This window comes from Strix aluco, chromosome 3 (genome assembly GCF_031877795.1).
Source record: "Strix aluco isolate bStrAlu1 chromosome 3, bStrAlu1.hap1, whole genome shotgun sequence".
Classification (NCBI taxonomy): domain Eukaryota; kingdom Metazoa; phylum Chordata; class Aves; order Strigiformes; family Strigidae; genus Strix; species Strix aluco.
The window spans coordinates 33291411-33435589 of record NC_133933.1 but is presented as its reverse complement, the minus strand read 5'-3'; the positions used below and the strand labels follow the sequence as shown (position 1 = coordinate 33435589).

At 36.9% G+C, this 144179-nt stretch overlaps 1 protein-coding gene across 2 annotated transcripts; it reads left to right on the top strand.

The window, feature by feature from the left end:
- Positions 1–44383: 44383 nt before the first annotated feature.
- On the top strand, positions 44384–137044 carry LRPPRC (leucine rich pentatricopeptide repeat containing). Of its 2 annotated transcripts, none has more exons than XM_074818041.1 (38): positions 44384–44517; positions 54913–55115; positions 58022–58144; positions 58859–58980; positions 59071–59129; positions 59899–59985; positions 60465–60591; positions 61596–61740; positions 62510–62652; positions 62934–63039; positions 63121–63228; positions 69091–69209; positions 69843–69936; positions 73097–73166; positions 76217–76244; positions 78584–78641; positions 79769–79875; positions 80088–80165; positions 80500–80550; positions 81264–81377; positions 82578–82708; positions 84127–84212; positions 85846–86050; positions 94137–94261; positions 94891–94997; positions 108872–108940; positions 109198–109288; positions 112745–112887; positions 113001–113088; positions 117740–117863; positions 121535–121623; positions 124987–125191; positions 127385–127524; positions 127687–127802; positions 130259–130330; positions 131799–131883; positions 135470–135612; positions 136914–137044. In XM_074818041.1, the coding sequence occupies exons 1-38, from the start codon at positions 44405–44407 to the stop codon at positions 136968–136970; spliced, it is 4131 nt and encodes a 1376-aa protein (XP_074674142.1). In that variant the 5' UTR covers positions 44384–44404; the 3' UTR covers positions 136971–137044. The 2 variants fall into 2 exon arrangements, with proteins under 2 accessions (XP_074674142.1, XP_074674141.1); XM_074818040.1 differs by having other exon boundaries at positions 44389–44517; positions 54910–55115.
- The last annotated feature ends 7135 nt before the right edge of the window (positions 137045–144179 follow it).

Below are 144179 nucleotides of genomic sequence, written 5' to 3'. Positions count from 1 at the left end.
CTGAAAAGGTAATAACATTTTTGCTAGGATTGAGATAATGCTTTACTTTTTTCTCTGTGGAACTAAAAATTATTTCCATTATATGCTTCTGCATCAATACAGCATGCGAATAAACAATTATCAAAATTACTATGTAGTGTTGCTCTTTCACACGGTCCTCACTATAATTAACAATTCTACCTAATCCTGCTCTGGGAAGAAGGTTTGAGTGTATATACACGAAAGGAGGAAATCTGTGGGAAGGATCTGTGTTTCTGTATTTGTTTGTAGCCTCCCTACACACACACACACACACACACACACACACACTTGTGGAAGGAGGCGACAATCCAAAGGCTCTGTATTTCTGCACTTGTTTGTAGCCTCCCCATTTCAGAAGACTGAAAATACCATTCAGAAGATCTTTTGTGCTGCACTGGACTGCTGGTCCATCCCTTGGAAGAAGGAAATTTATTGATGGGGAGGGTATGGCAAATGAATATGGTTTACTATGCATATTTGTGAAACAAGTTCCTGGATTACAGCAAGATTTCTAGCCTTCCTTACATACCTAGCCCATTCACAAAAGGCTTTCTACAGGGATGAATAGGGAGGTCCAGTGTACGCTGGACCTGGCCTTCTGTCCTATGCCCACCAGGGTAAAGCTCTTGTTCACCTCTGGAAACAGAGGCAATGATTTGCCATTAATGAATAAACTGCCTCTGTCATTGTTTATACTTGTCTTCTTTTTCTTGTATGAGCAAAGCCAAAAGGCCTAAAATCGAGGTGTGAATAGTAGCTGTATGTATTTCACAGAATCACAGAATCAACTAGGTTGGAAAGGACCTTGAAGATCATCTAGTCCAACCATTTACCTAACACTGCCAGTTCCCATCTACACCATATCTCTCAGCGCTATGTCGATTTATTGATTTATTCTATTATTTATTATATTATTTTATTTATTTATTCTATTTCTTTTTTCAGCTTTCTCTCTTCTCCTTAACCAGGTCCATTTCTACAGCCCAGATCCTACTAAAGCCTGATGTGGCCAAGAAAGTATCACAGAGCAGGGGCCACTCATCTCCAGCAGAGCTGTGGAAAATACTTGCAGTGAAACTTTTTGGAGGCTTTTCCCGTTTATCATTTTTCTGTTTGCTGTTTTCCTTTTCCTGTTTGTGGTTGTGCACTTCTATGTAGATGTATCTGCATCTAAATAAATGGTCATGACTGAGCCCAATCTTCATGCAAATATGGCTTGTCTCTTGAAAATATGTGAAAATTTACATTTTCAATTTATCCTTTCCATTGAAATTACCAAAAAAACCCAAAGCTTGGGCTGTGGAGATGACACTAAATGCAACAAAAATACTTTTAAGAAAAATACACAGAACAAAGAAGGAGCTTTTCTTCAGTTAAGTGTCTTTATGTGTATCATCTCCCTCACTGCATTTCCCATTATATGTTATCCGAATAGACTGCTATGAATTTGATATCAAAGAATTATCTGTATCATCTGAGTTTCCTTTAGAATTTTCTTTCTCTTCTATTTCCAAATAACTTGTTTGCAATTTGGCAGTTTCATTTAACTGCAGTTCTTAACCTTGCTAGCCAAGCTAGTAGGTGAAATGATTTTTCTGAAGTGTAAAACACAAGGTCCTGGTTGTAGGGAGTTCTCTTTATGCTTCTCTTGCCATTTATTTTTAATTTTAAATGTCCACTTTCAAAGGAATTGGGTGAAGGATGGACATGGCAATGTGTTTCCTTGACCTACAGTCCAACATCACTGCCTGAAGACTGACAGTCATCTGCTTTACAGTGTTAATTGCTCCTACCATAGCACTGTTTCCCAAAAGCAAATTCTGTCACAGGTTTACTGTTTCAAGCAGCAGGAGGTGTGTTACTGCATCAGTAAAATATCTGAATAAAAATTAAGCTTGCACCAATTTTATCCCCAAGAAAATCATTCTGCAGTAGTGCACTAATTTAGGAAAAGCATTTTTCAATGGGTTTGTCCTTCTGAATGTGTGGTTTGCACTCCCCTTCTACAGAATTCCTGTGAAACTTAGGGCACTGCCCGTGAGACTTGTTTGCATCCTCTCTCCTCAGCCTGACATCACAGATGTTTTTTAGACTCAATAGCACAACAAATGCTAAGATCCTAATGCAGGCAAGACAAGAGAGTACATATGCTGGACAAAGTAGCATGCACGCATACTGCTTTTTTTCAAAAAGGAGCTATAGACCAGCTTATCCTCTTGCTAGATCATCCTTTATCTCAAACCGTGCTACTGCAGGAGGATCATCATTGTTGTTGACATCACGTTCTTATATTGTGCATTCAGCAGATGTGCAGTCCTATAACAGTTAGATACCATGAAGTGTCTTCAGATTTACTTCAGCCAACCTCCTAAAACACTTTTGGCAACACAGAAAGATAACGGCTAGATGTTACTCATAATTTGCAAAAAGAAAAGAAAAATAAAAACCTTCTTTCAATTTCTACTTTAGCTTCCAGGACTTACTTTCCCCCCAAAAGAAAAAAAATCAGGTTGCCATTTCATCATATTCATATATTTATGCTACAATCAGAATTTCATATATGTGGTGGTGATATCTATTTTGCTGGTATTTAAGTACAACTTTCCCTTGCAGCCAAGAAGCTATTTCCCCTAGAAAGGATCCCATTCCAGCAAATTTGCTGTGCCAGTACTATGCTTTGCAGCCATTCAGAAAAGGTGCTGAACAATGTGAGAAGAGAGAGACGAAGCACAGGGACAAGACAATAGTTAGACCATATTTTAGAAGTATGATATTATAAATACTCAGTTTTTCTCAGTGAAATATGCAGATTTTGAATAACCCAGAAAACTTCTTAGGACTTTGTTTATATCTGACTATATCTGCAAAACATAAAACTCAAGATTTCCTTTATCAAATGGCAAGATACAAACAGACACCGTGATTCACTGAAAGGAGGAGTCTACAAGACTGTACATAAATCTGAACAACAAAATTACACACATGTTTAAATGAAGACTTAATTAGACATAATGTTTTAACTGTCTCCATGAAATACTGTATTTGATTTGCAATTGCATTTTAACATCAGTTATTTCTGACTCTGACATACATTAAAGCTTTATTCATTCATGACTGGTTGCAAACAATAATCTGATAAATATCAGCTTTAACCCCTTGTGTGACAGTCTAAGAAAATAAGACCCCGATCTTGACTAAGGTCTTAGTAGGCTATAATAAGACAAAATGATACAAGTTTCTCCTATAATTTTTGTCAGAGGTCATCAATCTGTATTCAACAAAACCATTATTGATATTTGATGTCGTTGAGTTCCTAGTTCACTGGCTAGAAAAAATCATATGACACATTAGGCCTATTCTTTTTCCTATGTGAGACCCATAATTAATAGGGCCAAATCATTCTCCACAGATAATTAATTCTCATATAATTCCACAGGGTGACTGACATTTCATGTAAATACTTCTTTGGATAGGAGGATGCAAAGGAAAAGGGCTTAACAGCCAAACACAGTATATTTTACATCCAGCTAAAGCTCCACTTCAGAGTGCTGTTGCAGAGCTGCATCAGCACACATTTCCCTATTGTGTCCTCCCCCAGTCCCTTTGCAAATGGCTGGAAAAACAGTCTGTAATTTGAAACATGAAAGAGATTAAAAATGCTTAAAGAATCAGAATGAACAAAAACCAAGATTATTGCAGTTCTGAAACTGTATCACAAAGTGTAATGTCTGTGTAACCCTCCTGAGGTGGTAACATCTCAACACAGTCTGTTGGTGTTTTTAAGCACGATGGCTGAGCCAATCCTATACACCAGTCCTACCAAAATGTGCAATCCCATTCCCTCTTCCTCTTCTCTGGAGGAAGCTCTGGTATGCATTGGACTCTTCACTGAGCTGACTTTGTTCACCAGAGCCATAAAAAGTGACAAAACACACCTAAAATATCATGTTAATCAGTTAAAACAGGCCCACTGAAGGAGCAGAAGAGCACCAGAGTTTGACACAGACGTGGCGGGTGTAAAGAGGAGGGGACAAGGGCTTCCCCTCCTGCCAGCCATGACCTGGCCGCAGAGCCCACCTCCTCCAAACCTGCTCACCAGAGTCTAATACTCAGGGAACACCCTGACAACCACCTTTCCCAGCCCAGGAGAAGAACAGGTGGGTAGAGGACACTTACATGCTTTCTTGTCCCACCTATCTTCAGAAGCAGATGGCAGCACTTGGTTTGCATGACCTCATAGAGCAGGCAGCTGTGCAATTAGGTGGCTGCTTTTTCCACAGAGCAGCTTCAAGTTGAAGTCCTAAAACCTGCGGGAACATCTGCGAGGCAGTTTGTGTTGGCTACTCTTGCAGTGGGAGAGAGAGATACTCTGCCTTATCTCCTAGTCATCTGGGTACAGACACCTTGTAGGTGCAAATTGCTTTTACTACAGGACCTGCAGTGAAATCACAGCACATGAAAGCTGAGGATCTGAATCCATTTTAGTCAGCTCTCCTGATGAAACAATGCTGGTGAGATCACGCAGTATGTGTGCCTGCACATCTATCTGTATTTCTTATTACTTTTTTTTAAACCACTTCCAATGACATTAAGGCAAGGGTCAGAGGTCTCAGGGATGTTAAGTTCCCACAACCTCTGGCTAGCAAGAAAAGAGAGTGTGGCTAATAACCAAAGGAAGGTCTGAAGGGTGAACTAACTATTGTTAGACATGGCTGAGGCTGTGTGAAACCTCAACCTCAATATACAAATGCAAGAACAAGGGTTCGTTGCTTCTACTGGCCCCACAGAAACAGCATCAGTATAAGTCTTGATAGAAGCTGACTATATAAAGCTGATTGCAATACAAGTCAGCTTTTCAACTCTATAGACCAAGAGGTTTAGTTCCCTGCTTACAGAAGACAGGCAAACAAAGTAATAAATTATAATATTGTTCACCTTTGCAGGCAGGTTCCTTCTTTTCCTATAAGATATATGAATAAAATACCTCACAGATAAAATATAAAAGCTTTATCTCAATTGTGTTTTTATAGACCCCCCAGGATTCATGCAAAATGATAGCAAAACGCAAGCATAAATCACAGTTTTTGTGATAAGGCTGCCTGGTACTTAACTCTATAGATTTTTGATAACAAAGAATGCTGGATTTAGCACCATACTGGTCAATATAGAGCTTTACAGTTTTACTAACTGCTTTTTGGAAACTATTTAAAAATCAATGTGAGGGCATGGGAGCAAAAAATGTAAAAATACAACAGACCTATTAAGTCACCAGATCCATCTACGTGACAGACCAGGACAGTTCTCTGTGACAAACCCACCCAGCTGAGTTTTAGCAGTCTTAGGCAATTGGACAACTAGCACTTTCCCTTACATTATAATTTTTTTCAGACCGTATGTTGTGTGCTTCGTTTCATTAATTCAACCATATTTTTTCCTCTTCCTTTTAAATAAAGATTGCAGCACTCACATGTCAAGCTGAAGAAGACATTATTCTAACAGTAACATCTAACATCTGTTTTGGCAGGCACTATGGGCAGTTGGCAGCAGCTCTGCAGTTCCCTCCTTATGTAAATGATCATGTGCTGGTGGCTGTCTACGCTAACATTGCTGGAAGACAAAAGAAGAAAAAGTCCTTTTCCTTTTACTTGAATCTTACTGTTTAGCTAGAACATAAGGAGTTTTGCATGTTAGGCAGACAGCCTCATTTTCACTGTATGTGGGCCAGATGTAGCTTCAGGGAAACCAAAGAGAGCCTTGTGCAAGCAGGAATATTCACTAAAATATTTATCAAAGAGAAATTATTTTGGGGGTCTTATTTATGCATGGATTTATTTAGTGGAAAGAAGGAATGCTAGGGAACGTTGCCTGGCACAGAGGCATGATGTGCACCCTCCAGTCCACACAGATGTATCAAACCTTTCCAAGACTGAAACGCATTTCTAAAAGGTAGGTTCATTGGATGCACAATGATTATTTTTAATATGCCCATAAAAGACAGCAAACATAGAGTCCCACTTACTGTGAAAATCTAGCCTTTGCTGGGTATCACATAGGAAGCACCTTATTTACAATTCTCCCTCTCATTTTCTGTGTCAACCACTTGATACATGGAATAAAAACAGGGTAACTGGAGAAATTCTGCTCTGTTGTACAAGAAGACAAACCAGAGGGTCCCTTCAGCTTATCTCTATAGATCTGTGACATGCAGCCTGTGAGATCTCAGCACTTTCAGCTCCTGCAGGGATACAGTTTCTGAAGATATCACTTCTCTGAGGTGTTTTGGAGACTCTCATAGTGCCTCTGCTCCCAGACATTGGGACAGTGCTGCCCAGCCTTAATTCAACTGAAATTTTATTGCTGGCTGCAGTGAGAGCATGAGCAGACCTAAGGGACTACCAGGACTGCACAATGCAGTTGTAAATGAGAACTTCAGCTCCAAGGAGCAGGTGTTGGCCTGAGAGCAGAGTTTCATGTTAATTAGCCCAAGGTGTTCTGAGACGATACTTCAAGGTCCTGCCTTCCCCTCTGTCTTGCTGCATCCTACTGCCTTGTATTTTTGTACCTGCGTTGCCACTTCTTCAGGTGCATTTTAAACTGGGGCAGGTAGCTCAGGTAACCAAACATCGATTCTATGAGAAACACGGGCTTTTTAAGCCTGAGCAAAGCTCTGTGCTCATGCAGCAATACTGCTGATTCTTAAGTCCTTTAGCAGCTCGCATTTCTTGCCTCAGAACTGCATTGTGCCGTGTTGATACACCTCACATGTATTAAGGAACACACCACTTTGCAGCTTCAGACTCTGGCTACATACCTCTAATCAAGACTGTGCTGTCAGCTACAGATGTTTTTCCATAGCTCTCAGCATACAGCCTTGCCATCATGAAAAGACCACAGAGCTGTTACCGCCATGGCTCTGAGTAGCTACATGTAAGTGCTGTCATGCAGTTCAGCCAGTCTTGTTTTAAACAAAATGAAGTAATTCTAGTGTTTGATATCTGAGTGACATAAATGTCAGTAAGAGAGGCCAGTTGTAATGCTGTGTAGTAGTAAGAGCCTCAAAAGAAAGAGAAAACCACGGAGCTTGAAGTAGTGGGTGAAGATCTGTTTAGATTTGAGCCTTCTTGTGATGCCGCTCTTTGTAAAAAGAGAATGAAAACATTTTACAGTCTGGCAAAGTTCACACTTTACCATGTTCATACAAGGAAATTTAATCTAAGCATTAAAAAGATAAATTTGATGTAGCTTTAGAGTTGAGGTCTGGGTTCTGTTTTGGCCCAGTTCTAATCTTCAGGTTAATTTTCAACCCCAAATATCTTACACATATCTTTCTTTGCTTAAGTGGTCAAATTTAAGAGCTATAGCTGCTGGGTATGCTCTGTTCCCTCAGACTTCACTGGTCCAGTAAGAATGCCCAGCCACTTGTAGGACTGGGCTTTAACCTGTTTGCAGCAATTAGTTCACCTCTTCACTAAAATGCAACTAATTTCTCCATTTTCTTTAGGGACATTAGGAAGCTGTTGCTGTCTGTGCATTGGAGAAGCCTGGACATTTCACTGGGAACTTTTTCCGCATGTTTACACCAATCTTTCTATCTTAATGCCATCTTAAACTACGCTGAACAATGGTGGGGACATGCTGTGCATACTGCTGCGAGAAAAGAGAAAAGAATGAGCAGAAGGACAGTAGGAAGCTGAATGGTGTGTGAAAATGAGAATATGACTAAGTGACTTACCATTCAAATTGCCTTTCACCAAACGTGTGTAATCAATTCCAGCGCAGTAGGGATGGTTAACATTACAAAGGCTCTAATCATGGATTTGTCCAATATCATCTTTCCCAAGAAGTAGCCTCAGATGTCTGAAAAGCATATGCATGAATTTAGTAACAAAGGCTTGAGGTTGGACCACTTTGCCTTTATAAAATGATTTGTATTCCAGATTTTAGGTGTCCCTGCAGTAGTGATTTTATTCTCGGGGAGTAAGTGACTTCTCCATACTTGCAAAACTATGCCTACAAATTTGATTGAAGACAGTACTTTGCAACAACTGAGATAACAGTACTAAAAGAATTTTATATTTTATTGTGTTTGAGCTTTATATAGAATGTAAAACAATAACATTCACAAGTATGCCTCACAAGGAAATAAAACTGTATTTGGAAAAGTCACCAGGAAAATGATCTATTGCATTGCAAATTAATTCATGTCCTCTGAAAGCATGGAAGACAATCACTTCAGATTTTTTAGTAAAGAGGAAAATCCCTGTATTCCAGGTTGCACTAAAAATGATAAGACAAACATTTGTGGCCTTTATATTAAATTTAACAGGGTTAGAAGATCTGTGAGATCCTCACCAGAGATAGTCTAAAATACACTAAATCAGCAGCTTTTATTCATTTATAATTTGATAAGTATATATTCTCCCTTTTATGGAATTTTGCATTCCCTCAGAAATCCAATTCACCATTAGTTGTTTCAGCAGAAAAAATCCCACCAGCTATAGTTCACATCCAGAAATCGCAAACCAGCTCTGAGTCTCTAAAATAGGAAGCTTTTTGTGTAATTTCTAATTAAATGTATTTGCATTTCTATCTTGAGCTGGAATACTGGAGAAAAAAAGCCCCAGGGACATCTGATCTGTCCCAGCTTGTTGCAAGCAAGGAGAAGATCTATATGAGCCTTCAGCTTGCATATAAAATAGTCTATAGAAATGAAAGATGTTTAGAAAATATGCTAGTTTTCTGAAAAAATGAAAACTAGAGGCTCTGAGCACTGAAGAACTATAGGTATTTGGTAACTATCTAGAACAATTCCTTTGAAATGAATGGAGTTTCTCCCTATTTATCACACTACAAAGTAACATCAGACCTTGGCCTAATTTCTGAAGCTCCTTCCAGTACTCACTGCAGAGGGAAAAATCTGTCATTGCAGCTCTCTTAAATGAGTTCAGTATAATTACATCACAACCTTAATAGCATGAGTCTCAATAATTTTCAAGATTAGTGAAAAACATGGACACAAAAAAAGAAACCTGAGCTTCCTTACATAACTCTTCTATTGCCATTTTTTCTATTGTCATAAGTATCTGCTTTTCATTGGTGCACTACAAAAGAAACCTCTTTAGACAGCTTTCTGCTGACTACTTCTTTTATCTGTAAATGCTTTCAGTGACTTGTTCACATATCTTTTTTTTCTCCAAGCAAAATAATCTTCTATAGCCTCAATGAACCTGACAGTGAAAAGCACTAAAGTTGGACTACACCGGGTCGTATCACAGCTTACTGAGAAACATAGGGCCACCAAAAGGAGATAACTGTAGACAGCACAAGGGTCCAGGAGTGCTCCTGCTTCAGTCCTGCCTCAAGGTAGCATCTCATGAGTACCCACTTTCTATTTCAGTAATCCATCTTTGTATAATATACTTATTGTTTATGGCCATCAAGTGAGGCAGGCAGCCCTCATCCCATTACTATTTTAGCTCCAGGGAAGGCTTATTTTTTCTTATCTACAAAGAGGATATTAAGGAGTGGAATACATACACATAGTTCTCCATAGGTTTATTGTGTTCACCCTAGTACCCTGTCAATCATGCCATTTTTGTTTTGTTATCACTTTTCTTAGTTTAGTGCCATAACCTCAGGCTCTGATCTCATCAGATCTCACAAGCTAAATAGGGTCAGGCCAGGTCAGTATTCAGATGGGAAACTTCCAAGAAAACTCAAACGTTTGCAGGAAGGAGTACTTTTCCCCCCATGATGTATTTTTCAGTCTCAGTCAGTACTCAGCAGTACTGAATCAGCACCAGTGAATGAGGTCAGAAAGTTACAAATAAAAGATTTCAAGACAATTTCAGCCGACAGACTTCAATCCTGGAGTGAAACCCACCTTGACTACACTCAGTCTAAACCAACAACTATTATTTCAGTGAGATCGTTCATTTTTCACTTACGCTACAAGTCTGTGGTTGCCTTCATCACCTGTCCACAGATCTTTCTGCCAATACTGTAGTTTTCCCTTCATTGATAATGCTCACTGAGAGCTCCTAGCTCTGACCTGGTATTGTCCCTCCTTCTTCTCTAGGTCTACTGTAACTCCTAATGCCATAGGATCAGACTCATCTTCCAATTACCCTAGCAACGACTGCCTCTCTCTCAGGACATTGGCATTTCACTACATTTACTATACGTACTCTCATTCCAGTAGCCTTTTTTGGTTCTCATTTTATGTCAATAACTGGTGTTCTGTTACTCTGAACTCCTAAAAGCTTTCTGTCCCATTTCTGAGTTGGCTAGATTTATGTGGCAAATCAAATAATTTCCACAGAAGTAATTGTTAAACTACATTGAGACCCTTCTGAATACAAGTAAATTACTTTAATTATTAGTTTAATTGTAGATCTTCTTATCATTAGTAGCTTTTTAACCAACTTCATGTTTTATTAGGTTAGGGCACCATCCCATGACAATCTGTGGTCAGTTAAACCACTGCAAGATACGAAGGTATGAAGTGACATCATCTGCCCTCAATTTTTGTGTCACTCATCATCTTTCATTGCCATTCTGAATATTAAGCTCCACATTTCATGATCCTGGCTATGACCTTTCCACCTCATCAGCATTAATGTTTGTCTTATTATCATGTAAGGTTTTTTAAATTTTTTCACCCAAATGAAAATTATAAATCAGGAATAAGTCAAGTTCCTCATGACTTGCTGAGGAAACTTGTGCAACTCGGTGTGTTTCCCTCAATGTAGTGGATAAGTCAGTTGGCCCTTTAGTGAGTTATTTGAAGTTAATACCATTGTTGATAATTTGGAAAGCATATACCACCTTTATTCACAAAGGCTAATACTGTATTTTTTATATATATAACATTCAGTAAAATATACTTAACCGAGTAAGAGTAATAGAACCTGTGTTTCTGTTACCATGACTTGATGCTAGTTATATATATTATTCTCAGTTTGTATTTTCAAAGGATAAATAGATGCATGAGAACTTTATTTTTATTGTTGAAATGTTGCTTTCACTATAGTTGTAAGGCAGGAGGCAACATGATCTTGTAACCAGAATAGGAAACTGAGAATTAAGATACTCGGGTAATTTTTTCCTGACTTTGCCACAGCTGTCACTGTTCTCTTGGGCAAATCACTGTTTCAGACTGTGACTTCCATCTTCCAGAGCTTCAATTACTCACAAAAAAGCAGTCATAAAGTTGGGGAAACAAATGGTGTCATAGACCATGCTCTGAGGCACATCAGCCTCAGCCAACATCCTCACAACATTCCTTCGAATACATTTAGACCATCACAAGAGAAGTTACATAGTGACATCATCTGCCCTCAGTTTTTATGTCACTCTATAACATGAGGCTAAATGTGCTAAACAAATACATGCTGGAAAATCCTTTGAATACCTTAAATCAACATTTCTCTGTAATGTAGTTTTCAAATACATAATACATCCCTTATAAATAGATGTGACATGTTCATGTGCTTATTAGCATCTTACTCTTTGGAAGGCATCACTGATTAAAAAAAAGAGAGTGGGGCCAAATACAGAGGAAAGTGCTTCTTAAATAGGCCTGAATTTGGATCACAGAGATGAAACAATTTGCCAAGGATTGCAAATAATTTTTAGAAAAGAAGCAGGACTGCATTAATTTCTTTTAAAGTTCATCCTTTGCTTTAGTTTCTTTCTCTTGAGTATGCAGTAAAACCATGATATTACAATGTTACATAAATTTAGAAATTTCTGGACTTATAAACAATGAATGGCGAGTCTATAATTTGAAAACAAAGGGGAAAAATGCACAAAGTACACAAAGCTTTGTAAAATATTTGCATAGACATTATGCAACATGTGCCTTGAAGAAGCTGCATGTGATTTGTTTTTTAGTTCAAGTTTTCTCAGTATATAAATCCTGTTAGAGAGTTTATTGTTTGTTTACATCAAACTTTTGACCCCGTAATGGAACTTTACATAATGCCACAAATAGAAATAGCACTGAAAGGTGTGAAAAGAATGGGTCCATTGGGATTTATGTTTATTCTAAACAGTTCTGTATGTCAGTATCAGTCTAGAGTTACCAATTTTTATCCATTAATAACCACTGACTGTTAAAATGTGTCACAGATTCTGATAGCTTCCACACTGCAAACACGCTGCCTTCTTTTGTCAAGAACCACTTTTAGATAAGGGCATGTGGCAGATTACTGTTTCTACTGTTCCTTCCTCGCCATTATGAATCTCAGCATGTAGTCCTCATGCCTTACAGAATTTCACAAGATCCTCTATGTGATGCAAAATTTTCACTTTACATGGACTAAACTACCCCACGACAATTCCCAAGGGACAAACCCTCATCAACTGACAACACTTAAATGTGAGATACAGAATGGAGAAAACTAATACAGCTCCCATCTTATTTTCACAGCTGGACTCTTATGAATTTTTGACCCCAGCGTGTTAGACATTAACAGGACTGGTTTTTGATTCAGTGTTTAAGCTTCACTTTGACTTTGTATTCCCACTGCCAGATGATTACTATCTCTGATCACACTATTAAAGTTTACCAGTCACAAATCCCTATAATGTGTAACCTTTATACTGCCTTGATTTACGTTAATCTGATCTACCAACAAATGGACTCATCTGTTTCATTCTGACAAAGTTGATTTATGTTGACATGTTGACTTTTGTGCTTTCAAATGCTGCATTCTCTTTATTAGGTTTCTGACTTTGTGTTAGCTAGACAGAGCTGCCTTTCCTGATTTTTTTTATTCAGCTGGGAGATATTTCAGTGCTTCCAAAAACTAGGATGCTGAACTACTAAAATCAATACATATGTTATTAGCGTGGACAGTACAATAAGGTCCCTTTTCACTTCCTAGGATTTCAGTGGTTTGATTTCCTTCTCACTTTGGTTGCTGCAAGTCATTAACAATGCAAACAAAATGATTTAAATTACAGTGGTGGAAAGGCAGAAATTCAGAAAGAATTGATGCCTAATTATTTTAAAACTTTCAGTGCAAACGTTGGTAGTGAGTGGTACCAGAGTGCAAAAAATAGCTCTGCACTCTGTTCAGTGCCTACATTTGCCAGGACAGGACTCCCAGCTTCTGACAGAAAGCTGTGCTTTGTGTCCCGCTTCAACTCCTTCAGAAAGAAGAAACATCTGAGCCAAGGCTCTCACTGGGGAGATCATACCCTGATAGTAATCCCAGTTGAGTAGAGAAGGTTTATAACAGAACAGCAGAGGTCTGTACTTGGATATCATCAATGCAGCATCAGGATTGTGTGGCCAGGCCTCCCACAATGGAAAAGGATGAGGCACAAATACCACAGAGATATATGCATTTTCACAAAGAAGTGAGGTAAAGAACAGCTAAAAATATTTTAGTGAGACAAGGACTTCATGAAAGCTTCTATTCCTGGTGGCTAAGCAAGATGCATTTTTCCACAGCTGAGTGATGGAGAGAAGTACAGAGAAACTCAGCTGTCTGCACACTGTGTTGATGGCATCAAAAGCAATACTTTTAATTTCTTCTAAGTACTATAAATGGAAAAGGTAGTATGTGTTTTTCAGGCATGACAAAAACAGGCTTTGAACAAGCTTTCATAATACCATGTTCTGGAAAGCATCTCAAGAGATCATCAAGGCCAATGCAATTAAACTAGATGTTGAACTACAAGACCTCACCTGATATATGGGCATTCAGCCCACAGAAGCAGATTAGAGCTAGCCGAAGTAAACTCCCTGAAACTCATTTTGCGTGGACATTGGATCCTTAGCTCCATCCATTTTGCTCTTTAATCCCAATCCTATTATGTCCTACTAGTTCCTGACATAGGCAGAGACTAAGTGTATCACTTTGCCTTAAGGATATTGAAATTATGGATTTTTGGTTCAATGATCAAATCAAGAATTGTCATAAAATAAAGTAAAATTTTGATTTGGATTAAACTGACATGAAGCAATTTATTTTTAGTTTATGTAACCATTTTTAATGCACCAGTATAATAGATGATAGAGATGGAATGGAGGAGGAGAAAAATGCCTGTTGAAAATAGTTTTGCATTCCCTTTCTCCCTTTTTTAAAAAAAAAAAAAATTAAATACTGTTTGCTTTAAAAATGTTACTATTCTTAGTACTCTACTATTTTCGTTCCTGTTTCACCTCTAATTTTACTATTTCAGTGGTATTTTCTTTCCATATTAAGGGATTTTTTGAAGTTTTTCAAAATCTGTAGAAAGAAGCAGCTTGGGGAGGATCACAGGACAGAGGTTTCAAAATTACTGTACTAGGGTGGCCCAGCTGTGTTCTGTAACATCACCTACCTTTCTTATTTTAAAACTGTGGAAAAGAAAGACCAAAACGCGAGGACACTTAGGCAGCTCAAGGACATGCAGAAGTGGCTGTGATCCTGAGGCCAAGCGTGCCATCTAGTGTTGGATATTGCTTGTCGAAGGGGAAACGCTAATTAATCTCTGCGATGTTCACAATATTCGTAATATATCCCTTCATCACTGGACAGGCTACGGATACCACGCTTGGGTATTAAATGTAAGGCTCAATAATAACAATAATAATAACAATAATTTTTCACTTCCACGATGTTTGGGCAGGATGTGTGAACAATTCGTGAACATCTGTTTGAAAGCTGACGATCAACATCTGATAATGAGCATATCCATATCTTCCACAGAAACAGAGCTGCCCAACATTACAATACCTTGAATATACTGTGGACATTGCGACGATCACTTATTTCAGGAAACTGCTGGAACTGATAGCCCAGCTTGCTGTGCAACAGATTGTAACAACATATTTCTCCTGAAATTCCAGTAAGGGGGACAATATAACCCAATTACCACCTTCACACAGTAGGAAAATGAGTAATGAAAGTTGAAGACATGCAGGCTGCCATTTTTTGTTCTTTTGGTACTTGTCAGCTACTCCATATTCAGTGATGAGATATCAGAAACAACACAGCCAAATCCACAGCACCACTTTCATTCTGGCAGTTCTCTTAGCACAAATACTCTGTTATCACTGAGGAGCATAAAATTCTAATGTATGTTACCACAAATTTCTCCTAAGCAATTGCTAGAACCTCTCATGGCACAGTAAGAGCAAGTATGAACATCTGAAATTTGGTACATTCCCACAAATATCAAAATGTAAATTCTTTGGGGTAAGGTGTCATTGTTTCTTCAGTTGTTCTGTTTTGGACCCCTCAAATGAAGATGCCAAATAATGTTGTGGGTGAGCAAGGTTGGAGGTAAGAAGTTGTATGGCAGTCAGAGAGATGTAAAAAACCTGCCTGCGAAAATCTATGGAAACAGTTATTTTGAGCATCTCTCATATTCTTGGTGTATTGCTAAAATTAAGGCTGATGTAAATACAGGCACTACACCAGTGGGTAGAATTAGGGGAGAAAAAGGAGGGTAATTCAGAGATATTGAGTCATATTTCCCCTGTTTGTTTAGTGTAATAAACCAGCACTGTTATTAACTGCAAAGTGACTTCATGATACATCTTACCCTGTGTAACTTTGCTGCCAAAAGAAGCCACCCAGATTGCCCTCCTGCGGTGCTGTGCTCCCACCACTTTCCTCATGTCAGGTCCAGTGATCCTGCAGCATCAGATTTTGCCAGGTCAGTGAGTTGATCCAACTGAAAATTAACTGGGGGAAAAAAGTTTTCTATCAGGTAGCCACCAAAAATGACACCCTGAAGCAGATATTGGGGCAAGAACTGCAGCCTGATCATTCAAGGAAAAACACCCCTTTTAGCTGCAGCCCACAGTTCAACTGGTTTAAGAACAAATAAAACCACACCCAAGACTACAATACTACAGACCAAAGTATTCACCGATGGGCATGAGGTATAGAACCTCAAAAAGCATAAAATATTAAGGCAGGGGAGTAAAGTTTCTTTTGCTATATCAATGCTAAAATTAGAATTATTTATAGTACAGAGAAAGCAGTATTTTTAAATGTTTAAGATGCATCCTTTGAAGAAAAAAAGCATGCTTCTTTACATTAAGATCAAATCAAAAGACAAAATGTGTGTTTCTTCTCAACATACACATTTTTAAATTTCATTATGCGCCTAAAGGTTTCCTTGGTTGTAAAAATGCATAGGATATTGAAAAGATGGACAATTAGAAGATTTCTTCAGTGAGGGACATCAGGTTTGTTGTCTTCAGTTCAATGTTGTTCATAAATAATCACTCAAGACTATGAGTCTGAATCTGAAAGCAAGAGGAAACATTGGGAGACACTGAATTTGCAGTGATCTTCTCTGATTTAAAGAAAACATACCTCTGTACAGCTAGAAGAGTACCCATACTAACAACAGCCTTATTCTCCTTCAGGAATAGGCTGGGACCCCAAATCACTCCCTGAGTAGGTTGGAATTTTCTGTGTATCCTCTTCCCAGCAGTGATCCAGTTTGGAGTTACTACTTGTAGTAAGCTGGCATACCAAGGTCAAGCAGGCAACGGACAGTAATTTGTAATGTTCCTCTCAGCAACTATTTTTGAAGAATGTTACAGCAGGACAACTCTGACAGCAGCACATCTCCTGTAGGAAGCACTATTTCAGACTCTGATGTGCAGCAAAAGTATAGGACAAATATCATATCCTTTCTCAATTTCACCACTGATGATCACAGTAGTAATTCAAAGATGAAACCGAGGACTCATTTGCACTGAATATTAATGTAGGTGTAATAGATTAAAAAAACGGCAGGAGTAGTTTTCAGAACAATGCATCTGCCAGCCACAATCTTTGAAACAAATCCAAGTCTCACAGAGCAGCTTCTTTCCCTTTCTTGAAAAAGGGACTCAATATGATCAGCTACATCTTCTCAAAAGAAAACATTTGGACTCTTTTCTTTTATAGACTTTGATCCAACGTCAGAATGGCAGTGATTTCAGTGGAGGTAAGCTCTTAAATAAGGCTTGGGCATTTAACTGTCTTTGAAGATAGGTGTTGGCTTTTGTGAAAGGACTTACTTGACAGTCTGAAGACGAAAGCCTCTTTTCATGCCAAAAATAGAATAAATGCGCCATTTTGAAAAACTGCTCGCACGGCCCTGCCAGCTTGCCTTGACATTTTGGTACAGGCATCACCTTGAGTTTCACAAAGAAGCTATTTCCCGTGTTGTTCAGCTCCTCATCTCTGCTAAATAGGCTAGTGCAGGTGCTTAAATTATAGCAGCAGGGGCTGCTTCAGATCTAACTGTCTGATGGACAGAAAATAGGCTAGTGAACCATTTGTTAAATATCAACAGTCACTATCGGCTTATAACCAGATCCTGCACAGATGTAACTCCACTGAAGTAAATGGAGTTCTGCAAGAAGAACACTTGACCCAAGGCCTGATTTCATCAAAGATTTTGAAGTATTCTAATATCAGTCTTCTGAGTTATTCAACCCACCTGCAAAAAACTGCTTTTAACCCAAAGAAACTATGGAACTTACAATTTCAGTTTTCATGTGAACGTACATGTTCAAAAGATATGATGTTAAAATGTGCAATTTTGATGGTAAAATAGTGAGAATTAAAATGCCATTTTTATGCATGGATCGTTTAAGATGATCTTTCTAGCAAAACAAGACACCTTTTCCTGTCAATATCCTGAAGTACCCTTTCTCTCTCTTGCTATACTTTGGTAAAAGAATACTTCATGTCCTCTCCATTACTTTCATGCTTAATGGCATTGCAATGAAAGAAATGACACCTTACAGAATTAGGACCCAGACTAGCATCCCTTGGAGGCTGAGTTTCAGATCATTATTTCTGCTGACACTGTGCAGCTGTTGCAGAGGGGTTTTTTTTCTAGGAACAACTTCGGGTGTTTTTTCTTTTTTTTTTTTTTTTCTGTCACAGAAGTCTTGAGCGGGAAGAGGAAGTCACGGCTTGTTGGATCAGTGATGTAACACCAGCTGACAGGTGGGTTTCAGGGAAGTCTCTGGGGCCATGGCCTCTTTAGTGGTTTTACCACTCTAAACTCAATTACAGTGGAGTTTCACGCTCCACAGCAAACTCCAGTCCTTTTTTGATAAAAACTCTACAAAGTAAATAAGTCATGATGATGATATGGGTCTACCATTTAATATTCATTGAAGTACATGTGTTTGAAAATTGGAAGCAGAGTTTAATCCATTTTCATATTTATATCAACATGAAGCTTTAAAAAGGGTATCTTTCCTTTTCTTGGAGAATCTTGACAATTTCTGGTCTGACAAGATAAATAAAGATGTACAAAACTCACTTTGAATATAAGGAGAAGACTCAAGGAGATTTAAAATGCAAATCTTAAAGCATATATCCTGAATCTACTCACTTTCAAGAGGGAGCACATCTCCCTTCTGTGTGATTTTCGGTTCGATTGAAATGACATAAAATGCTTTAAAGGATCCATAATTCTTGACACTCTGTGCATAATGCGATCACAATCTACTTATACCTCATTGCACAGTGCACTGATGGTATAACAGGTAATAAATTTTAGAAAGGGACTTTTACATTTATGACCCATTCCTTCTCTCATTTAGATATATTAGCTTGAAGTAACTTTTCTGTCTTTGGTATATTTAAAGCTACTGCAGTCATCAGAATTTGGTTGTGTATAGCTCTGACAGTTAAAGCATACTAAACGAGTAGTCTATATGAGAACTACATATAAAACTGACAAAATAAACAATACATCGGTCTCAAAAAATTCTAATTTGCAAAAAACACCTCATGTAGCATTAAGTTTAATCATTATTTTATAACATCAGACAGGTTTTTCTGGCCATGTTTATGCACTTTCAAGAGAAATTAAAAGAAAGATTTTCTTTGTCTTAGCATTTCATTACAGATCACTGAGATAAATGAAGCTGGTGAAAAAAGAGTTAACATAATGATGTCGTCTTTTATTTGACTGAATGTTTAAGCATGGTGCTACGGCTGATGGCACCTTGTTTAATAATGCAGCACATAGCTTCCTAAGGGGACAGGGCTTGATCTGAAAACTGAATATGGTGCACTCTAAATTCTCTTCCCTGAGGAAGGCTGACTAACTGATAAGTGCCATGAGCTAGTGCAGGGACTGATTCTGTCAAATCAAGCTCAAATGGAAGGCACAATGTAGACTCTTCTCAAGTCTTAGTGAAGTAATTTGAGCAGACATTTGTGACATTAGACAGTGCATCAACTATGGAATGCTGTAAAAGTTCACTGTCTTACTACAAGGTGGTCTTTAGATGACAGGATAAAGAAATCAGTGCAAATTTGTTAATGTAACAACTTGGAAAAGCATGCTAAAAATGTCACTCTATTGGGATATGTGATAAAATGTATAGGGAAGTGACTGCCAGTTGGGTTTCCTTGTGAAGCCTTCATTAGAACTCATGTAAAAGGCATAAAAATAAGGAAATGCAATAAATATAAAATTTGTAATAGTTACTATCAGCTAAACTTGTGTTTTTCCTGAGCTAAAAAATTACAACTGACAGCTGAGGCAAGCAAGCAAGCAAGCAAAACTTCAGCTGTTTATTTCTCACTTTGGGATTATGTAGTGATTCTTTTAGCTAAGTCATTCCATTCAAACTTCCAGTACTGAAGTCCTTGAACATCTTGTCTAAATGGGGACTGAAGAATAACACTCTCTAACGTCAGGAAGAAAATTGTACAGGTTGTAAAGGAGATAAAACCTGTTAATCAGACATAAATAATATTATAGCATGCAAGGATTAACTTTCAGCAAATCAGCAATAAAGACTGGAAAGGAATGGAAATTCCTCAATAAATAGAATGGAAAATGGCAGAAAAAATTAATTTTTCACTGATCATTCATGTTTGCCTAACCTTGTTTTTTCACAGAATCACAGAATCATCTAGATTGGAAAAGCCCTTGAAAATCATCTAGTCCAGTGGTCACACTGACCGTTCTCAACTACACCATATCCCTCAGCGCTATGTCAACCTGACTCTTAAACACCTCCAGGGATGGGGACTCCACCACTGCCCTGGGCAGCCCATTCCAACACCTAACAACCTGTTCTGTAAAGAAATACTTCCTAATATTCAGCCTAAACCTTCCCTGGTGCAACTTGAGGCCATTCCCTCTTGTCCTATTGCTTGTTACTTGGTTAAAGAGACTCATCCCCACCTCTCTGCAACCTCCTTTCAGGTAGCTGTAGAGGGCGATGAGGTCTCCCCTCAGCCTCCTCTTCTCCAGACTAAACAACCCCAGTTCCCTCAGCCGCTCCTCGTACGACATGTGCTCCAGACCCTTCACCAGCTTCATTGCCCTTCTTTGGACACGCTCGAGTAATTCAATGTCCTTTTTGTAGTGAGGGGCCCAAAACTGAACACGGGAATCGAGGTGCGGCCTCACCAGTGCCGAGTACAGGGGTAAGATCACTTCCCTGTCCCTGCTGGCCACGCTATTTTTGATGCAGGCCAGGATACCATTGGCCTTCTTGGCCACCTGGGCACACTGCTGGCTCATGTTCAGCTGGCTGTCAATCAACACCCCCAGGTCCCTCTCTGACTGGCAGCTCTCCAGCCACTCCTCCCCAAGCCTGTAGCGCTGTTGGGGGTTGTTGTGGCCGAAGTGCAGAACCTGGCATTTGGCCTTATTGAAACTCCTACAGTTGGCCTTAGCCCATCGCTCCAGCCTGTCCAGGTCTCTCTGCAGAGCCTCCCTACCCTCAAGCCAATCAACACTCCCAACCAACTTGGTGTCATCTGCAAACTCACTGAGGGTGACTTTCCTTCAAGTCATAATGGTTTCTGGTTAAAAGAAATAAGGTTTCCCATGAAAGTTTGACGAATTGCTACCTTGGAAAATTGAAGATGAAATTAGTAAAGGAAAACATGATACAGAAGGAACTGATCAAAGAGGGTATAATAGCAAATAATATTGAAAATAAGCATTTCTAGTTGGAGGTTACTAGTGGGTATCTTCCAGGGTAATTTTAAAACCAAACTGGGTAAAAACTTCTGTGACCTTAACAGAGAAATGACAGTGTGCTGACGGGATGGTTTGACAATGCTCAGCTAAAAGGTACGGCAGTACAAAAAGAGTCAGCATGTCTCAGAGAAAGACCTGATGACTGGAATAATAAAACGGTGAAGAAATGGTGTATCACAAAATGCAAGATTGTACATTTGGAGACTAGTAACAAAATCTTTGTTGTAAGCTGGGACTCCATAAGCTGAATGAGGAGAAAGTTTCTGGTGTAGTGATCACAGGATGAGTTGCAGATGACAATCTGATGACAGCATGAGAAAGGCAAATTATACCAAGCTGGTATCAGAAGAGATTTTGCTGTTGAAGAACTACTAATATCATTGCACGGTACAGCTGGTGAGATCCTACCTGGAAGCTTTAGGTGACATCTTACTATGAAGCTTTCAGGACACCTGGTTCAGGAAAGAACTCCTCAAACTGGGACGGTCCTGCAAGAAGAGGCTATCTGATGAGATAATATGAGAAGAGAGTGATCCGTTGAGGTTGATGACAGATACCATTTTCTTGTAAGAAATACATCAGTTGGGTGCAGAAGGAAAAGAATTTCCATTTAACCACCATGACAGGCAAATGAATGACTGGTTGTACACGAGCCGAGGGCTGCTGGAGGAAGCTCCCATGGCAGTCCAATTCTGGAATACAGCTTCTCATCCGAGCGGTGGAAGCAAAAGGGCTGCTCTCCAGCACGATGAATTTTGACAAGGTCAGGAAAAGAATTCTGTGATATGGTATGTGTGGTCGTGTTTGATGTTAAAACCTAGGAGGTCCTTTGCTTACATTATCTTGGGCTGTATGGAGCTCTTTAGCACCATTTTTATCAGTAGTATGCTCAAAGGTACAATTTAGGTCAGTATCTGAGAAGTGTCCTCAGTCCAAAGTACTATACAAGTAAATACATTAATAATCTTGTATTAATGGACCATGCGGAGAATTTTCAAAGGCATTCAGCACCTGTAGAACTTTACAACAAGTGATATTAATGGCATTAAATAAAAAAATTTGGAAGAGACATCCTCAGCCACCTTGTTCTGCAGAGACAAAGATCCAAGCATGCTTCCCATGCAGGTGACACTGACAACTTTTGTAACAAACTCATATTAAAACTTTAAATCTTGGAATTCTACACCTCTAGTGTGCAAAAATGTCTGGTTTTCACCACTCTGGTGATCCTGGCCACTTTTAATCCAGGGAAGAGTAAATCATAGAAGCTTTTAGGAACAAGACAGATCTATACTAAATCCAGCCTGTCCATTTATAGTAGATACTACCTTACTGTAGAGCCATGTGTGTATAGATACATTGAGCGGTGAGGAGAGAGGCTGAGAGATGATCTGCTGGTTGAGACTAATTATTAAAGGTCTAACACTAAGCACCTACAAGTAGTGATGCTCATAAACTGTAAACTGGAATGCAATAGTTTAAGTAATATAGATAGTGAGTCACATGAGAGAGGGAAATCTTTGTTTCTGTATTGTATTGCAGAATAGTTACTAATATATATTTCATCAATTAATGGACTACCTATACACTCATTACAGTAATTTTATTTTGTAAGAACAGTTCAACTATACTGCACTTTCAAGATTTCCACAGATTCATCAGGCAGTATGATAAGATTAGCCTGGCTAATCTTTTGAAGGGAGTTGCCCTACAAAAACTTTTAATCCTTACTTTCAGAATAAGCATTTATATTAAAATTGATCAAGTTTTCATTGCACTCAAAGCCTTCCCATCACCGGGTCTTAAGGGACAAATATTGAAATCCAATAGCCTTTTAAAACCACCAAAACTCTTCTACTCAAGCACTCCTGCGAACTGTGAAAAACAGTTTGATTAAATAACTTTATTATAGGGCTCAAACTCTGCTGCTCAGCTTTTACTTTAATGCCTTCCTCTTCTTAGACCATCAATGCAATGGAACTGAGTCCTGTCCAGCCACAACGGAGAATACTCAGCAATAGCTTTCTTAGGAAGCTAAGGGGAAAAAAACCACAAGCAGCTTTCTAGTTAAGTAGGAAAAGATGAAAAAATTGCAGTACTCTCCAATCAGAGGAACAACAAGGGGGAAAAAAGACATTCTGATTTTTCAGGGGCTGAGGTGGTCTCTCTGTGAAGCAATATGAACCAGCTTTTATTTCACATCTTGAGGTTCTGAAGCAGGATTCACTGGAACTGGTTTCATGGGCAGCATCTGTACGGCAAGCCCCACTAGCATGGTCTCAATATGAAAAGAATAAAATAGTCCTCAGAGGCCTAATATTTAAGTTAGTAAGATTTCCTACCCCTAAAAGCTGACAGACCAACCAATTACATTGACACAGAGCTATTTTCAAGACCAGTGATAGACATGAGATTCAAATAAATCAGAATTAGTTGCACAGAGATATCTGCTTTCTATTTTCTTTAATTCATTGACTTAATTCTGTTCATTCCTTGAGACACAGCATATCAGCGCTAATGTTGAACTCAAAAGTAAATGCTCAACTTCAGGTAGAGCACTCTGACTTTCATCTGCAGCAAGGTGCTCTAGAGTGCTGCAAAATGAACCGTAAGTTACCCTGTTACCTAGTGTCAGGATTTACAAGGTAATTACATTTGAAAGTACCTGCGTGGCAGCTGGTATTAGCTAGGGTCCCGTTTTGGAATTTGATGTGTGATCATTCTACTGCCAACTAATTTATTTAAGTTAGAAATAAGTTGTTAAATAGCTGAAATAAGGAGCATATTATAAATCATGAAACAACACTAATTACTACATGATAAAACAAGCATGTGATGCATAATAATGATATATTTGTAAAGAAACATTTCTCATGTTTGAAGTAATTTATGAATGACTTATGCATGAAATTTACCTTCATTGTTTTGCTGCAGAGGATGTCCCATGGAACACAGGCAGGATTCTAAAGCTGCAAGTCTATAAACACTAAGTGATGCTATATATGGGAAACTTGAATCAAAGTTTTCTGCAATAGGGACATAAAGCAGTGTACCTTTTACAAACGAGGTGCAAATTTTACACTGATATGTAACTATACCACACATACTTTCCCTAAGGGCTGCCTTCAGCCCTGACCGATTTTAATATCCATTCTTAGACCTTCTATAGCTCATCTCAGATCTTTTGGTACAAAGAATTGCAGCAGCTTTGTAGTACTGTCAATGAACTCCATCAAGATTTTCTTCCACAGCTGGCTGAAGTAGAAGTCAAAAAAATCAAGACAGCTAATATAATCAAGTTATAAATATACCATTCCTGTTTAAAGCCAAAGGAACTTCACATTATTATAAAGTTCCATCAGCTTCAATTAGCTTTCTCATAACCATGGAGCAGAGTTTAGATCAACTTTGGATGTACCTATGGGCTACAGTTATAATGGAATCTAGTGTGTAGTTCTTATTGTTTATTATTCATCAAGAGTGCAAAATCATGCAGTGTCTGTCCTCTGGCTTTTTACTTATGAAATAAGAATTTTCCTCATCCACTAGCAAAACAATATCTGCAGCAATGGGGAGAACTTTTCTATACCTTTCTATTTGTAATATTGTGCTGGAGGTATAAAGAAATTGACATTTAAAAATATTTCTCTGCCCATTTAAGACAAATGTTTTTAAATGCATGTCTAGAAAATTTGGAATGGATTTATCATCAAAACATAAAAAGTTCATAATTTATTTTAGAAAGTAATCTATAAGTTATGTTCACACACAATTGTACATTACTACAAATGATAAGGGTCATAACATTTAACGCACTGCATTATGCTGACGATGTTCACAACAGCCCTTTCCAGCTAATCTGAAATGATTTTCTTTGAAATCCTGCACATCCTCCTAGACTACCACTCATCTTCCAAGGAAAAACAGTGCAGAAGTGATGACAGCATCATAAAACTTTTTCCTTACACTTTCACCAGTTTGATAATGTAGTGTTTGATAATGTAGTGTCATTTTCTTTCACTGAAAGAAAATAGAAGCTTCCCAAAGTAATGCCAGTGGCTAACCTTGAGGCATTTTGCTTTAATATCTCTATGCCTCAGTTTTCCTATTTTAGAAAACATTCATAATATTCATTCACACCAGCGGGGTGTTGTAAAGCTAAATTTATTATTGTTTGTAAAATGCTTTTAGAGCATCCAACTGGAAGAATGATAGATATGCAAAACAGAACCTCTTGTAGCTATTATTCTCAGACAATTTCTGTTGAATTTATATAAAAGGAATAGTGATTATTCTCAGACAATTATTCTCAAACAATTTGTGTTGAATTTATATAAAATGGAATACAATTTTTTTTAACAATATAAAGAAAACTTGGCCATTAATCATTAAGACAGTATGATGCCCTCAGATTTTTTTGAAAATAAACAATAATAAATTAAATTGAAAATACATCAGATACACTCAGCCTCTGTTAAGATGTAGGTGCACTGAACATTTATGTCATACTGACATGTGTTACACAAACACAGGCCCACAGTCATCCTTGCCTCTTCCTGTCAGTAAAACACATACAAAACTTTCTAAGTGTGTGTTTGCTTTTGATGTGCAACTTTCAGCTAAGGAGAAATACAAGACACTGCCCACTAGTTTTCATTTCTGATACTTGTCTGTGAATCCTGTCAAATTCACACTTTAAAAGGAGCATCTTAACATAGTTTTCAGAGCATGAGGAGACCCTCACTTGCCCATTCCAGTCATGTTCAAATCAAATAAAAAGAGGTAAGATGTGTTCTGATATATGGGACTGGAAATCAAACCAAGTGTGTGCTTAGCACTGCCATTCATTCACGTTGCAGCTTTAGTCACAAAACTCTGAAATTTCATTCCAATGACCATAAATTTACTGCTACAATTCCCATAAGAAAGCTTGACCTCCTCCCATACAAAATAAGAGTCCATCCCTCTCCTCAGATGACGTCATTTAGGGTACTGTGAATTAGCCAACACCTGGGTTCTGTTTTTTAATCACTTGCACCATCCATCCTTACCACTCTCAGTTCTGCACAGGCCCAGAATGGCTGCAGTCTGATCAAAACTGAAATTTATATTGAAGTTTTTAGTTCCTTGTAGGCCAATGTATAAACACGTCAGACCAATATACAATATAAACTATTATGGATATTCAGAGTAACATGAGTTTCTGTAAAGTCTTACCTGGATCACATCTACTACAGCACACGTGAACAAAAGGAAATGGCTGGAATGAATATATGTACTCCCAATATTATGAGCAGATGTTAGTGACCCAAAGGAAAATGTGCTACTCAAGACCACAATAAGGAGTTGTGACATTTTCAAGAAATCTGAGTTTAGAAACATCTGAACAGCCTTATATTTATCCATAAATTTAATAATTAATGTAAACATAAATGGATGAACAGGTCTGATTTTTTTTAACCAATACACCATGATCTCACTACCTGCAGGTCTGAAGATCTGTATTGGCGTCATTCAAACCACAACCCCTCTGGGACTCTTCATATACTTCATGAGCATGAGATTCAGTTCTATAAAGCACCAAGTCAGCCAGGGCAGTAGTAATGATAATGGGCTCCAGGATTATACCTCCTGTTCAAGCTCTCACACTAAGCCGTCACCAGGCTGGGTACAAATGGCAGACACGTGCAGGTGAGCCCACATGCCCAGATGACTCTTCCCGCTCTTTTCTGAAAGGCATGGGCCTGGTGGCAGGAGAGGGCAGGAATCTGTGCCAGAGACCCTCTCTCCTTGGAGCTGGAGAGAACAATGCCCTGCAGCATTCTTAATTTAAAGACATTTAGGGGGAAACCAATAATAAATCAGAAGAAAACTAAGCGAGAAACCATATTTCTTAGTCCCCAGACCTTTTATATATTCACACAGTGGGGATAGGCAGTGACGGCTGTGAAACCTTGTGATCTAACCCCAGGCACTATTGATTTGGCACCATGCTACTTAGTTTTCCCTAAGACCAAATGAAATGCCTAAAAATAGCAGTGCTTGCCAAAATGTTTATGTTTTTAGCTTTGCTTGGTTGTCTTTACATTGAGACCTCTTTTCTTCTTCTGCCCTATTCCTCTGATTAGATTACATTCCTTTTAGCTGTGGGAGCTGGGATTACGCCTGAGCTGGGAACTGGAGGGAATACAGTAAAGCAGTCTAAAAGAGAAGGGGGAATATTTCTGACATTCCTCCCAGTGAACGCAAGCAGCAATTGACCAAACACACTGTACATCCACACTCGGTTCTTACACACTGGGTGAAAGGGTCAGCCCTTGATCTCTGTGTTGCCTTATTGCATTTCTCGCAAGGCATTACCTTTGTTGACAGATTCTGTCCTTCTCGTCAATGAGGACTGTCATCTGGTCCCTCAGGCTATGATCTCAAATGCTTCAATTGATCCTTTAGTTTGCTTTTATTTCTGGATGCCATGTTATTACTGTTGCTGGGATTTTGTATGTACAACTGAGTATTATCATGAGTCTAAACCACAGCTGCTAATTTTTAAAAAATAAATACAAATAATTTAAAAAATAAGGTTGTCCAAAATCCTTTAGCTTTTCTTTTGACTGTGTTTAATGTTTCTAAACGCTGCATCCCTCATACTCTCCACTTCCCCGTCCACCACGCCCCCCCCCCCGCCCCCCCCATCAAGTAGCTCTGAATGACTTTCAACCTCACTGCCAACTACTGCAAAAAGAATAAATCAGGTAGCAACTGGTTTCAGCCAAAGTCTACAGTGATTCCTACTGGCATTGCAAAGCTTACTTGAATTCACAAGGGGCTTAAAAAGCACTGAGATGGCAGAGATTGTTGTGGCAGAAGCAACTGGAAAATGTCCTGAGATTGAAACACAGACATATTAACATCACCCTTGTGGACGCTAATGACTTGCACTTTAAAATGCCAGAGGCTCATACTGCCAGCTAAAACAAAGAAAAAACACATTTTTAGTCTCCAAAGACTTTAGATCTTTCCAAACTCTGAGGGCAAATTCAGCCATAATGTATTTTTGCAGTAGAGCAGGGCAGCTCATGCATGCCACTGGGGGAATCATTGCCTGGAGTTGCTGTAGGCAGTGTAGTCGGTATAGTTAAATAAAACAGCAGCTGAAAACCTTTGAGAGGTTAAACTAGTAATGAAGCATTCTATAATGCAATGCAATCAAACCTAAACAGTTTGAAGGCATATATCCCTGACACTCACAACCCTTGTCTTTCTCACTAAAATGTATTTAAGAAAACGACCACCAAACACAAGGATTTCTGCAACAGCTTTACAATTTAAATTGACACATAATTAGAAAAATATTTTAATCTTTTGATGAAGTAACAATGTCCTACTTAGACGTTTCTAGATGAGGGATTATTTTAAGAGCTTAGTAGTAATGGCAGATTGGAAACTTTCTGAAACTGTAAATGTTTAAAGAACTCTACTCGAAGAAATGGAAAGGTAACAGGAAAGGAAGAAAAACAGCTGCTGACAAAAAAAAAAAAAGGACTGGTTTGAGTGGGAAAATAAGTGTAGCATAGGAAAAATGCATACAGAAGCCAAATTCATCCTCAGTATAAATCTAATGATGAACCAAGCCCAAGAAACTTTAAGTGGACTGGAAAAAAGTATATTTCTTTCTTTTTTTATTCTTTTTAATATATAAAAGAAAGACATGCCAACTTTTATTTGCTTATATTAGAAATGTGAGCCACATGTACTTTTTTTTTTTTCACAGATTCCATGGATGGCTAAACAACGAGCAGGGTAAGATTTGTGTGCTATATGGATTGTGTTAAACCTGAGTAACTGAGAAAGTAATTTATACCTTGCCTAACTGAAAATACATTTTATTCTTTTTAAGGACAAAAAATACTGACTAAGGTTTCAGAGTTTTCTTAGGGATCTACTCCCACCTCAAAATTAAACAAAACATCTCCTTCTATAAATTTTATTATAAATCAAAAGAACTAAAGCAAAAGGGCTTTCTTTCATCTCCAAATTACAGCTAAAGTAACAAGAATTCTCATAATAGAACGAGTCTGAAGAAAGAATGTTTTGTCAAAGTGAGAAAGTATTGTAAAAGAGGGAAAAAGCAAAAAGGTATAGAAAAAAAGAACTTTGTAAGGTCATCCCTTTGTATCAAATATTCATAATGGAATTCAGTGTTGATAAGGGAAAAATGTTTACTCAATGAACTTCTGGGTCTGTGCCCCACAAATGTTTAGGCATGTCTCTATTCTCACATATATCTTAGTAAAGATAGGTACATTTAAGCCAGTGGCTGGAAATGTCAAGTGAGTTGTTACAAAGGTGAAAGTAAAAGGTGAAATTATGAAGTTTATAAGCAGAAACAAAACCAAAACCAAAACCCAGACAAAACCAATTAACTTCCTCCCAAAAATGAGAAAATAAAGTGTAGTTCAGGGATATAAAAAGTAACACATACACAAGATTAAAAAACAGACAAAAACAGTTAAATTCTGAGGGCTAATATTAGGGGAAAAAAGTAAGAGATGAACTTGCCAAGATCCTTGATATAAGGGAGCAGCTTCATTTCTCTTTTGACCTATCTTGCCAACAGGCAAACCCCTTTCTACTGGAGGCCTAATGCATTCCAACTAATTCACTGTGCATCTTCTAAATTCAGATTTAGATTTAAAAGTGTTGGAAGTGGTCTACTAGGTAAAAAGTTAAGATTCCATTTGTTATTGTAAAAATCTTTTCTAAATGCTTGAGCTTGAATTTTGTCATGTACAGATAACCTTTACTAAAAACTCTGCGAAGATGGAGAGTCTTGACAAAACAATGAGAGTTAACTGTAAATGAACCTGCAGGAAACTGGGCATGATTAACGTGGCTGCAGTTCTAGCTAGTCTTTAAACTAGGAATGAACAAATTATCCAAGATTCGAACACAGTGTGGCCAGAAAAATGTATACTAGTACCGAACTGAAACAAGTGAAGTAATTTAAACAAATATACATGTTACTGAGCTGATCCATAAGCCCTTGCACACCCTAAAATACTATTTTGATGAAGTCCTTACATTGAAGTCGTATGAGGACCAGAAACACCACTCTGGGCCATGACCATACAGATTTCTCTGTATGTTTTAACTTTTTTTCAGAACAGAGAATGTAAGTTTAAAGCACTGCATGTATCACCAAATAAATCTTTGTGGGGTCCCCCTTATTCTGTACAAAGTATGTTTTTACTCTCAGTTTAAGCGTTATATAGTTCATGGAATTCTTACTCCAAAATAAAAGTTTAAAAATGTTGATAAATTATAACAAGCCTATCTCCAGAACTGCATTCAAGGCTGAAAGAAGCAACGTAAGAACTATTAATAAAGATCATGCTGTGTACCCAGGGAATACCACAGGAAGCCAGGGTACAGAGAGCTAACAGTCAGCAGCAAGATCCTTCTCTTCAGTTCCCCTTCCACTCCCTAGCTAAGAGTCAGGAAAATATTCTACTTGGCCTGAGCATTATATAGCATTGGAACCCGTCAGCAGTATTAGCATCAATTTTATTATTGTTCTACTAAAATTTGCTCTTAAATAAGGACTATTATCTCACTAGATAACAGTTTAAATACTGAATTTAATGTCTAACTTTAGTTTCATGAGCACTTCAAGACAGGATAAAATAGCATCATTGCTAAAACAAGACATCTAGCCACCATCAGCCTCTTAGCTTCCCATTTCTGCACAGGCCCACTCCTTGTCATCACCTTGCGCTGGCACAAACATTGGTGTGGCTGTGGAGCGTAAAGGGCTTGGGAGATGATCTGTCTTAAAACTAACCCAGACTGATACACCCATCTGGTTCATCAAGCAGCTATGTAAACACACATGCCAGCACAAAAGCATGGTGCAGGTGAGGACTCAGAAGCAAAATACAGGTTGAAGGAAATATTTTTAATATATTCTTCTCACTACCTGTCTCAGAGTGTTTTTCAGCACTCAGTGACAGACTGCTTCCCCCACAGATATCAGACTGCATTCACACAACAGCCTCACACTTTGATACATACTTCATTGCCTCAAACAGAACAACCACTTTGCAATATGTAAAGATCAGGATAAGCTTATTTATCTGATTAATCAAAATTCTTCCAAAGTTTTATATATTACCCTGACTCCTGCTCTGTCCTTGACTTTCCTCCATGAATTTTTGGGGCTACACAGCAAAATTGGATGGTAATGTTCATTAAATAAGAAATGTGTGGAAGGATTTAAACAAAGAACTGGGGATAGATATGGCATGGCATTGTCCTCACACACTCTCAAAACAAAGATACAGGAGCTAATACATGCACACATCAAGCTGATCATGACACATGATGGTGTTCTCAGTGCCAGCAACATCTCCCTCTCCATCACGTAGTGCTGCCCTGACCCACATGAAGGCCGTTTACAGGCAGGTCTCATGGAGGTAACTCTGCATCTCCAGGGAGGGTCCCCATCCAAGAAAGTCCTCTTGAGCAGTGACCACTCATTCAAATGCACCTGAAATAACATGTGCTGAAATAATTCGGTTATTGTTCATCTGTACCAGGTGACAACATGATCCAAAAATTTTTTTGTAAGTGAGCCATTTCCATCACTTACTGCTCCAGACTTTTCTCACTAATTCAGACAGTGATTTCTCCTTTAGGTTTTAATTAAAGTACTAAACTGAGAATGATCTCTATATAACCTGACTAGATTATAATTTGTTTTGCTAGCTATTCCTACCACATACATTTTGAGTATTACTAGTTAACCCATTCTGAATTTACTGTTGTTGAATAACAACAATTTTTGAATTGGTGTCACCAAGTCACATGCCTTACAAAAGTGTGCCAACACAGCTGTCACCTTTATCAACCAGACTCATAGTCCTGTACAACAATATAAAATTCATTTGATAAAACCTAATTTCTGTGAAATCATGCTGGTTAATATTAACTGTATTCTCAGCATTTAATTATCTACTGATGAAGTCCACCATCACTTGACTTATTACTTTCTTGAGACTCCATGCTAAATAGCTGTCTTATATTTAATTTCCTGAGTCAACCATCTTACCACTTACAATAGTGGCAGATCATTCTCCTGATTCTCTGGAACTTCTCAGATTTTGATTGAAAATCAACATCATTAGTCCATACAGGTTTGTTAAGAACCTCTTGGGATGACTTGTTTCAAGCTGCTTACATAAAAATAATGCTAAGAAGTTGTCCTTTTATCCTCTTCACTGTGCAGCGAAAAAGTCTTATTGTTCACACATATATGGAGGCATGCATCCAGGTTTGCTACAGATTATAACCATGACATTAAAGTACTTCTACATTTTCTGCATTGTAGAAAATTCTGTATTTTATGCTGAGAAACTGACCTTTTACTAACAGAATTCTTTTTTCATGTAATGAAAAAATTCCTTTTTCCTACTTTTGTGCTTAATGAGAACAGTCTCAGGGATGAGAATTTTAATATAACAACTGGATCCCAGCCATTAGGTTGTATAAGCAACCTAAAATATTCTGGCTAGATATACCAGAGAAACATCTTCATTCTGAAGTATAGGTAGTTGAACATTTTTCAAAATCTACGTTTAAACCTGACAGTTATGTTGCTAACATTAAATACCCGTAAACATACTTTTCTTCCTTGTTTTTTGTTTGCAAGCAGTGACCACAGAATACCTGCATAACAATAAGGCATTACATCAGGTATTGGGCCACTGAGAAATTCTGAGTAACTGAAGATTATGCAGTGCCTAATCTTCAAACAGGATTCAAGGCAACATAGCATGACTTTCACCAAAGCCACAAACCCAGCACAGAGCACGACTTTCACCAAAGCCACAAACCCAGCACAGTGCATGTTGGAGAGACATCTGGTCCCTTGGATGGAAGAGAAATTTTCCAGGGATCATATGTAGCCAGAAGCTCCTATGCATAAAGCAGAAGAGTAGGAAGAATCTTTCAATCTGTTTGTCCTGCAAGTTTATAAACCTAGCCATACCACTTAAGAACTCGTTATTTTTGGGGTTTTTTTTCTTTGCTAACATTTATTCAGCTCAAATACTACAAATATGTGGGAAGAACTTCTCACTGTGAAAGATGCAATATGCTCTTCCCTCTGAAAATAAGCAACTTTTACTAGTACTTTCCAAAAACCAGCAATGATCAAGAAACAAACAGATGAGGACAAAGCCCTTTTTTAAATTTTATTTTAAGGCGAATATTCAGTGCACAAAATCAGATTTAGTGGAGCATGAAATTCTTGTCCGAGTCACTGATTTAGTAAAATAATCAAAAAGTATTTCATGGTTTCATCAGGACATATATTTGCCAATAATAAGCAGAGGATTTTGCAGAGTGAATCCGTGTTTGTAATATTTCTTTCCGCACTGCTAAAAATACCATCTCTTTTGCATGTTTTTGATTAATGCCTTTAAAACAAGAGTTTACAGAAATACACAAATACTTTCATGCCACAAAGTCATGTATTTCAAGTAATCTATTAGACAAGTTAGGGAAAAGTAAAAGGGATTTTTTTCAAGGGAGATATGTTTAAAATGTTAATAATTTTTTCTTCCTTTGCAGGGATCACTTGTGTTGCACCTTGGATAGCCCAATATATTCAACTGCTATTTTATCTTGATTTATGCAGACAGTATCTGCCCTATGGGAAATAGTTGAACTTTCCAGCTTTCACACATTGCAGCAATGGGAAAATATCAGCAACACAACCCATGTTGCTGAAACAGGTTACTCTCTCCAGTTAAATGATACCCATTCCAGTCATCCTAATTGAAGTTTATGAAAAAAAAATCTGTATGATAAAGTCTGCAGTATTTAATGATAAATGTTTGAGTAATATAAAAGCTAAATAGTTAGGAAAATATAAAGTACTCAGAGAACTCAAGCTGTTTGTTAAACAAATTTGGAATGTGCACTTGGATTTTACTTTAATTAATGGAAAATTTTATTTCAGTTGAGTTGACATTTTGTCCCTAACTCACTGTCTGTGTACACAGTTCTAGCTGCACATATAAATGTGCACTTGAGAAAAAATGGATCTTTTCAATGACACAACATAAAAATATATACAAATCCCATTCAAGGACCTAAAGCAACATGGACAAGGCCACCACTGAACCCTGCTTATGGTAAGTATAGAATCATAGAATCATAGAATGGTTTGCATTGGAAGGGACCTCAAAGATTGTCTAGTTCCAACCCCCTTGCTATGGCAGGGACACCTCCCACTAGATCAGGTTGCTCAAGGCTCCATCCAGCCTGGCTCTGAACACTTCCAGGGATGGAGCATCCACAACCTCCTTGGGCAACCTGTTCCAGTGCCTCACCACCCTCACATTAAAAAACTTCTTCCTTATATTTAGTCTAAACCTCCCCTCCCTCAGCTTCCACCCATTACCCCTCCTCCTATCATTCAATCCCTTGTAAAAAGTCCCTCCCCAGCCTTCTTGTAGGCGCCCTTCAGGTACTGGAAGGCTACTACTGGAAGGCCACTATAAGGTCTCCTCGGAGCCTTCTCTTTTCCAGGCTGAACAAGCCCAACTCTCTCAGCCTGTCCTCATAGCAGAGGTGTTCCAGCCCTCTGATCATCTTGGTAGCCCTCCTCTGGACTTATTCTAACAGTTCTATATCCTTCTTGTATTGGGGGCTGCAGAGCTGGACACAGTATTTCAGGTGGGGTCTCACGAGGGCAGAGTAGAGAGGCAGAATCACCTCCCTCAACCTACTGACCATACTTCTTTTGATGCAGTCCAGAATCTGGTTGGCTATCTATTTATATTTTAAACTCAGCAGCTCTCGAGTTCAGGAGGAAATGCTTTCAGAAAACAACTAAAGCCAGGAAAATAATACAAATTTTCCCCTAATTTAATCTGCTAAAATTCCTCCTCTTTGAAGAGAATGTCTAGCAAATTGTTAAATTTGTGGAAATTTTCTACATGACTAATTGACACCTGAGTTATACATTTTGTCTTGTAACACAACCAGTACTTGTGCTTTAAAAAGAAGTAAAAAACCAGTTGTTTCTGACCTGCCAGAATTGTGAATTGTTTTCACAATTGGAAATATTACCCCTCAGTTCAAGCACAGCCATACCACCATTTGATGTGGCATTTGACTGAACCAGTGGGGCAGAAATGTCCAGCAGAGATGATGGAAAAATAAGCAAGAGGAGAAAAATCTCTCAAAGCATATCAGCTGCCAAAAGAATTAAAAACTTTTTCATCAGTGGCTGATCTGCTTTAAGAGATTCTTGCTCTCTGGCCTTCCAAATGATTGTTTAGACCTCTCCGGATATTTCTGTCTTCTCGGTCAGTCAGGTTTGTGGCCTTACTCTGAGGGAAGAGAAATAAACAGAAAAATGGGAGTTATTAACACAATAAAAGTTAATTTGATTATTCATTAAAATAACAGTCTAGCTATCATTTTAGGCACCCATATCATATTTGAATAACCTGAATGAAACTAAATTAAGTGTTGTTCAGACAAATGTATAGTAGCGTGCTGTATCTGTCCCTGGCACGTATACCAGTGAGGTAGACGTGTGTGAGGTATACGTATACTGTATGAGTACACCAAGAGATTTAACATTTGTTGTAATGTTAGTGGATTAGGTTTTGCAGACTCTGAATAGCATTTGGATTAACCCTTCTAGATCACATATGACTAATTGCCCAACTCCTAAAAAATATTCAGTTACCATTAAGATAAATCAGAACATCTGTAAGAAAACATCAAATACTTTGAACCAAAGCAGAAGCCTAGACTTCAGATGCTCTCACTCAATCTGTCTTATATCCAGAAGTATAAAAATTCTTTCATTGTTTGGACAGGAGGAGATTTGGCAGAAAGAATCAGCCCACTGATATAAAACCAGCATATGGATTCTTATCTAAAGTAAACCCTGTAAGCTTACAAATCAGGTTTTATTATAATTTCCCAGTCCAGCTAGCAATCTGCATGATCTCTGAATCATTCCATTCTTGTTTCCAACCAAAAGTTAAAGCATGCATCAAAATCTGAAAATGGTTTATTACATACTGGATCTACAGGCAGCTGAAATACAGTTTTACCATTCCTGAAACTATCTTACTACTTGCTCCCCTCCAACATTCATAATAGCCAAACCCTGGGACATGATATTCTTTGTAGTACAGCATGCCCACAATTAAACATGTAAAACAAAGGCAGTGACAGAAGAAACACAGTATGTGATGCTTGTATATGTATATCTTAATTCTTACTTTGTTATTATTTGAAAGCAACATCTTTAAGATACTGACGGACTACTAATCAGTTACAGATTCATGAGCGTTTCAGTTTTCAGTAACAATACAATTTGCAGATCTCTCAGATATATGATTCACTACAGCTCTAAGAATATACCTTCTGACAAAGCAGCTACCTCAACTTCTCATTTTATGCCGCTTATAGAAAAATTTCAGATGTGACCCAGTTATGTCACAACCGTTTTCAAATTGTGATCCTCTGAAAAGTAACTATATAAAAAAAGCACCTTCTTACTCATCAGATCTACTCCCCATAGATAGCCAGGATAAGATCTGCTGACTTGGTTACAAAAATAAAGGCTCTACTACTTATTAAAATTTCTACTAACCTTGCAAAACTAACATAGCTGAGGAGAACAGGGAGCTAAATTATTTTGCATCTTCAGTGGAAATAATTATTTTACAGTCCAATACAACTCTAAAATAGCTCATCAAAGATTTTGAGTGGGATCAAACAACAGCAAAGGCATATTGTTGCCTGCAGAAATATTTTAACTAACAGATACATACCATAAGGAATAAATTTAGCATTTTGTTAGGTATTAAGTCACTGTTGGCTAATGGAAAGGAATTGTTTTACATGAAAACTGAGCACACTTTATATAGTGTGGTGATGCAACTTCCCCCCCGCTCTTGGGCCTCCCAGTGCTTGGTTCAATTTTACCCCCTCAAGGTCCCATGTCAAACCAAAATGAATTGGGAAAGGCCAGAGCACCAGGCACTCCCTTAGAACACCTGGTTTCTGTCCCCTCCCCTATCTCTTAAGAACAATAATGAATCAATACCTCTTGACAGCCTAGTGCATCTGTACTGGGCTTGTGGCCCAAAGGGGGTGATACCAGAGCTCCAAGATCCAGCAAGTTCTGGGCCTGTGCGACTGGTGGAAAGTACCGGAGTATTTTGTCATCCAGGTTGGGCTGAAATGGAAAAGTATCTGACAAAAGTTAATTATCTTGGATCCTATAAATAGTGACCCTAAGCGAGACCCTTTGAGCTCTTCTGAATTGTAGTGGGCTGTGACCAGCATCTCCCCTGAGCTGGGATGCCTCTCAGGCACAGACTCCTTGAGGTTTGAAGATTGTCTGCCCACAAAGCTGATGAAAGGCCGGGGTGAAGTCAGACTTCTTGAGACTCAGTTATCACCCGTTGAGGAATACTGATGGATTGTGAGTATTTGCTCCAAACTTGAGAAGAGGGAAATTTTAATTATAGACTAGCCTCTTCCATCCACCTCTCTACCTGTCTATGTGCTTGAATACACACACTTGCCTTCACCCGGTGTGGATGTCTACTACATATTTCACTGGATCCAAATATTTTTGTCTGTGTGTGCACACATTTTGTGTTTATACATATATACATATGTACACATATGTACACATATGTACTTTGATTTAGGGTACCTTGTAGTAAATTAGGGTTAATCTTGTCATTCTTGAATCTGAAATGAAGTTGCTGTTTTAATTCTAACATATTCTACCAAATCACATTGTTAATCTTTAAATTGATCAATCAGTAAATGCTCCTAAAATTCAACTTTTTGATCTACCTCACACCATTAATGAATCTTAAATTGCGACTAAATCATAACCGTGTCAAACATTTTCATCCGTAACATGTAGAAATCAACAAGGCCCTCAAGCAGCAATTTTCCATTCAAACTATTATCCATCTTTTTCCAGGTCTTGGCTTTGCCTTCTTATTTGTCGTTTCAACAAGACACTTAGACATTATCCTACAAATCCTAAGACTTGGGTCTTTGATTTTTAACTTGCTATTGCTAGTTCCTGTCCCAGTACCTCAGTTTGATTTTATCACCCTGCCAGACCCAGAACACAGCAAAACAATATGCCATACCATCAAAGCTATGCAGTCAGGCTTCCATAAATTCTGAGATTGACTTAAACCTAAGCAAATTTACAGCATGGATAAGGGGAGCTTTTTTTGTTGGGGGGAAGAGGGGAAACAGTTGACACTTCAGAGACAAACAGCACCCAAAGGCACCTGAGCAACAAAATTCAATCTTAAAAGTCCATGAAAAAAACCCATGGATCTTTCCACTATCTTCCTAAAAGTGAGCTGTGTTTATTTTCATCTTGTTTCTGGCAGGCGAACAGTAATCCCTTTTTGTTGTGGTTTAACCCCAGCTGGCAACTAAGCACCACACAGTTTCTCACTCACTCCCCCCCCCAGCAGGATGGGGAAAGAGAATTGGAAGAGTAAAAGTAAGATGGATTGAGATGAGAACAGTTTAATAATTGAAATAAAATATTATAGTAATAATAAATTGTAAAGAAAAGGAAAATAACAAAGAGAGAGAAATAAAACCCAAGAAAGAAAAGTGATGTGAATGAAAACAATTGATTTCCACCAATGGACCAATGCCCAGCCAGTCCCCAAGCAGCAGCCCCCCAGGCCAACCTTCCCCCTAGTTTATTGCTGAGCATGATGCCATATGGTGTGGGATATCCCTCTGGTCAGCTGGGGTCAGCTGTCCCAGCTGTGTCCCCTCCCAGCTTCTGGTGCACCCCCAGCCTACTCGCTGGCGGGGCGGTGTGAGAAGCAGAAAAGGCCTTCACTCTGTGTAAGCACTGCTCAGCAGTAACCAAAACATCCCTGTGTTATCAACGCTGTTTCCAGCACAAATCCAAAACACAGCCCCATACTAGCTACTGTGAAGAAAACTAACTCTACCCCATCCAAAACCAGAACACTTTTCCATCCACAGTCAGCAGCCTTATCAGTTACTCAGTTACTCCCATCTCACAGATTTCTTCTTTCTTTCTGTCAAACTATTCTTTTGCCATCTTTCTCCACTTTCCTTCTAAACAATGTATATGTTTGTACTATCTCCACCTCACTTCTATAGCTCTTGGACTTACTTCGTTTTCATCCTCTTAAAATAAAACCTCACTAGTTCAGAAAACTTGTTGACTTCAATCTTACTTGCAACTAGAGATTTTTCGTGGAGTCCCTGCTTTGCTGTATGTTAGGTAACACTGGACAAATTACAAGACCTGAAAGATACCGAAGCAACAAAAGCTGGTTGAAATTTGGGATGCTGGAAAATGTTCCAAAAAAGGAAATCACATTATTGCTAGCATTAAGCAAGTCAAGCTCTAAAACCCACATATTTATTTTAAAAAACACTCTTTTAACGTACTTTTTCTCTAAATTAATCAGATGTTCTCAGGTTATGCTTTAAGTTTTTTTGTAAATAAAGCTGAAATATGCATTTTCACAAGATCTGAGAAACGTTAAAAGACAGAAAAATGTGAGGGTTTGCAGTAACTACCATGCGAGTACTTTAAGCTGATCCCACTTTCTCCTCTCAGAACAAAATGAAAATGAGATATTAAAAGTGTACAGAAACCTCAGTAAGTGTGAATTTAGACATATTTTCTTCACTGTCACAGAAGAGTACCTGTATGTAGATCTATCTATATCTATATAAACATACAGAGTACCACATTCATCACTATCCTTCTATCTTTTACTGCCTTCAGAGTAATCTCTTTCAGAGGTGCTACTGCTTCAGCACGAATTGCATGCCTGCGATTAGGCAAGAGGCTTAAGCAAACACTTTCAGTCAGGTTTAGAGAACAAGCCATAGGGAAAGGTCACTTTTTGGTTTCTTTGTTATGTTCCCTCAAGATATAATAACGCATATTCTTCATACCAGAATCTCTTAAGTACCACACTGTCTGACATGTAAGGTTATCCTTACTCAGCCATCAGAAATAAAACCAAGATTGATACTAAGAACACAAAGGTGTATGTATCTCGTCACCTTCTCAATTCTATGGCTTACCTTTCCCCAAAGTCTCAGGTAAATGCCCCAGATTATTCTCTCCATGGCAAGCCTTCCTGATAGTCCACTTCCCAAGATGAATACAGCCACTAAACGAATGCTGGGAACGCTGTTCTCTCTCCCCACTGTGTAACATAGACCATGCACCACAGTGAATTATGACTTTGGTGGGAGGATGGATGTCTTAATTCACTGGTGTCATCCGCACAGAGCTGCCTCTAGATGAGGCCATGTTAATTTAGGGAATGGGAAAGAACAGGCAAAAGTATCAGGAGGTTAGGAGGTCACCCCCTACACACCACAAGATGTTTTGTGCCCACCTTAAAACCTCCTGCCTTGAAAACTGTAGAAATGAACTCTACCTTTCCCACAGGGGTTTGATGGCTCCATCAGCCAGCTCAAGCCAGTAGAGGGCACCTCTGAGACCCCCCGAAGGAACCATGGAATTCATCCAGACCCCACTGCACTGCCTACAAGCACAGACCCTGTTTGACTTTTTCAAAGGTTAGCATCTCATAAACCTCTTATATTAGATAAAGGCAATTAGCCACAATCCCTATTATTACCTTACCTTCTGATACACAGCAGCCACATGCAAACTGCCTAAAGGCAACAGCCCTAGGCCAACGCTGATTCTCTTCTGCATGTCCTCTTATGTTTCCTCCACTGTTGCAAAGGCATTTTGACACAACTTGGATCATTCACTCCAAAAGTTTTTATTGCTCAGATTCTGGGGATGCATTTATAGTGTAATTTGAATTTTGATTTTCCATATTTTCCACAGCCAACTGTGGCCTAAGCTACTTTTTTTTAGATGTTTTGGGGTTTTATTTGAAATACAGGAGAGTGAGCGAAGAAAGCTCTAATTTCTGCGTGTTGTTATAAGTCTTGCTTTGGAAATTTTCATGTCACACTTCAATTAAGAAGTGTTTATGATAAACTCTCAATGAAATTAGTAGAAACCTTATCAGAACTTACAAGTTCCAGTAGAGGTAGCATGCATGTAGACAATGCCCATCTATCACCTTAAATAACCAGAACCATTCTGTGGCCTTCAAGCCAACTGGAGGAGTTTGGCCAGAGTTCTTACTTTTAAACCTTCCCACTCTCCAGCATAGCATGACCATTGCCAAACTGCCTGCTGGCAACAGCCCCAAGCTGATGGATGCTGATTCCTCAAACTGTGCCAGGCAATTGTCCAGCATAGGCTGAAATTGTTGTAGAGAATAGGAATTCAGTACTAGAGACACAGCTCCAGAGCCCAGGAACATAACCTGGCCCTGCTTAATTATTATCCCCAGGGATAGTTTTCTGGGAATTACTAACAATGGGAATAAATTCCCTGGAAAGAGTGAATCAGTTCAAGAATCTTGGAGGATGTGGTCTGTTTAGAGAGAGGAAAAAACAAGAAGTCAGCGGAGGATTTCTTTTGCTCGTCTGGGGCTTTCTATCAATTCTTTCTTTTGGTGACAAGACTAACAAACCAGGTTCCCTAGACTGCTTCTTTTTTCCGGTCCCTTCTCTGTTACATGTGTCTTTGCTTCCCAGTTCTCTTAGCCTGGACTAATTCATACCTGACTTCTCACTTGTCCCTTATGCAGCTGACCACAGCTTTTGCTTCTACGACTCCTTCCTTTCCTAAGTGCATCTTTTGCAACCGTCCTACTTGGACAAGTATCTTCATCCCACTCTTTGGGGATGTTCGTGCCTTTGGCCTTTTCTTTTCCGTATCTCTGTATCTGCACCTTTTACCTCTGGATTTGTATTTTCTACTAATATAGCATAGCTACCATGCTGAGGACCCACAGATCTAACTTAAGTTTTTTGTCCATACTGAAATCCTAGTGCCTCTTGTGTACAACTCAAGTGTGGCATGGCTAGAATAAAATGCTTACTCTTCACCTAATAACTTCTGTTTCTCAACTACTACTGGTGACACTACCATACAGTGCTTTCTCTAGTTTCTCACATAGAAGTGCTAATAATTTTTCTCAATGAACAACATATCTAATACACAACTTTTCTTCATCCAGAGAACTAAAATTTTCACCTAGACTCTAAACATTATGTCTCAATTTACTGATTGTCTCTTTTTCAGATCTTGATGAATGTGATCTAGGCACTCTCATCCATTCAGAGAACTTCAGCAAATACAATTTCCTAAGTCTACTGCTTCGGCTACATCACATTTTCAATTAATTCCTCAGGACCTACTTTTGTTTTCACATCAAGCAAATAACTGTCTTTACCTGTAAAGCAGATTTGTATCTATGCCTCTCACTCGGCAGTGAAAAGACAGCTCCTCTCTGAGCAACTCATCGTTTCAGATCCTGTTATCCACTGACTGGATTGTCAAACACCTTTGCATTTTCTTTGTCTTTTGGAGGAATTCCTGGTCATCCTCTATGTCACTGTTCTCCTTCTAAACACTTAAAACTGTTCTTTACTGATCCAGTAGTAGTGAAGTCTCAGCAAAGAAGACCTACTATTTATTATGCTGACCAATGTCATCTCATTATTTTCTCTTACTCTTCCAGTCATTTGCTTTATCATTTCTGCTCCTTATTGTAAGCATTGTAGACATTTTTGTATTGTGTCATTAGAGCTCGGTCCCAGGGGCTCTACTCTCTAATCAAGTTTGGTAAACACATATCTAAGACACCTAATAATTAGCATGTATGCTACTAGGTTTGTACTTGGGTTAAAAAATTCATCTTGGTCTTCCTCATCAAGACTGAACTCTGTATTCTGGGAAATATCAAAACACTGTGATACAGCAGAAGCTGTGACAAGCAGTGACGTTACAAATATTGCCTTACTAGCCTAAGTCATGCCTTATGGCTTGGTGATGAGAAGTGTTGAACATGCAGGACTTCCTTATCAATAACAAAAGTGGGTGTTTATAACTTAAAAACTGGGCCCTTCGCATCTTGATGAGGAGACTTGACAAGTCTTTCCAAGTAATCAGAAATGTCTGACTGCAGTTGATATGATAAAAACCAATCTCCCCCCCAATTATTTGCAATCTATGGCAAAAACAATTACAAGTTTCTTTGTATGAAAACACACACTTAACTTGTAACTACCTAAGTTAATGTTTTAAAATTGTGTCACAGGAACCAGCTTAACTTACATGCTAAAACGAAACATTGATGCAGACAGCAGCGTGGCAAATATAACCAAGCCCAGGCAGAAATTCATCATTAAAAAGTTTTTTAATTAAGGTTCTTTTCCCTCTGCCCCTCACTCCTATTTCGTTCCCAGAAGGCAGTAGGGGATGACAAAATTTCAGAGGCCCCTGTAGAGGCTGACCGCCCAACACACGAGTATTGCTTTCTTGGAGCAACACCTACAAACCAGCCAGTGGCACGGTCGAGGCGGAGTTTTTCTTATTATCGACAAGCACAGGCTGAGGGACATGGGCTTTTCTTCCGCTTTTGCACGTCACCTGCCGGGTGCCGGCTTTAGTGGTGTCGGAAACAGCCCAGAGGGCGCGGCAGCTCCGTCTCGCCTCAACCCCACAGCGAGCGGGAGCCACCGGCCACCGCCCTTCTCCCCCGGGACAGCCGCCGCCGCGCTCCACAGCGCCGGGAGCCCCCCGCGGCGCGGCCCGCACGCCCCCCCCCCCCGCTCAGCCCAGGGGAAGGCGAACCCCCCCCCCCCGCGCCCCGCCGCCGGCGACAGCGCCGCTCGCGCCCCGCCGCCCGCGTGACTTCCCCCCGCGGGCAAGGACGGGCCCTCCGGGGTCAACCGACACCTGCGGCGGAAGCGCGGGGAGGGCGCGCACAGCGGTGCCCGACTCCCGGCAGCGCCTGCCGGGAAAGCCGGTGCTTCCCCCGACTTCCCGCCGCCTCCAGGAGCGCGGCAAGAGGCGCCGAGCCCGCGCTTCGCCGAGCCCGCGCTTCCCCGCCCCCGGCAAACGGCGCCCCCCAGCCACCTTCCGCCGGCGCGGCTCCGGGTTGGCTGCGGCCGACCCCACCCGGCGTCGGGCCCGCGCCACCGACCTTGCGTGGGATGTACCATCAGCGGCACGGGGTGTGCGTTGGCAGCACGCCGGTGCCGTGAGAGGGCCCATGCCGAGCGCGGGGCCGGTGGCCCCCCCCGCGGGGAATGGTTCCTCCCGTCACGTGAGCCGGCGGAGGCGGAGCGCCCGCCCCTCCCGCCCCCTCGCCCTCTGACGCGCGCGCGCAGTAGCGCGGTGCCCCGCTCACGTGTTCTCCGCGTCCGGCGCGCGCGGCGGTCGGTCATGGCTGCGCTGCTGAGCTCTGCCGGGCGCCTGCGGGCGCTCTGCCCGCGCCTTCTGCCCCTTCTCCGCCCCCCCGCTGCTGCTGCCGCCGCCCGCCCGCCGGCCCCCGCCAGGTGAGACCCTGCGCCGCGGGGCTGCTCGCCGGCGGGCCGGCTAGGCCGCTGAGGCGACGGGGCCGGCGGAGGCGGCGGTCCTCGTCCCCAAGGGCGCTGCGGTCTGGGCCGCCTCGCGCGGCCGCGGCCATTGCCCCCGGCTGCGCCGCCCCCCGGCGAGAGCCCTGCGGCCCGGCCCGGCCTGTCGCCGCGTGTGCGCGGCAGGGTTAGCTCGGGGTCAAAGGCCGCGGCGGTGCCCCGGTTTCCTCCGGCTGGGTCGGCGGGGGCTGACCGGCGCTTCCGCAGTGGGGCCTCGCTGGGCTCAAGCGAAAGCCGAGGGCTCTCCTCTGGGAAGAGCGAGGGGCACCGTCCCCCGCAGGGTGCTGCTGTAGCGGGGCAGAAAGCGCGGAGGGGGGAGAGAGCAGGCGGAGGTCAGCAGTGATTGTCCGCCCAGGTGGAATCTGGGCTTCTTCCCGTGCTCGTCACTCGGCTGTGTCAGTGATCAGAAGGAATATTTTAATTCCTTTGCTGTGGTTCCCTCTCTTCCATCAGGCACGTAGGATGGAAACTCACCCCACCTGTGTGCATCGCTGTCACTGTTTTGACCACATTAATATGTGGTTGATGCCCCGCAGGAAGTTTGGAGGCACAATCTCTCCTTAACAAGAGTACATACTTTTTTTTTCCTTAATAAAAAAAAAGTTAGTTTTGGGAGAGCTGAGCTTTCTTTCCAGTGGTGGTGCACTGCAGATCTACATTTGGGATGCTTTTTGTGTTGGCCACATACGTCTTGGATGTAGAAGTGCAAAAGTCTCAGCCCTGAGTACATGAAGAAACATGACAGAATCCATGTTTGTAGGACACACGGTATTTCAGGGGTTTTTGCCTGCACTTTTTTTTTTTAATCATGAGTGTGATGTTGGTGTTCTGTTATACAGGCAAACTAGTTGCTTCCATAATTTTTTCCTTAATTACTTGTCCTAAGAAGGAAGCACCTTGTGCAAATTGTAGCTATGTCAAAGTTTGGTATTTAGTTTTTGTATTTAATGTAGTGAGTATGGTGTTACAACTACATGAAGATTTGTGCAAACTTTTTTAACATTGGGGTTAGTTCATTATCTACACGTTCTCAAACTGCCTGTGAATGAGAGAGAGGTTTGTTTATGACTTCTAAGCCTTGATGGGGTTAAATTTTTGGTTTCCACCATGTCCAGTTTCTAAGTCTTAAAACAGGGAGTTGGGAATGGGTTGAGATGCTTAGCTTTCATTTATGTTAAATAACTTTTCTGTGATAATTAGTTGTTAACTAAAAATTTCTATAAAATTAAAATAATTATAAATAATCTGTAAATATAAATGCCTAGCTAAATAGAAGTTTAGATCTGTTTCCACCAAGGATATGATTGTTTGTTGTATTTCTTCCAGTGTTTGCAAAACCCAGTGAGGATCCAGTGCAGGTGGGTGGGAAGGTGCCTCATTGTAGCTCTGGTGGTCCCTCTAAGTCAATGTAAATTCAGTGCCTGGTAGAAAGCCAGAACATTTCTCTGCCATTCTAGATAAATATGTTCAGCAGAGACTTGGTGAGTTCCAGAGCTGGTTCAGGAGAAGGGTCAGAACAGAGTCAGCAATAGACAACTCCTAGAGGGAAGTCTCACCGTCAAAATAAGGAGGTTATTGCTACCTGCACCAGCTTTAGTGGTTATTGAACCTGTTGTGAGCTGATTTTATTCAGTAGTCTGACAGAAATCTTACCTAAAAAAGTATATAGTATTCAGCTAGTTTTAGTGGCTGAAGTGCAACAGATCATTAAATGCTAAAGTTGATGTGAAGGATGGAGTAGACTTGTGCAGGAAGGACCAGGAACTGGGAAGACATCTGCTGTATGGCAGAACCATGCATTTAGTTAGTGTCAAGTCACAAAAAAACTTTTCTACCTTGTGGTAATCCAGCTGATACTTGTTTTCATCAGCTGGAAGCTTAATTTCCTAAATCAGTTTGTTGCAAGATGTAGTGTTCACAGAACTTTGCATACAACTTGATGAAGGACAAACAGTGCTTTTTTTTTTTTTTTTTTTTTGAACTGCATTCCTGGAAAGGACTTAAAGTGCTTTATGCAATGATAATTTGTCTCCAGCAGCTGGGTTTTGAATTTTTGGTTCCTTTTCTACTTCCCCCACCATGATACTTTTTTCTTGCACCAAAGTATACTCTTCTATATTTTCAAGTATAAGTGGGGTCATATGTGGGATAGTTTAGTGATTATGCTAAAAACTCTTTAATTCTCAGGCTAGGTTTAGTTAACCATGGGAAAGGTGCTTGGTCGAGAACCCATTCACAGGAAAGGGCAGCAGTATTTATTTCACAGTTTTTAGATTTCAGTCTAAACTGAGTTATATTGGAGTAAGACTGAGCAGCACATCTAAATTTGTACATTCTTTCTGTCCAGTAATTTAATTCCTAAGTTAATATTTCTTCTAAAATCTTTGTCTTACTGTCACTTTACTATGTGGGTTGATGCATCCTAGTGCACAAGTGATGCTCTAGGACCAAAGTGTAAAGCAGAGGTAACATTTATGAGCTGAAATTGCACATATAAGCATATAACCTCATTTTATTTTTTATCTTAAGTAACTTGTTGTTGTTTTTTTCTACCTAAGCTTTAACTTCTGGAAATGGACCTGTTTTGAAGAATAGAATGACATGGACATCATTTAGACTTGCTGTACTCGCTGTTCAGGTCTTGAAATGGTATTTCGAGAGTGAAATGCGGTTCGCTGCAGTAAATTCCAGAATCTGTTGATGAAGTTCTAATTGTAATAGTGGGGGAGAAAACCCACATTTTTAAGAGTAAATAAATAACAAGAAACAGTCTAGCATTTCACAAGAGAACTGGGTAAATTACTATAGGTTTCTATGTGCTTGTTACAGTTGCTTTAGAATCAAGTCAGTTCAGAGGCAGATTTGACACTTTCATTACAGTGGTTACAGAAAAGTTGCAAATCTGTTAATTTCTTTAGAGATGTGAAACTGCAACCATTCATATTAAAGCAGAGATTTTATCAAAGCATCATATTGCTCTGATTTTTCCAGGAAAGTCCTAACTACCACTGCCGAACTGTAGAGTACGCAAATGATGGTTGGACTGTTTGTTATGCCTATGTAATTTTAGAGATTCAGAATATGTTGCTTTTCTGCTCAGAGCCAGTATGATATGCAGTGGATGGAGAAGCTATTCTTCATCCAAATAAGGCTTCAATACTTATACTTCAATACTTCATAAATACTTATGTGTCAGTACTTTGAAGGGCACCTATGGTGGAGTGACGACTTTGACCACAGTTGGACAGGGTGGATATGCAAGATGAAGGTGGTCTCCCTGCAATGACTGATGGTTCCTGGTGCTCTGCCACATGTTGCCACACCATAGTTGAGCCAATGCAATATACTCTGGGAGTGCTTCCCATTTAATTTTGTGTTGGTTTAGTCTAAACTTCTTCTGAAAATAGATTAGGACAGTACACGGATATCAGATTGCATTGGGTGATTGAGAAGCATTTCATAGAAAATTAGATCTAAAGCAAATTTACTATTTCACTTGTCTGCCTCTAGTATGAAATGTGAAATATACTGCTATATGTCATCATTCTCATGGCATGCAATTACAACAAGATAAATAAGCTATGACAGACAAATACAACAAACTTCATATCTAGAACAGCACGCTTTAGCACTGCACTGATTTAGGTAGTACAGATTATTTGCTGGAAGTTTGTTCACAGAAGCTTCGCTAAGGGAAGAGATGCTTAAATCTGCTGCTTGTAGCTGACTGTCGAGAATGCTGTAACAAACCTCTCAGTTGACGAGTGTTCAGAGTAGATTTATAAGTAATAAAAGGGGACTTTATTCTACACACTCTAGGTGATTATGTTATGGTTTGCTGTTACACCTTGCTGCTGTGGGAAAGCTAGTGCTGGGAGGAAGGCTATTGACTCAGTTCTTCTCACTGACCACCCTTCCATTGCTGGCCAACTTGTCCTGCTCTAAATCAGGGTCCTCCTTGGACCTGTTACTCAGCTGATATAATTTGCTAGACTGCAAGGAAAAAGTTTTCTGACAGATGGATGGATTTTATTGTATCAGGTAAGGATCTGATGAAAAGAGTGGGACCACAGGCAAAAGGAGAAGAGGGAACCCTGTGTGATGACTGTGATATTAGATCAATTCAGCTGTAGTGCTGAACTGCCCTTTTAGATGTATGAGTGCCAGGACACTAATCCTGATGTCGACACCCTATCTGTCCTTGGAGAAAAGGAGAATTAGGCTCTTAAGGCATAGATCATAAACATATAGCTGAGCTGGAAAATCAAGTGAAATCTCTATATGCAAGTCTCGCAAGGCATCTTTGGCCTTCCTGTCACTTATTTTGTTGAGATTCTCTCCAGTAAGTTTAAATAACAGTTTTCATGACTGCAGAGAAAAGAGCATCTCCCCAGACAGCAAATTGTGCTGTAATGAAACCTGCTTTTGGTAAGATATGTGTTCTGTTCAGAGGAGTGTTTGCTGAGGAAGTTGATAAGAGGGTACCATGTGCAATGTTTTTCAAGTTGTCTTTGTAAAGACTTGGCTTTTGGTACATTGTGGTGTGTTTGTACAAGATTGAAGCATGCTGGTGAGATGGGAAGAATACCCCTTTTAAAGAATCCTGGTTTAGATCTGAGGGGTTTGATTTGAGCTTTGGGTAACCCATAAGTTAAAAACCCAAATGATTCATGGTTCAATGCATGGTACTTTTTGATTATTTTTAATTAGCTGCAAACAAGTTGCTTTTGGCTGTTCACTGTTGTACTCAGCAATCCGTCACCAGTGGACAAAAATCTAGAATTGAGTGCTTTATTACCTCACATTAGCAAAATGATAGAATTAATGGGCTTTAAATGCAGAGGAGGCATTCACTAGACTTGCTTTTGGTAATACTGAAGCAATGTTCTGTTGTAGTAAATTTTCACAAACTGCACAGTTGTGTGTGTTTTACCAACGGATATAAAATGTCTAGATAAGAAATAGCACAAAGCAAGGTTTTTCTGCTTTGGTTCTTGTGCATCAGTTAGGCAAAATTTTTAGATACTCTCTAAGAATATCTAGATAGTCTAAATGAAAAAACATAAAATTTTTTCCGTTCTTGTAGGATCCTACTGCATCTCATTGAAACAAGGGTACAGTGGCCTGAACATTGTGGCCTTTTTTTTTTTTGTATGTGACCATAGTAAATTGGGGGAAATACTGTTTAGGAGCCATGTGAATCATGCTGGTATCTCAGGTGGTATATTTAGTCTTATATTTAGTAAATTTAACTAATGTTAAGTCTGTAGTGTTTTTATGAATAGTAATGAATTTTAACGCTTAAATTTACCATTATTCTACCTTCAGCATGGCTCATATTTGGAAACCTTATTTCCTACACCTTTTGCCTGTTTAGTTTAGGAAGAACTGAACAAAATATTCAGTACTTTTCTTAGAAAAAGCATAGCAACTACCTTAGTGTGGCTCTGATAAAGGGAGGCAAATATCCATATGGTAGCTCTGTAATCCTTTTTTGAATGTTTGAAATTGGTCAGGTTTTACAGAAAGTAAAATTTCCAGTGCTGCTGCTGCCAGGGAACCACTTACTTTTTGAGTTTTTGGGAAAGATGGGACACTTTTTACTCAGGCAGGTGTTTAAGATGTGTACCTCTAGGAAATCAAAGGCACTGCCTAGATCTAGATTCTAGGTCTGCTCAGGAAATATGGAAAATGTAAGTACTGTACTGGGATTCTCGTAAATTCTTGCAAATTTAGGAATATTTTATTAGTTAGCTTCCCCGTGCATGCTTCATCTCAGCATGAGTTTTTTCTGAGTTTAGCTTCATCTACTTTCCAGACATTGTAAGCTAAATTGGAGATGAAAAGTTACGGCTAAATGGTGGGTGGTTCTGTGTTGGGATTGCAAACACATAATTGGTTAATTTCTCTGATGTAGGCAAGGTCTACATTTTTAATCCTCACCATTGTAGAGACAAAGCTGAAAATGGTCTAAAGGTACAGTTATGTAAAGGCTCAAATATTGGAAAGCTACTTCTAGTCTTGTGATTGTGGGAGTAGGAGAGAGATCACTTTATAGGGCTTAATATATCCTTTTGAGCTTCTCTGGATAGTTGCAAAAAAACACAGTTCTGAAGCGTAGTAAAGAGAAATTGCACATGTTGGGGAAGAATCAGGATGCTGATCCAAACAGGTTTGAAATTTATTGAGCAGCTTCGTGTGCTTGCAAATATAATGTTTCACATGGAGAAAATTTTAAAATACCATTTAACAGTAAATACTTGGCATCCATTGCAGTACTTGGAGAAGTATCATGCATTTTTCTGTGTAGCATAGCGTTTAATTCTGGACAAAGTTAATTACAATAATTGAAAAAATATGGTTACATTGTAAGATTATATAATCTAACATCTAGCACTGAGGTAGGATCAGCAGTGCCAAGGTCATGTGTGATAGATTTTGGGTTTTTTCCACTCCTAATCTTATTTCATAAGTTTCCAAGTGATAAAATTTGACTGTCTAGAACTTGTTAGAACTTATCCTATTCTAATATTTAATTACAATTAATATTGCAACAATTAATATTACCAGTGTGATGCCTGATGGATTTGGTATAGTTGCTTCTCTATTTGGAGAGTGGGATGGGATAGATGAGTCTTTTAAACCTATTTTTTTGTGAGTAAACGCCCCATGACAAGCAGAACGATTCTCTGTATTTTATCTATATTGCTTTTCTTAGGAGTTGAAGATTTGCAATTTTCTTTTTTGCTGCATGATGTTTCATGTTTAGTGGTGGCTTATTTTCAGTACTTTTTCAGTTGTACTGTTGTCTGGCCAATTGTACATCATCTTAAGTTTCTGCATGTGTTTTTTGTCCAAAATGCACAGCTTTGGTCTGTATTGAATTTCCTTTTTGTTGATTTCAAACCATTTCAAGTAATCAAGATGACTTCGAAGTCTGAGGCTCTTCTTCTAAGATTTTGCAACCATTCTGGTGTTGTCTACAAATTGTATAAGTTTATTAACTCTTCTGTCATCCAAATTGTTAATGAAATCATTGAATGGGCATGGGTCGTATCAGTCCTGTCCCAGTTGGATCAGGACATAGCTTAGGGTCTCACAAAATATATTCCCAATTTTGCAACAAACATTGATCAGCACATTTTAATTTTTTATATCTATATATTTTAATTATTAATAATATTTTTTAAACAACTACTGCACCCATATTTTTGTAACTAAAAGTACATTGTATCTCCTTGTTTTGCTTATTGTCAGGTAACATAATGCCAGAAGCTTGTACATCAATCCATATTTTTTATTGATTATTCTTCTGTTTTTCCCAGAACTTTCATGAATTTTTGAAGGCAATTCCAAAGGACTAAAGATTGAGTAAACTCTGTTAATGTGTCTTAAATATAACATACCTTAATATTTCCAGAAATTACTTAGCTCATTCTTTCCTATTCTCACTTGCACCCCCATCTCCTTGTTATAATTTAGTCATGGTAAAATGGTAAAACTTACATAGTACAGTTGCAATTAACATTTTTTGAAAGCTAAACAGTGTATGATCTATATTTTTTTTTAAATCATCTTTCTTGTATTTGTAAGCCTTTCCTGTAGCCTCTTTATGTGACTTCCTGACTGAAATGGTTAACATGGCCTTGATTTTTGTCCTTGCTTTTCTTTTTTTTTTATTCCCCTTAATCATGTGTTCTTTCTCAACTTCTAAAAAGTAAAGAAGAATCAGACAAGGGTGTTGAAGATTCCTGATGGATAACTGCTTAATTTTGTTAGCTTCTTTTTCTGGGGAGGTTGTGCCATTAGTTGTCTACTGCATTCTTCTGTCCTTCACTTGGTTATCTGAAATCAAACCTGATATTGTGTCCCTTAATTTGTTAAGTTTGAATTTTTTGGAAGCTGTCTGTCTGGTCTGCACAATCTTTCATCTTTTAGAATAGTGAGTTCTTAACATTTTTTTTTTTTTTCATTTTCTCCTAAGTTTTGTGTTATTAGTTGATTTGTAGTGCTAAGAACCAAATTCAAGACAGTAGATGCCTGCCTTCATCCAGCTTTTGAAGCCAGTTATTTTTAACAAATTCTTACTGTGGGATTGGCTTAGCATTACTCAGTGCCTTAAATCATGCTAAAAGTGTAATTTATTCAAATGCTGAAAGCCTACAGATGATAAGGTACATCCGAGTCTTATGCTAGACATTATATTTCAGGTTGATAATTGTAATTTAGGTGGATGCTAGTGGAGGTTTAAGAGTTCCTCAGGTTGTTTTATACTCTCATACTGTTTTCCCCTGTCTGTCTAAAACTGAAACTTGGACTTCTATGTTGACATTCCTTAAAATGTATAAATTAACAGAAACACCAGTACCATATTTGATAATATCTGGTGTGGAGGGGTAACTAGAAATGCCCAATTCTGCTGATCTTTCAGAAGGTTCAGTTAGTGCATAAAAATAACACTTCATATAAGAGTACAGTATTCTACAGTGTGTAACCGTGGCAATTGATACAGTATAATATTCTAAACTTATGTTTTACAGCATCATGCTAAATTCTAAGCAGGGAGAATTTAGTAACAAATGAAAGTTTAGAGTCCTCTCATGCTGTTAACCAGCATATTTTGAGCATGCACATACTGTTTTTATCTTCATACTTAATCTGAAAAAACTATACAAGTGCTTTAAAATGTTTGTGACTTTTGATATGTGGAGAGTCTTACAAAGAGGGCTTTTTAAAACAGTGCGGGACTTAAGCTAAGAAATGTATATGTCAGTTTATGGTTACAAGTGTGCTATGGCATAAGATCTAATTCAGTAACTTGAAAACACTATAAAGCAATAGCAGATTTTTATAGAAAAAGACATTTCAAATTTAATCTGAAGCACAGGAGTTTTGTCCACTTGTGCTTTGATTGTTAATGGAAATCAAAGTGTTAATTTCTGTGTTACAAAGAAAGTAAGCCCTGTGTTGCTGTTTGCTTCCAAACCATTTTTTTCCAACCTGACAAAGTATTCTGAAAATGCTTTTTTAGTGGGTATATAAGAGTGGATGATACCATTTTCTTTTTTAAATCTGTATCTTCAAGACAAAATAGTTAAAGAACTTGCAATCACTACAGTTTCATTCTTCTAGCTATCCAGTGGCTAGCTCATAGCTGAGTATTGCTATTTATGTGTTATTAAAGAGTTTAAGTTGTAGACATCTCATTTGGATGTTACAACAACACTGCATCAACAAAAAGTGCTGCCATTACTGCATAGGACTCCTGGAGAATCTGTAACAGCAGGGAGTAAAACAACTAGGTTTTTTTTAAACTAGTCTAGAGACCTTGCAGAAATTTAGTTGAAGAGCTGTCTAGAGAGCCAGAGATGAGGCAGGGCAATTTCACAAGTTGCTGAATCTTTTTTGTCATCCAGCGTGTATTACTTCCTTTGTGTAGGATTCTGAAGGAGGATAGTGTGGCTTATTTTAGGTAGTTGTAAGGACAGTTGTGTGTAATGGTAATTTTACCTGCACAGACTGTTCATGATTCCACTGTGGCACAAATACTATTTTCTTATTCTTATGTACATCAGCTTGTTCTTTTTTTTTAAAAAAAAAAAAAAACAAACCAAAACCAAGGCAAGTTCTTATTGTTTAGCTGGAAATAAGAATACTTTCTCATTATGTTTCCTGTTGTTGTCATACTTTATTTTGAGAAAATAAATATTTACACAAATCCAGTGTTGATGTTTGGTTTACATTGCAGGATGGCTGCTTCATACTTGTTAATGTAAATTCTGCAGAATGGAGAATGATCCCGTTATTCTTCAAGCCATTGTTGTCTAAAACACTGGCTTCTGCATTAGTTTTTGTGTGTTTAAATTTAAAAGAACGATATGATTTGCTGCCTTGATTTGCTGTGTTCTGGAAGAGGTGTCTGTGACTGTTCTTGGAGTGATTTTTCAAAAGCATATGAAAGCTTTTGTGAGAAGCCGTAATGGGACAATAGACTTCTGTAGCACTTGGACGACTTCAGAATTTTTATTTTTGTGGGAGTAGTATTTGAAGCATTTGACTCATGAGGTGAATCCCACTGAAAATCTCAGAGAAACAGTTGTAACTGTGAGAAAATATACATGGCTATGTCTTTTTAAATAGACACTGACATGAATCACCTGTATTTGTCTGTTTATATCAATATGGAATGTTTTTGAGAAACTGTTCATCAGCAAGAAGTGCATTATCTTTTTGATGTTGTGTGACTAGTGCATTTGAAAAATGACTCTTAGAAGTGTAATCTCTATTTTTTTGTTTGTTTGTTTTTCATTTAAGCAGAAACATTATGTACCAAATAAGGTTCCTTACAGTTGCACCTCAACAGGAGGGAAGTGTTAAAGAAGAACCAATTTCAGAAATTCAAACGAAACAGACCTGGCAGTTTGACTGGGCATTAAATAAACTGGATAACTCTGTCAGGAAAACTGGCCGCATCCCTAAAACCCTTCTACTAAAAATCTTCCATGAAATATGCAAATCAGGTAAGTTGCTTCCAGTTAAAACAAAATAAAAGATAAATTTAAAGCTACAATATAATGATTCATCAAACCAAGGAAATTAATTGAATGTTCTAATTTATATTTTATCTTTGAGTGTTGTTTAATTTGTTGCATAGGTTGATGAACAGACTTTAAATGCTTTAAAGATGTTATTTTGCTTTGAATGCACATGTTTACTTTTCCAGGTTTTTAGGTCTTTGGGCATTTATAAGTCTTGTAAAAATTCAGTGTACTTTTAAGAAATCTTATCGTATTGCTTTGCTTATTCTGGATTTTTAATCTGGTAATGTTACACCTTCCTCATATAACTGTATTGTGCGCTCTGAACAGGGATCATATCCATCCGTTTTATACTGTATATTTTTTAAATGTCTGTAATAAACCGTGTTGTCCTTAAGAGGTTATTCGTTTTAAAATGGATCTATACAGGGAAACGCGGAGGTGATCCCCAAGTTTCCGCATTCCCAGGTAGCTGTGCATATTCAGGACAAGAAAGTTTTATTTTTTTGAATAAAACAAACAGCTGAGGCATTGTTTATTCTGACAGATTCAATACCCCATTGGCTAAAAATAACCAGAGTATATTAATATTTTGCAAACCAGGTAGCACAGTTGATGAGGTTTGGTACCAGCTAGGGTGAGTCAGTGGAGATACTTGCTAAATATACTCACCAAGTACTACTGCCAATATCTATCATTGACAGCATGTATTGTTTTGTTTTAGTTTTAAACTTTGCTATGTATTGCTCTGGACTGTTAATAGCTTGTATACCTGGGATTGCGCTTTTAAAAGTTTTCGCTGTTTAAAAGCTGTCTTCAATTCATGTTCTCTCTCTGTTGAGCTTTTTTGTTTTTTCATTTTGCTTGTGATGACCTTTCTGATTCTGACTGCTTTGTCTTTTTTAGGTATAAACTTATAATTTGTGATTGTGCCTTGGCAAGAATTTTATGTCTCTAAGCTTATCTGCAAATCACAGTTCTTCATGATCTTTGATTAGTTACACAGATTTTAGGAAGTCAAATTAACAAAAAGATTAATTGCTTATAGTGGTTTCCTTCAGCTGTGTATGTATATTTAAAAAAGTGTGGAACTTCAAGAGATTTAACTAGGATGCTATTAAAAGAAATGACGAATATTTTCATGTGAGAAATTCAGTCCTTTTTTTATTAATAATGTTGAAAACTAATTTAGCACAAGTGTGGGAGGTTAGTTACTGTTGACGTCCTAAAATGATTTGTCTGTGTTTGTATTGTTCTTCCATTTCTAATTACAACATGAAAAATGCCCAAAGAAGGTCTTGCTGTAGATCTTGTCCTGCACCTTTCCATACTCATACTCCAAACCTTTTCCTGTTTCTTTTGCCTTTCAAGCTACTCAGTCACTAATGTAACACTGGCATTGTGAAATGCCAACACATATCGGCATTATATTGAGTGAACTAATTGTATGCAGGGATTTAAAAGTTAGTCAAATCAAAGTCCAACTCCCCATTTGCAATTTGTACCTGCCCCCTCTCAATGTTTTAACTTATTTCTTTTCTTGTTATTGCTTATTTTTAACCCCCTACTGCCTGTGTTTCTCCCCTGAGGAGTTTATTCTGTATAAATAACTTTTCTGCTGTAGGTTACGCTCTTGAAACATAGTTATGTGATATCCTAGATTTGCTGGTCTTTTTTGGTACCTGAAAATCTGATTCTAGATGGTATATAGCTTTCTGCTGTTGAGGCTTTTTACTTTATTTTACCATTATTTATAGCTATATAGCTGCTTCTACAGCTTTGTATAAATGAAAAATACATTTAGAGTGATCAGCAGCAGCTGGAGGTATCTTTACTGGCAACAGCTCCTGCCTCTATGCTGGGCTATACACAACTTTGGAGTGTTGTCATGATGATTTGGAAGTAACTTAGAAAGCATTAGTGGTGCTTTAGACTTTAAGTAATTTTGGAAGTCTGAATCTTTCAAGTCTGCATGTATGTCTCTGAGAGAGAAAACCTTACAGATTTTTTTCATCATTTATGTTTTATGTGAATATTTATTGTGCTTCTTGTTAGATGAAATTACTGAAGGTAATATTGAAGTATACCTTTCTCTTTGATAGTAAAGGAAGAGACAAAATTTTTGTACTCTTTTTTTTTTCTTTACAGTATACTGCTTCCTAAAGAAACTCCTTTTTATTAGAAATTGCCGGGTTTGCATATAAAGATGTGATTGAAAAAATTTTTGTGTCTCCAGTTTATTGGGTAATCTGATAGATTCTGCAGCTCTGCCTTACTTTGCCTCAAGAGTGGTAGTGAAGTCCAAGGAAGACAGATGAGATTATAGTTGCTTTTTTGATATTCTGGTACTAGTGTAGAAGTCAGAGAAGGTAGATATTCTTACGGTTTCCTTCGCTATTCTCTAGATGTAAATGATCTCATTTATTTTATGTTGAGCATGGGCAGAAGTGTAAATGTAAATGTGGAATGTCTCTGAATACCAGTTTTGGAATACTATGGGATAGCTATAAAGTATTTTGCCATTTTAGAAATTTAACAGAAAGTTATGTCCCTGTTAGGATTAAATGATCTATGGACGTTGGCTTGGGAAATTTGAAGTGCTAGATCATCTGAGTTTAGTATTTTGTGTTGTATTTTTAAACATTTCTGCTCAGCTGAGCTTGTTATTATACTAAATGGCATCTTTTATTGTGAATCTTTTTCATGATAGCACGTAATAGTTTCATTGTTTAATCATTTGGGTATCCTGTTCAGTAAAGATCTTCAGTCTTGGAGAAGATTCTTTTCTATACAAAATGCTTAAATATTTCAACGGGTCAGTCTCGAATATTCTTTCTAATATTAAATGCATAATTATAAAGAAACTTGTGGTTGTGTTCCACTTGCAGGGTGTCCAGGGAGTAACCAGACCTTGCTTTTGTTGCGAAGTTGTGGTGCTCTTTTACCAGAGGTATTGTCACCTGAAAGAACAGAACTAGCCCATATGATGTGGGACAAGATGAAAGAACTGGGTAAGTTAGTTTGGTTAGTCCCTCTTGCAAGAAGAGGTATGTGCGTTAGTTACTGTCTTTGTGACAGAAGACTGAATGTATTTTAATGGTGTTTAAATGTTAGATTATAACAGCAACTACTCATTACCAAATAAATGCTAGGTTTTATTATTCAGGTGAGAGACCTGTTTCCTATTCTGGGAGTTATACTGACATCTAGGGGTGTTAGTAATAAATCTAAAGATAGTTTTTTGGTAAGATGCTTAAATTGGACTTTTGCTTGATTTTGATCATTGTAAGAATGAATTTTACTTCTCTGTTAGATACTACCCTGATATCTGGTGGGCTGAGTATTCCTAGTGCTGCTAGATATTTTATCAGATGATTTTTTTAAATTTTAAGTTAGTCATTTATCTACAGATGTTGCATAGGTGAATTGGTGCTTGATAGTAATATTGCTGAATCTGTAAAGTAAATACAGCCATAGAGATTGTGGAATAGCATGCACACGAACATTGATTTTACTGTGCTCTTGTTATGTTTTAGCCTTTTATAAACACATGTGCTGTTAAATAGTCCGGTATTTCAAAGGTGGATAAAAGGAAGCAGTCTCATTATACATAAAGCTCATACAGAATAAAATTGATATGAAATTAATTACCTGATAAAGCTATAAAAATCATGTTGAATTTAGAGAATCTATATTCACTAACTGTGGTTGAAATATTTCCTTAGGTGCTGTGTATGATACAAGCCATTATAATGCTTTACTTAAAGTCTACCTTCAGAACGAGCACAAATTTTCTCCGACAGAATTCTTGGCCAGAATGGAGGAAGCTAATGTGCAGCCCAATCGAGTAGGTACCCTTTTACGATATCTTCATTCTTAATAGTAGTATCTATTTATTGGATGGAAATCATTAACTTCCCCTTTTTGTTTTCTGTAGGTTACATACCAAAGGTTGATTGCTGCTTACTGCAATGAGGGTGACATTGAAGGAGCGAGGTATTCTTTTGCATTTATGTTTAAAGGGATTTCCACAAAATCTGTTTCTCATATTCCCTACCATTAATATTAAAACTCATTTCAGTGTAATTCTTATAAATTGAGCAAAGCAAAGAGAGGGGTTTAAGTATATTTTAACCAAGCACTAAAGGGCAGTTTCTTAGAAACATCTTGAACCTACACAAGCAAAATAAAAATAAATGATAGACCAGTGTGTTCAAACAAAATTATATTCAAGTTGCTGAGAAAATAACTTGTTTTGTCATTTCTAGAACGGACATGAAAAAGTGTGAGGTTATGAAGGCTTACTGCCTGTGTAAGAAAATGGCTACTGGGAAAGGCATTTTAGAACAAAGTGGGCTAGGGAGCAATTCTAGTAGTAATTCTGGTTTTTGTTGTTGTTACACAGGGCTTGCTGGATATCTAACATCTTAATTTTAGCAAGGTTAAGTTGCAACAGTGATTGCTGGGCATGAGAAATAAGTAAAAGGAAGATAAAAATAAAAAAAACCCAGTCCCATCCTTGTGTCTGCATATTTCAGAGTGAAGAATACGATTCATCTGAAAAAATGAAAATGACCAAATTATGAGCATGTTATGCAGCATCACCAAATGTTCAGTGGCATCAGGATTTGGTTTTGTTTGATGCTACAGTACTTGTCCAGTGAGCAGCAATAGCTCAGTAGTTTATCTTTTCAAAGGAAAAAAATATCTAATCTCTTTTCAAAGGAAAAAATTATCTGATCATTCATTGTCTTGTATTTTGCAGTAAGATCCTTGGATTTATGAAGAACAAAGATCTCCCAATCACTGAGGCAGTATTCAGTAGCCTTGTGAAAGGTCATGCAAGATCAGGGTAATGTTTAATACTACTTTTGTTTTCTTTTAGTTTTACTACAATATAGAGTGATACTGTACAGAAAAATTACATGCTGCAGAATAGTATGATGGTTTTGAATAATAATATGTAGAAGACTGTCTTTATACATTTTTGAAGCAAAACAGGGCTATTTAACAAAGGAAGTAGATTTTTTCTTGTCTGAAAATCTTGGATTTCAAGATAAATTACTGTACTTCTGTGCTGTTTGGAAAAAATCTGCTGCACTTAATTTTGAACTTTTCTAACTGTTAAAGTTGAAAGAGTATTTTAAATAATACAATAATTAAAATATTTGCACCTTCACCTTTCAGGATTTGCTTACTTAAAATAAGTTTCTCTATGCTTGTTGCAGTCTTTGTTTCCAATTCTAATTAATTTAATGAGGAAATGTGGAAGTCACAATAAACATTTTTATGATTAGATCTACTGAGGGTCTTTCTTTTGAATTCTTTTAGAGATTTGAAGAGTGCAGAAAATATCCTTTCAGTGATGAGGACGGCTGGTGTTGAACCAGGTCCAGACACCTATTTATCCCTGCTGAATGTGTATGCTGAAAAGGGTGACGCTGATAGCATCAAAAAGGTATTGCAAGTTTGAGTTTAAATACAACTTGTTTGATCTTTTGTTCAGTTTAACTTTGGAGTGCTTTCTATCCATGCAGGAGGAATAATACTGAATTTTATAACTTGTTTCCTCCCAGTCCACACCAATTAAACAACTTTTTTTTTTTTTATCTGAATAGCTGGTTAACTGAAAGCAGTCTCATACTTTATAAAAAATACTCGTCTTCTGATAGTTGCCTTTCACTGTGAGAAGATATGTTTGCCAGTGAGCGATTTAATAATTCAGGTTTTTTGAGAGACACATAGTGCACGTGTGAGAGTTATATATTTATTTACAAAAATAAACAGAAAGTAAATGTTGATTATCCTGCTCCCATTGAAGCCACAAAATCTTGCCAGTAAAACTGAATTTTTTTTGAGAGTTCATACCAACAGCTTAGATATTCATGAAGTGTGGATAAGATAATGCTGCCTTACAGCCCTTTGTGGAGCTGATTTTTTTTTTTCAAGTATTCTCTTTTTTTTTTTTTTTAAATCAAAGTAGTATTCGGAAAGGAATGAGAAAAGAAAATTGGTTTGAGTTTAATAAGTAGTATCAGATGGAGAGGACCAAATCAAGGAAGAGGATGTGGGAAACATAATATTTTTCTGTGACTTACAAATTAAACATATCTTCATCAACCAACCTTCTTCCAAACACTAACAAAAAGTTTGATTAATCATTCTCCCCTTTTCAAAGCAATTTCTTTTGAAAATCACCTCACAATGGGAATACCTCTGGTGTTTTCATATGTTATTAGATATTAGAGAGAAGCTATCTATTACGTCCCTTTTATCTGTCCCTTTTTCTTTTTACAGTCTAAAGGTGTTTGAGGCCCTCTCTGTAGAGCTTGGGTATTCTCTCAACCATATTCCATGTATCTAAACCCATGGCTTCAAAAAAGGAAAAAAAAACCCAGCTTTTTTTATCCTGTTTTGAGTCACTTTAGAGTTTATTAAAGGTAAATTTCTTCTGATTTACAGACTGTAGAAGAGGTTGAGAAGACTGAAGGTTACCTTATGGATCGGATTTTGATGCAGGTGATTTTTAGCCTTGCCAAGGCTGGATATCCTCAATACATTGAAGATATTAAAGAACGCATACGATTTGAAAGGGAATTAATTCCAGGTATGTCCTTGGTTACAGCAGTGTTCTGCTACTCAGGGTGGAGAGGGAAAGCATTTTATTTTTTTTTTTCCTCCCCCCAACAATAACTAAGGTTACCAAAAATAGGGAATTTTGTACTTTTCTCTTGAATACTTAGGGAATATAATATTTTTGCCATTGGTTTGTTGATTCGTTTGTGCTGCTTTAGATCACATTTTATAAAATTTAAATATAAACCAGTTTTAATCATTTATGTATAAAAATTAATCTATCCACTTTTTTAACTTCTAAAATTCGTTAAGATTTTATAGGAAGGCAGTAAGTGTGGAGTCTTTTATTCAAACAACACTGTTGTAATTCCTGTTGTGACAGCTCTTTATGAATATCATAAAAAGGGAGACTAAGCACTGAATATAGTTTTTCTTTACAGTTAAAGTCACTTTTGGATCCCAGTATATGTAATCTGATTGATAACTGTTGATTATACTTAATCCATTTTTTGATGTGTCTAGAAATGCGTTTCTCTTATTTAGTATTCTTCTGTCATGCTGCAGTGGTGATGCTTCTGTAATTTTTGGCATGGTCTTCTAATGGGATAAGTGAATTTCATTGGGAAATATAAATAATTCTGAAAAAGGTAGTCTTAAATTTGATTGGTTAATCATGTTTAAAAGTATGCTAAAGTTTCTGGTAAAATATTTTGCTAGTTTTCACTAATTTTAGTAGTTTAATGTGAAAATAGTTATATGCACTTTTTTAATGGTGTTGTTCTCTGCTTTTCAATTTCTAGATGCAATGAACCTGTGTTTGACTCTCATAACTCATGGCTTCGAAGATATAAGTTTCCATATTTTGAAGTCTCTTAATCATTTATCACGTGGTAATATGGACCAGGGAAGCTTCTTCTTGCAACATTGTGTAAATAGAGATATGGTATGCAGAATAGTAATACTTTTTTTCTTAATATACTAATAACAGTATAATTATTTAGTTTAATGCAACTGTGAAGATGGAAAACGATATGTTTTTTGCATGGTTCTTAAAGAATAAAAGAAGGATTTTAATATTTCATATCAATTTGCATAGTAAATTGAAATTCACAAAGGAATCATGTTTGGCATGTGTAATATCCATTTCCTAAACATTGAAGAGTCTGATATTCTTAACAATTTGAGAAACTGAAATATATATTTAATTTTTGAAATTCTTTGCAGCCTATGAACAAGCTGAAGCAATTTTGTACTGAGTTAAAAGAAGCAAAAATGCACTCAGCACCATTACCATTTATTTTGCGTTGTGCTTTGGAGGCCAACAAATCAGGTACTCTGCTTATTTAGTTATTTTACGTATGCTTAATTAAAGTACTTGGTCACTGTTTAATTATCTTGTGAATGTTTTCAGCCTTGGCCATTGATGTGATGAAGATGATGAAAGAGGAGGGCTTGCCACTCAGACCTCATTATTCCTGGCCACTGCTAGTTGCGTTCCAGAAAGAGAAGAATCTTGAAGGTTAGTTATCTGATAAATGCTCCTCTAGCTTTATTTCAAACCTAGCACACAAATCCTTATTAAAATATTGCTACAAGGTTCAGCAGACTCTTGAAAGTAAACGAAGACCTTGCTGCATGTCTGTCTTTGTTGCAAACAATTTTTCCTTCAGAAACACTTTTTTAAAATCTTCTTTCTTACTTGATCGTGGTACAGCTCTACAAATTTAAAGTACCTTTGCATAGAAAGATGTGAAAGAGTGTTTAATTGTCTTTTTAACTCTTCACATTCTTTCTGCCTTCCACTGGTTCTTTTTGCTGCTCATTACCTTTTACAGAGTTTACTCTTGAAGAAACTGAAATTTGAGAGAAGAATTTAAAAGTAAGGTTGTGTTATAATAGATCTCTTGGACTGCAAACCCAATGCTTTTTTCAAACCAACTTCTTATCTACCTGATAAGCCAAATGTGAGTTTTGTTACAATAATAAAAACTGCGGGAGAACTTCCATTGCTGAACGTGTGAGCCTGACCTGACAGCATACTGATTGAAGGACAGAAATGCTCAATCTTTGGGATTCTTAAGTAGGTTTAAGCATTTAGCATACTTACCCCTGTTACACATGGGGATGCCTACAGGATATGAATAAGAATTGAACAAATATTAAATTTTAGAGTACAGTATCTAATTCTTTGGTTTGCGTTATTGGTAATTCAGAAAGAATGGTATTGTAAAAAGATGCTTTTAACAGAAGTACTTCCCCCTTGGGGAAACAAAAAACTGTCTTTTTCATCTTATCTCACAGTATAATGTGCTTTAGAATGAGATGCAGAGTTGTTAGTGTGACACTGGGTGACAAACAAAATGCACAAACAAAAAAAAAGTGCTTTTAGCAGACTCTTCATATCGCAATTTTATCTTAAATATACAGTCACATTCCAGTTCGGAAGAAATGCTGAAACAAGTATTCCCTAATTGTTTCTGGCTATAAAAATGTCTCAAGTCTTTTTCAAAAAGCCTTTGTGAAAACAATATTCAGTTTTTATTAACTCCTTAGGCTCTGTTCCTGCTAGACTACTTCCCAAGTTTATCTTCTTCCAGGTTTTCAAATGCTTGAAAGTTCTATGATATTTAGAAGTCTGACAACCTTGTTTTAGTTGGGTACTTTGTGACTTAACTTGAGATACAATGTTGCCAAAAGTAAGTAAGTTGGAATCAGCGTCATACTTCTCTGTGTGCATGTTGCCTACTGAAAAAACATGCTTCCCGTAACTCCATGGAAAACTTCACCTCACTAACACAGTTATCAGAGATGTCAGAAGTATTTTTAGTTTTAGATATTCTTAGATAGCTCCCAAAACTGAAGCAATAGCTGACCATAGAGAGAAACTTCAGTTTTCATACCTTTTTTGGTCTTTGGCAAGGACAGAAGTTGCCTTAATTTGGACTCCCACTGTAGAAGTTGACTGTGCTTTGGCTAGTAGTTACTGCTGGAAGTCATGTAAGCAAATTGAGAAGAAAACTTCTTTGCCATTTTCTAGAGAGCCTTTCTTTTTCTATTTGCAAAGGCATTGGATACCTAAACTTCTGTATGGCTGTATGATAATACTGTGGATTTGCAAACACGTTTTTGTAACCTGGTAATTAGTCTGCGAGTTTGAATTGTCAAGTGGGAACATTACTACTGTGTGCATACCTACAAAATTCAGTGATTTTGCAATTCTTAAAATACATAAGAAAATATCTAAGGAATTTCTTCTGCAGTGAAGAATCAGTGAAATTATTCTTGCTGCAGTGAAACAAGTTGTCTTGTTCTTTTCCATGTGTAAGCTCATATTCATTTTTTGAAATTTAATAATAAAAACATGACTAAATAAGATCCACTACCTAAAAATACAAGAAATATGCTTGAAGAAAAGTAAATGGGGTGAAAAAACCCACCCACCCTGAAATTGTTTCATAGAAATAATAGAGCAAAAAATAATGCTGCAGTGAGAACCAGAAGGTGAGAGCAGATAGTAAATTAACAGAATGGTGCTTTCTAGCAGCGAAAGATAATAGAGCTGTGTGAACAAAAGTATAGATAGACACTGTATCACATCTCATACCAAGAATGAAGTAATGATTCCTTTCTCTACACAGTAGTAATCCCGGCCTAATGTGTGTAATTTTGCATCTCAGTATAAGTAAGGCTGAAAACTGAAAGGAACTTTGAGGAAAAACTATTAAAAATCTGATATGATGTAGACAGTGCACTAAATAATGAGAAGCAACAACCTATCTGGAACTGCAGGGTACAGATGTCTTAATCAGTATGTATAATGTGACACAAACGATTATATTATTAATAGTAATCATTACATATTTATCTAATGTTTATTGTAACAAAAGCTGACAATGGATATCAGAGGAAATTCCCTAACTTCTGTACTGTGGAGTTGAGTTTGAAAGAAAAGTAGCCGTGAAGTGGTGGCTAAGAGGAATGAAACTAAGCAAGGCCAGTTTTAAATATACTGCAGAGAACTTAACCACTCTGAAATAGCAAACAGCTCTTTTCAGTCATTTTATACAGGCAAATAATTTCAGGTGGGCATTCTTGCTTTTATGTGCATCTGTTATATAAGTTGATAATTACTTATTTCCATAGTATTTATCTAAGTAAAAGCTATTAGGCTTTTAGGAATGGAAAGTGCTTGTAGGGTTTAAAAGATCAATACGTGGTAGATCTGAAACTGTTACTGGCACTGAGATTCATCTTGTATCAGATTATACACTAAAAACAGGAGGGCCTAGTATAAATAAGCAGAAATGTTTGACTTAGACTTGCTACTGAGTATTTTATAGCTCCCCTTCATCTTTCTATAATCATGTTATTTTTAAAGACAGTTTTTAAAAGTCAGTTGTGTATTGCACTTTTGTTTTCTATGAACTGTTGTTACATACACAAAGCATAGTTAGTGAATGGTAATTTAGTTTTTACGTTGGGAAGTAAGGGAAATTAGAGTCTGAGTCCAGAGAGTAATAAAGGTGGTGATTTCACGAAGTAACTGCTTGAAATACTGTTTTGTAGACAGATTTTTCTGGCAAAGAACTTTCTGAGTGCATCTGAAACTAACAGCACAGCAAAATTATGTTAAATATTATGCTGTTTTCTTGAATGTGACCTCACTTTTTGAACTGGAGGGTGATTTTTTTTTTCCTTAGAAAACTGCTTAAAGCCCACTTTTTCCTGCCCTTGCACATGTTGAACTGTATCTAGCTGCTTTAGAAATCCCCCCTGTTCTGATCAGACTGCTTTAGGAAGAAGGCACAACTTACTGTGAGAAACTTAGGAAATGAAAAGTGGACTGAAATGCATGTCTCCCTTTTCACTTCTTGAAAAGCAGCAATTTGCTCCGCTCTACCACAAAAATATTATGACCATCTTGTAATTCATTTCTTCTGTATTTGTTCTTCGATGTACTGATTCAAGGCTGGAATCTGTTCTGTTGGGGTGTTTGAATGCTGTTTCCAATACTGACAAAAAGGAGAACACAAGTTTGGCTGGTTTGTTCCCTATTTTTGTCCACTTTCCACTCACTCAATTATTTGATTCTACTCAGCTCCTGCAGTCCTTACATATCTCAGCCCAAGATATAAAAAACCTGTTCTTGATCAAGCAGGGAGATGGCCAGAAGACTTTACTGTGGGTTTTAGTCATACCCAGTTTTCTGGATCAGTAAGCACGCCTCCAAAGGGGTGTGCAAGGCAATACATTGGGGTGTGAGCAAGCTGTTAATAAATAAACAATTATTTCATCCTTTTTTACATTCTATTTTTGTGTATGTTTTATAACATGCATAATATATCAGTACAGTAGTACATGTATATAATTTCTAAATATACATGTATTAGGGGTGCGTTCCCAAAAAAGTTGGGGAGACCAATGTTCTAGGTAAACGTGACTGCACTTTTGTGTCTCCTCTTTAGTCTGTTCTTTGATTTGAGGAGAAGGAATAGGTTAGTGTATTTTCCAATATGAGGAGCAAAGAATTTGTAAAAGTCCACACACATAATGCTCAAATTCAATTTCATGCACGTATTTGACAATTTTACAGCATTTTGAACTGGGAATGTTTCGTTGCTTTGTATTGTGGAAGATATTTATATGATAATAAAGTAGTTCTGCTCTCGTTGAGGTTGAAAAATCGTAGGATTCTGTGTTCGTTTTCATGATCTTCTGTTCACCCCAAAATTGTACACTAGCCATCTTAGAAATGAAGTATTTTGTGGCAGCATTTTTTTTAAGTTTATGTTTAATTTGTTTACATGCAGTATTGTTACTGGTATTCCTCCTTAATCTGCATCTCACTGTTGCGCTGATGTTCTAACCTTCACATGTGCCCTGTCCTACTGAGGAACTCACAGTTCATGTTTGTGTACTCACAGTCACATTTGTGACAAATGTCTACAAGGGAATGGATATGCTTAACAAGCCTGTTTTCTGCTCTGTTCTCGATACAAATTTGAACTCAAATCTCCCGAGTTCTTGGTTTTCAAATTACTTCCTAGTGATACAAATACAGTTATTTTTGAAAAGGTTTCAACATAAAGGGACAATGTGTGTTCTGGGAAGCTGAAGACATGAAATAGAAACTAGCTGTCACAATTTGAAAGAGATCAAGGAAGACTTACTGTAATTAATTCTTTATTCATATTTTTTCAGATTCTAAGCCAAAATCAGAGTTTTGTTTAAGGCAAACTTGAACAGATGATGCGACTTTAATCTAGTGTGACTTGCCTGCATGTATTTTCAAGTGCTCAAAGGGAATTCACATCTGATTATTTGCACCATAGTGCACTGCATAAAATATTCATGGAAGTGTCACTTTTCCATAGGTGGCACTCCAGGGCAAAGACAGGGACTTTGGGAAACTTTACATTTTTAAAGTAATAAGTATGAAATGCAAGTTGAAAAAAACATATGCTGTTTGGTACTGGTGTCCTGCAGCAACTGACAAATCATTTTTAGACCAGCAAAAAAATGATAATACCTGTATTAGTTTTGACAGGGGTTCACAGTTTGCTAGCTAGGGTTACTGTAAGAAGTTTCTGCAAATCAGCAGAGTGTGAGCAATTAAAAAGCATGACATATACTCTAAAGCTCTGCACTCTAATTGCTGAACTATTAAGATTTAGTATCCATTGCCTTCAAATGCATATCTACAGTAGTCATATACAGTGTTGTTGTGTGAATTGATCTGAACCCTGTAAAAGTTATAATGTAGCTTCACTGGGGCTTGGGAGACTCCAGCCTTTCTCTGCATTTCCAGTTTGAAGCTGATGTGTTGATAGAGTAATCAACCTATTTGCTTGCAAATATGTTATTTGTTTTAAATAAATCTAGAGACAAATCTTGAAAATTTGCCTTGCTAATCAGGGTTGGATACTGGGAACTAAGCTAAAAATGTATTATGTATTGAAGAATGTATTTGTATCTTGAATTTGATTATATACTTTACACCAAATTTCAAATCTGTTTTTTATGCACAATAATATGGACATTTTGATTTACAGCTCTAAAAAATGTTTTGCAAACATAACTAAAAGTAACTGTCATATATTCCCTGTGTTAGAAAATAACTTTTTTTTTCCCAAACTAGCCAAGAGTTTCATGTTTTTGATAGTACAGCACAGAACGGGAAGTTTAGTAAGTGAATTTTAAGTTTCACAATTAAGAGCTTTATTAACATGTAAATTAAAATGCAGGATTTTGCATAGCAATTTCAAGGAGGGAAATTGAGGAGACAAGTCCTTTTTTTGAAAAGCAACATTTGTTTTTAAATGTTGAGTCTCAAGTTTTCATCTTTCTGAAATGTTTAGCCTTACCAATTTTGCTTTGATAGGTATCTTCAAGGTCCTCAAAGTGATGCACGAGTTGGGGGTGGAACTTGATGTGGAAACATACACAAACTATGTTTTTCAAAATTTTGCCGATACTGAAACTGCCCGTGCCCAGCTGAAGGTGAGTTTACATTTAGAATTCATAAAAATGACTATTGCATGACTTGTTTTTCTGTGTTCTCTGTGAAAGCTTTAGATCCCAGCAGTGCTCTAAATGTGAGCTTGGTATGATGAAGCCTGTTCAGAATATTAGATTACTTTTGAAACAGTTGCTGCACTGATGGTTTGTTTACTTTGTCTTTCTCCTGCTGCTTTTCTTTCTCCTTTTCAGAGCTAACCAAAATATTTTGCTCGAGACTTAATAGCTTTCTGTTTCCTGAAGTGGAAAACTAAATAAATGAATGATGTCCTTTTTTTTTAACTAGGGATTAGAAGCATTACAATTGCTTCCGGTGCTTTATTTTTTTTTAACTTGTTAAAGAATTCAGAATTGCAGACTTAAGTTTAACTGTCCAGCTCTTTCTGCCTTTGGTAACTTTTTCTCTCACAGTTGATTTCAATACAAAAGCTGGATAATTTTTGATCAGTAGCAACTTACCTAGCTAGCCACGTAGACTTCTGTAGAGCACCTTCCATGTTCTCAACAGCTATCAAGACAAGAATACCAGTGTCCTCTGGGAAGGAAGTGTATAAAAATACAAAGTATCAGAAGGTGTCTGTGTGTAGTTCCAATGATTGATTGCTTTATCTCTAGAAAAATGACTGCCTGTTTGAAACTGTTGGACTCTCTGTAGCAGAAATAAGATATGAAGCAGCACATGGAAGACTGAAAAATGTTCTTGCTCTATGTAAGTATTTTTCATGTTGCATATATGTAGTTGGCGGTAGTGTTGATTGGTTGTAGGTTGAGATTTACATGTATTAATATATGAGGTTTAAAGATACGTGGGAAATGAGCAAAGCTTTTATTATGTGAGGTCCTCTATGGTGAGACATCAGACTGTTTGGAACTATCAATTCTGGACAACGTGTCATGGTTAAACTCTTTTTAAGTGTTAAACCTGACCATAAGATTTACATGTAAGATATTTGCAAGTTGCAGCTTTGCTGGGATTGTGATACGTTTATGATCCTGTTGTACTTAGGGAGTTTAAGGAAATAATTTGTCTTGCACAATGACTGTTAAATTGGTGTGGGATTGTTTTTGTTTGCAGCATCAGTTACAACAGGATGCTTAACAATATGGCTCTGAAGTATTACAGAATCATTAATGAAAGCACAAACTTTAAAGAACTGATTGTCACGGATGTGAACCTGAGTGTGCTCTGCTAATTGGTCATGGAAGTTATGTGTATAGATTTGATGGGTTAATTAGATGATGAAGTCGCAAAGGCATGAATTAATCACTTTTTAAGAGTTTTCTCCAAAGACTGTTTTGATGCTCAGTGCTTGCCAAAGTACATGTATGTCATTGAATGTATGGGATGGGATGGTTTACTTGGTTAAGTAGGAATAGATCTTTCTCTTCGAAATGTAAAACAAATACAGTTTTTATTTCCCTAGTATACTGAGAGAATAAAAAAACACCTAAATTTGGACTAACTCTGATATGGAAAGATCTCTTTTTTTAAACAACAGTTTTAATTGTCCAAGGTTCAGGGAAAAGCTTAAGCAGTCTTTTGCTGCAATTGTCATTAACTGTTTTGTTTAACAAATATAGAAATACGTAGTCTGTACACCATGACCCTGGGAAGCTGTTGTGTTGAAAATGAGAAAGATAAATGAGTAGTTACTAATCAGTGATTTAATTTTTGTATTGGAATTAGTGAATCTTTAAGGGTCACCTTACATTCTGCCATTATTTTGTTTGTTGTTATTACCAAAAAAACCCAACAACCCAAACATGAAAAATGAAGTACCTAAATTAGCTTTGAAAATTTTTTGAAAGGATAACTATTTATTAGGAGCAATGAAATTTCTTCTGGAAAGTGAAATAGGGTGGTGTTTTTTTGCCTACATGAAAAAGTAGACCACCCCTGCACACTCATTTTGGTTAACTGAAATTGTCAGGTTTTAATGTGTTAAAGGCACGAATATGTGTGTGCCTGGTAGGTATATGGTAAATGTATATGATATCAAAAGTATGATACAGGCACGTATAGTAGGCTGCATTCTGTCTTACTGTCATGAAATTAGTCTCACACAGTGTATTATTTAGCTGTTGTCTGTGTGTTGAATTTAAATCTTGTAGTGGTTTTTCTGTTTACAAAGACTAGGGTTAATAATTCTTAGAGACATACAAAATTTCTTTTGAACTTGAGCTTTAAAGGAAGGTACTCCCGTAAATAGTTTACCAAGCTGAAATGAATGCTAGTAAATCTAATTAGCACCTATGTAATGATAAGGCACAGATTTTAAACAGCTGATTTTTTTTTTTTTTTGGACTTGGCTCCTTTTGCTGTATTACAAAGAGGGAAAAATAGATGCACTATGGAAAATAGTTCAAGATGTCTCATCAGTGTAGTCGGGGGAGGTGAAGGTTGGTTATTAATGCTGGTTGCTATCTAGGTGTATTGATTCAGCTTCTCATGCCTTATAATGTATAGATTTCTGCTACTGACAAGATAAAAACTATGAAGCATCAGCTGAGGAATCTGGGCACATAAGGCAGCGTACATGAGAGCTGCTTTTTCCCTTTATCATGCCGTTCCATTCCACTTCATTGTCAGCCCCTTGATTTTCTCAGACTTGTTTGTTGCTAGGGAAACCAGGTTGCCGATTGTCAGCAGCAGCTGAGCATACTAAGATGCTTTTCTGCTTGTCTTTTTATGAGCAAAAAGTTTAATATACCACTGGAAGAGGATTTGTATTGGGGGTTTCTTGAAACCAACTTTACTTGAGATTTTCAAACAAAAATAAACGTTCCAACATTTAAAACTTTATTTTCTAAATGCCTGGAGTTAGACTAGGGAGTGATTTTAGCATGTTGTTCATGCCTTTTTATTTCCCAGGTTCCTATAGAGCCTGGTGGTTTTATATCAGCTTTCTTCTACCATATACCATATTGCAGCCCTTGATGAAAGGGCCCAGTGCATTCAGGTTTTTACAGGTGTTAATTCTATCATGATAGTGAAGGCAAATGATAACTACTTCATACAGGACTTAAATGCATCTAGTACTGTATTTATGATGCTGGAATGAGGCACAGCGATTCTAGAGGAAGAAGGCAGAATTTGGAATATTTAGCCAAGAACTGATGTAAAGATGAGGACATAGGGCATAACTGTAAATGACCTCTCCAGTACATCTAGTTTTCAGTAATTTTACAGTTTCCTTGGTGTTCAACCAATATTGTAAATATCAACTTTTAGAACTGTGTATCTTTTTCTTTTTTCCTTGTGTTTAACTTAATTCAGTGGATAGCACTTCAGATAGAACTACTTTTTCTTTCTTGTCAGGCAATTTGCACTAGCAGAAGCAAACACCTAAGAAAGTTATCACTGGTTTTGGCAAAACTATAAAGCCTATTTTAAGGCAGATCCTTGGTCTGAAACAGTTAGCTAACCATTTGCCTCTGGTGGTTCTTTTTTTGTTCCAGTACTAATATCTCAGGTTTTCTTGAATAGGATTGTTTGGGGTTTGTTTTGCTTTTTGGAACATAATATTTTCTTAGGTCTTGTACTTTTTTACAGATAAGATGTTTATTCCTGTTGCTAATTTGTATAAAAGACTAATGTATGAACTATTGACATTAAAGGCAATGAAGAGGGGAAAATCTCTCCTAGAATATTGATCTCTTTTAAAATGGAGCAGATTTAGAGCTGATAAAACCAGGACTGTTTCAAATGCCCGGGTATTTGAAATTTTGATTTACAAATGTTTATCAGCATTTATTAAGCTAACGAAATAGTTCTTCTAATATCACCCTATTTACATGACCTACTGACTTGTTGCAGTTCAGGGATTTTTTTTACAATGACTGTTTAGAAACATTTCTTTCATTTACAGTGTCTTCAGCAAGCACACCTCCTATTGATATTCGTCATTTTAGAAACAGCCTTGTTTCGGGCTTTAAAAGGTAAGGTTGCTATATGAATACCTCTTTTTTTTTTTTTTTCCTCTGTAACAAAGTTCCCTCTCTTTTGCCTTGTTGAGCACAAGTCTATGCAGTCTTCCCCCCCACTTCATGTTTGAAAATCTAAAAGTAGGGTGTAGCAGACCTGAGGGGTATTTGTGTTCCTCTCTTCTCTCCCTGGTTTCCTTGCCTCTGCTATATATGAGCATACCCTTGAAGTATTATATATAGTACATTAAAAAGAACTTCACTGTTCTTGTTTGTTCTTTCGTATTTGACAGTATATAAACTCAGGGTAGCAAACATTTGAGGTTTTATCTTTATTTGCTTTTTTGTTTATGAACTGCTGGCTAATGTAAGATTTCCCTAAAGGTTATCACTAGTAACCACTGAAGTAAATGGGTACTTAAGATGAAATACCAGTAGGAGCCAGGCATACTCTACTACATCCCATAGCTTTCTGTGCTCTCTGGGATGATTCCCAAACGCTCACATTTAACACCTAGTATTGTGCTATACCTTACCATGACTTTGTATTCACAGCCATATGGTCCCATTTTGCAAGGAGGGTTCCTTGCTAACTTGCAGGGTTGTTTTAGAACGAGGCTTTTTTGCAGCATACTTATACCACTGGGAACCAGAGAGGTCACTTAATACTGCTTGGGACCCGAGTCTGAAGGCTGATTTTGTTGACCAAATTATTTCCTAAAATTGTGTAGTGGCTATGAGATGTAGCTATGTTTAGGTTGGACATTAGCAAAACAAATCAGGTGAATATGATCAAAGTAATTTCCTAGTAAATTGCAAGTTCTATCTAGCTGATCCTGCTCTCTGAAAGGGGTAGAAAAAGCAACTGGTGTTCAAATTGAGTTTGTTAACTAGGCACTAGCTGACTTTGACATCCAAGGGATAAGTGAAATAATGTTTTAGATGCAGTAAGGTTATTTTACTATGTCAACCCCAGAATCATTCATTTCAGATGTATTAATTAAAGTAACAGGTTTTTGAAACACATTTTTTCTCTGTAAGTATAGATAAATATTCAATTGAAGTAGGACTTGCCCTAGAAAGGAAGCCATACCAATGTTTACTACACACAGCCAATGCTAGCATGTAATACCCCCTACCACTAGAGAGTTGTGCAGGTGTTCAGAATGTGATTTAAAGTATCTTTAAAATGTTACCCAACTTGTATTGTGAAAACTAGCTGCTGAGGAATCATACTCTCCTAAGGTGAAACAGTTACTCTCCTCAGCAGTGGAATGGTTACTACTATTGTGATTTCAATAGTTACCGGACATTTGGGCTAAAAACTTGGAATTCCAAAATTCTGAGGGAAATTAAGGTTGGGTTCTTTTTTGTTTGGGTTTGGTTTTGTGTTTTGGGTTTGGTTTTTTTTGTTTTACTTCAGCTTACTGTTTCCACCCTCTCCTTGCCACTTCTGAGAGTGGCATATTTTTTTTTATTTCCTTAGTATTAATCTCTCTTGTTTGCCTTTATTGCTACCTGGCTTCAGAAGCTATGTCCAAGGTTGGCTGTGCCCAGATTTCACCCTTATATTGTTTCTGAAAACTTGCCAATTCATGTTTCCTTTTCTATTTTAAAGTTAATGGCTAGAACAGTCTGAAAATGAAGCTTGAGCGGATGATAGAATAGAATAAAAGAATATTTGTACCTTTTGTAAAGACTGCCCCAAAATTTTATGACTAAATGCAGGTCTCGAATGTTTAAATGAGCCGAGTTTAGGACTGGCGTACAAAAGTACGGGGTATGGACACCAGGGACACATGAACAATGTCTGTGGCAGACTAGTTTATGGATTTCTGTTGAAGCTGCTCTTCTCTAGTAACTGCTTCGAAGTATTCCCATTCTATCTGCCTGATGTAGCATTACTATTTCAGAGTCAAGTACTTTAGGAAATTGATGCATTTGATATCTTCAGTTCATTGTCATGCTGTCAGTGGTGGAACAAGTTCACCCAGGAAAGCTTAACTAACCTCACAGCTGCTTTTTTTTCCTCTGTGTGGACCTGCATTTGACTCGTTTTCAAATACAGGTGGCAGTTGCACAAAAAGGATAAATGTTTCATAAGCTTGAACCTCCTAAATAAAATCCTAAACTTCTATGAATGCTTTCAAGTTTCTATGCAGCTGATGTATGACATCTTATTTTTCCCTTATGAGAATTACAGGAGGATACAATAAAGTGATAAGTTTTTGTTCTCTTAGCCTTGTCTAGGTTAATGCTCCTTTATAGTTGTCAAAAAGTTATAGCATCTAGTGAGAATTTTGATATTCTACAAATTACAGGAATATGTCAGGTTTTTTATACTTCAGTGAACTGGTTAACAGTTGATCTTTGGTTGTAACCTGATGACGTACAGGTCTCCATCAAGTTCTGTCCTGTTCTATGAGGGGAGAAAATGGAGTTCTGTGTTTTGTTTTCTGTTTTTTAAAATATTATCTATTTATCTCACTACAATAAACATTATACCTGAAGTAAGAGATTCAAATACTTTCTTTTTTGCATGATATAAATGCATTTATAGCTGCCTGTAGTTATCTGTCTATACTAAAAATCTAATTTTAATGCACAGGAGTCTAGATTTTTGCTCTTGCAAATTACATGTATTGAGTGTTTGCTATGTAAAGTGTGACTTGTTTGAGTAAAACTTACTTTCTTGAAATGCTAAAAAGAATGAAATATAAAAAAGTAAAATTAGCACATGTTAAAAGATTGAACTAAAAATAAAACTGAAATATTTATTTGTTGTAATTTGTTATCTGTTATATTCTTAGCTGTCTGGATTGCTGCATGATTTTAAGTTATTTAGCAGAAACTATGAACATATGCAGTATAGTAAAAACTGCAGTACTTATTCTGTACAGAGTTGGTTTAAACAATATCTGGAAATTGTTGTATTTTAATTATACTTAAATAATTTAATAAGATCCTCAGTGTTAATGATGTGTGTGGTATTTTTTTTAAAAAAGATACAACAGTAAAATCAATTTTGTTGATTTTAATTTGTTATCCTTTGCTGCCCTCTTCAGCTCAAATGATGTATATCTTTGGAGCAAGGTAAGTAGATATAATAATGCTGTAAATAAAATCAAGTTCTTTAGGAACTGCATGTTTATGATGCATTACTGTAAATCTGAATTCTGAGCCCAAAAATTGTAGACCTGATTCATTTGAGCAAGACTTTTGTCAGTGGCAGGTTGTACAACTGTATAAAACTGAGTTTTCAGATTGGACAGTTAAGTGTAATTGTGAAAAATCAAATGTGATGTTACTATGTAGTGTAGTTTATACTACTCCAGTTTCTAGATCAGTGCTGTTATAGCTGAAGGGGGTGTGTGTGTGCATATATATATATATATATCTATCTCAATATGTATATCACTGTAGCTTCTGGAACAAAGTCTGCCATGGTTGTGCAGTCTGACATTCTTTAATTCCCTTTCCTGCTTTCCCTAAACTTTCTTCCTGTCCCTACATACTAATAAAACAATAAGGCACAACTAGAATTTTAAAATTTCTGTCATGTAACTTAAAAACATTGAAGGCAAAGCCAGGTAAAAGAAATCACTTGGATGAAGTCAAGGGGAAATGACTGATCATCTTGCCCTCCCTGGTAAGGGCTACATTAGAAAGACACTGCAGTATAACTTGGTCAATAAATTTTGCGGAACACTAGAATAGAGCAGTTGTTGCCTGAGGTGTGGTTACAGAATTTAGGAAGGGATGCACTGTGCTTTTTGTCTTTTTTCTTTGCTACTGTACCTCCTGACTAATAAAATAATACATGGCTTCCAGTGTATTTTAGATTTTGCACAGAAATCTTGGAATAAAATGGAACTTGTAATTTGGAAAGTCACTGATTAATGATTTATATTAATCAGATACAGCTTGTGAGGTGCAGGGGTTTTTGTATTTTACTACCATTTTCTGTTATGTGAAGATTGTGGTGGGAGGATGTTTTTACCTTCTGCCTCTATCCTTCCTTTTTTGCATTTAAAAAACAAAAAGGGAGGGCAGGGAGAGAAAAAATTGGGATCTCTTATTACTGCCATTATGAAATTAATTCTGAAGGACAGTCAGAGGACTGAAGTAATGGTGGTTTGCAGATGAAGTAGTGTCTAGAGTTACTTCTGCTGTTCTCCACAATGGAAGAAAGATACATTTTGTTGTCTTTGCTGAATTTATGAGTAAATATGTGTATTAACCTTCTAAAATAAGAAATGCTAATTTGGGAAATAGATACTTAGCATTAGAAATAATATCACACATTCATTTTTTTTATGTAATCCATCTTTTTTGGTATTCTCTGAGATTTGATTCAGAACTGTGTTATCATGACTTCCTTGGATTTTATTGGAGTTGTAGGTTCTTCTGTGTTGTTTTGTCATAGAAGGAAAGGGGCAAAAGGGTAGAAGAAGGCTGTAGTTTTACTGTGCACAGTGTCCATGGTGGTGGTAGAATGAGAAGTGGTAGATAGAGTATTCCATTGCACATCTGGTATTTTCTGGCTTTGTTTATCTGTCTTCATTAACAATTGAAGGTGAGGGTTCCTTTTCTTTTGTCATTATTTAAAAACACAGCACTTTGACACTGGGAATGTATCTCCCTCTAACTTATTTGAGATTGCATTCTAGAATCATGGCAGATAAAGCAAAATTCTTGAAATACTTAAAAATCTCAGTTTTTAACCGAAGATGATGTAATTTCTTTAAGAACAGTTAAATGGATTTTTAAAATTATCTAGTTAAGGTTAAGGTATTTGTAGGTAGGATGTGGGGGCTGTTGGGTAAATGCTTCTTTTCCTCTGATGAAATAAAGTCACTGTATTCCTTCAGTTTGTATGACTGATGAAACCTATGCTAAATTCAGTCAAATGTAATTAATTTTTATGGATGCATATTTTGTCATTCAAAATTGCACTTATTTACAGCAGCTGTACTAGTTATCTTAAATCTAGTACAGCATGGTAAATCATGTTCCCCTATATTCTTTATGTATTTGCTTCTTTCAAAATAAAAAAGCTTTATGGGCCAATTTCAGCCTTTTGATAAATTGGAACATAATTGTAACATCTCCAGGAGCAACACTGGTGAATATTTGCTTTAAGCTATGTCCTACGATAGCTAGTTTTCTGTAGAATGATACATAAACAGAATACTAGAGCGTCTGTCTTACTGCCATACCTCAGAAAGCATTTCTGTTTGCAATATTTTTTCAAGAAAAACCTATTATTTACAAAAAAAACTTCTTTGTATTTCTTAGGGAATTACTACGATGTGGTAAAGAGTAATACTTTAACAGAGAAATGCTTTATTATTTTGAGAATTCAATTTCAGATACTATTTGTCCTTGCTTGCTTCTTTTGGCTGCAATGTACGATTATTCTGTCTTACCAGATAACAGAACTGTTGTACAAGGATGAACGTTATTGCCTGACGCCTCCAGGACCAACTGGTAGAGTTTCAATTTCTATGATTGTAACTTATCCACAAATCCGTTCTTCTGTGTAATGATGGGTTTGAGGGATTACAACAGTAAACACTGATTGCTTCTTTTTGAAAGTGAAATTTGAAAACATGTTGGGTAAAATCCTGATTCGAATAATCAGAGCATATTTTGTGAGATCCATGAGATCTTTTGTTTAGAGTTACAAACAAATCTTGCTGATAACGATTTATTTTTCGAAGTTTATTGACCAAAATAGAGATTTAGAATGAACACAGTATCAGTGCTTAAATACTTACAAAAAAAAGGCAGTCTTTCAACCTAGTTTTACCTTTAGTAACTCTTCTGATTTTCTGAAGCAAAATGGTACTTAACATCCCAAATCTTTTACTCTGAAATAAGTATACTTTTTTGTATTACTTTTTTTTTTTTTTTTTTAACAAAACAGGGTTTTTTCCTTCTCTCAGGGCTAGAAGGGCAAGGGGGTATGGGGAAAGCTAACCTTTGAGAAGACAGTAATTGCTCTTCCTATTCACAGCTACAGGACCCCATATATTTTTGCACATACATAGATAAGAAATTTAACCCTATTTGCTAAAAGCTGTTAATCTTGATTTTCATTGGTTAATAAACAACTTCTTCGGTTAGAGTTGATCTAATAGTTAAAATATTTTTAATGTTTTTATATTAATATTACAATACTTAATGTAGCTTGGTAATGGAATATAATGGGTAGAATGTACAGAATAAATATGCAAAGTGGTAGAAATCTGTTTTTTCTTTTGAGCAATGACAAAATATTTGTGGCAACTATTTGGGGTAGTGGGCAGGAAAGGGGGGGAAGGCCTTGGGCAGTACCACTTCTGTCACACAGTAGTGGAAAAAATAGATTGAAGTAAGATTCTGTACTGAAAAGCTGTCACTAGGTCTGAAAATAATTAATATTCCTTTCACTCACCAGTTAGATATGTGCTCCCAAACCACATAATCTCTATGCCTCAGTGATCATTGTTGCCATTTCAGAGCCTCTCATCAGGGTGACATCTCACACCAAAATGATTTCTTATAAATTAATCTTGATAACATGACAGTCTCGGTAATTTTAGTGGAATGCTTTCTCTTGTTTTTTTCCACAGAAGCTGTTGGCTATTTTCTTTATCACTTGATTGACAGCATGAGTGACTCAGAGGTACAGGCCAAGGAGGAGCGTTTGAGACAATACTTCCATCAGCTGAAGAAGATGGTACCATTTCATTTTTTGCTACATAATGCCTGTCCTGCCTGACATGTATCTATTAGATTTGAAATTGCTGCTTTTAAGTACAACCAGGCCACTTCTCAATGACATGCAAGAGCTGGAGACTTGAATTACGTCTCAGATAATTTCTGTTAGACAAATTTTAGTTTGGTTGTGTTTCAAAACTCATATAATTTTTTCCCCACCTCTTGGTACAGAATATAGTTATCCCTACAACCCACTACAGCGGCATTTGCAGACTGCTGGACTCCTCTCAAGTTCCTGAATTAATTAAGGTCTGTGGTTCTATAGCAATTACTTTGAAGCTAAAAAATGGAGTATCTGTACTCTGTGAATATATTCTCCTTTGCAATATAAATATCTTTATGCAGTGATTATATGTAAGCCTTTTAACCTTACCATGATTTTTCACTGTTGAAGCTGTTTCAATATGTGAAAGAGATACATTTAATAAGTGCTTTTTCAAGTCACTGGAATAACGCTGCAGAATACAGCTTTTTTAGTATTGCAATTATAAAATTAACTTGAACATTTTTAGCATGATATGCTTACTTAAGAGATTGAACTTTTGAGGGGGATTAGTGATATCTTTGTCTTACTACATTTTAGGATGCAAGGCTACTGCCTCATAAAAAATCCATGTCTACAGACATTCCAGAAGTAAGTAAATTCGCAGATAGCTATGCTTGTTCTTACTGTAATAATAATGTTTGGATATGGGTTTTAGATGAAGTGTAATCACTAGCTTTCAGATCATGGAAGTATATTAACGTTATTTAAATCTACCATTTGAAGTTCAGAGGTTACTTTCCAGAGTAGGAGTAAAGGCTGTCCAGATTTTCACATAGACCTGATAGTTGACCTTGGAGTTGGCTGAGGTTTCATGCCTCAGTTTCCCTGTCTGGTAAATATTTTTTTGAAAGTTTCTAGTTAGTTAACAGTGATGATGTGAGGCTTAATTTCATGGTTGTAAATTACAGTGATCCACTTGAGTGGCAGAAACCATATAAATCCATACTGCTTCTAATGGTGGAGTGTCAAGTCTTTACATCTCTGATCTGAGCAGAGTGGAGATGGGAAAAGAAACAGGCTTCTGTTCCCTACTTCCCTGAACACAAAGAACTGAGTACCAGAGAAATAGTAATGTTGACCTTTGTAGAGATGCTACTTAATGCTTTTTTTACTGTATTCTGACTCAAATCTTCAGTTAGTATGTACTGTTTAAACAGATAAAAGCACCTTAAATGATTAAAAAATTTCTTGGAGTATGAAAGAAGAGGATTATTTTGTCTGTCTTTTATTAAAGTGATCCGACAAGTTGTTCAGGGAAGGGTGTTTTTGCAATTGACATTCTTTCTGTTACCTCCATTTAGAGTGCTAAATCTGACGTGTCTGCTTTGGAGAAGAAACTAGAAAAGCGAAAAGCTGAAAACCAGCCTATTACAGATGTCTTGAAACAACTCATACATGCTCTTTGTGAAGAAGAGGTACCTTAAGCAGCGCGGAGATAATTGGAAACACACAGCTATATTTTTAAAGGGACATAAATGACTGTATTATGGAAAGACATAGTTAAGCAAAGACAAGTGCAGTGCTTGAGGTTTCATGGTTTGATGCTTATAAATCAAACATAAGTGCAAAAAGCAATTAAATCAAAAGGTTAACTAATTTCAGCAACACCTTGAATGGCATGTTTTGGGGTTGCTGAAGTTTGTTTACAATAATCTGCAAAGTGAATGATAGTAACAGCTGTGATAGGTTTATCATACATGCCAAATGTCCTTTCAAGCCATGGCTCCGGTCTCTTATATCTAGATTGTCAAGCAACTGATACATGCACTAGTCATTTGCAATTCAAATATTACTAGGTTGTTAATGCAGGGATTGAAATTCCATTTTCCTGCAGGAGGAAAGCTCTTCTGAGATAAAGGGTCTCTTGCCTCCATTCGGCAGGCGTCCAGCTGTAGTTTACATTCATTTAGTGTGTGTCTGTAATTTGTGGGGTATCACCACACTTTTATTCAGTTTCTTGTTCTGTATGATCCTGCCTATAAAGCTGTATATATAGGAACAGTAAGCCGTGCAGATGATAGCACAATATTCTCTGTTGCTAAGAATACAATTTAGAAAGAGTGATTCTCAGCTGTCTGTCTCTACAATTTTGCATATGAAATAAGACTAGAAGCAAACAGCGTTGTAAGTTCAAAGTGGTCAAATGTATGAATAGGAATGTATAAAAAAATAAGCTTCCTATGGGATCATTAAGTAGTATCTTATTCTTTAGAAAGAAGGGGGTTTTTTATGTTTGGCAGTGTACCAGGTGAAAATTGTTATGAATTCCAAATAAATAAGACCTATATTAGAATTTGGATTAATCATGTTTATAGTTTCTGTCTGGATTTAAAAAAAAAGTCTTACATTAAAACATGCTAGAAATATAAAGCAAGAAAATTTATTTAGAAATCTACTTAAGTTACTCTAAAAGGTGTTTCAGAAAAATATTAATTTATGCAAAATAACTTTCACTCTTAAAATTTGCTAAAGCATTACAGCACCGTGTTTTCAGATGTGATCTTATACTACTGAAAGCACTAAAGCAGTCCTGTAACTGCACACTGAACATCTAAGAATCATAATGTCATATTGACTTTTGTCTAGTTCACATCTTTGCTTTGTTCCTTTTTTAGAATATGCAAAAAGCCCTTGAAGTGAAAGCCAAATACGAACCGGACATGGTTGTCGGTGGCTATGCAGCCTTAATAAATTTGTGCTGTCGACATGATAATGTAGAAGAGGCAATGAACCTGAAAGAAAAAGTGTAAGTACACCGGCACTGAAACATGTCACAGAGATTTATGCTGATACACAGACCTTGTTGAATTAAGTAGGTTGAGTATTAACCCCCTCATCCATTTTTAATTAGTTTTCCCTACCAATGTATGTGCATTTAAAACAGTCACGGGTGTGGTTTTTTGAAACAAAAAATTTGCTTTGTATAATTGAACATCAGAAGCAGCTATTTTGCATGGTCAGTAATTATCTATCTCTTTTTTTTAAAAAAAAGGAAAATTGCTATGTAGGGTCTGTTTTATTTTTATTTTAAACATACATAGTGTTTAAATTGAAGTTTGGCTTAATTGAAGGGAAAAAAAGTACCTGTATTGTGTGTTAGAAAGCACCTAGAATGTGTTTAGAATATGCTGCAGCTATATTGTCTTTAGAATAGCAGTGGTTTTGAGTGACGTTATTTTAGGACTGTCAACAGGCATTCTACTTCAAAGTTTTGTTTTCAGAGCTTTGTATCTTGGCTGTGAATTAGCTCCCAGCTACAACATGCTATGCATGACTTATCCTGGTGCAAGTTCTCACAGATCATCTTTCTATTTGCCCCTTCTCTTTTTCCCTTGAAAGCCTCCTTTCGGTCTGATGGTACAATGAATGTGTTACTTTCAGATTCTCTCTCTCATATGCACTCATAAAGTATTTGGTTTTACGGTAGGTTAGCAGGCAGGTGCTCATTACACCTTGCTAGTGTTTGAAATTATGTGAAACAATTGAGCACTAATATCAAGAAATTTGCCACTCTGCAAATAGCGGTAGTGTATTCGTTTTGGCTGTACTGTCACTCTCTCAGTCCCCATAGCGAGCTTGCGTGAAGTAGAATTGAGTCTTCTAGTGGAGCTTCACTCAGTATCTCATTTTCAGTAATCTGCCTCAAGTGCAGCATAATATTGATAAGAAGTGACTCTTTGAATAGTTACAAAAAGAAACGACAGAGAAGGAATTAATTTTAAAACTTTCAGAAAAAAGAAAACACAAATACATAGCAGAAACTTCAAAATAGTAGCTTTTAACTTGTTACTGTAGGCAAATAGTTTCATATTCTTTATCAAAAAGAATATAGCCCTGCCCCAGCCTTGTGGACTCAGTTTTCTTCCCAGGCTTCTGAGAAATACCATATTTTATGCAGTAACTACCAAACAATTAATTAAACCATTTGGCTCTGTAAAATAGAACTTTTGGGTTTGGGGAGTGGGAGTCTGTGTGGATAATGTTTTAAAATCACATCTTAATGGTGCATCTTTTAAAGTGTATCAGATTTTTCCTTTAATACTTACTATAACTTTTAGCTCTCAGTGCTTTTGTTTTGTTATGCAGCTTTAAAAATAAGTCTTTAATTTGAATCTATAAAATGTGAACTTCTGTTGATACAATTCTTAATGTTTTAATTTCTAGCTTCCCTAAGAATTCACCTGTTGCTCTTGACACCGGAAAGTACATAGCACTGGTAGAAGTCTTAGGAAAGCATGGTAGACTAGAAGGTAATACATTTGCTTTCATTATGTGTTTCTGCTATATAATATAGGTATCTTGCCTCAAGAATAAAAATGTGAGTTGATATTAATGGTATATCATGTCCTGGAAAGTGCTTGAACATTTTGCATACAAATTTGCATGTGAATTCAACCAGAGATGCTTGGACAGTGCAGGCCATTAGTTTTAATGGATTGGCAAGCTTGTCATTTACATTTGCACAGCTCAGTGCTTTTTGCATTTCTGCAGCTAGTTTTTATTAGGATTGCTGTTTGGATTGAGTTTGAAGATCATGACTTATGGCACAAATTGCGTATGTGCCTAGACTAATGGCTTTGTTTTTGCTTAAGAAGGTCTGAAGGCTGAACATAAAACCTATAAACATAACCTTCTCATAAGAGCCAAGTACTGCAAAAAATAATTTAACTTTTTATAAAGTATATATTTTTCTGTTAGTATTCTTTTATATGTCTGTTATTGAATTTTAGAGTCAATCTGTCAAACTGACTGGAAATTTTGGCTTTTAATGACTGTTCTGCAAACTGCCTATTTTGTATTTCTGGATGTTTGCATTAAGCTGTTAGCGCTTTTATTTCTGTAATTCAGTCTAATATAATTCTGTAATTTACATGATTTGGTTGATCTTTAAGAGAACTCTAGACTGTAATCAACTTTAAAAGGTGATTCTGACTATCGAGTTCCATGATTCTGTAGAAGACTTAACACCGTAAAAGCGTGGTCCAAGTCCAGACACAAAATGTTATGGTTTTATATAAAACACTATACAATAAAATAAAAAAGCTAATGTATTTGTTTTCTTGTAAGATCTTTCTCTGAAATTTGTCTTGGCCTCTTATTATTAAGCTTACTGTTAAAAAAATAATAAACAAAGCTGATGTTTTCCAAATCATAATAAATCAGATCATGACCACCTCTACATTAAAGCAGTTTGAAAAGATTAGCTTGCTTTTAAGAGCATAAATGTCCCTCAGAAAATAAAACAATTCATAAATGTAGCCAAACGTAAAGTGGTCAAAACATTCAGTCTATGCAATAATTAAGAACATTATAAAAATGCACTTATTCCATATACCAAAATGTTTGTTTCTGCCTTACTAATGAAGCTTAATGAACCTAATGTTTTAACATGCAGTCTGTTAGAAAGCTTTCATTGGCTCTCCTTGGCTAATTAGTATCGACACAGCAAACAGGCCCTATCGGTATCAGACCATTAGTCTGGCTGTATATACAGTGTAAACATATCTTTATTATCTGGCCTCGTGACAAGCCATCTGCTGAAGAAACAATGGAGTGATTTAGCAGATGTTAGCATTGAACGATAAAAGCATCCATTTAGTAGAATCTTGCAGCTATAGGGCAGACTATACAGGGTTATGTGGTGCAGAGTGGGCACGCAGTTCCTATCTATAATTTGTAGTCAAAGTTGCAGCAAAATGATAAAACCATGCTATTGTGGATTTATAATTGTAGTCTCGTTTAGAAATGCAAGTAGTAATTAACTTGAAATCGGCATTATACACCAGAATTTACATTCCTGCTGGGTTTGAAATGCTGTTTTAATAGCAGTTTGTTTTCCCTACATGAAATTACCTAAGGGTCTTTTGTGTTGTTTCATTGTAGATGCTATTAACATTCTAACAGAGATGAAAGAGAAGGATGTTCCTATCTCAGACAGAACAGTTGCATCTTTTTTCCGCATTCTTAATGCCGCTGCCATGCGAGGTGAAGTTGAAACAGTGAATCGATTACATGAGACCATTGTGAACCTGGGGTTGGCAGAAACTGCTGTCCTTCATTCCCCTCTGATTACAGTTCACCTTGAAAAGTAAGCAGTGTTTGGGCTTCAGATGAAAGAAGTTATGATATGGTATTTATTTGTGTTATATGACCTGCTGCTGTGCTATATACAACTGCACATTCATGTTTGAAAGTGTTCATGCACACATGCACACACATACAATAAATATTTAAGTGATCTAGGAATAGTAATAAATGAATATGTTTTCTCAAGTTAGATAAGCCTCTTTTCATCAGTTGTACATCACATCATGATCTCTGGGAACAACGGATGTGTTTTATGGACACATCAGAGATGAAGTGGCTATATATTGCAGTATGCTTATGAATTTGTTCTAAAGTCTGTTTGACAAGATAGCTATTCAGAGCATGATAGGTATATTCTCAGCTCTTGTGGTTAAGTAGTGTGTATTTTCCCATCAAAACAGCATTATTTTGCTGTGCCATCCAATACATCTCAGGTGAGTTGAAAAGTGGTTGTTGAACACTGAAATACTTTTAATTCACATAATTCAAATAATTTCATGTTATAGCAAATAGGCAGCTATGTTGCTGAATTTGCAGCTCAAAGTATTGTCTGGTCTGTCTGTTGTGATATTTTTTTTTTCCGTATATACTTTCAATACCGTTTAATAAAGAAAATGAAGTTCATACATTCATGCTGGCAGGAAGTATCTGTAATTTCATGTGTCATGTTTCTTTGCATAAATTTTCATTATGAGGTGTAGGATATTTGAATTAATGTATGTATGAACTATATAACAACTTCTTACTAAAATTGTGCCAAGAGTCCCTTTTCACGTCCTTTACCATATATACAATGCTTTTATTTTTTTACATCATTTATGTAGTTGCTGGATTTTAACCTCTTGCAGCTAGAGTGATTGATCAGTTTCTTGTGGTTTGGTTCATGTATATGAAATGTTCTTGGCTTAAATATAATAGGTATGAAATGAGTGAATTTTTCATAGTATCATGTGAGTCAGCCTCAAAGATGCACATTCATGTTGCTGTTAACATATAGATTTTTTTAGTTCTTGTAAGTATTCTGAGTATTCAAGGTCTGTATAACATTTTCTGTATTCAAAATTCTTATCAAAAAGATATAACTCTTGGTAGAAATATGTACATTCTCTTCTAAAAATAGTATTTTAGTGTGATGGTCAAAAGTTCAGAATATAGTCTACATCTATTCAGTCAGCAACACCGCCTTGGTTACATCACAAGACAAGGCAGATGTTTATGGAAGTAATTTAACTGCAATCATATGTAACTAATGTGTCGGAAAAATATCTGATATGCTTTGCAGTGTGCAGTAAGAGCAGCTGCATTCTGCATAATTGCTTTATGCACGTTGACATGCAAGTTGTACATGGTGCTACTTGGGTTCTTTTCATTTGAGAAATAGTATGTGATGATGTAAATAAAGATGTGTTCATGTGTGGATGCAAAGGGGGACAGTAGAGAGTGTGATTTCAGTTTGATTCCACATTCTTTTGGATTATAATTGTTTGGTAAAACTTTCTAAAAAGTTTTTTTTAATAAAGGGACTTTTGATGAGACTAGATTTTTAAAGGAGAAGTAATTCCGTACTGTGAAACTGTATGGCTACAAGTCATTGATACTCACCTGTATACATTTCATATATGTAATTCATATACAATACAAAGTAACCTCATTTTCTGTGTTTTTTTGCCACTTTATGGGTGGAGAAACTTGCTTCCTCTGCAGTGTTAGAACAGAAGGGGAATGCTCTTTTCCACATAATTTGCCTGGAAGGAATAACTGAATTTCACTGATTTTTTTAATTTCCCCCCCCCCCGTCTTGGAGATGCTAAGAGTTTTTGAAAGTTATGAGTGACTGAAATTAGTGTTAGTCATTTCTTTCAGCAGTAGTGCTTACTATTTGCCATCCTACAGCTCAAGTATCATGCTGAAATGCTGTCATTTAGCTGCAGGTCGTCAGCATGCCTCTGGAATTAGCTCTGGGATATTTTTTAATGTTCCACAGCGATGATTGTGCTAGTGTTTTGTGTTCTTAATTTATTTCCAACTTTTTAATTGCTTGTAAAGGAATCTGTGATTTGCTTTTGAAGATTTCAACAATTGTAGGTGTAAAATGTTTTAATCTACCTTTTTTCTCTCTACCCAGTCCTGAATATTCTAAAGTTCTTGTTAAGTCCTAGTGCATGTTAAAAGTGACAATTTGCAGCAGAGCATGGAAAAGAAAAAAATTGTTGATTATGAACAGTGTAACTTGACTAAAGCTAACAAATGTAAAATTCTAGTAGAATGGGCATTTTGCCTTTAATATTATACCCCATACTATTTTGGGTTTTTTTTACCCTGAGTAAATTTAAGGGGAACCACCCCCCTGCTTTTAATTGTATGATCTTTATTTATGGCTCTGAACAGTTTCTCAAGATGGTGTAGTCCCATTAAAAATTGAGACAGTCCACATGTGGAATCTTGGTCTGTCTTTCAAGGTGCTAAACCTGCCTTGGGCATTATGACAAAAATTTTAGTTTCTAAAATCTACAAGGATGTGAAGAGCTTGTAGTTTTTCTTAAAACATGTCTTACTTTTGAACTGGTTCTTCCAATTGCTAAAAATTGGAAAAGGTTGTGTTACTTAAACCGTACAAGTTTTCTTAGGATTTTAAGGACTGTAGTTTTGGCTTTTACTTGCTCTATCAACTGTCAGGGGAAACCTATTTGAACATGAGCCATTTTAAAAAACTGAAGAGGTTTGTGAAGCTAACCTGCTCCTGTGCTGTATGATACTTTGATAATACCTATTTATAGGATGATAAATTAATGGATACAGTAACTACTGATTTTTTTTTTCTTCCTCCAAGAAAACTGCACAAGCCAATTTTTGTACAACTAAAACCAGGAACACACATCTTAAAAACTTGATGTGGTTCCTGTCTTTTCATTAGCATAAATTTGTTTCTGCTCTCCTTGAGTAATACCACCACTGAGAAGAGAAACAAAACATCTTCAGGTTTGAAATTTACTAATTCCCTATATCAGAAGTGCTCTTAAGCGGAGGGAAGAAAAATTTCGGGTAGACTATGAGAACATTGTTACAGACTGTATGAACAAAATATTTTGTAGTTTTAAGTCAGTGAATGCAAGCAGTTAATAGCTGTATTTTAAACCATCAAAAGGATATAGCTGGATTGTGTTTCTTTAAAAACGGTCGGTGTATTTTAATACAGCGTTGTCCAGTAATGCATTGTGTGCTGGTTTGTGATTAATCTCGTATAAACCCATTTTGTTTAGTTTCTTATGTAGCAGGTACAGTGTGAATCCAGTGCCTTGCCAGTTTTTCTTCTGTTGTTTTCATGGAGTTAAATTCACCTACGATTTTGTTTGAGGTGATTCCTTAGCATGCACAAGTTAATTGACGTTTAAATTCACTTTAAAAAATAGTCCTATTTTAAAAATAGGTGATATTTTAGTGGGGGGAAAAATTATCTCTAGTGTGGAGAGTTTTTTCTAATTTTTAGCGGCTTTATTTCAAATATTTGTATTAAAACTCTTTACGTGTTGCAATGAAATTAGGGATGTTTGGCTCTCTTACTCCATTATTGCAATTAGGAATTTAGCATCATCAGTGCCAAAGGACAAAAGTGTCTCATTTGCCCTATGGGGACAGGACAGTGATAAGATGATTTTTCGTCAAGGATCATTGGGTCGTAATTAAGTTACATTCATGGCTATTGCTTTTTGAAGGATGATTGGTAAATGACAGGCTTCATGTGCTTGGTACGGACAGTGTTCACTAGGGTTTTTTCTCCCTCTGTCAGAAAATCCTGTTGAGTCTGATAATGTAAATGTGGCATTTTATTCTGAACAAAAGAGCAGGGAAATGAGCTATCTTGTCTAATCATTCAGTTGTTTAACACCGACTTCCAGTTTAGACTCAATTGGCTGGAAAGCACTTGACATGTGAAGTTAGTGCTGTTCCGAGCGCATGTTTGAGTAAATTTTAAAGTAAGTGACAGCTAAATTGTACCTAGGGAAATTACAAAGCCTTCAACACAGTTAATTTTTTGGGGAGGATTAGTTGTAATTGCAACACCAGTCTCCTTGAAGATTCCTTAGTATAGCAAATGAACAGAAAAACATTCAGCTCTTTCAAGAGCCCGTTCTCTTTTAACAGAATAATTTTTGTAAAGCTGATTGTACCTTGCTGAATTGACTTCCCTCTACACTAACATCTGCTTCAGATTTGTAGAGAGGGATTTGTTTTACCAGTCTACCCTCCACCCCCACCCCAGAGAGTCCCTTTTTTCTTTCTACCTCTCTAGTGATTTCAGGTTTGAGAGCTTTTCAATCAGTAAACCCCTTAGGTAAATTGCCACTTCACTAAAGCTTTATGCATAATGTTGCAGCACTTCATTCCAATTAAAATCAATATTTGGAGTCTTATTTTTATCAGGCAGACTCTCTGGTTGGGAAAGTTGTTTATTACAAGTAAAAGGGTTAGATTTAGTGCTACATTCTTGAAGCAAGAGGGGAGTGGCTTGTTGGAATTGAAGGGGGATGTTATATGCATGTGTGTTATAGCCAGTCCTGCTACAGAGTGTGTTCTGCAAACACTCAGACATCTGAGTAATTTTGTCTCTTCAAATAGCTTTGTGTGAGTAAAATTGCCCACACAAATATTTTGGAAGATTGTGCCCATAGTATCTTGGACTTCATAGGTATCCTAAACAGAAACCAAATGAATCCAAAAACTTGTATCTTAACCATAGCATCAGTTTAGTTGAAAAATAATGCCAAAGTAGGACTCTTTGGGGATTACATATGGGCCAAGCATAATACAGTAATGACTGAGGCTCCTTCTGTCATTCAAAAATAATAGTATACATTCTTTTTTAAAAGAAAAAGTTTCAATGAGAGGGAAAAGCACACCTTGTCTTTAAGTGGTACAGGTATTAGCTCTGAACAGATAATATTTGTGAGTGACTTAAAGCTGTAGTATCTGGCCAACTCAAATGAAGCATGGATCATCTGTGTTCACATTCTAAATTACTACTTTGTCCAGACTGACACTAGAAATCAGTTTTTTCCACCATGGCTATGAGTATATGGGCTTTATTTCCTTTTTGACTTGATCCATATTAATTAAATAGTAATTTTGGCCCAGGCTTTTAATGTAGTAGTGTAGTATGTATCCTTAGGGAAGACTAAAGGGTGTTCCACGTGCATAAGTTCGTACAGAAAGATTGCCAAATATTTTCAAATATGTGGCTGTTTGTTAGCTTAAAATCCTTATGTCTAAATAGCGTTTTCTTGAAAAGTGGAAAATCTTTCTTGTGCAGTTCTTTTTTTTTATGAAGTCAGTGAGTCATAATAAGAAACATTAAAATGTTACTTATACTTGAAATTTGAAGCCTATAGTAAGTTCCTAATACTCATTTTCATTCATTTTCTAACAGGATTGTAAAAACTGCTTACAAAAGTAGATGCTGGTACTTACTTAGAATTAGCTGCAGTTTGTGACAATTAAGAAATACTGCAGGTTGTTGAATAAATCATATTAACTCAAGTACGAGCATAAGCTTGATGTTTTTTTCCTTGCAGTAGTAGTACAAACAATTTCTTTTTAGAGGCTGAACTTCTATACCTTTTATTGTTTTACAGTTGTTGCCAGTTTTATCATTTATCTGTTTTATAAACCCCTTTGTCTAGTAAACTGTGGATGGTTCGTTGCTTGAATGCCACTGAACCAAGATGTCAGATCTCCATAGATTCAAAACAAATGTCCAGTAAATTAGTATGTAAGATACTGACCTCCTTAAATACAGAGTTATTCAGGTGCCTTTGAGCAGTAAGTAACAGTAACAAGTACAGTATTTTCAGTTTTGGTATCTCAGTTCTTTGCTGACTTTTTTTCTCGGCGTATATCGTATAAATGCCTTCAGAAGTATACATTTAGAGTCTAGAAAACTGTTAATGTTCCTGTTTGAATGACATTCCAATTATTCATTCATTTATTGATAGCTTTGACCTAAAAACAGTCACTTTAATCCTTTAGGAATACAGCTGAGACAATACTATGGCTGTTTGAGCATCAATCTGAAAAGCTAGATTTATCACTGAAAACTTTAATTTGAATGTACAAATGTTGTTGTGCCTCCTTAGAAATTGAGTAGTTTTCTGTAAAACTGTTTTTTTCAGATGTTAACTGAACTTGCATCTAAAGCAGGAGAAAAATACTGATTATATAAAGCTTTATATCTGTCTATGGTAACTACCATAGTATTTCTCTTTTATGACAGTAATCTAGCCTGCAACATCTACTTGCAGTTTTGAAATTAACCTGTAATTTAGTCTTCACCCCAAATGACAAAAATTCAAATGACTCCATGGGGTGCCAGAAGATGCATTGTAAACAGGGCTCAGTAAGGGGGATAAGGTAGAAATCCATCATCTTAGGTTCATTTTCAGAATGCCAGTATTACTGAACAAAATTAATTCTTCTTCTGTGTTTTACTCTTAAAATTTAAAAATATTAGCCTAGCCGAAGATAGTAACATATAGTAGTCTAGATAGTTCATTCTCTGAAAAAGCAAAATTTTTGTTGCACAAGAAATGCAGCATGAAGAGAGGATGTCTGAATTTGGCTGGTTTTAACAGTAATATCTTAATTTGTTAAGGTTCAGCTGATCAATAATAAAGTTACTTCAGAAATATAAAATCATTATTTCAAGTCAGTTTTATCATGGCCTTCAGCTGCTGCTGTTAAGTGATTTAAAAAAAAATATGTATTTTTTTCCCTTGCCTACTTCCACCACCCTTTATTTGATAAGCCTTTTGAAATCTAAAATATAGTCTTACTGTTTGGCTGCTTACTACATTTTGTACCTGTCATTTTGGTTTGTTTCAAATTCAGTTTAAATGTTCCCCTTCAAAGAATAACTTCATATATTGTTTTACCAGTGTTTGTTTCAGTGGTTGTCCTCTCTTGGTTTGGTTTCTTTAGACTGGGTTGTAATCCTTTGAAAAAGGGTCGGCAGCAGATGATTTAGTTCTGTTAGTTGCACAGTATAGAATGTTAATTTATGTATTGCTATTTTAAGTTCCAGATCTGATTGTTTTTATGGCTTTTCAGTTTTGCATTTTAACTATGTATACTTCTGAAGGTGTCAATACCATACATGAGGGGAAAAATTTAATGAAGGACTGAGATAACAAAAATGGAAATGTTGTACTTGTTATTGGTACTTACTGCTCAAAGGCTTCTGAAAGTCCCTTTAAGGAAGTCAACATCTTATGCACTAATTTAGTAGTACCGTGGATATATACTAGTGCCATGGATCTATGTGACATGGATAGGCCAGCATAAAGTACATTTTGGTACCTTAATATATTTTTGAATTAATTGCACAAATTACATTTTTACTGCAGAAAATACACATTGGATTCAGACCTTACTATAGAATGGAAAAATACTAGCCCTTCAATTGTGACATAATGGAAATCAACAAATGATTTATAGCTTAGTCTGTTAAGGTGTAAAACAAGTACAAAGCAATCTAAAGAGCTGTGGTTATCTTTGAAATAAAAATGCTGTGGAAAAATTTTTAAGGGCTTAAAAATTGAAAATGTCTAAACAGAGACATTTGGAGAGGTAATCTATTGTGCACAATATTACTTACAAGAAAAATAGAACTCTCAAATGCAAACTGAAATTTTGATGGAATTGGGATTTTGTCGTAATAATACATAGCAGAACTTAAGAATTTTACTTCAAAAATTAAGTGCATCTGATGATGAAAAGCATTCACACCTTTGTTTAATTCGTAGTGAATAGTGGTCAGGCAATAAAAAATTACACAGTCAAGAGGTTTAAGCATAAATCTGTAGTTTTGTTTTTATTTCTGTGGCTGTCAAGCATACATGGTATTTGCTTATAGGAAAACTTTACCTGTTATTTTAAAGTAACTGTAGCATATTGGGGTTGGGAATGCATACTTGGATTATAGACTGCTGAATTAATTTTCCTTGAAATTTTCAAGACTAAAGTGGGTTCAGCATGCACTGCTCCTGCTCGGAATGTTTGATTGTTTTTATTCTTGTTTTGTTTCATTCCACAAGGGATGACATGACTGCAGCTCTGGAAGCTTTAATGAACTGTTATAAGAAGTATGGTAAAATTCTTCAGCTTCATAACATCTACTGTAAACTGATAGAAAAAGGAGACGCTGATCTTCTGCAAAAGGGTTCGTTGCATGTAGTCAAATGTTGTCTGGCTATATGGAGTGTTTTCTTGAGGCTTTTCTTCCAGGATTTGTATATAATTTCTTTCAACTGAAAGAAAAAAAAAAAGTTTGTTTGTGTAACTTTAAAGCACTTAAATGATGCCTTCATTCTTCAGATTGAATGTTGATATTAATTTTAAATGTAGAAGAATCCTAATGTTTGGATAAAACAGCATCGATCTCGCAAAAATTAGTGCTAATATTTGTTCTAGCTATGTATATTAAGAAACAACTTAATAGTAGCACAACACAATAGTAAAACAACACATCTGTTTTTCAAATAGTTGTGTGGTTAAGAAATCCTATATTCTCACTTTCCACAAGTAAAGAATGCCCATATATAGTTTGTCCATTTTGTTGAATGTAATTCAAACTATAGTGCAGAAAAACATTTTAAATATGCTCAACTACAAAGCTACGACAAATTGTGTAATATGTGGTAATCATTCCATATGTTTCAAAATTTATCTCCCTGTAGCTTATTCTTGCAGTTTTGTGATGCTTGGAAAATACTAGTATTAAGAAAATCTGTCATATATATTGATGCTTCAATATATTGAGTAAATTAATGAGGTTTATTTTATCTTCAGTTTCAGATTTTATAAGCAGCGAATATGGTGACATGATGGCTCTTTATGATCTCTTCTTTGCCTTCTTGCAAACAGGAAAATACAAAGAGGCCAGGAAGGTCATTGAGGTGGGATTTTAACGATAGTACTCTAATCGTGCAGCTATTTAGACTCTTAATTAGAAACATTTAAAGTTTTTAACCTTTAATTAGACTCGTTCTGATTCATGTTAATAGAATTCAATCCCAATAATAAAAAAAACCTCTACCAGCTTTATTTTGTATAATTACAGTTCAGAAGAGACAGACTGGTTGTATATTGAAATTGTTTCCTCACTTTTTCAAATTCGCTGTTATATATCAAAATGATATTTGCATATTAAATATTGGATTGTGGAACAATTAAATTAAACTGGCATTCCTGGGTGTAAAGTTGCTAATCCTCTTTCCGAAGGAATTCTTTGTTCTTAAAAGCACTGGAATTTAATTTGCTGCAGACCATGCTCAGATTTATTTGTAATGCTTGTCTACAAGTTAATCAGCCAAACAAGCGCTGTCTGCTACTGTTTGGCATTTAATTTAGCGTTTCTTCTCTCTCTCTCTTTTTCAGGATAGTAAGCAGCTTATAGGAAGTGGTAGGTGACAAACTTGGTCTATTTAGGATTAGTATATTTTATCTAGACTTGATTGAAATTGTGCTTACTGAAATTGATAAGTCAAAGGGGCAGCTGCAGAGTCTGCCCAGATTGTGATTATTTTTCTTCTTAACACAGTTGTATGTTTTTAAAATGCTGCATAAGTTTTTTGGTTAATGTGTGGGAGGAGGCATGTTGCAGAAAAAGTAATACTTTGCCCTCATCATTTTTATGTTATGTAGATACACAACTCTAACCTAGTTTTTTGCGTTTTTTCCTTCCTAAGACAAAGTATGCCTTTTTTTTGTCTAATTCCCCCTAGAATATTTGAAATACCAGTTATCCCTAATTATTATCTAATAGAATTCTTGCATTTAAAAAATCTTAACTGAAGATCTGCTTGTTTGTCTGTGGTGGAACAATACTGTCCTGTGAGGTGTGTGGACATTGAGAAGCCCCATGTTGAAGCACTGATATTTTTGTTCTGAGAGGGTTTTTTGGAGCTCAAAGTCTTACAGTACAGAAGAATAGAAATATCAGTATCTGACAGAAGACGACACTGAGGAGTTGAGTTCTTTTTGTAGTGTTTAAAGCATATTGAAGGTAAAAGGAAGAAGTCTCATATTTGGAAGAAAATTAAAGCTAAATGAGTAAAACTGGTACTTGGTGTGATTTAGCAGCTGCTTCTTTGATACTGGCATTTAATTTCTCAAAACTTAGATTGGTGGCTACAGTTCAGCAGTCGTGAATAGGATAGTCAGGAAATTATAAAATTGTTGGGGCTTTGAAACTTTTGTCATTTTCTTAATAGGTGCCAAATTATCTCTGCAAATATTCAGTATTTGGTGATTGATCATAAATTATTAGTAACCACAGACACTTAGACATAAATCTAAACACCCGATATTTAGACACTAAATGGAACTTTTCCTGGCTTTTTATGCTATTTAAAGTTGGCTTGCTTGCTCTTACCTAACTTCCATGAAGTATAAATTAGAGCTTTGTATATGCTGTTGAGAAAAAGAGGTTTTAAATTCTGGGATTTTTAGGAGTATAGGAATTTAGCTAGGAAGAATATACATGTGTGTTACCAGTGGATAAAGTGGCACAAAATCAGTTACTGTATGGAGTGTTATATTTTAAGCATGCTTTTGTTATGTAACAGTATGTTAGGTATTTTCAAAGAAGTATTTTCCACGAGGGGGGGAAACTTAAAGGTGCTACTTTGCTGAAGAAGAAAGTAGCTTTTATTGTTTTAAACCATAAAGAAGTCACTTTGCTTTTTTTGTTTGTTGGGAAGTGGTAGCCTTAATCAGCATAATGTGAAAGATGGAGTACAGGGTGTATGTGTATCCCTTTCTCTAGGCCAGTGGTTTTTGCGACTAAATTACTTCTCTTGTTGGTCATCTCAGATTGTTTTTCTGTTTTCCGTTCTTGTGAAATAATATTCAGTGAAGGTGATCAATTGGTGCTGCTTTCTCTTTTTAGATGCTGTTGCATATTACCTTTCAGCACATATTTTATCATGTATTGCTGGTTATGGTAGTCAATTTTAGTGATATCATTTGTTTTGAAAGTATCTATGGAGTTAATAAAGAGTATCTAAAAGGATAGTAATGAAGTTGGAAAAAAGTTTTGTTAGGAGCTAAGGAAGTTAAGACCATGGAGGATATGGATATAGTCATTTAAATGGGGTGTTACTCATTGAAGACCACTGCCTCTGCTTGCTCTTGCTATTTTTAGAAATCAGAGGTACACTGGATGCTTATGTGAAACTTAGTGGCAACTGCTGCTTTGAAAAATATGGAACTCAAAGTTCCAGGAATAAGAAAATAACTCTTTAAGTCTCAATCTTTGGTAAAATATTACTGACTGACAACAGTGGGAAAGAAAGAAGGGTAAGATTTGAGTGAGATTATAAAAATTACGCCATAGTTGTGTATGTACATTATCCAGTCACAAATGTGTCGTCCATGCATGTATTTAAGCTCGTGTTGTGGGATATCGTCATAGCAAGTAAGCTGAAAGCTCTGGGGCTCATCTGCCTGCTGGAAGGATAGCAAGGTTAAGCAGAGAATGGTAGTGTTGAAGGCAATGAAAGGTGAATAGAAAGGAGATGAGGCAAAGAATGCACCTGACTGATACTAGAATGGGTAAACTGAAGCATGTGGTGGTTTGGTGGTCTGAGTCTCTTCTGAAGCAATGCAAAGTGGAAGAGAAGCTGTGATTGAGAAGACTGTGGGGGGAAATGCAGTTAAGTACTAAGGCTTCACAGAGTTTGGCTGATAAGGTAATAGTTTACAATGTTGCTAGACTGCCTTGTTAATATTTTGAAAGTCTGTTCTCATTTGTTTTGTGGCAGGTAGCTAGAGAAGAAAGCCTCTCTTGGAGACAGTACCTCCAAATGAGGTAGACTTGGCTGCTCTGTAAAGTAAAAGTCCATTTTATTCTAGATATGCCTGGAGATTCCTGAGCCCTTGAAGTTATGCTGATAGATGGGTGTGCTGGTAGATGCTCTTTTGCTTTCCACTGGGAACAGGTTCCACCATTGGGTGCTGTAGTACATCAAAGCATGATTTAGTCTTCAGTTCTTAATTGCACCTCAGCTGATAAGTTAGCTTTTATCTTGAGTCCTTCAAAGGTGATCATGTCAAAACAAAGTTGGCACATGTCTTCTCTTGCCCCTCACCATAAGGTCATGTACTAGCTTCCTTTCCCTTGCAGTGGCACAGCATGACTTCTGTGTCATCAAATCATAGAGTCATAGAATGGTTTGGATTGGAAGGGACCTTGAAGATCATCTGGTTCCACCCCCCCGCCATGGGCAGAGACACCTTCCACTAGACCATGTTTCTCAAAGCCCCGTCCAACCTGGCCTTGAACACTTCCAGGGAGGGGGCAGCTACAAGTGCTCTGGGAAACCTGTTCCAGTGTTTCCCCACCTGCACAGTAAATAATTTCTTCCTTACATCTAATCTAAATCTACCCTCTTTCAGTTTAAAGCCATTACCCCTTGTCCTGTCACTACATGCCCTTGTAAAAAGTGTCCCTCCCCATCTTTCCTGTAGCCCCCTTTAGGTACTGGAAGGCTGCTATAAGGTCTCCCCGGAGCCTTCTCTTCTCCAGCTGAACAACCCCAACTCTCTCAGCCTGTTCTCATAAGGGAGGTGCTCCAGCCCCCTGATCATCTTCATGGCCTCCTCTGGACTCGATCGAGCAGGTCCATGTCCTTCTTATGTTGGAGGCCCCAGATCTGAACACAGTACTCCAGGTGGGGTCTCAGCAGAGTAGAGGGGGAGAATCATCTCTCTTGACCTGCTGGTCATGCTTCTTTTTATGCAGCCCAGGATACAGTTGACTTTCTGGGCTGTGAGCGCACATTGTCGGCTCGTGTCCAGCTTTTCATCTACCAGTACCCCTAAGTCCTTCTCTGTAGGGCTGCTCTCAACCCCTTCATCCCCCAGCTTGTATTTGTGTTTGGAATTGCCTCAGCCTATGTGCAGGGTCTAGTTAGCTAGCAGTAGTTACTTAGGATTTTTTCCCTTACTTGGAAAGACAGTTTAATTGCTTTTTTTCTTCAGGTTTGTTTTTCATAAAAAAGAAAGAAAATTAAGTCAATAAATTTTGACTTTAACTAAATCAAACTACATTAAAACCAATGTAGGCTAAAAGAAAGGGACATGAATTTTCAATAAATAGGATTAGGGGAAAAGTACCTCCAAAAAAATGCTTTATTTATCTGTCTTCTACAATGCCTTATTTTGAAAATAGCTAATCAGATTTTCTCCTGGAGAGAGATCTTATGTGTTCTTATTATATGTTCTTATTCTTCATATGTGTTGCTCCAGAGATCCAGGTACTAGATCAGAAAGTCTGGAAGAGTTGCTTGGCCTAGTATTCTTTTAAATCTGGTATATAAATGGTAAGAGAATTTTCTAGAGCCTAGTCCCCCAGATCCCTCCAATCCACAGCTTCTTACCTGTTGCCAGAACTAGACAATTGGAATTCCTTATGTTTACTCAGTTGTTGACTGCCACTTTATTAACCTGATCAAGCTGATGGTTGAGAGCTGGACTGATGTGAAGGTCATCAAGGAGAGTGGGAAGGAAAAAGGCAATGTTACACCACCCTGGAGGAATCTACTTCCTCCCCTTCACCTGTTGTTCTGTTATTTTGTTTGCATGCTGCATGGAGGTTTAAAGATTTCACTGCCTAAAGCAGTTAGAATATAATTGTTGTCTGTCATTTTGGTCCAATTTTAATTACTTGGTCATCTCTGAATTTTGCACTGAGATCTCTAGAATATTTCTAGACTTGCCCTTTTTCCTTCATTTATTCATGCTGAATGCAATTATCAAAATACTCTCTGAATCTGTGTGTAATTAAGCCCATGTCCATGCTTGGCTTTTTCTGATAGAGCTACAAGACTTATATATCATTAAGTACTATAACAGTCCTGCAGCAGAGGTTCAAGAAAGTCTGTATATCAATCTGCTTAGCAGAAGTCTAAACCATGTTTTCATGAAGTAGAAATGAACACTTTACACCTATGGCTAAACTATGCAAAGTTTTACACTGGTGTTAAATCCATTTCTGCACGGAATTGGTAAAATCATTGCACCTTAAATTGGACAGCAAAATACTTCTGTTAAAAAAAAAAAAAAAAAACAACACCAAAACAAGCACCACATTAAAAAAGGGTATTGTGTCACTGACATTTTTAGTTAGGAGCTTATGGACTCCTCTGGTAGGAACTGGGAGCTGATAGAGATGTACAGCTGACTTTTGTTGTTTGACAGATACTTCTTGAAATCTTTCTAGATTAAATCACATCAGCTATTAAATTAAAATTGTTCCTTCAGTGAAAGAGTAAAAGTTCTTGTTTTCTGCTCTGTTTGTAGTTTTATTGGAAATGTGTTGATTGACAGCCGGCTGAACATGAGCCAGCAGTGTGCCCAGGTGGCCAAGAAGGCCAATGGCATCCTGGCCTGCATCAGAAATAGCGTGGCCAGCAGGGACAGGGAAGTGATCTTACCCCTGTACTCGGCACTGGTGAGGCTGCACCTCGATTACTGTGTCCAGTTTTGGGCCCCTCACTACAAAAAGGACATTGAATGACTCGAGCATGTCCAGAGAAGGGCAGCGAAGCTGGTGAAGGGTCTGGAGCACATGTCGTATGAGGAGCGGCTGAGGGAACTGGGGTTGTTTAGTCTGGAGAAGAGGAGACTGAGGGGAGACCTCATCGCACTCTATAGCTACCTGAAAGGAGGTTGCAGAGAACTTGGGGATGAGTCTCTTCAACCAAGTAATAAATGATAGGACAAGAGGTAATGGCCTCAAGTTGCACCAGGGAAGGTTTAGACTGGATATTAGGAAGTATTTCTTTACAGAACGGGTTGTTAGGTGTTGGAATGGGCTGCCCAGGGCAGTGGTGGAGTCCCCATCCCTGGAGGTGTTTAAGAGTAGGGTCAACTTAGCACTGAGGGATATGGTGTAGTTGGGAACTGTTAATGTTGGGTTGATGGTTGGACTGGATGATCTTCAAGGTCTTTTCCAACCACATCAATTCTGTGATTCTGTGAAGGCTAAGAGATGAATTTAGGATATAGGGAAAGATCTCAGAACTGTATGGCAAAATTTTTCAGAAGACCAGCCTGTACAAGTTTGCTACTGCTAGAGGAACCTCCCTTGAAAATGGCGATGCGTAGTGCAGGACTTCAGAATTCTTTTAACCAGATTTTAATTAAGTGTGATATTTTCCTTATCTTCTGCTCTTATACTATCATACTAAACATCATTTATATTTAAAAGTTAAATATATCATACCATATCTCACATATCTCAAGACATCTATTTGAAGAATTGAGGGACAAATAGTTGTGAAATATTTTAATGAAGTTAATTCCAATGTGAATAAATACAAGAAAAGGCATTTGCTGCTGAAATTCAAGACCTGACAAAAGAACTGTTTTGGGTGAGTTTAGTGTACAGGAATAGATCTATCAACAGATGTCAAGTTAATTCAGGAGGTAAATAGATTTAAGCAAAGAATTGTGACATCCACTGTCAGCAGACCTCAAGATACCATTTGCCATTGGATTTAATCTACCATAAAAACAGTGAGAATATTTCTACTTGATATTGAGAGATTACAACCTTTTTTCATCCAGATTGCTTTTTTTAAGAGTCTATATCATAAGACTGAGTCTTGTTGATTTTATGCTGGAGATAAACTATGAGGAGAAGATGCTTTCTTGATCTGTGACAGCAGGATTTAGAGGGGTTTTATGTGTAATTTAATGATGGTTATATCTAGTGTCTGAATTTACCTACAAAGACTTCTTTTTTGTCCCATTAAGAAAAGAGTGGAGGTGATTAGAGCAAAATTTAAATGTTTGTGAATGTTGCATGCAAATTGTATTAGATAACGGTGGTCTAAGATTGAGGAGTAGTTTGTAGGGGGTGTAATAGCTTTTATTAGAGTAACTGTATACAACTGAGAGGGAGGGGAAAGGCTGAAGAGCTTTTAGGCATGCAAGCCCTTTAATTACAAGAAAAGATTTTTTTTTTCCTTACTATTGAGTCCTCTTAGTCTAATAAAAGCATTACTTATGAAACCGGACTCAGATACAGCTATTAGTGGTTGGATTTTGTGTCCGTGCATATGTGCGTGTGTACGTGTGGGTTTAAAAAAATAAGGGTACTTACTAGTTTGGTGCACATTATTTAGAAGTTCTTAAGTACTGCTTTCTTAAAAGAACGCAAAGGAATGTGTTTCAAATAAGTAAATTTGGTAAAGGAGATGACTGCTGAACAAATTCCTTACGGAAGGGGAGAGAGTAATGTGTTTGGAATGTGGGATCATGGCAAGAGCTGTGTATCCTTTCTTGGCTCCAGGGACTTTGTGTTAGAGGGAAGATACCACTGAGTTTTATAATGCTTTTTTCATTCATCCTATAACATAAAGCCGCATTACAGTGCAAAGAGCAAATTTTTGCTCTGAGTCTAGAACATCCTTGAGGATTTTGTTTTGAGCAGGGTTTTTTACATATATTTGATGTCCCATTTTCTTCCAGCGTGATTCTTGTGAAGTTCTCTTACTGTCTAATGATTTTTATAATAATACTTTACTGTATAATTTATCTTGGAAATCTTACTGGTAAATGTGGAATATTCCAGTTGTGCTTAAACATACATCAGTCTCAGCTGTCATGAGTAATGCTGAAATTGTAAAGCCCTTTCCTTTATTTATTTTGATATTTTTTGGAAAATAATCAAGTTTCTTTACATTTTTCTTAATGTCTGCCTAACATAAAGCAGCAGATATTCCTGTTTCAAGTGAAATAAAATCATGAGTATTTACTCAACAAATACTAATCATGTTGGTAAAGTCAGTGAACTGCGTAACTGACAGAAGCTTTGAGGCAAATATATACCTCAGGAAAAAAAAAAACAAAACCAACAATAAAAATTCTCAGTGGAGTCTGCAAGCTTTGTATATTCTTATTATGAACTACTGCTGCTTTTTATGTAAAAATTAACATAGTAGAAGTAGGCTAGTTGCTACCTTGGGTGATTGTAGGATAGATGGAAAGGAGAGCATAAGCTTGAATTCTAATCACTCCCAACAGGAGAGTTGATATACATGTCTAAATATGTAGATGTGTGTCCCTTTATGTCTTTCACTAAATATCTGGTAGTGCAAATTAAATATCAAATACACTATAGTTGGGTAGGTTTTGAAGGCATAACTTGCATCATTTTCAAAACTCTGGTGCTGCATTAAAGTACCTCATTATTAAACAATAATCGAAATGATAATCAAAATTGCCCTCGTTATCAAACATGAGTAGTAGTCATATTGAAGGTACAGATTTAGTTGTATTCAAGCTTTCATACAGTTATCCCTTGCCCAAGAAGTAGTGCAAGTGTCTGGATGTTTCAGATGAGCTTCTCATTAAATAAATCAGTATTATGGGGCTTGGGGTGTGTTTAGCCATATTTATTTATGGGCAAAATTGCTTACAAAGAACAAAAGCAATTACTCATTTTTTAGAGAAATACCATCTTGGTTAGTTGGCAGTTAGCAAGATTTTCTTTTGTTTAGAAAGAATAAAATGAATGAGGATATCTTTCTGTGCAGTCACCAAAGAAACCATTTTTGAAATCCATGAGAGCTGAACTTCTTTCAAGTTGGAAAATGAACTTGTAGAAAAAGTATTACTTCCATTGCCTGCCATACACAGAAGTAGCTCTAGTGTCATCCTAATAGTAGTACAATGACTGAAAGAAAAGCTGAGCTATAGGAAAGTAACGTGTTTTATTAGATCGCTGATACGATTGCAACAGGAAAGATGCTTTTTGATGCACAGATTATTTTTAAATCCCTCAGTCTTTATAATGTAAGAAGAGTGTACAGCAAAGTAGTATACTTGTTTCATACATAAGAATATTTTTAAAATAATCATAATGAAAATGTTTTAATTGGTATTTTTTTAAAACACACATTGCTATTTTAAGGTGAAGGAGTATTTAGTCAGAGGCAAAAACATAACAAGTGTAAGATGATTTTAACCATCTCATCTATCAACTAGACTTAGATGTCTACATAAGGTAGAGCAACTTTATATCTGCATATTTTTTTGACTTTCTGATTAAGCAATACACCTACTGCTTAGCAGAAGTGAGGACTTCTGCTCAGAGTTTTAACATAGAGGAAGATTCAAGCATAGCATACAGTGTTTATGCTGTAAAAACACTTTGTCCAAGTAAGCTGCCATGCAAAAATACCCCAGGCTTCATTGAAGCTGCATGGAATCTGTGAGATTTTCATAGACATTTTTGTGGAATCAGGGAAAAATCTGTCTTTAAATTAAGAACTTCCCATCAAACGTTCTGTTTTCACTGATGCTTATGTTAGAGCTGTTAGAAATGACATACATCAGTTCTTATAGCTGTCTGTTCAAGGCTGTCTGTTTGGAGAAGTAACGTGTTTTCTTGCAAGACATTGCTTTGGCATCTAAATCTCAGTAACTGGTTCTGGTACTGGTAACATAAGTCTTGTTATGGCTGTTGATGTAACTCATCATGAAACATTCTTCTTCTTTTAGCAGCATTAGCTGTCTCTTATTATTACTGGCTTCTTCAGCCACAAAGAGAGGAGTGAATGGATCTACCTGTCCAAAAAATACCATCAGAAAGTGCAGTATGGATGGCGTTTATAAAATTTGGCTGTTTCTTTCCAATATGTTTGGATTGGTGATTACAGTAGAACTGCCTCCCTAAGAAAAGATTGAAGTTTGGGAAGAAAATGTAAGGATTTAGAAGACAAAGCAGTTAAGGAGGACAGAGTTAAATTTGAATGGTTAGAACTGGTGTGTTAGTGAAGTTACACCGTGAAAGGCTGTCCAGGATATGTAACAACTATTTTGCCAAACAGTGCACAGTAGTAGTTTGTGGAGGTGCAGTGTGGGAAGGTTAAAACAACAGAATCATCCATCTTGTGTCACGTATATGCCAAATGAAAAATCAGCTATAGCAAAAGTGGTCCTGTTTTGGGACATTCTCAACTCATAGTTTTCAGAAAGTCCTCTTTTTGAACAATACCACAGGGTTTCTAGTCAGTGTGTTGGGTTTTGTGTTTTTCTCTGTAAGTTTTGTGTTTAAAGTGAAAAAGGTTGCTTTAGGCAAATAGAAGTAAATAAATATTTTCCATATGTCTTCTGTAAATAACTTTTTTTTAAAAAGGTTTTTTTTTTTAAAGTAAAAAAAAAGTCTTGGTCTATTAGCTATAACAGGTACAGAACACTAATGTAAACAAAACTTGAATATTTCTATCATTACCTGAAAATCTGGAAAAACATCAAATTGATTCCTCTCTGACAGGTCAGTATTTTCCCAGACAATCTGTTTTCTTTCAGCTATAGTAAGTAGAAATTAGCTCAAATAAAAATGTTAGTACAGACAAGATTTTTCTGATGATTGGACCCCTTCAATCACCTGTCTGAAGTGAATGGTTCTAGGAAGGAGGAGAAGAAATCAAATGCTTTCAGTGTGTTAGGATTGTTGTATTCACATTTTTGAGTGCTGCTTGGCAAGAGTTCTTCTGAAGATGCAGAATATTTTTTCCCCTGCTGGTTAGTTTTCCTTTCCGTGTGTGAAGGTATAAAATCAGCGAGTAAATTACTGTAGGGTTGTATGTTCGACCTTAGAAAGATAGTAACAAATGTGATCAAAAGTATGGAATGGTTTCTATAAGAGGTATGCCTAAGTAGGTGAGTTCTGCTTAGTTTGGAGAAGAAACACTGAAACAGGGAATTATTATATATACCACTCATTAATATGATAGGATAAATAAAAATCAATTGTGCATTGTTTACCAATACAATATCTAGAGGCTTCAAGTGAAGCTAGTAGAAGCTAGGCTGAAAACAAACAAAATGGGTAGTATTTTGGTTGTTTTCTGCAGAAGATAGTTGAGGCAACCCATTGCCAAAAGATCTTATGAGTGATAAATCTTACAGGGTTCCAGGGGCAAACAGAAAAGCTCATGGAAGAGAAATCACTTACTAGAAACTGTGACCCACTGAACCTCAAATTAGTTGGAGAGTAAGAACACTAAGGGGATGGATGTATTGCTGGTTTTTTTGTTGTTTTATATTCTCCTACAGACACTGTTAGGGAGAGGATAGCAATCTAGATGAACCGTTGGTTTGGTACAGTACAACTGTTCAAGAGAATGTAAAAGCGAGTTTATATGCTGTATGAATTGCTTGAGACTCTCAATAGTTGTTTCATTCTTTAAAGAAGTGAATGTCTTAAAAAAATTTTTAAAAGCCTGCTAAAACAGAACACTAGAATTCAATAGATTTTTTTTTTCCTAGTCCATTGAAACAAGCAAGATCAAAATTGTAAATGGGAATTTGAGAGAGTAATTAGAGTAACAGATTTTTGCTTTTTTTTTTTCTTATTCCTTGTGTTTTTTTATTCTGTATTTTACTCTGCTGTATTGTAGAAAGCCTGCTTCCTGCTAAATGCAATGTTTAAAATTCCCTGAGATGGTAAGGGATAAGCTACAAATATGGACTATCAGGCAAGCCCTGGAGATTTAGTTAATCTGACCTAGATGTTCTTTTGATGATTGAGACCTGCAGCATGTGAAAACACTTCTCAATTTCAAAATGAAACACAAGGATATCTGTTGTATAACTCAGCTGTCCTTGTAGTGACAGACACATCAATCATTTCTGATCAGGAAAGGATTTACTATAAAAAGTTTGTAGCTTTGGAGCTGTTGAGTTCATTGGCATTTGGATCAGCAATGATATTGGAAGTTGTAAGTGAATTCAGCATTTGAATTTTACCATGTTGTAAAGAGGATTAGCTACAAATGCAAACAACATACTTTCTTCTTTTTCATTTTCAAGAGCCTGTTGTGTAAGATGTTAATTCTTGACTTAGTTTTCAGTATATTTTATGTGAAACTGCTTGGTAGCTCTTAAAGTACTGAACAGGTACCTGTAAATGTAAATAACTGTGGGAAAAAAACCTAATTAGGAAAAAAAGCAAGTACATGGAAAGCAAAACTGTGCGTATGTATACCACTTTTGAGTACTTGAGAAGCCACTATTTTTCTGTAACCTCTTGGATTGAAACTATTTTTATAGTACAGTTAAATACACAGAGAATATGCTCTGTGTTGAAGAACTGTGGGGTTTTTAAAAACCTTACAATGATGGCATAAAATTGTTTGGGTGATTGGTAGAATTATATGGCCTAACATTTACTCTGCAGAATGCTGCTTCCTATATATTTAACAAATTTTTAAGTTTTCACTGAAGTTTTGCATGGTTTTCTGGTATATGCCAAATTATTTCAGAAGGATGTAATAATTCTGTGCTTGGAGAATATGGAAAAAGGAATTATCTGTGTTAAAAAGACAGAAGGTAAATTGACTTTTTCAGTGGTAATTGTTCCCACTGTTTTGGAACTGAGACTCAATATTTCTCACAGCTTTTTGTTCAAACTGCCTCTTTTATGCGAAGTGGTGTTCAAATTTTGGAACTTGCACTTCACATCTAAACAGTAGAGATTTCTTATAATATTAACAGCTGAAGGCCATCAGGAGTCAAAACACATGTCTCTCTGTAGGGATGAACAGACATTTCCTTGGAATCACTTTGAGCTATATTAATGTGAATCTGGACACCTGAAATGAAAGAGGCCTTTCTGTAAATGATCCTTGTGCTAAAACAAGAGAGTATAAAGAAAGTAAAACTAAGTACTCTGTGGGAGGGAAGGATAAGAGCTGAAAATGATGGATGCTTTATACACATGGGTTTTTTAATCGTTTTTTTAGCTATGTCAGACATAAGTACTGGCATGCTTGTAACATGTTTCTTTAAGAACTTTGAATTTTGCTATGTTTATTTAAGAATGTGTTTAAGTAGAGGAACCAATGTTTTGATTATGGCCTGTGGTGCTGAGAAGGAACAATGTGGTAGACTGTATGGGATGGAGTTTCCAAGGATTGAAACCTTTTTGAGAATGTGTATCCTGTAGCTGTAGTCCACTTGAAACAACAAAGGAATGAAGAAGCAAAGGCTCATCAAACCTGGAAAAATTAATAACAGAAAGCACTATGGCATATTGACAATTATACATCAGTTCCTCCATGTACACACACTTAAGAAAACTCCTTTGTTCTGTTCTGGGATAGGACTTGCCTTCAGTTACTATACCTGCTATCTGCGTTGGCAGCATGTTAGAATTGCAACAATTACTGCTCTGTAAATTCCTGTTTTTCTTACAGAGCAGTAGCAAGAGAAGTCAATATCTAAAACCAATACTGGTTTTAGGGATTAATAGTTGTAAGAAAATAGCTAATGTTAGCAGAGAAGGGGTACCAAATGGTGGTGATGTGATTGAGAGGTGTGGTTTTCTAGTTGCTAAGACGTTGCAGCTGCGTTGAATATGAACATTTCATTGTGAAGACAGTTTGGAAACATTTGGTGTATGTAATTCTTTACCATGAGTAATACAAAGGATTACTATGGGTGATAGCAATAATACTCTATTACTGTGGTGATAGAAATTATTTAGCATTTCAGTGCATCTGAAGTGTATTTTAAATCAACTCTCTTGGCAGTGTTCCACAAAAATGGAAAATGTCTTGAATAATATGACTGCAATTTTTAAGTCTCCCATAAATGCAACCTAACTTGATTATTTGTGAGCTTGTAGTCTCATTCACATTTTAAAAAACAAACAGAAACTATGAACTCTTTATTATGAGTACATGTATTATGTTTGCTTTTCCTTAGAGTGCTCTATGTGAAGAAATGATTTTCTTATGGAAATATTTTACAGACTCCCGGCTTGAGAGCACACTCTGGAAGGTTGCAGTGGTTTGCAAAAAGGTGTATATCAAGCAATCAGGTATGCGGCTTGTATGATGTCTTCTATGTAACTGTAATTATATTTCAAGAAATGTTGTTTTGAAATATTTCATTGCTAGATTTTTATGTTTGCGAAATGACATGTGGCAGGCTGATGAGGTGAACTTCATGCTCTGTGTAAATGCTGGTGTATACTTAAATACTTAAGCTGAATCCACACAGCATGTAAGGCACATATATAGAAAAATAATTGTTTGGCTGAGGTACAACTATGTTCTTCCTTCTTTATTTTTAAAGATGGAGACTTTGGAACACTTGGTAGAATTAACTCAAAATCTATTTGAATGTGATAGAGATGAGATGTACTACTACCTGCTTCAACTGTGTGGTAAGTGAGCTTGTGATCTTTTTCATGCTGTAATCTGTTTTCTTATGTGGTTGGAGGTAGGAAATAACCCTGAATTGGAGAGGAGTTTTATCCTGGTATGCAATTAGCCTGGATACCTTTTCTGAGGCATCTTGCCGGGGGACAGTACAGGTTTTCTTTCACCTCCAGACCTGAACACTTGCACAGAACTTACATAGTACAAGTCTTCTGATCCATGCTATTGTCTTGTGTCCTAACTTGAAAGTTTACTCTGTTTTGGTTTTTAATATGCTTAAAGAAGAAAAAGTGCTATTTTGCTATATCTTCATAACTGATAAAGATCTGGAGTCTCCTGTAATTGGATCTGGCTCTGAAAGGTGCTTTTTTTAAAAAATCTACCAATTCTTTACCAGCCACAACCTAACTTTTGCATCATTTCTAGGAATGGAACAGTTTTTAAAATTGAAAGTTCATTTCTATGCTACAGACTTAGTGTAGGATTTATCTATAGTGTTTTTCATTTCCTCTTTTCTGTATTTTTAGTCTGTGCTGGTTTTGTTATTCAGCGCATCATACTGTATTATACATAATAAAATTTTTGGAAGTGTTAGTTCTCGTTATCTTAAAAGTCTTGAAAAAACATTTGTGTTAAGATTGGATATGGAGTACTAAATGGTAAATTGGGACATTAAAAAAAGCATTACAGGCATTGCTATGTACTTTGGTAATGTGTATATACATTAATGAGCCATTACAGCGATTTGATATCTTTGGTCATGGGAAAACTTGCATCTGAGCTTGAAGTAATTTTAGGCTGTTCCCCATGTATATATTTGGTTGACTAGAACTAGTGATGCTTTAAGCTAAGTAAAATACCATTCAAACCTTCTTTTTCTTTTCATATGGTAATGAAAGAGGCTTCTTCCCCACTGCACTTACCACAAGCAGAAGACATGAGTACTTCCAGAAAAAAAATGACCAGAGAACTTTGCTTTTCATTTCCTGAACAGCCTTAAAAAGCTTTAAAACCAAACTGTACTGTTACCCAATTCTGTCTTTGCACATACTGGTTCACTATCAAAAATCAAGTAGGCCTGAAAAACAATCTTGTCTCAACAGGGAGGAAGCCTTCCTATTTCTTCACACATCCTGTTCACCTCTGGCAGTGACTAAGTCTGACAGTGTGCCTGCTAGGAAGAGAATCAAAGAGGATAAAATTTATCAAATTCTGTCATGCAAAATCTTCCGTCTTCTTGCAGAAGACAAAACCAATTCCATCTATTCAAGGAAGTGGAAAACATTTGTGGGTTTCTGTCACCACAAAAGACAAAAACCACACACATTCCTGCTTTCAACCATTTTAGATTATCTATCAAGGCTGTCCCATGCACAATACACTAGAGAGTTGTCATTGTGCACCTAAGCCATCACTTCAGATCTATTTTAAGCATATAAAAAAAAATCTACCATCTATTCCAAGCTGTGATCAGAAATGTTGAAAACAATGCATTTGGTTTTTTAGAATCACAGAATAATTTATGCTGGAGAGAACCTCAGGAGTTTTAGGCCTAGCCTTTTCCCAGAGCTAGGACAGCTTCAAAGTTAGATCACATCATGTCCTTGTCTAGCAAAGTTTTGAGTGCCTCCAAGGGTGGAAATCAAACAGCCTCCCTGGGCAACCCATTCCAGGGTTTGACCATCCTCAGATACTCCATTGCTTCAACTTTTAACCATCACCTTTCATCCTTTGCTGCACACTTCCAGGAAGACACTGACTCGCTTGTCTCTATAACTGTCAGGTAATTGAAGATGGCGATTAGACCCCCTGTTAGACTGCTTTTCTCCAGACTGCCCAAAACTTAACCTTCTTCAACTTCTTTGACTTCATCTGCTCCAGCCCCATGTCTGTCTTGATGGCTGAATTTGCTCCAGTTGCTAACATCACTTTTATAGTTGTGGAGCCCAAAACTGGACACAGTTCTCTAGATGTGGCCTCATGAGTGTCAAACAGGGGCAAGCACATGAAAAAGTGTTAAGACTTCCTCTGTCCTATTCTGTCAACTGCCATAATAATCTGCTTTAAAATGTTATCTGCAGTATTTAGTCCTCAAAACCAATCATTTTATTTGACTTAGGGTAGTCACCAAGTTTGCTGCCTCTTCTAAAAAGCTGAAGTGATGCCAGAACCTTGTTGAAAGTGGGCTTGGATCTTGAACCAACCCAGTTATGTATACATGTGGTTTCTTAAATCCATGCTTCTCCAGGAAGGAAGAGAACATTGCACTGTAACATTTCAGTATTGCATTGCAATATTGTTTGCAAAGCAGCATATGCTGCTTTGAAACACCAACTTTATAACAATTCTAGAGAATATCCAAGTGTGTCATGCTGCTTCCAGGGGGCTGTTCCAGCTTTTACAGGTGTTATGGCTTAATTCAGTGAAGCCTGGGCTACAGAACAGCTAAAGTTCCTTAACTGAACAGTGGAAGAATAATTGAAGAGCTGCTGTTATAGGCTGAGATATTGCCATGTTGAATGATTCACTCCATCATCTGCCTTCTGACTCTTGCCTTCTCGCCTTGCATCTCTTCGTTTATGGGATTCTGAATTAAACCATGAAACGGACAGAGGTTGGGGTTAGGTAGCTGTGAATGGGATCTATAACCAGAAGTCAATGTTGTTCTGGTGACTTATGAGACACAGGAAACAACCTGCTGTATGTAGTTAAAGGAAACAACTTGCTGTATGTAGTTAAAGGAAACAACTTGCTGTATGTAGTTAAAGGAAACAACCTGCTGTATGTAGTTAAATAGTAATTAACTGTTTTCTTTCACAAAGTCCAGCTTTCTATTTATTTACAGTTATGTACAGTGGTGCTTATATAAATTGCTATTCTTGTTGAAAACAGTTAAATTATTTTGTGATTTTTGTAGCAATGTATTAAGTTTTTATCTTTCAGAAAAATTCCCTTTTACAGTCTTTGGATATGCTTCTTTTTCTTAGCAAAATGAGAGCCTGGGGGCCTAGAACACTCTGACTTGAAAGGGGTAAAATTCTGGGATGTAGATGCTCTAACTCAGTAACAACATAACCAGAGGATTTCATTTCAAGAATTTCAGAATAGAACTTAAAAGCGGTACCTTAGAGTGTTAATGTTTTGTAATAATTTAGAAATTTTTGTAATTGTTTTTACAATTAATAATCAAGAATATTGAAACTGGTGAGCTAGGAGGAACACTTCTGCAATATTTTTGATCTGATTTCTCATTCATTTGAAAAATCATACAATCCTTCTGGGTTTTTTTCTGTTTGCATCTTCTGGCGTCCTCTGTGTATTAAAAGTAGAACTTTTCAAGTTGATCAGAAGTACGCGATGAACTGATGAATTCTTTTCGAAAGATACCTTTTTTGAATCACTTGAGATATGTGTGTATACTCTAAACGTGCTTTTCTCTGAAGAGTTGAATCTTGTTTCAGAGAACAATGGTGACTGGAGAAAGGCTGAAGCTGTTTGGACTAAAATTCAAGAAGAAAATGTTGTTCCTCGTGAGAAAACACTAGCCTTACTGGCTGATATACTTGAGAAAAATGGTCAGGTTGTTCCATTTGAGGTACCGAAGGTAACTGGTGTTTAACTTTCCTAGCTAATAACACTTCTGAATATATTTCTTTTCACTGAAAAATGTTAACAAATAGCACTACAGTAACTTAAGTAAGTTTGTTTGTTTTAAAGGTTAGGCATGAAGATGCCAGAAGTTTAACTGCTTCTAATGTGGAAGAAAGAAAAATAAAGATACTTTGCAAGAAAAACAATGCAAAAGGTGAACTGTAAAACACTTCTTTTTTCCCCTTTCAGCATTAAAGATTTCAATTAACTATGGAGCAACAGATGCTTGCTGCTGCTTTTTGTTGGTTTGCTAGTATGTTAGGAAAGGTACATGATAATGTTACCTGCCAATATTATGCTTGAGAAGCTGATATGAGAAGGATATGCTAAAATATTTAAAATGTCATTGGAAATGCTGACTTTTAAATACATGTTTGAAAGCCAGTCTGTGGTGAAGTTGGCAATTTTAAATTTAGCAAAGTATTGCTGGTCTGTAGTTCATTTCATACTGTTGGGTTAACACCATATTCTAGACTTTCAAATGTATCCATTAAACACCAGAAACTAAATTTATGTACAGGATTGATGCTAAAAATACTATTTTTATGGTTCCCAGAAAATCTAGCTGTTTGGTCACAAGTTTTATGGTGTGAGAAGTGTTGTGAGAAGAAAGATTAATGTCAAGCAAAATAGCTGGGACATGTTTACAGGAAGGCATTTACCTATTAAAATAAGTTATTCAGAGATTTTGCATTTGCCCCTGCTGTTGAGTCTTATAATAAGATCAGATATGGTTCCAAAGTATACTTCAGGTACCTTATTTAAGCAATAGATCAGGCAAAGAAATTAAATAGATGACATTGAATGAGATGGGACTGTTGTGGAGATAATCATTGCTCTCTTCCTATCTGGCTTTTATCTGTTAGTCTGTTTTCTATCTGTTGATGTTGCAAGGCTCTTTATTTGAAGGGAGGATTCAATGTGTTTCATAGTGTCTTTAGCTTTCTTTACAACTATGATTAAAGTTGTCCATGTTTCTCCGTAAGATTTGTAAACTTTTTCTCCCCTAAAGAAATACACAGCCTATAAACAAAAGATCAAAGTCTGTGTCTGCACAGCTCACTCGTTCCAAACCCCTGTGCCTGTGGGTGCCACCCCACAAAAGAAATGGCCTTACCGAGAGAGCACTTCAGATCAATTCTGCTATGAAAAATGAGTAGCTCTTCTGTGCAAACTTCCCTGCCTCAGATAAAAACAGAATTGACTTATACATGGATATTTGCCTTTGTAAATAGAAAGGAGAAATATACTTCAGTGCAGTTCCTTTGGCTTAGTCTGTGTTTAAATCATTGGAAATCCATTCTTACCCATCTTGTCCTAAAGCAGGGTCACAGGGTCACAACTAGCATTACTGGACCTTTCAAAGGAGGGAGGAAACCAGTCCATTTCTAGCATTTGTCAAGGTGCAGAGCATTTGAATATTCTGGAAATCCTTATTTTCTTCATCTGTACTATGACAAATAACTAGGTATCTCACCTGAAAGCAGATTAGAAAATAGAATTAAATAGGTTTTAAAAAATTAATTTTGCTGAATGAGGAAGATCTATAAATACAAGATATCTAGTAATTTTCTTCTCTGAGTGTTATCAGTATATTTTACATGTTGGACACACATATTTTCAGGCTTTGCATTTTTAAAAGACAAATCTGTCAGTCATTCACACAGCTAACTTCTGTTGTTACTGAATTGACCCTATAGAGTTATTCAGTTTCAAGAGCACTGATTAGAGTCTAAATTGGAGTCTGGATATTCTGTGTATAGGGAGTGCAATCTTGTGTTATGCATATGAATTTAAGAATCGTGTATTATGGCAGACATAAAGTTAATGTTTTCAGGAAATTCTTCATGCTGATTAATTTTGGGAATTGAAGGAAAATGAGAAATGCAGAAATATTTTCACTGAAAACCAGGCAAAATGAATGGAATGTATTTTATAGCGTTACTCCTAGAAAAGTGTCCTGTGCCTCTGATACCATAATGATCAAGTGGAAAGCAGGAGGAAACTAAATATGTCTTGGACCTTGCAGGGAGACTAATTTAAAACATATGTATGTAAAACATAACAGCTAACAGTCTGTGATGACATTTGATACTGAATGTATCAGTGAATTATCCCTGCATATTCTTTTATTTAAAGGTGCAGTATTTGAGAGGAGGTGGCCTAGAGCTATTGAGAATTCAGGGAAAAAAGACAAATGTTGAGAAACAGTTCTCTTAGTTTTCATAGGTTTGTTTAAGACAAAGTTGTTGCTTTTATATAACAGTATAATGTAATTTTGATGTGAATGTAATAGGGCAGAATATAGCTTTTTATCAATGCCAGCTTTTTGATAGGAGAGAGATTAACTTAATCTAGTTATGTAACTAATTTCATGAATTTATCAACTCTGACATCGATGTGTTTTGAAAAATCTATTCTCTGAAGTACATGATTTATGCAAAGTCATATTTTCATTTTTATCTTGATTCATCAGTGTGAGAACTTGAGTCTAGGGGATCATGTTACACATATCCCAAGCAGTTGGAATTGCTGAAACAAGTTTGACTGTCTTGAGAACTGAGACTTTTTTGGCAAGTTGTCACTTTTCTAACAAATCTTTCTACTTGAAATAGCTAGTGTAACACAATATGATTTTGAAACCAAGAACTTTCTCTTTTGAATGCTAATATAATTCAGTAATTTCAGATGCTATCTGAAGATGTAATATGCTGATAATACCTGATCAGGCATATGTCTCAAGACTCATCTAGGCACAATAGAGTTAAGAAAATAATCTGAATAGGATAATCATTCTGGGGTCGGAACTGACATACGCAACAAAACATCCTAGAACAGGAAAACAACTGATACAAAGATTTTTAGTTCTTCATTGAACTAGTCATTACAAAAAAGATTTAAATACATTTCCTTGTAGAAATAGATCTTACATTTTGTGAACTGTGATAGCTGCTAGTAACATATGCTTGACATCATGTTCACTGGTGGCAAGGTCCATTTCTGTACCCAGCCAATGGAAAGCAATATTCAAACACAGGGTAAAATCCTAGTTTAGTCTGAAGACAACAAAGCTTTTTGTAGGAGTCTCCAAACATAAGGATTTTTTTGCTTTAAAAACTAGAATTTAAACAGGCTTTCAAGAGCAGAAAGAACAAACCTATCACCAGTCAGCTCAGCTACATTTTTGTAAATAGCTAGTTACACTTGTAATAGATTATGCCAATGAAAGGGGTTTTGTTACTGTTGAATGTGATTGCTAGTCTACTGGTACCTCAGATTTCAGAAGAGTAGAAGAAAAAATGTCTTTCCCACTGAATTTAAGTGTGAACACTTTATGAATGCTGGTGTTCAGTATCTGAGCAGGCAGGAGAGTTCAGCACATTGCAACAGGCCAGGCTTTAACCTCAGACCTGTAAGTAAATGTGGCAGAGGATTTTCAAGACTCTGTCATCCTGTTGTTTTGTTTGTCTTTTGGTTGACAACGCAATCACTGTTGTAACGTCAGACATCAGTCATATTCTCTCTCCATCTCCCTCATGTCTCTGTCTCTCTTGTCTACATGAAACTCACATACACAGAAATGGATTTAATTTTTACTGTGATATTTTTATCCTTTATCGGTGTTCATATATATATTTAATGTAGCTCCAAGTGTCCAAGGTAGATTATGGATGGCAATGTTAATTCTAATTATTAACTCAGTGTAAGAGTTTGTGTGTTGTAAATAATAAATTTTATGCATAGTCTTTTTGGTGTCTACATTTCAGGAGGTTTTTATGTGTACTCTTTGGTTGAAGAAGTTTAAGATTCAAACCAAAACGCACACCAACAGTTTTGGTTTGGGGAATGCCAGCTTAAAATTCCACAGCACACTATAGTCAGTGCTGTTAGTGTGACACTTTTTGTGACAGTGAGATTCAAATGAGTTGTCTTCATCTTTACTTTCAAAGCAGAAAAAAGCTTAATGCTTAGCTATGAAATTTGTAGTGATAGTCCAAGTATTTCTGAAAAGTTTTAAAGGTTATTGTGGCTATTGATTTGAATTATCAAAGGGATTTTTTTTTTGAGTTTCATTAAATGAAACTTGCAATCACAGCTTAGATGGCAAAGATCATTTGTGATTCTTAACACAGCTTTCTAGCGTATGTTACAGCATGGATGGCAGTTTTAGCTGCATGTTTATAGCTGCATAATCTTGTTTCAGAAAAATAAATGACTGAAAAGTGTACTTATCATTTTTTCCCCCTTTTTGGTAACATCTTTTCATACACTGACAGTTATTGTGAATGCATGAAATAAAACTGTTAATCAGTCAAACAAATGCAGCGTAGTTTACTTGTTAAATATCTGTATATTTGTAAATTGTATGTTTTGTATAAATCTTGTCGTAGCCAAATAATTTGATCTCCCCATATTGGAATCACCTCCTATATTATTTGTTAAACGCTGTTGTGATAATGCACCAGACACTGTAACTATATACCCCAGCATTAGGTGTTGCTTTAAAAATCCTGAGTCTTCCCCTTCTAACCAGCTGTGTTGGTTTTTAATCAACAGCCACATATAGAAAAACAGCAGTAGCAAACTTTTTGTTCTGTGGAGGTATTTATCAATTGATTGTTGTATGGAAGGAGTTTTGAACAAGCTGTGATGAACAGCTTTAGCCTCAAAGAAGTAAGCAGCGGATCAATAGATTTAAGATGGACCTTTTCAATGAATAGGTTGATTTTTTTTCTATGATCAACATCATCACAATATGACATTTCATTTTGTCTTTGTTTTGTTTTTTTTTTTTTCCTTTTTAGAGGCCTACGATATTTTCCTCAAAATGCAAGGGAAGAATGAGTTTCATCATCGTTCTTATGACATCCTTATAAAAGCATTATTAATACAGAATTGTCTTGAAGAAGCCATTGAAGTGAAACACGTGTAAGGTTTTTCTGTGTTTGGGGGATTTTAATTGGTTGGGGGGGGTGTTTTTAAATAATGTCTGGATCATTTTCATGTGAGTCCTTATCTTTCAATGGGAAAACAGATCATGACTTGTAATTGGGAGCTATGGTAAGAAATAAACCAGTATTTCATAGGGCAATATGCCATATATTAAAAATGTACTAGAGTGACAGTATGTATTGCTAATAACTCATTTCAACTAACAGTATCAAGAAATGTACTTGGCATCAGAACTGGAAGTCTACCCTTCTGGCAGTCTGCCTTTTCCTTTTTAGAGCAATATCCAAACAGACAAGATTCCTTCTCTTAACTGCCTGTGAGCCTTCCCCTCAGTGCCCATCCCTGCTGCTGTCCTACTGTACCCACACTCCCTGGCAGCTGGCTGCCTGCCAAATGCAAAATGGTACGTTTGACTGTGATGCCAGCGGCTAGGAGATGACCATAAACCTTAGATCCAACTCTTACAGTTCTGAAATAAAACCAACCTGCTGTCCTGTATTTTTAGAATCACCAGAATTGAATTAACCTTTAGAGAGTTGTATGGTACACCACTCACTTTAATTATTGCCTGTAATGTGTGTTCTGGTGACATTATAGCTTCAAAGTAGAGGTGTTACTACTCATCAGTGTAGAGGTAAGAGCAACAAAAATTTAAGTAATTTAAGTTTTTCAGTTTCTTCAGCTCTAACAAGCAGAGTTGTTGTCATCATGTGTGTTCTCTGACTGAATACAGTGAATTTGAAAGTGCTTGTAGGTAACTCACATGATGCATAGAGCACTATAAAAATCTAATAATTTTGAGTCAACTTAGTTTTTGATGTCCAGGAACAGTATAGTGTAACATGATGTTTATTATTTTCATGTTTTCTTTAAGTATTTAGACCAAAGAAATATCTTTTAATTGAAAAAGTACTTGAGTTCTACATTCAGAAGAACAAATGTTTTTTCAAATAGGTCTCAGTAACTGGGCTTTATGATAAGGAGTGTTTGTGCTGGATGGCTTATGTCAAGAAAAAACTAAAACAGTGTATCAGATTAAGGTCCCTGAATTGGAACTAACTGATAAATCTTTGTAAATAGAAGATGAAAAGGAGATATTTTAGAAGTAAAAGAATGTTGATAAAATTTAGGTGGTTTGTTAAGCATTCCCAGAAAATATTCATGTATTGAAAGATGTATTGAAAGATTCTTCAGGGAAGAAGTTTGAAACTTTCTACTGAATGTAGAAATGTACTACTTCAGTGTACATGCATTGACTGCTTCCCTGCTTCACAGCTCAAACACACTTGTAAGGAAGATACACAAAGTATTGCATGTTATCAGGAGTAATTTGCAGGTTGGAAGAGCTGAAAGAACATGGTGGCTTGTTCCTAGTATTTTCGTGATTCAGAATTCCCGCTTTAGATAAGTGTTTTAGTATGTAAATTGAAAATGCAGGAAAAAGAATGAACAAAAAATTTTAAACACTAAAAAAGTTGAAAGGACTAACCCCTCTGAACCTTGAGATACTTAGAAAAAAAGAAAATGGGATTTAATAAGAGGTTCTATTCTTGGTCACTGGTCAAAGCCAACCATCTTCATAACCCCTGTGCTTTTCAGAACTCTTATACTCCATCTTGTAGCATAGAAATGCCAAATAATGACATTCTAAGAAGTCTGTAACAGCTCTCTGTTGCATCAAGACAGAAAATGCTTCATATTGGCAGTGTTCATGGTGTTTATCTGTGTATCTTTTTTCTAGTAACAAAATGATGCTTACATTAAGCATTTCCAAAAGTCTGTAAGTTTTAAATTATTTGCTGAAATAGAGAAAGTGATTGTGTGTCTATCCATGGTTGAGGAATAGCAAATCTGTGTGTTTTGCACACATTTCTGCATGCTTGACAATTTTTCCAACCTCATGTTACAAAGAGATTACTCCTGCAAAGCCTAAATGTGTGCAGTGGCCTGAAACCTGTGCAACTCCTAATATTTTCATAAAATACAGGAAAGCTATCTTTACTTATGTAAGCTGACATCTTTTTCTTTTTACTCTGCTTGAAGCCAAATTTGAAATTTAAATAATATTTAGAAAGCCTTACTATGAGCATTAGCATAGGCAACAAAATAAGTAATTTTTTTTTATTTAGAAAGGTCAAATAATTTTAAAACTTCCCTCCTGTTACCAGAACGGAGAAACTTCCATGAAACAGTGATGTAGTAGAAGGAATTGCACTCCTACTATGCATTTGGAAAAAAAATCAACAACCAACCCAGAAGGTTACTGATCTGTTGGTCAACGCAATTGCTTTGCATTCTAGCACTGTTTTGAGGAATATTTACAGCATTTAGACCAAGAATTTTTAAATAGAAATTTAGGAGCATTGGAATGATGGATTAGTTCTGTAATAGTAGCTAACATCTATTTAATCACACTAAAGATTGGAAGATTGGAGAAAGTAAATCCTTTGTTATATGTAATTTAAAGTCTCATGCATGAATTGTTGACTTAAGGGCTTTGACAGATGGGACAAAGGGAAAAAAAAGGCGGAACTGAGCAGTGGGTGCTTAGGCAGGGATTAAGAGGATTGGTTGGGAGAGTAAGAAAATCCCGAGTCCAGTGACTGCACTTGTGAGCCTGGGAGGCTGAAAGTGACTGAGAGGATAGTCATATTGTGTGCACTGTGAAGGATTTTCTTGGGATTGAGGAGAATAATTTAGCAATGACCCTGCTTACCTCCCAATCCGCTCAGCCTCTAAGTTCAAGTAGGTAGGCTGCTCAGTTGTTTGCCACAAGATGATCAGTGAGGTTTATCTTGATTGTTGATATGGTAAATGGCAATGCCCCCCTTCTGTGGAGATTTTGTAATCTAGAAATGAACAATTGTAAAGTTATCCTTCTATATTAAAAATATGGCTCTCTGTTATTTAGGAACGGGAACATTTTGTAGTGTAAGATCAGTGTGATTACTGGTTAGTCTCTTGACTAATTTCCAGAGTGTTAGAAAAGCTTTAGAAGTGTTATTAAAGATTCTCTTTGCTATAGATACGTGAAGTTCTGTATTACAGGAGATAAAGAATTGATAAGCGAAATACAATTTTGACATGGCTAAGGCAGCAAATGTAGTATGTTCACTTTAAAACCTGTATACATCTAGATGACAGAAATTTGAAAATTAATCAACCAAATGATATGGTGTTAGTTCATAATATGCTTTAGTTTATGTTTAAAATATACAGTGCTGAAAATAAATGTTTCATTTTTATTGCTGAAAGAATAGTTTTATATTTTATAATTATGGTGACTATTGAAAAAAGAAGAAAAAGTATCCAGCCTAGGATACAACAGAACAATGCAGGGCATGCAGTTATTTTAGTCATCTAATATGTCAGCATTCAAGAATCTGAACCGATTGTTTAAAAAAAATCTTGTACTTTGTTTCTTTTGTTGCTCACTTCCAACTTTGTCATCTGTCAGAATGCAAAAAAAAATTATCCTTCTATAACCATTGACAGGATAACACAAAAGCTGTCTCCAGGTCGATATTTTGCAGCAATATTTTTAACATACGAACAGTAGTTTTTATAATTTCACCTTGGTGCTCAACCATTTATTATCGTATCAGAAGCATGTCAGTAATTCCTTTCTAAATGTCTGCTTCTTTTAGTGCTGAGACCCACATCAAGGGCTTCACACTGAACAGTGCTGCCAGCAGCCTCCTCATCATATCGCAAGTTAGGCGGGATTATTTGAAAGGTATGTCACAATGCTTGACCTTTACGTCACATTAATGCCTCTGCAGATTTTTCTTGTAACGCCCTTCGAATACTTGGATAAAGGAGTCCATTTAGCAAATTACCTGCTTATCAAGAGCCTTTTGTGGTAGCTGAGAGACGTAAATTACTGTACATGCATTTATAATACAGCTTGAATATGAATGTACTTGTCATTTGACCACTTAGTCCAGTTTCCATTCCATTTAACACAAGATGGGTTTTCTTAAGATGAATCACAGCTCTTCAGACATGCAAAATTTGTGCTCCAGAACGAGAGAAAGTACAGGCTTTCAAGTGCGTTAAAATTCACAGCACAAGTCATTTTGCTTTGGAAATTAACATACTTTAGAGCATCTGAAACAATTCCCAGCAGTTGTTTCTTGCATATTGTGTTGGTTGTGTGAGATACCAGATGAGTTAAATTGACTGTTAAATGTGCATGATTGTGCACTAAATGATTATAATATTGATTTAAAAACTTAATCAAATACTTTTTAATAGTTCTCAATACCAACAGTAACAAAATATTCAGTTTGGTTTTCGTTTTTAATGTAACAGTGATGATAGAAAAGAAAATGGTGGCTGAAGAGTATGTAAGGGTACCCAACAAGATGGTGGATAAAGTTTACAGTTGTGTTATTTTAGTTCTCAGCATTGGTTGTTTTGCAGCCTGGAGTTCAGCTCCACGGTGTTACATTTTACTTATTTAAGTTGTGCTGTAGAACTCTCGTTAGAAAGGAGAACTCTGCAAGCACATAGTTTTACATGCAGTGCTGTGTCTTTTGTCCCTACGGAAGTGTTAATCATATTTTTGTCAGTACCTTTAAGCATTAAAGCAGCTGTGTATGAAGAAAATGTATTACACTGAACTGGGTTTTACTTTCATACCAGAAAGCATACCAGAAAATCCATTTTTGATTCAGCCATCAGTTAATTTTATTTTGTTCCATTATGCGTAGCTGTAGTAGCCCATAAAATACTCTAAGGTGAGCATTTAGATGCAGCTTCTCACTTGTACTCTTCCCTGCAGCTGATAAACTTGTCATCTTTCAAATACCTTCCCCATTCAGTCTCCAGTCTGACATCATTGCCAGGTGTCATTGACTGAAGTATTTGTGGTGAATGCAATTGCTTCTCTTGCTCTTGGCAAGTCTTAAGTTTTTGCAGCTTTCAAAGCCTTCTCCTGACTTTATCAGTCTAATTTTACCTGATTTTAATAATTTTTCTGCTTTTTTTTGTCCAGTGTGCCATGAAGTTTTGCCAGTTCTTCCTAAACATTACACACCAAAAATCTTCCCTTCAGAACATCACTGATGAGTCTATATTCTGCCAATCTCTTGCGCTAACTACATGATTTCTTTTTAGCCAGCATGCTAAATTCTCTGCCACATCAACCCTCTTCCTTGCTGTACTCTAAAAGTGTTTCCTTTAGCACAATACAAAGTTTCTTAAGAAGTCTGTGGAATTACATGCCTTTGCAAAATTATATTTTCCTTTATCTTGTGCATTGAACAGGCTTCACTTTGGTAATTTATTTGAATAGTCAGACTTGATCCTTGTTTGTATTTTAATTTGAAAGATACTGCTTCTCTTTTTGTAAGTGAAGCCTTGAAAATGCAAGCCGTTAAATATTTCAGCTATACTGGTAATTTTCTGAGGCTCTCAGTTTACCAAATAAATTTTTGGGCACGGTCTTTTTGTAGTGTTGGTGAGCTCAATTTGACCTGCATCCTGTGATGGCTTTCACTTGAGTAAAACTTGCTTGCTTTATCACTTCCTCATACAGTTCACCATCATTCTTTGCTGTGTAATGTGGTACAGTTAAAAGTTTTTATGTAGGTCCCTAAATATACTCGTAAGCGCTCTTGTGTCTTCTAGCAAGAACTTGGTAAAACCCAGGTTACTGTAAGAGTCAGAACTTGAGTTTTACGATAGGGAATTTTCAGAGTTTATAGGAAAGCCTTTTAAAAGATGAATGGTTTTCACAAGCACATAGTTACCTGCTTTTAAGTACTGAAAAATGAAGAGATGAAATTACTGAATTCATATTAGTAGTAATGAGTACTTTTGCATAAGGAAGAAAAAAAAAGATGCCAGCAGAATTATCCAGTATGCTACTAGTACATACTTTCTTGCAGTAGTGCTGCACACATGCAATGTTCAAATCTTTCTCTGTCCTAGTTCTTGAGAAGGCTGGTCATGCCCCATGCTGAAGGGAAGTCCACACTTACAGTCAGGAGAGAATTTGAATTTGACATGTGTTTTAAGTTTGTTTTTTAAATTTTAGGTATCTTGCCCCTGATGTATTGCTCCTTTTTTTCCCCTAAAAAAAAAGGGATGCGGGGGAAGTGGGGGGAGGCTGTGCAGGAAGAGAATTTGCTGTGAAGGAAGGTTAGGCATACAGGATGTTTCTTCTTCCTCACTTGTAATATTTGGTTTCTGCAGTACCTGCATATTGAATTGGAATGTTAATGCTGTGGAGTTCAAGTGGGTGTATATTATTTTAGAAGTGTTATCCCTTGGTATTATAATTATTATCTGTGATTAATCCTGCCTATGCTAGTAAGGAGTAAGAGATTTTTACCAGAGGAGCATGTCTTTCTGTGTGTGTTTGCTCATGTATAATGTAAATTGACAAGAATTCTGGTTAGAGAAATGAGGGTGACTTCATCTGCCGTGGGTTTGGGGAATTTGTGGCAGACAAACAGGAGATTGATTTTGTGTGATTTTAACATAAGTAATTGCTCTAATTTTAGGAGTCCTTGAGGTAACTGTCCAGATTTGAGTTTATTTTTGGTCTGGTATGGAGAGTTGTGTCCCATGTTTTGATTTAAAAATTAAATGTTGGTAAACAAAGTTTTGGTGCACACCTAAAGAGACAAATCTGAACACTAGACTTTAGCAGTTTCAATAATGAATTACATTTTTAAACTATATTTATTGTTAAGTATGCAAGTTTTGTTTTTTAGTAAAGAAAATTGATTATAGTTTGGAGAAAAAACAAGCTGAAAAGGTCATTACTTTAAAGTCATAAGGGAAGATATTTATGACAGCTGCTTTCCTTGACCTGGATACTAAAATAAATTAATTGTTAAAATTACCTTAATACTTTTTATTGAGTAAATATTACAGCATTTTAACCTGAATTACTGTTGAAAGTTTTTATTTGTGTGTGTATATATTCAAGTTAAAATTCATTATAGAAATTTTGGGGTTTAAGTTCAGCAAGAGAATTATTTTCTGTACATGTGTTTAAAAGGGTAGGGTTAATGATACCAGCAGCATGGTTGCCTTCTGAACTGAAATCTGGTTTCCTTTTCCCTTATTTCTTTACCATTGTTAGATGCCATGGCCGTTTTAAAAGGAGTACTTGACAGTGGCTTGTTGCCTACTAGACCAGCAGTTACTGCACTCATTCAGGCTCTGGCAGAAAAAGGAGATCTAAAGAACCTGCAAGCACTTAAAAACATGCTGGAAGACGTCACAAAATCAATTGGTTTATCTGCCTCACTAATTGCTAATGCTATTGCTTTGGCTCATACTAAAAAGTAAGTATTTCTAGGACTAGTATATGTAATTCGTTTACGCAGAGTGGTGGGAAATCACTCGCATTATCCATTTCATTCTGTTTCTGTTTTTACAGTGTCCTAGATATTAGAATTCTGGTCAAGCTGAGCAGTGTGCTGTGCAGTTCTGTTCTGGTATTGTTTCCCAAACACATTTGGGATTGAAAATCATTTAATGATATACAGGGGTATGAAGCATTTGGGAGAGCATAAGGTCTTCTCTGGTGCTGTAATTTAGCTTTGATACATTTGTTCTAATGTATTACACCATGTAAAGTGTTCTCCTTGGTGTTAGGTCAAAAGCCCTATGAAATCTGAACGTAAAATTGAATTACTTCATCAATATAAATGTAAAAAATCTTGGACCTTAGTTCTGATGGATTATGCACATAATACTTGTTTGGAAACAACAATCTGCTACCTGCTCCAGTAGTTGAAATCACAAAATATTATTGTGTTTACCCTCAAAATGTGAAAGCCAGACATATTATCTGTGGAGTGATTTTGTATTATTTTGTCAGAATTTTAAAAAATTGGCTGCTATGCTGTTTTAGGCCACTGTTTCGATCATGATAATTATCCCCATGTTTTGAGTATCCTTTGATTCAGCTGTTTATTTCAGTATCGTGTTCTGCCCAGCATTTTTGGTTTAGTTAATATATTGGTTCTGTGCTACTTTATCCTTTGTATAAAACTGCATGGGGGAAGCACTTTTGGGGGAAAGGGCCTACTATGAACTTCTCAAATATGCTTTGCAGGAACCAGTCTTCAGGAATCCTACATATTCTGTTATTTTATTTCACACCGGTTTCATCAGGTAGAGCTCCTGTGTCTAACTCTGCAGGAAAGCTGTAGAACTGTGTGGTACATAACAGATACCCAGTTGCCTCAGGCGTGCCAGACCAGAGAGAATAGTCACTGAAGTGTTTGGAACAGCAAGAGGACTTGAATTGAAGGAGAACTGTGTAGGCCGGTTCCGGTAGTGAGCTCACTGTATTTTCAGCCACTGAAAAACAACGTCTATAAAGGACTGATCTTGTAAATACTTAGATCTGAGTTGTCCTCGGCACACAGTTCTAGTGCATTGACTTTTGCCTAAATTAAATACTCCAAATAGGAGAGATACTTCAGGATTTGTCTCATAAGCTGCATATTTTCCTATATATCTGTGTCATAAAAGTGTTGCAAAGTCATGCTATGTTCTTAGGATGTAGATTGGTGACAGGAATAAATAAATAAATAAATTGCTGTATGCAGGCACAGGTTATTTAAGCAGCACCAACTTTTCTTTTCCCATACTGAAACTAACTTGGATGTATGAAAAGACTTAGCAGCAGCATAAATAGTACGCACCTTATATATTCTTAAATATCTTGCAAGCTGTACCTTGAGAACAATGTAAAACAGATTCTTACACATATTTTAATACATGTTCATTTATTGGTAGATTCATGTTTTTGATACAGTTTTTAAAGCATTTTTCATAGCTTTCAAATGTGCTGCATTTGTGCTTCATCTAAAAGCACTCATCGTGTTCCGATTTCTTTTTCAATTAAATTATTTTTTAGAGTGGACTGGTAAGAGATGTTGTCATTTGAAATTTTTAGAATGCTAGAAGTAGAGTTTACACTTTGGTGAATACTTCCTGCATGATTTCATTAGCCTGTGCTATACTTAAGCCATAAGATTAAAAGTGTTTAGACAAAGGTACTGACTCAGTGGCATTTAGTATTGTCCTTTGCATCCAGAAAGGCAGGCATGGGAAAAATCGGGTAAATAATTAATTGAATAACATTAAAAAAACTACTTGAGTTGCATGCGTTAATTATTCAGATACCTTCCATTAATGTTTTGATTTTGCCTTCTAGATTCGCAGAACACATTTTCCTGAAGCAGATAGCTGAACTCTTCTTTCTTAATGAGGAAAAAAGTGTGTCAAAATTACTTAGGCTTTGTACAGGTTAAAGGTCATTAATAATTTTTATTTATGGGTTAATTATTCATTTGGTCGTAAATGGTTTCACTTTTACAATATCTGAATGAAGTCATAGGTACTCAACCATTCCGGGGAAATGTACAACCTTAATGTAGAAAACAAAAACTTCAATATAATTGCTTCTTTAGGTTTTGAAATCTTGATTTCAGAAACTAAGCCAGTTCAATCTCTTTTCCTAGCAATGACCTTGATGCTGCTGTGGAATACCTTGAGCCTCTGCTTATCTCTGGTGCACAGAATCCTGATCAAGCTGTCAAAAATATTTCCTATTTGTTAAGAAAGGTGTCTGAGGAAGGATTAGAACCAGCTTTGGAAAAATGTAAGTTAATTGCAATGATATTTAAATATTCTGACTAGACAGAAGTGTTATGAAAGAGCTATTACATGTAAAACCTGCTCAGTCAGCATAAATCATGCCTGTGAAGTTTACAAAAGTGGCTTTTCAATCAAAGATTTTCCTTACGTACCCATCATTTTGCAGTTGGGGTGATGGCAGCACGACTGGCCAGTCAGTTTGGAATTTACAGACCTGTCACAGATCTTTTCCTTCAATATGTCAGTGCAGACAGAGTGGATGATGCCAGATCGCTGATACAGGTAATGACATAACAAGAGAGGTACAGAAATGCTTAGAGCTCTTAAAAGGTTAACTGAGAAATTGTCAAAAAGAGGTGTTGTGTAGTGTAGGCTAGTACTAGTATGCTTTTGAATTACAGTGTGAGTAGTAGTAGCACACTTTAGACTATTCCAAACCACGAGCTGGTACTTTAGTACAAATGGTAGTAGCGGGTGCCAGAGTTGGAATGTTTTGGGTCTTCTAACAACCTGAAGGAAATAGAGGAAGACTTGTATATTGCTTGAAATTCCATCCAAAGCAAATACTCTTTTGTAAGTTTTCTGCTAGATCTAGCAATTGTTTCTTGCAAACCATTTCCTTGCAACTTCTCACATAATTTCTTAAGTGCTGTAAACATAATACCTTACAGCTGTACAGTTTGCAAACCAGAAGCAAGCAATGCTTGCTTTTTGTGGACCTTATTTCACTTGGTTTCTGTAATACTGTATATGCTGTATTCAAGGTTTATTAAGAGCTGAATTTGCTTTCTATTTACTTGAGTGTCACAGATGCATTAAAAGACAAATGCTGGTCTCTGAGGCCCAGTCCCGACTGAGTTAGAGACCTTCAAGGGATGAGACAGCTGCATTCATGCTATTTGTACAAAGCTAAAGACAAAGCCGAGCTGGAGGTGGGATGAAGTGTGGGTGGTGGGAGCTGCCCAAACAGGCTCAGTCAGGGAGGCTCATCCCAGCAAGGTGGCAGTCCAGCCCTCACGCTGGTTCTGCAGATGGTTCTGTGTGCGTAGGCTCCTGCCTCAGATTGAGGCCTCTTACCATCTCCTGGTGGTGCACACTACTCATTTACCAGTTGCTAAGTATTTTAAGCTGTTAAAGAAAAAGCTCTGCTTCATTCATCAGATGTTTTATGATACTCCAAGACCATTTTTTGAGAAGAATGCATACCAACAAATATGTTCAGTTACTTCTGCTACAGTATTATTTGTATATTCCCTGCTCTGGAATATGACTTTGTTTATTGCTTTGCCTAACTGGTCTTCTGAGTATTAAATTAAAAGGAGACTACAATTTTGATATAAAACCCTCTTGCTATATAGCATCAATATGCAAAAAATCTCGTTATTTTATTCTTCCTGATTTTTTTGATTGCTCTTTGATTGAAATGAATGAAATTGAGTGAATAAAGAGTGATTATGATTTCTTGCTTTTGTGAAGATAGGGGGTTTTGCATTTTTAAGTAAAATAAACACGTTCTTAAAATTTTTCAAAACATGGAGTAATTTCCATTTATATATTCCTAAAAATTATTATAACAGCATCCAACTATTGGAATTAAATTCATGGCTCTGTAGCATACTTGAAATAACATTGTATACCCTATATCTTGGGGGAGAATTTTAAAATATTTCATGTTAAGTGGACATTCACAGGTAAGCTTGAGTTGAAACTTCAGTGTGTATGAGAAACTGTTTTTTATTTGGTTCAGGAAAAACTTGCAGCTGTGTTAAACATTCTTGACTGCTATTGTGGATCGAGTATTCTACTAATAGGTATCTAGAATCTAGTAATAATCATACAGTAATAGTAGTAATACACATATAGTACATTCATAATGGCATAAACCAAAACTTCTTGTTTGCATATGTCTAAAATATTAATTGGATGCAGTAAATTCATGGTATGTGTATTTTTACATGCACAGTATTCTCTTCCTGTGCATTTTGGTACTGATAAAATATCTTACAACTGGTAAAAAGTACTGTGCATTGTAAGAATTTTAAGACTGACACCTTTGAGGAACATATGCTAAAATATAGTCTTGTCTATTTTATTTTGCCCTTGTTTCTAAAGTAAGATAGATTTTTGATTTTTATCTGGTCTGTCTCAAACTTTTCTAAGTTCAACTTCTCTCTCTCTCAAACACTGTCTATTGCAGTGAAAGCCTTTTATAAAATAGAGAGATTGAAATCAGTCCTTTGTATGCATAAGTGTAGGTAATTATACTTTAAAGAGAACTTGCTTTGTACATTTTAATTTTTATAAAGAAACGAGCAGTTATCTCCCTGACACCTTATTAAATGTATAATTAACCTTATGATCCCTAGCTCACTTGTGAATGCTTGGCAGTATAATTGGAGAGGAATAGTGTTTCTCTTTTTCATTCTTTTGCAGTCCTAAACCTCGTTTTTGTGGTATGTTGAAGTATTAGTTTAATTCTTTCCCCTTTTGTTTTAAACAAACTTTGTATCTACCATTTTAAAAACAATGTTTACCAAAACAGTGCACAAAATGAACTTATTTCCTATGTTCAGTGGTGGCTTTTTTTTTTCAAACTAATGGTCAATTATTTGCCTTGTAAATAGGTAATGTATTAGTATATTATTTTAAACATCTGTAATTGGAATTTTTCACCTTAGTCATTTTGTTTATCACTAACCTACTCATGACTGCTGCATTAATTATTTCTTTTTCTTTAGAGGTGTGGTGCATTAGTTGAGAAGAGAGCTTTAGTGAGTTTTATGGCTAGATCAGCATCTAAACCTGGACAGGTATAATATTTTTTCATGTATATCATTGTATATGTAGCAAAATACTGTTTCATCGACCTTTGAAGTGTTTTGGATCTTGAACTTCACAGTTGACAGCTTTATCAGGTTTCTCGGGGAGGGGGGAGGTTAATTTGCAGAGTTGGTTACATTTAAAGGAACAGTTTACTTTATGGAGCATGATGGAAAAGGAGGATGTAGTTTAATATCTTTTCCATTGTTTCAGTAATTTCCTGCATTTTTGATGTTATACTTTATATCCTACAAACATTGTGCTTTAAATGTTTTACTGCACTATCCAGTTCAGTGTCACAACCTGAAAGTACTTATTTTGTTGGCTGCATTGTATGAATACAAATGCAAGTTTAAACCTCAGCCTCTCTCTAATGATAAAATGCCTCTATGTTGACATTAGAAGACACATTTCTTATTACTTGTTATGGTGATTTAGGCATGTATCTACTTTGAGCATCTGCTTAGATTCCTGGCTTTGTGCTCATTCCCTATAATTCGAAATGCTCTCATTTATGTGCCTGCTTTATTCCTGTCCCTCCCTCCCTCATAGTAAAAAGCAAAAAACAACCAACCAAACAAAAAAAACACTTCACAAAAAAACCCCACCCCACCCAACACTGAATAACTACAAAAATACCCGAAAACACACATATGCATGCCGAGCCACATTGATTTCTCTTTCTTAGAGGAGCTGCATCAGGAGACAGTAATACACAAAGTAGAATAAATACTTTTCAAAGGAGGGAAAATGCACATTTATCTTTCGTGGAAATTTCCGTTAAATATTCATAGATTAAAAGTTCTTCTGTTGAAGTGATGATAAATATGATGATAAACACCATCTTTTGGTGTCTATGGAAGAAATTAGAAAAATTGAAAATTTCCAGCTTTTCAAGCTGAAATTTTAATAACACATGGAATTTAGTAGTATGTGATAAAGACTTTATTAATTTCTATAAACTCTTTCTAATTCCAAACCTGAGAATTTTTGAAACTGGGATTAGAGGTTGAGGGAAGGAGGTTCCAAATTTAAGCGTATTAGTCAGTGATCTGACTTCTTCTAAGCACTGATCATAGCTACCACTGACCTCTAGGTCAGTGAAGGCTGCTGAGTGCTTTGCTTTTTTTTTTTGATTGGTTGACATATTCTCATTAATACATTAATTGCTTCCTTCAAAAAAAATAGAAATGTTTAGGCTTCTTGAGTATGGATTTTAGTCCTGTATTTTGTTTGATTTATTTTGTGCCTGATTTCTTTTACTGTTTTGTATCTGTATATGAAATTTTGGGAAGGAAATTATTATGTCTGCTTTCAGTTGCACAGTCCATTCCTTGTTATCAGTACAGTTCATTTCACTTAAAAGATCTGAAATAATTATTCTAACTTTGGCAATTTCATTTTGTTCTTTAAGATTTGAAGTTAATGCTCTTTTTGTCTGTGCATTAAATTTTATAGGCAAAGAAGATCGAGACACTTCTAGAACTGATTCCTGAGCATCTAGATATGGAAATTGCATACCGTTACCTCATGAAATGTTATGGTAATTTATTGTCCTTGGAATAGTTTTTTAGTAAGAACTCTTGAGACATTAAGAAAGGTTGTAGAAACCCTTAGACAGGGGGAGTAGGATCTACACTGTGTAACTTGCTTTACAGTTTGAGCCACAAAGAGGTGGGGGGTTTGGGGGTTTTATGTTTTAAGTCTGTTGTGTCTGTGTACTATCTTAGCTATTAGGTTGGAAAAGGAACCAACTGACCCAGGCCTTGAATCCTTTACACAACGGGCTGGGTCAGATTAAAGGATACTCCTACAAGAGAGGCAAAGTAGGGGCTTCGTGGAATAAAAAAGCATCAGTAGTAGAAATGAATGGCTTTTCAAATTAATCTAGCTGTTTTCCTCAAAACATGTAATATTGGTTCCCTTTATGTGTGTGTTTCAAAGTCATAAGTGATTAGTTCTATCAGTAATGTGCAAGGACCTTATTGTTATTAGTGTAGATTCTTTGTACCTGTTTTAATTTAGTGAAAGTTAGTATTCCAGATGCCTTCATTTGGATTTACCTAAATAGTTGAAGTGCTAATCAGTTCTTATAGTTGAAGTCAGAGAGGAGCAGCTCTAAAAAAATGAAGTTGTTTACTTAAATACGTATATTTGCAACACTCAGTCTTGAAAACCCAGGACATATAGCCCCTATGGCAACACTCAGTTGGAAGCTTGCATCTCTGTGCTGTAGCGTCCTTTGCCTGGTGTATTCTGATATGTTCCTTCAGTTTTATTACAGGGAGTAAATATTCTCCACACATGTATTACAAACAGAAAGATATAATGACAGAAGCCCTTGTGCTTCAATCTATCACAGAGGAGATAAATAGGAATAATTAGGTAAAACACTTCAAACCCAAATCCAAGGTGTGGTGTTAAAGGAATACAAACTTTACTGTATTTGAATCAAGTTGTAGAAGTTCTCATGATGTAGTAGTATCTAACCTACCAAATTGACTTGCTTAGTAACATTCAAAACAGCAATCACTACCAAAATTATTTAGCCCCATAGTTTTATTCACAGCAGGGGTAAGTTTTCTAACATGTTTTTATAAAACCAAAAAACCACCCTTTTGTCACTAGCACTGTACCTGCTGCTTTAGACTCGCCCTTTACTGCTTTTTGATTTGAAAAAATTAATTTTTTCAATATACTTTCCAACTACATCATAGGACAACAATTTCATAAAGAGATTGCAGAGAATCAATCACTTGCTTAATTATACCAGAAACAGTGGTTAGAGTGTATTCAACATGTGAAGCCACAGTGTATGTGAACAGATGGTTGCTCTAGTATCTTTAGGCAGAGATGTAGGTGCCTCGTAGCAGGTTCTAGAGGAGGCATTCAGTACCAGCATGAAGAGTTTTATGAGCAGTTCTCAGGTTATTCTGTACAAACATCTCACCTGTATGACACTTAGATTCTACTTCTGTATCAGGTAGAAGAATGCACATCAGTTACTTGATACCCTTTACCAGGGCTGGGCTGGATGAGTTGTACTAGGGTATCTTAGTATTTTCTATTGCATCTTTCTGTTTTAGGGAAGTAAGGGGTTGTCCTACTTTTAGGATATTCAGGGGCATTTACTATATTCTGTCCCCACGCTGTATAATATGTACAGTCCTGTACACATGAACAGCAATTTAGCAACCTCTTCCCCTCATCCCTTCTCTTCCATTTTTTGATACTTTCTGCAGTGGTGTGTTAGTTTCATTTGGCTGTTAAAATGATCATCAGCAAAATTTTTAGCACAACTGAAATTTAGAAGGCTGTGCTTAGGTTGTGTTCTAGCCAAGAGGGCTAGAAATAAGATCTTTTCTTTAAAAGTTTTTTTTTTCATTTTGCAGTTAGTAAGCTTTTAAACATGATTTCTCATTATGGGCCGAGTCTAACCTTGTAGTATCATAATTTTCTAGAGAACAAATGATTCTTCTGTCAGGTCCATTGTTATTTTTAGTTAGAAAGGGGAATGAAAGACAACAGAGTATTATTACTACAATTGGTTGCTGTTGATAGTTATCAAACTAAATGGGCAAATACAATGATAATTGTTTATGTGTTTAGCAAAGATATAGTAGAATATAGATCAAAGCTGAAAGAAGCCTGATCTTATATCAGACATCCACAACTGAACAAATGAAGGGACATATACTCCTTTCTTTGTCCTGAGATGTGATCAACTGCCAGGACTAGATTTCCTCCTCTAGTGAGATGCATGATTCTTTGCTGTACACCTTCTAGAAAAAGGAAATATGTAAAATCACATTTGCGTGGTCCATTAAACCCAATCTAAGTATTAGCTCTTTTTTTTCTTTTCTGCGCAATAAATACATATATTTTAAATAAACAGTAAGTTGATGATTTCTATTAGGCTTTCCTTAAACTGTCACTTCATGCAGTTTCTGCAGTAGCCTCCCACATCCAGAAAGGAGCTCAGTCACTTGCCAGATGTGAGTGGAAGGCTTTTTCTCGTGAGAAAGGGTCACAAGCTATCCATTTCTGTGTAATTAAAGCTCTTTTTCTTCAAGAACCATTTTTTTTGTAGCCCCTGTAGTTGTGGAGATGGTGTTTCCAAATGTGAATAAGTAAGAACCTGAGGCAGCTCCCATACTGCAGATGTTTGTGTTTTCCCAAGCAGCAAAGTGAATTTAACTGGACATGATGGCTTCCTTGTTGTTCACAAGGTGTTAGGAACTGTTGTACTGCTTCTAGGACCCTGAGGACAACAGTGAAACTGTGAGGGGTCACTTCAATTTCATCCCGATGCTTCTCAAGCAAATGTCTGAGCAGCAGAAAAGTCTGTGGTTAAGCATGAGTCAGTGTGGGAGGAGGAGTTTCTCCCCTTTAGAGGAAGGAGAAATATACTCCGCTCTTCTACAGCTAGAAGTGAATAGTGCTTTAAATAAATGAAGAGTGGATTAGTAAAAACATGTTGCAGGGGATGGTACCTCTTCTGGAATATCCAGAAAAATGTTATTGGTTACCTACGCAGTTAAGATTTGTAATAGTGTTAGTGGGTCAGCAAAAATTTTCTCCCGCTCAGTAGGATGAAATGGGTTTTTCTTTGTGTTCTAAAATGAGCATTTGACCTTTGTTTTACTTTGTTCCTTTAGGTTATAGTTTCAGTGTAGCCAGCACCTGGAACTGTAACAATATTCTGCTCTTACTTAAGGGAACTAAATTCTGTTATAGAGTTCTCACATCCTGAATTTGTGTGGCTTTATGTTCTAGCTTTTGTTTTTAATTTTTATCATTTACTTCAGAAAGAGTCACGTGGCTCTTGTCTCACATCCTAGAGCAGTGTGTTCTCACTGTGCGGCTCCTACTCCTTCATGGTTCCAGCACAAGCTTGAGGGAATTGATCATCCAGCCTCAAAAAGGAAGGCTAGAATGGCTGTATGTTCTGTTTTCTTATGTGAATTGTCAGTAGGATTTGAAGAATATCCAGAATATTTGGAATATTGTGTATTAAAATATTTAGAATATGTTTTGGCAAGTAGTAGGAATGTGTGACATCATGGAAACAGGTGAAAAGAGGAACACATAATCACTGGGGGTTTTTTGGTTTTTATTTTTTTCCTTAGAATTGGATGGGGATGTTGCTTCTGTAAAGGCTGTGTATGAGAAAACAAAAGCAAAGAATATACAGCTGCACGAGCTATCTCTGAAATCTTTAGCAGTTTTTCTGAAGAAAGTAGGAGAGCCTGTCCCTTTCACTGAACCCCCTGTGAGTATTTCCTAATTAAGAAATAGATCTGCAGAATTGTGTGTGTTCAGTGTTAACAAAACAAATTGCATGAATAATTACTTAGGGATTAGATCTCTGCAGAGACTTCTCAAAGGAGGTAATGTATGAAGTGCTGTGTTGTAGCAGCTATAGTAATCTTGTGTTGGATTTGACTTGAGGAAATAAAACCTCTTGGGGTTATGATATTTAAACTACGCGATCCTTATCAGACACTCATCTACAGGTGTACCTTTTTCAAGTGTCCTTGGGGCGTTTATCTAAGCAATTGAACTTTAAAAGGCTATAGAATGTGTATTTCATTAACAATTAATGGGGTTTAGTTTTCATTAATTACCTGTTCTGTATCTAGTACAAGTTGCTGGTTTATTAGGATGGGATTTTAGAACTGTAGGAATTACTTTTCTTCTGCAGTTTTGCTTCTAGCTGCCTTGCCAACAGATATATGCAACTGTGCAAATATATCTTGTTGGAGGGTGACGAGTGGCACGATGCTAAATCTGTCAAGGCGGTAAATACTTTTTTCACATCATTCCTTTGACTAGTACTCTACCATTTTAGCAAAGCAGACTTTAAAGACTTACTATGTTTTCCCTCTCTAAGCAAACTTTTTATTGCCATTTTCTAGCCACTTTTTATGTTCTAAAGTAAGTGTTTTTCTATAGTTCTGTAAAGACCTGATTATATGCTGTTTCTCCATGATAAATGTGATTTTCTTCTCATTTTGCAAAGAATTGGAGAAAAACTTGGCATAAAATATTTGGTTTAGCCCTTTACCAGCTGTGGAGTGTGTTCTGCAACCTTGACATAATTTATAATCTGAATTTTTATTTGGGCTGTGTAAATTTAAAACCTAGAATATCTGTTTCTTACGTGTAGCTAGTGAAAATACGAGTGTTTTTTCAAAGTCACTGAAATGATTCATTTTCTGATTTCCCTGTTCAATTTTCCTCTAATGCAGCCTGGTCTTTAAAAGCATCTCATAATTTTTTTGACACAATTGCAGATTGCAGTTAAAAAGTATTTTCATTTTTAAAATGAAATTGATTATATTATTGCATTTTGTAATAGAAGCTTCATTATGCATTTTTGGCAAGGTTTTCCTTTTCCTTTTATTCTCTCTCTCTGGTATTTCTCTTAATTATACAGACTTCAATACAGATCTAGTTTTGCATGACAGAGAATAATAGATTTTGCTTTTGTCAGGACATAAGACTTTGTTCAGAATTAGTAACTTTTCAGTTGAAACAATGTTGAACTTGTTTATTCCACTCTATTTATAGGAGACATTCAAGTTCTATGTGGAACAATTGAGGAAAAGAAGACTTGAAACATCATGAACAGACAGTCTTTTATGCTTTAGTTGTTTATGAAATTGTTTAAATATTACACTCAATAAAAATTTTAAAAAGCATGTTGCTCTGTGTAATTTTTAATATAAATCTGTGTTTAAGCAGCACTTTGCGTAGCTGTAATGGATAGAAACATTCATTAATAGAGATGCTGTTAAAATTGCTAGTGAAATATCAAGGTGCAGCTTTCTAGGCTATTTCTGTTTTGATGTATGATCTGCTATAACCGGAACTGTGTTGTGACTCCTGTTGATTCACCAAATACATGTATATCAAGAAAGTTGCTGGAGGGTTATGTAACTAACTCAAGTAAACTGTCTTATCCTTTATTGTTCTTTGCCCGGTCAATGTACTTTGGGGTGAAAGTGGAAGGGTAAAGAATGTCATCTTCAGGATTCATCTGTATCTACACAGAAAATAAACACATCTTTTTTTTAGATTTCTCCTAAATGTACTTCTCTTGTGTTAAGTATCTCATTAAGGCATTTGAATATTATAGGTAAAGGCAAAATACTTTTTGCACTAGCTCGTGTGTTGTAGTTTTATAGCATCTTTACTTCATTCTCATAACTGTTAGTCCAGTTAATTTTATGGATACAAGAACTGCATATCCATGAAAATATGCCTTTTAAACAAAGCAGTGCCCATTATTTGCAGGGGTAGCGGTTTTTACTTGCTGGGAGGCTGGTGGGCATATGCTTTATTTGTGTAAATGTGGGAGTAAACCTACTCTGATGTGATGTTTTACAGTCCAGAGATGTGGAATCATGAAAATAAGACACTTATAAATTACAAAGACGAAAAAATACATAGGAAATACATCCATTATCTCTGTGAATAATGATGGAAACTCAGAAATGTGCACATTGGTATAACAAATGGAGTATGGTGCCTACGCAGTACTTCAAACAGGTTTTAATGAAATGAAAGCTTGTTTCTGTGCACTTAATAACTTTGTTTATTAATCTTCACATTTTCAGTTAGTTAACCTTATCTTTCTTGGGTTTTCCTGTGTAGGCAAAACTGTGGCAATTAAAAACTCATGTGTGCACGCAAGGTTTTGGCGAAATTTTGAAAGACACGTACTACAGTAATCTGAATATGTCAGAGTTAGAAAGAAATTTGGACCTAATTTTTTCAAGTAAAATTTCCCATTAACTAGTATATTTACAAATACACAGAAAATTTCAGCTACACTTAAAATGAGGCATAACTAATCAGGGGGCTGAGGAGAGGCAAATTTGTTTTCCAAACAAACTGGATGAATCCTATCTGTGTCTGCTCCGTTGGTGGTGTGGTTTTACAATGACCTTCATTACTTCACACACATAGACTCGACAACAGACTGCACCTACGTGGCTCTAACCGTCTGGCACCCTTTGTTCCTGGGTTGTCAAGATAAGGCATTAACATTTGAAATTTCATTCATAGCCTAATGGTTGTGTGCCCTATCTGAAAGCAAGCCTAGGCAGTACTCAGTTTATTTCATTTCACAAATGGAGATGCTTCTTTTTTCTAAAGCTGCAGCTACATTACATGTGTTTCAGTGTAATAGCAGCATAATTGAAGACTGGGTCAACTAGTTGGCGACCCTTTCTCTGGTGCCACAGCTCTTGTTTTTAGAGGTCACCTCGTGAATCTCTGTTTCACAGTGGTAGCCGTGTTCCAGTAAGCGGAGTCACATCTGAGCGTAACTGGGGACAATGGGCCCGTATGCTTTTCGAGCTAAGCTGGCCCCTAGGATAAGGAAGAGGATATTACTGAAGCAAACACCAGGTCATTGCAGAGGAAGTTAACGGCAGATCTTAACTACCTTTTTGACAAGGAGGTGGAATCTCAGGTGGTCGTGGACCAGGTGCAATTGGTTGTCAGGTGCTGCATCTGTCATGAGCCTGTTCAGTGATACCGGCGGGTTGCGCTTGCTGGCTGCTGCCTTCTGAGGCAGAAAAGCGGTGCACAGCGCTGCAGCCAGAGGTGTGGCTGTGTCTTGCCCATGCACAAGGTCTGACTGTGCAGCATTTGTACTAGTTAGCATCTACACATTCTCCTGCTAACTGGTTTGACTTGAACTCTAACAGAATAATACCCTATAATTTAATAGTTGCAACTGTGGAAATGGAAAGTAAATTTGATAGCCTGTAACTGAAGAATATGAATTAAATGGGTTTTGGCTTTGAAACTGCATTTTGGGTGATCTCATGGGAAGTTAGGGGTTGAATGAGCCAGCGGCTGAGCCGATTAAACATCAGTGCGGCGCTGCAGGAGCATGAGACCAGACAGTACCAGGGTTTTGTGGCAGCAATGAGAGGGTAACGGGCAAAGGTGCACGCTCGTCATTTGGGATCACGCTGCAATAGCCTGGGCCCATGGAGCCTGAGGCAGAGATGGGAAGGCAGAGGTTATTCAAAAGATGGGTAAAGGCTGCCACTGTGTCATGATATTTCTGATTTTCTGTTCTAGTAAATGTTTCATGTACAAATAAGGAATGATTACACAGAGGAGAGCAATCTCTCCTGTCTTTAAAATGTGGGACAATGAGGGATTTGTGCCAGTCGGGGACACAATCATCTCGGTCTGAAACAAGGTTATACCAGAAAGGTTTTGCAGAGTTGGCATTTTTGCCGACTTTTCTAGAATACGCTTGAAATGATAATATTTCTTGTGCATTGGTGTGCTGAGACTCAGCTATTTCAAGCATGAAGAAAAACGCAGTTTAGAAGGTTAGCGATTCTTCACCAAATAGGCGGTTTCATTATTTATTTCTTTATATTCAAAGAAAGAAACCTGTAAGTTGACAAAATGCAGAATGGCAATCTTGCAAACTTGTCATGGTGATTTATTAGTCCAGATACCAAATGTACTCTGTCACACTGACTGTAGCACACACCCCTTTAAAGCAGAAAAGAATTATTTGCCACCAACTAGCAGGTAACTGGGACTGTGCAAGATCCAAACCAGGTGCAGTGTCCATGAGATAGGAGCACGCTTTTCCAGAGGCCTCCGTGGGAAGCTGAGAGTGTGCTGACATGAAATGACCTGACATGTTACTGTAAAAAGCAAATTGTGGGAGTGTGTATGTGTTTGCATAATAGTGCGTCTTGATTGGGGTTGAGAGGACGGGAGAAAGCTTGCTGCTTGAATTCAGATAACTTAATCTCACTTCTGTGCCCTGTGCCACATTATGGATTCTCCTCCTTCCCCGACTCCCCCTTGGGGCAGGGGCAGGAGGAGGATGCTTTTTGGGTTTTGCCCTCAACATGGGAAAAGTTTCCTTGTTAGCTACCAATGTAGTCATTTTGCAGCATGATAATTACATGCTGTAGTTCTATCCTTATCTACTAAAACAGTTCATTCAACTCATTGTCTCCTGAGACCCTTTTCTATAGCAAGAAATGTAGCTTGTAGTAGCTGTCTTTAGACTTTCTTAATAGGTACCCACTGTTGAAAATGGAGTAGCTGAATGGATCGTGTCTTTGGCAGTGACAGCTCGGAAGGTTTTTATAGATTGAATGCCTGAGTCAGCAGGATTCCAGCTGCAGTTTACAGTAACAGGAGGATCATAACAGTGAAAGTAGGATCATGAGTGCACATATTGGCAGAGAAGTAGACTGGAAGCGTGTTCACCAGAGTACTACCATATTTATTGCTCTTCTCAAACGTGTGATGCTTCTGGACTCCCCAGGAACAAACACAGCAGAGGAGGAAGTGACAAAAGTGGTGGATGTGACCAGGATGTCTTGTTGTTCAATGTGGGAATCGGCATCTAGAAGGAACGTCCAATTTCCTGCACTAGTATATTGTTGCTGTAAAGGTGAAAATAGCGAGTGCGTAAGAAAAAGCTGAGACTGTCATTGAATTTAGCCTTCTATAGCAAAGATTTCTCTACATTTCTTAAAATTTATTCTCAGAATTTCTGTATAAAGTCAACTGCAAAAAGATACTTCCTTTCCAGAATGGGTGCAGCCTCTAGTGGTTTGCCAGTACTTCTGTGAATCAGTAATCAGAGGAAACCCCAAATCCTTCTAAATTAGTGGCTTCAACTGAGACTGTAATTTAATCAAAGGGCATCTTTCTGCATATGAGTGTGCAGATCTTCAGGAACAGGAGGAAAGTTCTGGGTTTCCCATTAGGTATGGAAATAAGAGCAGATGTGGAAGTTTGAGGTTTGAGTTTTCTCTACTGTTTCCTGTAATTAAGAAAGTAAGATAATAGAAACTGTCTTATGCACTACCTGCTATAGACGGGGTTTCCATATTGATCTACTTTTAGATAAAACTATGAACACAAGGTTTCCCTCTGATACTCTTAAACCTTTATATTACAATTGGCTAATACTTCACAATTTCTCATGTGATTACTCTTATAACACCGTGATAAAGCAGTGGTATCTATAGAATTGCTATTGTCTGCAGCAATAGCTCCAAACCTCTTTGTAGTTCTGTGTTTCTCATTATTTCACTCAGCTGTAAGTGCTGAGTGAAATATGACTATGAACTCAAGGTTCAGAAAGCAACGAACCTCAGTGTCTCACAGTGAAAGTGATGATTCTTGAAAACCAGCACCAAATTTAATTCTTGGTTTTGCAAGTAGTTTGCACCTGCTGTTCTTCACACAGTCTGTGAGACCAGGGCAAATCTGAAGAGTGGAGTTTTGGGAAGAGTTGCAGACAGCAGAGATGAATCTTCAGAGGAGGAGAGGACCATGGACTTTTAGACAGAAAACAGTTTGGGCTGCAGGGAGAGCAGTGGGGTGCAGACTGGATGAGGTTGGCCTGGCCAACCTCCTTGGAGGAGGCTCTGAAAGGCTGTTTTACTGGGTGCTGGATTTTTATTTGTGGGAGAGGGGCTGTGTAGGGTAACTGTCAAAATACAGGATTTCCACAGAGGAACTTTCAAGGGATTGGAAGTACTGGGAAAATACTTAGGTGGGAGGGATGAGAGTTGTTATTGTGGATGGCAGTAAGATGACAAAGCTAGCAGCTTCAGCGTGATGCCGTAGGCCTGCTTGGATTGGGAGGGAATGACCGTGAGGGGAAGGAGCAGCCTTCAATTTGCAGGCAGTCAGGCTGGATGTCACACCACCGTGGATCTTTGCCTTTCCCATGGCTCCCACTGTCCCTCCTCAGCCACTTCTCTTCGAGGTTCACAGGGGAAGAAAGCAGTGTCAGCAGCAGGGGCTGCTAAGGGTGAGTTGGCTGCTAAGCCCAGCTCAATGAAGGAAGCAGCTGTGAAGGACTGATCAGAGCTGCTGAGCCAAGCCTGGGCTTCTCGTGCCTTTCCACCATGGGGAGTCATGATGGTTCTAGTCCTGTAATTACAGCTGGAGCAGCATCATGTGCCAAAAATCCCAAAGGAAGTTTGTTCTAGCAGCTGCCTCTTAAACTTCACCCTTCTCAAATTCAAAAGCAGCTCTAGGAATAAGTGCACTATTAGTGTAATTTAGGGTGGTTCTAAAGATGAGTCTGAATATGGGACAGTGTTTAACATTGGGACTGTTACCATTTCTTTGTGTCCTGATACTGAAGTTGCAGCCTGAGGTGAGGCTGTAACCGAAGCAACTGTGTTAGGTTGCTGAGCCCCCTACCTAGCCACACTCTGAAAAACTTTCTGCCTGAACCAAAAATAAAACAAGCAATTGCCCTTGTTATTTGCAGAGTTCCCGGGGATTTCCATCTGATCGGTTTAGCTAGTCGTGTGAACAGTTCATGTGTGGAGGTTAGCTCGACTGTAAATCTTGATCATCTCTAGCAATTGTCCATTTTTAGGGCCCTCAAAACCCTTTGTAAATAAAATTATGCTCTAAAAATTGGAAATATGATGGAAAGTGTATGCTCATTGGAAAATCCATGAGGAGCCATATATCCATAGACTTTGCTTAAATAAGGTTTTTGCTTTCCTTCATGATTTTGTAGACTCAGCCTGCATTTCAAACGTTAATGTTCAGAGTGAGAGAGCTAGTAATATCATGTGTTGCACCTGGTTAACTATTCAGCATTCCAGGGAGGAGGAGAAAACCCTGATCAAGTGCGATAGCCGAAAGTAAATAAATATGTATATAATGTTAAATTAATTGTTTTTAAAAAGCCTTTAGTTTTCCATCTTTTTTTTATAGCTTTAATGACAGCCATATTTTTCATCATTTATAATACACATAAAATATTGTGCTCCAATTGTTTTATGCCCAGGAATAAAATTTCTGCATTTGAGTGTCTTTCTCACTGTCATCAATAACATTATAGATTTGTCTAAATTCAGCAAGTAAAAACAAGGTTGAAAACTATGTTTTATACCACTAGCTGCAGGGGGCATAAAATTACGGTAATTTGTGGCTTTACTATTGTCAGTCATGTTCAAGAGTTTTTTCCAGTGGAAATTTATTACACGCCTGGCACTGAGCATACTACAAAGCTGCAAGGCGTTTGTCTAATACAAAAGCACTGAGAAATTCCCTATGAAATATATAAAGCTAAAAACATTCATTCACCTTTCTTTTGTCTTGCTTTTAGAAGGAACAAACCCGAAGCAAGCGTGTCCAAAGCGTTTAGCAGTGCTGAGCTCTGCTGTCATCAGGCAGCACACTTTTCTAGGTAACAATTCTTGGCGAAAATGGTTTTTTACGTGATTAGTAGTAGGAGTTGTGGGTACGCAGGGAAAGCAGGGAAGCAGGTACAGCATGTGATGTGAAGGGCCAGAGCCACTGTGCGAGGAATTACTGCAGGACTGGTGGGACGGTGCCGGCTTTCTGACTGTTCCTGCTGGCCTGAAATGCCCCTGTGTCTCTGAGGGGGCTGGCAACTTATGCCCGTATTGCGAGGAATTACAAGCCAAAAAGTTTATTAAATGGTTGTATTAAAGGGATGCTAAAAGAGCAGAAATGTTGTGGGCACTCTGCCTTTCTCAGCTGAGATCAGCCTCTTGGGGCGATGGCAACCACAGGTCTGACCTCTGACTTACCCACCTGGAAACCCAAGGACTGCCCTGTGTAATGTAACATCCCGCGGCCGGTGGCAGCTCATTAGGGCTGCACGTGTCCTCGTTTTCAAAGTTTTCAGTTTGTGCAGCACGTTTTGCTGTTGCCTGGTTTGGAACTCCATTTTTTGGCTTTGTGCCTTTCTACAATTAGTTGAAGCACTGCGGCAAGGTGATTAGCTATTTTTAACTAAGAGTAGTAGAAGATTTGGGTGTTTGTTGAAAAGCG

What these genes read in the sequence shown, in the direction of transcription:
- LRPPRC (XM_074818040.1), top strand. Translation starts at nt 44,405, where the DNA reads ATGGCTGCGCTGCTGAGCTCTGCCGGGCGCCTGCGGGCGCTCTGCCCG. An exon ending in ATTACAGTTCACCTTGAAAA is followed by an intron (nt 86,051 to 94,136) that starts GTAAGCAGTGTT and finishes TCATTCCACAAG; the next exon opens with GGATGACATGACTGCAGCTC. An exon ending in TTACCTCATGAAATGTTATG is followed by an intron (nt 131,884 to 135,469) that starts GTAATTTATTGT and finishes TTTTTTCCTTAG; the next exon opens with AATTGGATGGGGATGTTGCT.